The 138,956-nt window shown below is 32.1% G+C and overlaps 16 protein-coding genes and 3 non-coding genes across 41 annotated transcripts in view; 17 read left to right on the forward strand and 2 right to left on the reverse strand.

Annotated features, from left to right (window-relative positions):
- Positions 1 to 1,129: 1,129 nt before the first annotated feature.
- Positions 1,130 to 3,368, forward strand: LOC101253428 (stress-related protein). 2 transcript variants are annotated; one of them, XM_004230187.5, is made up of 3 exons: positions 1,130 to 1,431; positions 1,543 to 1,767; positions 2,666 to 3,368. In XM_004230187.5, the coding sequence occupies exons 1-3, from the start codon at positions 1,390 to 1,392 to the stop codon at positions 3,080 to 3,082; spliced, it is 684 nt and encodes a 227-aa protein (XP_004230235.1). In that variant the 5' UTR covers positions 1,130 to 1,389; the 3' UTR covers positions 3,083 to 3,368. The 2 variants fall into 2 exon arrangements, with proteins under 2 accessions (XP_004230235.1, XP_019067023.1); XM_019211478.3 differs by having other exon boundaries at positions 1,226 to 1,431; positions 1,549 to 1,767.
- A 4,486-nt stretch (positions 3,369 to 7,854) lies between these two features.
- Positions 7,855 to 16,374, forward strand: LOC101253726 (ATP-dependent Clp protease proteolytic subunit-related protein 3, chloroplastic). 3 transcript variants are annotated; one of them, XM_004230189.5, is made up of 10 exons: positions 7,855 to 8,222; positions 8,887 to 8,988; positions 9,983 to 10,105; positions 10,899 to 10,958; positions 11,378 to 11,474; positions 11,584 to 11,657; positions 14,068 to 14,121; positions 14,205 to 14,288; positions 14,408 to 14,533; positions 16,054 to 16,374. In XM_004230189.5, the coding sequence occupies exons 1-9, from the start codon at positions 7,938 to 7,940 to the stop codon at positions 14,507 to 14,509; spliced, it is 981 nt and encodes a 326-aa protein (XP_004230237.1). In that variant the 5' UTR covers positions 7,855 to 7,937; the 3' UTR covers positions 14,510 to 14,533; positions 16,054 to 16,374. The 3 variants fall into 3 exon arrangements, with proteins under 3 accessions (XP_004230237.1, XP_010313099.1, XP_025888525.1); XM_010314797.4 differs by having other exon boundaries at positions 7,856 to 8,222; positions 15,940 to 16,374; XM_026032740.2 differs by having other exon boundaries at positions 7,862 to 8,222; positions 16,039 to 16,374.
- Positions 16,375 to 17,809: 1,435 nt separating this feature from the next.
- Positions 17,810 to 24,205, forward strand: LOC101254241 (uncharacterized). 5 transcript variants are annotated; one of them, XR_002026384.3, is made up of 9 exons: positions 17,861 to 18,360; positions 19,457 to 19,534; positions 19,621 to 19,763; positions 21,513 to 21,583; positions 21,742 to 21,837; positions 22,085 to 22,253; positions 22,356 to 22,441; positions 23,495 to 23,587; positions 23,686 to 24,205. XR_002026384.3 is itself a non-coding variant. In XM_004230190.5 (7 exons), exons 1-7 carry the CDS (start codon positions 17,941 to 17,943, stop codon positions 23,766 to 23,768), a joined length of 984 nt encoding a protein of 327 aa, XP_004230238.1. In that variant the 5' UTR covers positions 17,810 to 17,940; the 3' UTR covers positions 23,769 to 24,205. The 5 variants fall into 5 exon arrangements, 1 of the variants encoding a protein (XP_004230238.1); XR_002026385.3 differs by having other exon boundaries at positions 22,378 to 22,441; XR_003248068.2 differs by lacking the exon at positions 22,356 to 22,441 and having other exon boundaries at positions 17,859 to 18,360.
- A 792-nt stretch (positions 24,206 to 24,997) lies between these two features.
- On the forward strand, positions 24,998 to 28,276 carry LOC101254534 (uncharacterized). Its single transcript, XM_004230191.5, has 7 exons — positions 24,998 to 25,333; positions 26,216 to 26,334; positions 26,408 to 26,473; positions 26,579 to 26,776; positions 26,913 to 27,031; positions 27,374 to 27,479; positions 27,623 to 28,276. The coding sequence occupies exons 1-7, from the start codon at positions 25,105 to 25,107 to the stop codon at positions 28,160 to 28,162; spliced, it is 1,377 nt and encodes a 458-aa protein (XP_004230239.1). The 5' UTR covers positions 24,998 to 25,104; the 3' UTR covers positions 28,163 to 28,276.
- Positions 28,277 to 29,061: 785 nt separating this feature from the next.
- Positions 29,062 to 37,967, forward strand: LOC101255140 (F-actin-capping protein subunit alpha). Its single transcript, XM_004230193.5, has 10 exons — positions 29,062 to 29,383; positions 29,540 to 29,655; positions 32,748 to 32,837; positions 34,102 to 34,166; positions 35,043 to 35,204; positions 35,499 to 35,577; positions 35,822 to 35,899; positions 36,943 to 37,017; positions 37,170 to 37,205; positions 37,382 to 37,967. The coding sequence occupies exons 1-10, from the start codon at positions 29,260 to 29,262 to the stop codon at positions 37,487 to 37,489; spliced, it is 933 nt and encodes a 310-aa protein (XP_004230241.1). The 5' UTR covers positions 29,062 to 29,259; the 3' UTR covers positions 37,490 to 37,967.
- Positions 37,968 to 38,278: 311 nt separating this feature from the next.
- On the reverse strand, positions 38,279 to 38,350 carry TRNAE-UUC (transfer RNA glutamic acid (anticodon UUC)). Its single transcript has one exon. It is a non-coding gene; the product is annotated as a tRNA-Glu (tRNA).
- Positions 38,351 to 39,091: 741 nt separating this feature from the next.
- LOC101256223 (uncharacterized) lies at positions 39,092 to 44,773 on the forward strand. Of its 5 annotated transcripts, none has more exons than XM_069292585.1 (9): positions 39,092 to 39,176; positions 39,281 to 39,307; positions 39,485 to 39,542; positions 39,774 to 39,903; positions 40,028 to 40,078; positions 41,239 to 41,290; positions 41,447 to 41,505; positions 41,670 to 41,715; positions 44,280 to 44,773. In XM_069292585.1, the coding sequence occupies exons 4-9, from the start codon at positions 39,778 to 39,780 to the stop codon at positions 44,420 to 44,422; spliced, it is 477 nt and encodes a 158-aa protein (XP_069148686.1). In that variant the 5' UTR covers positions 39,092 to 39,176; positions 39,281 to 39,307; positions 39,485 to 39,542; positions 39,774 to 39,777; the 3' UTR covers positions 44,423 to 44,773. The 5 variants fall into 5 exon arrangements, with proteins under 5 accessions (XP_069148686.1, XP_069148678.1, XP_004230245.1 ...); XM_069292577.1 differs by having other exon boundaries at positions 39,095 to 39,176; positions 39,485 to 39,544; positions 39,708 to 39,903; XM_004230197.5 differs by having other exon boundaries at positions 39,169 to 39,307; positions 39,485 to 39,544; positions 39,708 to 39,903.
- A 3,106-nt stretch (positions 44,774 to 47,879) lies between these two features.
- Positions 47,880 to 52,463, forward strand: LOC101255434 (probable U6 snRNA-associated Sm-like protein LSm4). The gene is made up of 8 exons (XM_004230194.5): positions 47,880 to 48,085; positions 48,322 to 48,358; positions 48,448 to 48,489; positions 48,982 to 49,080; positions 49,166 to 49,243; positions 51,498 to 51,537; positions 51,701 to 51,862; positions 52,171 to 52,463. The coding sequence occupies exons 2-8, from the start codon at positions 48,356 to 48,358 to the stop codon at positions 52,191 to 52,193; spliced, it is 447 nt and encodes a 148-aa protein (XP_004230242.1). The 5' UTR covers positions 47,880 to 48,085; positions 48,322 to 48,355; the 3' UTR covers positions 52,194 to 52,463.
- On the forward strand, positions 50,518 to 50,634 carry LOC112940811 (small nucleolar RNA snoR127). The gene has a single exon (XR_003245076.1). It is a non-coding gene; the product is annotated as a small nucleolar RNA snoR127 (small nucleolar RNA).
- A 219-nt stretch (positions 52,464 to 52,682) lies between the features above and the next one.
- LOC101254841 (uncharacterized) lies at positions 52,683 to 57,348 on the forward strand. Its single transcript, XM_004230192.5, has 13 exons — positions 52,683 to 53,175; positions 53,710 to 53,847; positions 53,943 to 54,024; positions 54,672 to 54,748; positions 54,839 to 54,954; positions 55,029 to 55,146; positions 55,228 to 55,344; positions 55,466 to 55,557; positions 55,761 to 55,827; positions 55,913 to 55,994; positions 56,084 to 56,175; positions 56,530 to 56,673; positions 56,995 to 57,348. The coding sequence occupies exons 1-13, from the start codon at positions 53,044 to 53,046 to the stop codon at positions 57,139 to 57,141; spliced, it is 1,404 nt and encodes a 467-aa protein (XP_004230240.1). The 5' UTR covers positions 52,683 to 53,043; the 3' UTR covers positions 57,142 to 57,348.
- A 2,342-nt stretch (positions 57,349 to 59,690) lies between these two features.
- Positions 59,691 to 64,700, forward strand: LeMA-1 (26S protease regulatory subunit 6A homolog). The gene is made up of 9 exons (NM_001247218.2): positions 59,691 to 59,910; positions 60,054 to 60,170; positions 61,758 to 61,865; positions 62,069 to 62,452; positions 63,045 to 63,163; positions 63,361 to 63,448; positions 63,656 to 63,775; positions 63,892 to 64,032; positions 64,316 to 64,700. The coding sequence occupies exons 1-9, from the start codon at positions 59,794 to 59,796 to the stop codon at positions 64,391 to 64,393; spliced, it is 1,272 nt and encodes a 423-aa protein (NP_001234147.2). The 5' UTR covers positions 59,691 to 59,793; the 3' UTR covers positions 64,394 to 64,700.
- A 2,239-nt stretch (positions 64,701 to 66,939) lies between these two features.
- On the forward strand, positions 66,940 to 68,937 carry TCTP (translationally controlled tumor protein-like protein). The gene is made up of 5 exons (NM_001247637.2): positions 66,940 to 67,062; positions 67,854 to 67,927; positions 68,043 to 68,171; positions 68,256 to 68,413; positions 68,548 to 68,937. The coding sequence occupies exons 1-5, from the start codon at positions 67,035 to 67,037 to the stop codon at positions 68,663 to 68,665; spliced, it is 507 nt and encodes a 168-aa protein (NP_001234566.2). The 5' UTR covers positions 66,940 to 67,034; the 3' UTR covers positions 68,666 to 68,937.
- A 3,574-nt stretch (positions 68,938 to 72,511) lies between these two features.
- LOC101255927 (translationally-controlled tumor protein homolog) lies at positions 72,512 to 75,318 on the forward strand. Its single transcript, XM_004230196.5, has 5 exons — positions 72,512 to 73,252; positions 74,284 to 74,357; positions 74,473 to 74,601; positions 74,686 to 74,843; positions 74,978 to 75,318. Exons 1-5 carry the CDS (start codon positions 73,225 to 73,227, stop codon positions 75,093 to 75,095), a joined length of 507 nt encoding a protein of 168 aa, XP_004230244.1. The 5' UTR covers positions 72,512 to 73,224; the 3' UTR covers positions 75,096 to 75,318.
- An 11,539-nt stretch (positions 75,319 to 86,857) lies between these two features.
- Positions 86,858 to 94,254, forward strand: ADBIL (E3 ubiquitin ligase AdBiL). 2 transcript variants are annotated; one of them, NM_001320413.1, is made up of 6 exons: positions 86,863 to 87,374; positions 88,524 to 88,693; positions 90,044 to 90,102; positions 92,366 to 92,391; positions 92,481 to 92,862; positions 93,315 to 94,254. In NM_001320413.1, the coding sequence occupies exons 1-6, from the start codon at positions 87,203 to 87,205 to the stop codon at positions 93,784 to 93,786; spliced, it is 1,281 nt and encodes a 426-aa protein (NP_001307342.1). In that variant the 5' UTR covers positions 86,863 to 87,202; the 3' UTR covers positions 93,787 to 94,254. The 2 variants fall into 2 exon arrangements, with proteins under 2 accessions (XP_069153225.1, NP_001307342.1); XM_069297124.1 differs by lacking the exons at positions 90,044 to 90,102; positions 92,366 to 92,391 and having other exon boundaries at positions 86,858 to 87,374; positions 88,524 to 88,725; positions 92,425 to 92,862; positions 93,315 to 94,046.
- Positions 94,255 to 101,090: 6,836 nt separating this feature from the next.
- LOC101257012 (serine/arginine-rich splicing factor SR30) lies at positions 101,091 to 108,866 on the reverse strand. 11 transcript variants are annotated; one of them, XR_003248078.2, is made up of 16 exons: positions 108,760 to 108,862; positions 107,806 to 107,852; positions 107,537 to 107,625; positions 106,837 to 106,902; positions 106,168 to 106,242; positions 105,968 to 106,070; positions 105,820 to 105,866; positions 105,664 to 105,721; positions 104,898 to 104,947; positions 104,698 to 104,754; positions 104,498 to 104,616; positions 104,343 to 104,426; positions 101,767 to 102,216; positions 101,658 to 101,691; positions 101,483 to 101,548; positions 101,091 to 101,392 (listed from the first exon to the last, which is right to left on the reverse strand). XR_003248078.2 is itself a non-coding variant. In XM_010314866.4 (15 exons), exons 3-15 carry the CDS (start codon positions 107,618 to 107,620, stop codon positions 101,378 to 101,380), a joined length of 846 nt encoding a protein of 281 aa, XP_010313168.1. In that variant the 5' UTR covers positions 107,621 to 107,625; positions 107,806 to 107,852; positions 108,760 to 108,865; the 3' UTR covers positions 101,091 to 101,377. The 11 variants fall into 11 exon arrangements, 4 of the variants coding, with proteins under 4 accessions (XP_010313168.1, XP_010313163.1, XP_069148695.1 ...); XR_003248079.2 differs by having other exon boundaries at positions 101,658 to 102,216; positions 104,343 to 104,414; positions 108,760 to 108,866; XR_003248077.2 differs by having other exon boundaries at positions 101,658 to 102,216.
- A 2,083-nt stretch (positions 108,867 to 110,949) lies between these two features.
- Positions 110,950 to 111,660, forward strand: LOC101257510 (uncharacterized). The gene is made up of 3 exons (XM_004230203.5): positions 110,950 to 111,110; positions 111,190 to 111,280; positions 111,386 to 111,660. The coding sequence occupies exons 1-3, from the start codon at positions 111,035 to 111,037 to the stop codon at positions 111,519 to 111,521; spliced, it is 303 nt and encodes a 100-aa protein (XP_004230251.1). The 5' UTR covers positions 110,950 to 111,034; the 3' UTR covers positions 111,522 to 111,660.
- Positions 111,661 to 113,375: 1,715 nt separating this feature from the next.
- Positions 113,376 to 115,147, forward strand: LOC101258008 (large ribosomal subunit protein eL22y). The gene is made up of 3 exons (XM_004230204.5): positions 113,376 to 113,424; positions 113,505 to 113,768; positions 114,775 to 115,147. Exons 2-3 carry the CDS (start codon positions 113,536 to 113,538, stop codon positions 114,917 to 114,919), a joined length of 378 nt encoding a protein of 125 aa, XP_004230252.1. The 5' UTR covers positions 113,376 to 113,424; positions 113,505 to 113,535; the 3' UTR covers positions 114,920 to 115,147.
- Positions 115,148 to 124,117: 8,970 nt separating this feature from the next.
- Positions 124,118 to 124,213, forward strand: MIR164b (microRNA MIR164b). The gene has a single exon (NR_130076.1). It is a non-coding gene; the product is annotated as a microRNA MIR164b (primary transcript).
- A 13,606-nt stretch (positions 124,214 to 137,819) lies between these two features.
- Positions 137,820 to 138,956, forward strand: part of LOC101259198 (dormancy-associated protein homolog 3) — a 2,110-nt gene continuing 973 nt past the window's right edge. The window contains exons 1-2 of the mRNA XM_004230208.5: positions 137,820 to 138,165; positions 138,589 to 138,750. Coding sequence (XP_004230256.1) covers positions 138,051 to 138,165; positions 138,589 to 138,750 — 277 coding nt within the window. The 5' untranslated portion in view covers positions 137,820 to 138,050. The remainder of the gene's footprint in view (positions 138,166 to 138,588; positions 138,751 to 138,956) is intronic.

A 138,956-nucleotide genomic window follows, 5' to 3' on the forward strand; every position in this document is an offset into this window, starting at 1 on the left:
ATTTTTTGAAATATATCATGTTTGTTTGGTAAAAAATTATCACATGTACTATAGGTGTATTAAAATGTGTGATAAATATATTATTCATCATTAAAATTTGTATTATATGTAAATAATAAATTATTTTTATAATATATATTAAACTTGTATTATAATTGAATTAAAACTAATCAAATAAAAAAAATATTATTACTATAAATAATAAACATTTTTTTATTATAGTATGTTTACGTAAGTTTCCCACCGTAAAATAACATAGAAAATCTGGCCAAAATTTCTGGCCTTTTTTTCCATATTAATTTAAGTGGAAGACAGAAATCTGTTCTGCATTTTTTTTTGAGAAATTCGAGATAGGCTTGGGGCATTCCTATTTGATTATTTAAGCAGATTACTATATGTTTTTGTTTTTAAATTTCATCTTCTATCTAATATTCATACGAAAGTTTAATTAAAATTAAATTTTTATAAAAAATATATTTAAATTAAAATGCTTTAATAAAAAATTATATTCAAATTAAAAAAAAAAAGTGTTTCTATAATGTAATAATTATCTTAAATTTTCTTTTCGTTGATGGTCAAAATTGATAATGTTAATGTTCTGCACCCTTCAAACTAATCATTACTATTAATCTTCTTTAATGAATTAGGATCACATGAATAACATTTCTACTAATGGAAAGGGTGAAATCGAAGTGCAAATCAAACTGCACAAATTAAATGTAAGCTAAAATCATTAATTTTCTTGTTAAAATTTAGTAAGAAATTAATTATAAAGACTATAATAATATATTTGATATAATTTTATAAGTATATATTTTTTTTAAATAATAGACAAACAATTTGAATTTTATTTTATGAGATATAAAACTTCTGCTTCAATATATTTTAAATTCAAGTAAAATATTATACTCAAATACTCAATAAATACCCTTTCGTACAGTGATGACTTCTTAAGTTGAATTTTAAATTTCACTCAACTACTCGCACTTTATATTTTTTCCCACATTTTATCATATCATGATTTCATATAAAGATACCAATTATTTTAATATTTAGCTCGATTTCCAGAAGATGATGAAAAGGGCAAATAATGAATTAAAATAAATACTACGTACTTCACAAATGACTTAGCCAACAAGTAGTCAGCAAAGTCAACAACCTTCACACAATAGAGCTAAAATAGCACAAAATTACGGAATAAAACAAAGTCGGTTTCTCATTGGCCACGCGGTTAAGTTACCTTGCCCGTCCACTCTCCTTGACCTGCGTGCCCCTGTACTATATAATCTCCTCCACTGAACGCTAACCAAACACAAAACCCCAAACGTCATAACTTTTATTCAATTTCCGATTCTTCGTTCATATCGAAATCTCTCTGATCTTTTGACCATGGCCGAAACAAACCCTAAGCCTCAACAACCCGCCGAGATGGTAATTAAATCTCCATTTCCCGATTGATTTTTTGTTTGTATTGATTTTTGATTTGATGAATCTTTTGCCTGATTTGCGTGTTTTTTTTTTTAATTTGATTTTGTGATGAAGGCTCAGATTGATGGAGAGAAATTGAAGTATTTGGAATTCTTGCAAGTGGCGATGATTCATGCGGCGCTATGTGTGGTGAAGGTGTATGGCTACGCTAAAGAGAATTCTGGTCCATTGAAGCCTGGTGTTCAGACTGTTGAAGGCACCGTTAAGACCGTGGTTGGCCCTGTTTATGATAAATATCATGATGTTCCCGTCGAAGTCCTCAAGTTTGTTGACCGCAAGGTATTGTTCTTTTTTTTCTTTTCCAAATGGGGGCTGGGAAGGGAAAATGGGGGATGGTATTGTAAGTTGGGGAATTGAATCATTTTGGTGAGTTTACCTTGAGCTACTAAGATCCCAAGGCATTATTCCTTATATAATTGACATGGAATTTTATTATTCTTTGTTTGAATTCTATTATTATTGATGACTGTTTTGAGATGGGAATTCTACATTTATTTTTATTATATTTCACAATTGGAACTTCACATTCCCTATATAGAGGTAGGTTATACATTGTGGACTTAATTTATTCATTTTATGGCATGTGACATGTAAGAACAGAATTAGCATAGATATAATTAGGATTGTATGCATCAACACGGCTGCACGGGTGTTTAGGTTGGTTGTGGTGCTGAGCTTCTGTTAGACACAGAGTTAGTTAAAATATGTGATATCTTGTTAATCAATTTCATACATAGTCCCATTATAGGATCTCATAATGTGAATGGCTCTTCGGTTTGGCGAGATGTTCTATAATCTGAGGAGGCTGTTGGGTTGCATATTGATTTTGTTTTTTTGGGCATTAAGGTGCTTGTGTATGTACCTGATGAATGGTCAGTTGATCTGATAGAAATCATTCTGATGTATAAAGTATGTTGCTGCCTTTTCTTTTATGAAAATAGGTTTAGGATTTGATTGAAACATGGAGATAACGACACTGTTATGATATTTCTTGTGGTTAAGTATCTTGGCGGTCTATCTTACAATTTGTTGAAATAAGTTTTTATTTCAAACAAAAAATTACGAGTCAAATTGTTGAACCTCTTTGATGATCGCTGAGTTTGCTTATCATTTTACTGGGTTATAGCTTTTAAGTTCTCACCATGTTAATGTAACATGAATTTGACCATTTTTGTAGGTTGATCAGTCTGTTCGTACGATTGAAACTCGTGTCCCCCCTATGGTCAAGCAAGCTCCTGCAGCTGCTCGCTCTGTTGCAGCTGATGTCAAAAGTGCTGGTGTGATGGGAGCTGCATCAGGACTTGCTAAAACAGTCTATGCCAAGTATGAGCCCACCGCTAAGGGACTTTACACCAAATACGAGCCAATGGCCGAGCAGTATGCTGCATCAGCTTGGCTCTCTCTCAACAAATTTCCCATTGTTCCTAAAGTTACTCAAGCGGTTGTTCCAACAGCTGCTTACTATTCCGAGAAATACAATGTGATGGTTCAGCAAACAGCAGAGAAGGGATACAAGGTTGCTTCATATCTTCCATTGGTACCTACAGAGAAGATTGCTAAGGTGTTCAGTACTCAGCCTGTGGCTTCCAGCTAAGAAGGACCTACTGGTTTACTTAATGATTCACAAGTAGCAGTTTAGTTCTATGTGAGGTTCTTTATATGATCTGGAGTGCTTTGAAAACAGTTTTTATTTGTTTACTGTATTGTGGATTGTGTACTGTGTGAAGTATATCATGTGTTTTGCCTATTCGGTTTTCATTGTTGTTTGGGTATATTCCTTTTTGCCCTTCGGGAGTCTCTGATCAACGTAAGCCAAAATTTTGTACGATTTCGGTTTCTATATTAAAAAATTAAAACAATTTATTCATTCAGACTACAAAGTGTGCCTTAACAATAGGAAACAACTTGTTACAAACTTGTAAATTTGGTAATTTTTCAGAACATGGAAGGAATGGGTTATTAACGGCGTTTTAAAATATGGGGCTGTGTGAGTCGGTGTTTTACTTGGACGTGGGGCGAGACTCTATGAATTTTTAGTGTTTTTTTTTTAATTTACAATATTGTATAAAAATATAAAATTATAAAAATATATTGAAGTTTGAAATAATTAAGTACATGTTTAACGTAACTCATAAAAAGTAAAACTTTTAATACGATTATACGTATAAATAATCTAATATCTTTAACTTTTAATAATAATAGAACGATTATTTCTAAAAATATATTTTTTTATTATACTATACAATTCACCTCTAGAAAAAAATAATCAATAAAACTTACTAATATTATTTAAAAAAATATCACTCCATTGTAAATAAAAATAAAATTACTTTCAAATAGTTAAATAAAATAAGGAAAATGTTCAAGTACCCTCTCAAATCTATGCTCGAAATTCCAGACACACTTATACTATAATAAGGTCCTGTTACCCCCTGGACTTATTTTATAAGTAATTTTTTATTCCTTTTCGGCTCACATGGCACTAACTTGACAAAAAATCAACTAGCGTTGGACCCACGAGATAGTGTCACGTAGACCAAAAAGGGGTAGAAAATTATTAATAAAATAAGTTCAGGGGTAATAGGACCTTAGTATAGTATAAATGTGTCTCTGAGATTTCGGGCATAGGTTGAAAGATTACTTGTGCATTACCCCAATAAAATATGATAACTTTGAGATTTATGACAAAATCATGAAGACCAATGATAAGTGAAAATAAAATTCCATTACATATTGTTAAAAGAAATGTTACACAATGTATAATCATCTTTTCAATGTTATCAAATTGTAAAGATATGATACTATAACTTGTTATTTGAGTTACTTTCAATTTTTTTATCTTTATAAATTAAAAAATTATAAAGTATCATTCGTTTATATAAGAATTGTGAAGATCAATAGTGTCAACTAAAGATTTTAACCCATAATTTGTCAAAAAATTGTTAGGCGAGCTTCGAATGTTAGGCGTTGGATGTGCTTAGGACTTAGCATCAAACGCTTAACGCGTTAGTTTTATAAAAATAAGCTCATACTTAGTCTTGGGGCGTTTCGCTAGAGTCCTGCCTTGGGACGAGTCCAACATAGTCTTTTAAAATAGTGGTTATTAATGTTGACAATTTCATGGTAAGCAAGATAATGTGCTAGTGTGATCCAATCTTTCACTTTTGCTCTCTTCGTCCCATTTTACATGCCAGTTTTTTACTTTGTACTTGCATTAAGAAATGGTGCAATTTTACACTTCTATCCTTATTTAATTTTTCTGAAATTTAAGTTTTCAATCAATTAATATGAATTAATTTATTTTGATCAATTATTAAACCATCTAAGTTGGCCAAATGTATATTTTCAAGGTTAATCACTCACAAAGATAAAAAAAGAATAATATGATAATTTATGCATTGGTTTTATGAAAGGGAGGAATGACATATAGGATGCATTTGGTACGAAGGAAAATATTTTTCAAATTTTCTTATGTTTGCTTAGATTAAATATTTTTCAAATTAACCAATTTTCCTCAAATTTAAAAGAAATAGCTTCCCTTCAAAATTCAAGGATAACATTTTCAAAACACTCTTTCAACATCAAATTACATTTTTTTAATTTAAAAAATCAATATATTTTCTCACCGCCCTCAACCCCCCCCCCTCCCAAACCACTACCCTTGCAAAAAATAAAAATTTGAAGCTTGTTTTTCAAAAATGCTTTTAACTTCAATTTTTTTATCCCACCCCCATCCCCCACAATAAATAAATAAATTAGAAGTTGTTAAAGTTACACCTTCAAAATTAGTGAAATATACAAAATGAACAAATAATAACTTCTTCAGTGTTGTAGCATCTTGATCAACGTTCAAATCGGAGATCCCATCTTATTCTCTTGTACAAAGTTGTGACATCTCACCAAATCGTCCATCATTATGACAAGTATAATGACAAACATCTGCTTGAGCCAACCCCATCCAAACTTCCATATAAATCTTGACAAAAAATAACTTTCAAATATTTTGAAATACCGATTTCAATTTTTTCATCGGTTAAAATTGCTCCTTTTAGATGTTTCTGTGACCTCATTGCCTTCAAAATTAATCACACATTTGTGCACTAAGATCATGTCTCCACAACGATCACATATGACAAATATTAAATACTAATTAGTAGCAATGAAGTTTAGACACAAACTTGTAATTTTTACAGACTGTAAACTGTAAAGGCCAAAATAGTAATTTTTCATGTATTACACTTTAGTATGTCATTTCCTATAACACTTATGTGATGCTACAAACTGTTCTATAAATATCATTGTTATCTTTATCTAAATAGGTATTTAATACGTTTGTGTTTAATTCCACACCCTTACATGCCCTTGGAATGAAAAATAGTACTTTTGATAAATTGTGTAGCATGACTCTTCCATTTATGCTTGTTTTTTTAATTAATTATTTATGTTAAAAGCTATTGTTATGTTAGGTGAAAAATAGGACTATTGTATATAGGTGTTATTTTGGTTCTTATCTAGTATACTAATGTTTTTGCTCATTGAAAAAATAAAAGTAGAAATTATAGACTTACATGGTAAAATATAAATTTAATTCTATTCGTACTAATTTTTTATTTTACAAAAATTCCTTAAAATTAAAAATATTCGAATGCATAAGTTGCATCCGGATATACTACGTTTGATCCATCGCAAAAGTTGGTTGTTGCGCTTGATAAGAAATGTATAAAAGAGAAAATGAGAGAGGTAGTGAGAAATTTGTATAAAAGAAGAAAATGATAATATACACTATATAATACAAAAGTGACGGGACCAATCTTAACCATTAACCTTTTTCTATAATTAATCAAAACTATATGTAATTAAGTAGTATAAGTTAGTATAGTTGCATAATTTTTCCTTTTTATAATAATAAAAAATTATTAGGATTGATATTTTTTGATAAATAATTATTAATTTTAGCGATATTTTTTATTTATTACCATCTATAATGACACTATGCTAAATCTACAATATGTATTAAAAGTGAATTATGTATGCAATAAAAATGTATTATAACTGTTTTTAAAAATATATTATGCTTGTTTTGTAAGAAATTGATACATTGTATTATAAGTGCATTAAGGTTACTATGGTTATTTGTGAAATTTTTGGCGTTAATTTTATATATTTTTTATATTCTTCCTATTCTTTTATTAATTAATTACTCATTTTTAAAATTTATCAGAAAAAATAAAAATTAAACAAAATTATTGAAAATCGATCGGATAATTTATTTAACAAGGGGTTGATTTATAGATTGAATTAGGTGTTTATGAGTTCGAATATCTTTCAATTTTCATATAAATGTCATGTGGTAAGATCAAAATGACATAACAAACTCATGTGACATGTAAAGAAATGAAAAATGAATAGAATATGTCTCACATGACAACCAATGCCCATAAAAACATATTTAGACCAAAAGTTGAATAACAAAAACATGAATGATCAAACTTTAAACGAAGATATATCTAAATATTTTCAATTAGTTTAAGGACATATTCACCCTTTACAGTTTTTGACAACTTCACATATAGCAAACAAAAAATTCATATTTGTATGTTATAGCAAACTTTGCATAACTGCGTTCCATAGCAAACATAAAACTGTATAATTTGCTATACATATACAATTGTATAATTTGTTGGCCTAAATTGTATAATTCGCTGGCCTATTTCGCTGCAATTGTATAACTTATTTTGCATACAGTTGAATCGAATTAAAATGTATGTATATTGCATAATTATAAGTGTATAGCAAGAAAATATATGCTTTTCTCACTTTATACAAAAACAGAAACACAATATATACACTTCTGTTGTATAAAGCTAGAGAAAATTATATTTCACTGCAATTGTATAATTCGCAATTGTATAATTCGTTGGCCTTTTCCTCTGCAATATTTGAAGTAAAATGTTTGTAAATTGTATAATTAAGTGTATAACACGAAAATATACATTTTTGCATGTGTATATACAATTTTCTCTCGCTTTATACAAAACAGAAACAAAATTATACACTTATGTGTATAAAGCGAGAGAGGCGAGCGAGAATGGAGAGCGAGATTTTTGGGAGAGAGACGCTGACAAATTTTAGCTAATGTTGCTATGGAGCACAATTAAATCAAACCCTAGCTATTCCATTTAATTTAGGTTATTAGTTTGCTATTTTATACAATTTTCCCCACAGTTTTCCTTATGATAATGGCAATTAAAGCCCATCAGAGTAAAATTCCACAGGCTTTAAGCCCATTCCGATACATGGACTGGTCGGATCTCCCATGACCCGACCCGTTTAAGTCACACTATCCAAATTCCACATCCTCATTGGTTATACTTCTAGACCTCAGTTTCTTCTTTTCAAGCTTCCGTTGAAAGAGACCAGAAGAATCGAAATTCATCCGTGGAGAAATCATGGCCACGTGCTTGCGGTTGCCCATGGCGTCCTCAATTCCATGTTCTTCATCTTCATCGATGACACTGAAACACCGTAGCTTCAATTTTCGGTGTGCAGCCTATAGCAATAGCAGTTCAAACATTCCGATGCCTCCTTTTAACCCTAAGGACCCATTTCTAAGTAAGCTTGCCTCTGTTGCTGCAAATAATCCAGATGCACTCTTCTCTCGGCCTCAAAATTCTGATATGCCGCCATTTTTGGACATTTACGACTCCCCTAAGCTCATGGCTACTCCTGCTCAGGTATGTAGTTGATTTTTCATTGGCTTAAATGATTAATAGTTATACCTCTGTACCAACTCCCAATTTGTTGGCAATATGGTAGAACGTTCTTCTTCGATTACATCTTTTTCAAATATTTTCTGAGTATTATTGTCAACTGAAAAAAATGTGTTGACGCAAGCCACTGTATCTTGCCTATTAGACGAGTGGACCGTTATCTATTGAGTATCCAACCATGGACCTTTTGGGGATTTCTCCGCCATCAGAAAAAAAGAAAGAAGAAAGGAGGCTGTCAATTAGAGTAGATATGTATTTTTTTTAGAGAATAAGAAATATATGTATAGATACAGACTATTGACCCTCACATTCTCTTCTTTTCGGACAGCGTTTTTTTTTTTTAAAATTTCTATCATTTTTTTTGTAGATTTTATTAGAGATTGTATAGGAAAGAAGCGGCTGCAATAGGATGCTTATGTTGTCAGGAGTCTGTTCTGAACTGAATTCTTTTGGTGTGATATGAATTCATTTCTATTTTAATTTTGGGATGATTTTGTTCTCCTCCCTTTTAATGTTACTGATTATATGTAAAGCAAATTAATAATGTATCGGAAGCTTTTTCGTTGTTATTGTTTTAATTATATTCTGATGGGTATTGTTTGGTCTGTGTTTTTGCTATTTGAATTAGGTGGAGAGATCAGTATCATACAATGAGCACAGAGCGAGTACACCTCCACCAGACTTGCCCTCTATGTTGCTCCATGGTAGAATAGTTTATATTGGCATGCCGGTATGTAATTCTTCATCATCTGATATTTTCTGTGTTACCCTTTGCTTATTAGTGACTTCTGCAATGTTTTGGCATAAGTTTGTGTTTGGAAATAAAGGCTAACATTCAACTTGTTCCTTCTACCATCTTATCCTAGTTCATTTTTGTTCTTTAATGCCTTGTTGTTCTTTCTCCGGTAGATTTGCTGCCCTTTCCAAGTTCCACTCTCTCCTCTTAAAAATCACGTTTTTACAAAAAATTATATAGCTAAAGTCCCTACATATACTTGATCTTTCTCCACGGTTTTTGCCTTTTACACCTTTGGATGCATATCTTTGTTCTGTTTGCTGGCAGTCTTCATAAAAAGCCAAATAAGAAATGTGTTGATGAGAAAGGGCACTTCTTGGTTGGTATCCTTGTATTGAATGGTGAATGTAATGTTGTTTTGTGTCGAGAAGATTCCTCAAGATCGATGGAAGGAGAGAATTGGCTGGTGCACACAATGTTGTTGAAGCTGGTAAAATCAGGATGATCTATGGTCTACGTACTGGGATATGAAATTGCGCATGAAATCTTCAATTTATTTGAAATGAAATTTATATATTTGTAAACTACGTAAAAAGTACTTATAAGTCATAATTGATAATTCCAAATGTTTAAAAGATCTATGAAAGATAGACTTGTTTGAATCTCAAAATTCGAAAAGTCCCATATAAGATGGGACGGAGGGAGTACCACGTTTGGTAGCTAGTTAAAGAGGTAGATTATTCATGAATAAAATTAATATTGTGTTTGATTTTGTTTTTAAAGCATGCATAACTAAAACATATATAAGTTATGTATTATTTTATGCATGATATAAGGTTTAATAACTAATACATGTATTACTAATACATAAATAACTAATATGTAGATTCCCTCACAACTGATCCCTACTTATATTTGCAGTTCAGTTAACTTCCCTTTACTCTTCATTTCTTCATTAGCACAAAATAATCACGATTTTTCTTTTCAGTTGGTGTCAGCAGTCACAGAGCTTGTGATTGCAGAGTTGATGTACCTACAATATATGGATCCTAAAGCGCCAATTTATCTATACATAAATTCTACTGGGACTACCCGTGATGATGGTGAAACGGTGAGTTTCATATAGGGGCATGCTAAGTGCCTCTCTCCTGTAGTCCTCATAGAGTATTACAGGAATCTCATTTTTTATGCTTACATGTGGTTGCTGAGCTACCTTTACCCTGCATTTTCTCATATTTTGCGCTCATTAATTACCTAAAACCACTCCCACTTGCCCATTCCTAAATGACGTGTACTGTGTAGTGTGACTTCTTGGACTTCATTAATGCTTTGTACGTTCTTCTTAAAAAAAAATATAGATACTTGAATTATTATTCATCACTCCCTCTATCCCATATTATTTTTCCACATTCTAAAAGTATTTGTTCCAAATTACTTGTCGATTATTAAAATCAAGATATAATTTATTTTTTTTCTCATTTTCCCCTTAAAATTGGTTCTTTTTGAAAGTAATAAGATTATAAAGTTCCTCCATTGTTAATCGATAAGGCACATAAATAAAATGTATTAATAAGAGTTAGTAAAAATACTTCTTTTATTTATGATTTCTTAGGAGGCCTGTAAAGAGAGAAGTGGACAAGTAACATGAGACAGGGGGAGTATTATTGGGTTAATTTGTTCAAGACTACAAAGTTTAAACTAAGACTATAATTTAATGTAAATTTGAAGTTATAGAAAAGCTTATTATGTTATTTAGATGGTTCTAGATGATGAAAATATGGGTCTTTATTGATACGTATGAACACAAAATTCATTATTAAATTTCAAATGAACTTATCGGGGTTTGGTGTTGGGGTCGATGTTATGCTCAAATTATCCAATCTTTGGATATTTTATCAATGTAGGTTGGTATGGAAGCAGAAGGTTTTGCAATTTATGATTCCATGATGCAACTTCAAAACGAGGTAAGCTCTCACCAACTAAAATAATTATTGCTAGAAAGTGTTCCATTTTAATATTTGCATGAGAATATAGGATTTTTCCTTATCTAGGTCTTCTTTTTCTTAGTCAAATTTACTGAATAAGAACAAGACAACATTGGACTTTTGACTTGTGATTTTTTTTAAAAGATAAGTTAGTTTTCTTTTCTTTCCCGTGTGATTGTATTGAATCTGCATAAGAGTTTTGGCTTCGTTCAAAGTCGGTTGCAGTCTTCATGTCAAACTTAATTGGGATAATCTGTAGTTAGTTGTTTTCCTTAATCTCTAGGCATTCAGAGCAAGTACAGTAGAATTTAAGCTTCATGTTTACCTCTGAAAGCATATATCAGACTGTTCCATTCATGATTTTGTTAGGATTCTCAGGTTGTTAATTACCCGTGCAGATACACACTGTAGCAGTTGGTGCTGCCATAGGTCAGGCATGTCTATTGCTTGCAGCTGGTACTAAGGGCAAAAGGTTTATGATGCCACATGCCAAAGGTGTGAAGTTTTCTCGTTCTTAGTTACAATTTTGACAGCATGAATTTTCTTTCATTTTCAATTTTTTCTTTTTGATGATTCATGTTGTCCGGGTGATGTTCTGTTTCAGCCATGATTCAACAGCCCCGTGCACCATCATCTGGATTAATGCAGGCCAGCGATGTTTATATCCGGGCAAAGGAGGTTAGTGTTCAGTTATCTGCCATTTAATCTACAAAACAGGTGTGTCTTCATGGTATTGACTAGTAGAGCTTTAGGGTATGATGGTTGATGAAATCTTTGATCAATGCTTTTGTTTTTACTTACTGTTTAGATTCTGATCGCCTTCTATTTAACGGAACTATGGAATCTTGTTTGTGGGATTTTTCGTTTTCATTCTGAAAAAAGGCATCATTGTTGGACAACTCCTTGCCATCACATTCTGTAAGGTTAAATGATTATGACGTATTAAAAAAAATGAAGATTTGTTGCCAGTTTCACCATCAGATAAACATTTTTGTTTACCTAAAAGATATTATGAAAAATATGAAGTTTTGTTTTTTTGACACTAGTAACATTTGTATTTCAGTCAGTACTTAGGTGGTCCTGAAAATCATATTTACAAAAAAGAAGAAAAGATTAAGTCTTTCCAATGCTAAACCAGGAACTAGATGGACCCTAAAACATCTATGATTGACTCAGTCTCATTGGAGTAGACATTTTTACACCAAAAACAGAACAACATAATACATTTAAGCTTGCCTTCCGCTGGTTGTTGTCCCTATTTTCAAAACACCTATCATTTCTCGCTCTCCATGTAGTCTGTTAAAGAATGATAAAAGTCCCACATCGGTGGTTAATGAGATGACCTTTCTTTGAGCTAGCTTTTGAGGTGTGAGTTAGGCATAAGACTTAATTTAACATGGTATCAGAGTAGGGCCTGTCTCACCTGATGTTGGGGCCCCCCAAAATCAAAATTGCCCACGCACCAGATGCTAAGAGTGGCGCGTGAGGTGGGGTGTTAAAAAATTGATAAAAGTCCCACATCGGTGGTTAATGCAATGGGTGAACTCCTTATAAGATATGAACAATCCTCCTCTCTTTGAGCTAGCTTTTGGGGCGTGAGTTTGGTCTAAGACCTAATTTATCTAGTCCACCATATACAAGCAGGGATCATCCTTTATCTTTCTCTGTTTGTAGCCTTAACTCCAGCCTCCTCCCAACTGAAAAGAGTCTCATCAATCTTACTAGTTATACTCCACGAAATGCCTCTGAGATTAAGGAAAATCTGCCACGGTCAGTAAAATTGCAGTGTAGAAAGAGGTGTTTTACTGTCTCTGTGTAGAGCATCTGTTGCATAGAGATATACCTCTCTTGGCCACATTGTCCAATGTCAGAACTGCTTCATTGGCTAGTCTTTTGTGGCACTTTGACTCTCCAGATTTGCTTCCAGGCCATTTGAGGTTTTGTTTGACTGGGTTAGCTCAATCCTTGACCGATTGGTCTACCTGCTGATTCCGTTGGATAAGGTTACCTTATGTTTAAAAAATTATTTCGGCTTTGTTTTTTTTTCTCAAGTTTTAATTAAAAATTCTCATCAAAACATAATAGAAATGAGGGTCTTTTAGTAAATATCTTAGTTGACACCTTTAAGTTTTGAGGAGGCGAGGTCTGTTTAGTTTCCTAGGCCAGATTGGAGGTGTGACTGCGAGTAGCTGTAACTGTGAGTAACTGGACCTAAGATTTAACGTCATTGTGCCAATTTAATTTTTTTCAAGTTGATAAAAGTTCTTACATCAAGAACTTCAAATTTCTCTGTGTTGATCAGTAGATATACATTTCTAGTCAATGGGTCCTGAAAGAGAGTTCATGATATCAATAGATGTTGAAACTTTCGTGGTCTTAACATGTTGCCCTATTGTTTGTTGAGTAAGGTTTTGACTGTTATAAAGTGTTCCGTTATCTTAGCAATTTACATATGGTGTTTTTTCTTGCATGCTGATTCTGAGTTAAAGGGAGGCAGGGGGGTTCAATTTAATCCCCTTCGCCGAAAAATTGTACCGCAAAACATAGGGCAGAAACAATTTTTTTTTGGTTATATATGAATTGTTGAGTCCCTTTTAATTAGAAGGGAAGGTTGAAATATAGTAGCAGAGAGAGTTGCTTTTAATCATCAGTCAAATCCTAAGTGTGGCACTCTAGTATTTTTCTAATTCCTTTAATGAATTTCTGGCTCCATCACTTCTTGCATGTGTATATCTTTTGTAGATGTGTGTGCACAAACACTTATGAATACATGCAAAGTTTGTGATTTGCGTGTTGTAAACATAAAGAACATACAATTGATTGTTAAGTGTGTGACCTTAAAACTGTTACAAAGTAAATTACATGCTAGTTAGTTAAGGGTATTTTAGTCAGTTATGGCTTATTCAGAACTCCATATCATGTTCAGTGTACCCAAAGGATGGCGAGTACTTTCTCAAAATAAATCCATCTAAAACGGAACTACCTCTGGATGAGCTAATTGCAAGCTGTCTTACTTAGCATCAGCTCTTCCTTTGTGAACCTGAATATATTCTATGGGGATGGATCAGCTGATTATTCTCTTTTGCAGGTACTCGTTAACAGAGACAACCTTGTCAAGCTTTTGGCTAAACATACTGAAAATGTAAGTAGTGAACATTTCTTGCGTGTTGTCCATTTGTAAATCAAACAGAAGGTATAATGACATTTGCTGTCGTATCTTACCAGTCGGAAGAGACTGTTTCCAATGTTATGAGAAGACCATATTACATGGATTCTATCAAAGCTAGAGAATTTGGCGTTATTGATAAGGTAAACAACTTTCATTATTATGCCAACTGTGTCATGTCTTAAATGTCTTCTGAAGTTGCTGGAGGTGCTAAAGATTTATCAGGTGGCTTTTCTGACTAACACCAGTTGTTGGGTTTCAGATTCTTTGGCGTGGCCAGGAGCAGGAGCAGATTATTGCAAGTGTTGATGCACCAGAGGTGTGGGACAATAGGGCAGGCATCAAAGTTGCTGATGCTTTTTAGGTCCTTTCAATATATAATCCGATGGTATTCTCTTCTTCTCATATTTGTCTTTTCAGTAGGTATGGGTTAGTATAGCACACAAAACAAAAACTAAAATTAGGTTTATATATAAACTAAGATCTGCGAATAGTGCTTTCTCACGATGTTTGGGCCCTTATGTTTTTGCTATCCACAATCAAATGTCCAGTCTTGGGACAAAAACTATAGTCTCTTTGTGGTTTTAGGCAATTTTCACCTCTTGATAGATTTTGGATTGAGTTAATCCATGATTGATTTTGCTTCATGTAGCATCAGAGGCTGTATGATCTCAGTAAAAACTTAAGCAATTTGGTGAGCAGGTGCCTGGCCGTAATTTCGTCTTCTCTTTCTTCTTTTCAACTTTTCAGAATTTAGCACTGCCTCTTTTTGGCAGTGGACCTTACTCTCTTAGCTACTGGCACCGTTTATCTCTTCAATGGATGTTTTACTAATCTTTTCTCATATGGTATAAGAGCCTCTACGACCTAAGTAGACTCTTATTCAGCATACCAGGCTTTGATTTTCTTTTCTTTTCTTCTTTTTGGTGTTCGGCACTGTTTCTTCTTGGCTGCCTTCCTCCTCTGCTATTTAGTATTAGCACCTGCTCATCTTTCCAACGACTGTATAGCCCTCCTCTTGACTTTGTATTTTCTTGTCACTGTTTCACCTATTCAAATTATGTTAGCGTAGAAATTTCGCAAACCATACCTCTTTCTAGTGACTGATTTCTTTTTTGATTTCCATGTTATTACAAGAATCACTTCCTATTTGTGCAAATTGTAAATGACTGAAGACTCCATTAGAAGAAGAATTCTATCTTGTCTTTCCCTTTTGATGATTCTGCATTATCCTGATGAATTTTGGTGGCAATCTGTTAGGTTTTCAAACAAGCAAACTCAAGTTGTTTTCTCTACTTTGAGTTTGAAAGTGTTCTGAATTTCATGACAAAAATTATGTACCTTCAGATATATTGAATTTAAATAAACATATGATAAATGTTCTATGTTTAAGTATCAAATAATTACATGCCATATTAGAGAAATAAAGATTGTGACATTCTATGTTGTTCGTTACCCCAAATTCCTATAAATGGAGCTTCACTTGCACATTGTTAATAGACCAATTCAAATATACATTTTTTTTTCTGTTGCTTTCTTTACAATTCGACATTGACACTCATAAAGGTGATTTGTTTCCTTCTGCCTAAGCCTTGTTGAGTAAAGTCACCGGTGCCTGTGCTTGTCGAATATTCGAGGTGTGCACAACTAGACACCACACCATTTAAAAATGGTTAACGAGAATGTTATTTTTCCATCCCGTTTTACTTTTTCATGAGGGTTTATTGAATCCTTTAGTTTTTTGCATTTCTAGTGTTAACTAAGTCATGTTTATACGGTTTCTTGGTTTGTTAGGTATCATACAACGCTGTGTTCAGTAGTGAATATATTTTGGAGAAGCAGCTATGTTGTCAAGTTGTTTTAGACTTCATGATCTATGCTAAGATCTTTTAGCTATTCTGTGGACAGGGAATATTGACGGAAGCATTTCAACTATCAAGGGGACTGAAACTCTTTCATTTCACTAGTAAAGAGTGTTACCAAATGAGAGAAAATTCTGGTTTGTGCAAGTCTTGAAATGTACGCACTCGCTGTAGCTCTCCAAGATTATACAAGTATCATGATGAGATACTTACTACATAGTAACCAAGAATAGGATTTTCGCTTTGTATTAAAAGCATTGTACACAAATTGTTGTTGGTTTCTGAATTTGTGAGTGAGTCGAACAATTATCAGCTCATGGGCAAATTTTTTCTCTCTCTAGATTATGAATTTACCCACGTTTCTATATCCTATTTTTCCTTGAATAATTGGAAAAGGTCATCTCGTGAGAAATTCGTGGCGATAACTTGAGTCATCAAACCAGTCACGATATGCCCTAAATTATAGAGAACTATACTTTGTTCAGACGGTTGTTAGGTATTGTTTTATGATGTATTGTATGTTATTGTATTTCTACAAGTAAAGTAGGATATGAAGTAGAGCTACGGTGAAAAAGATGGATGAAAGACAACAAAAATATTTGATAATGATGAAGACAAAAGTAGAAGAAAATATTAAGGTACTGTATATATACTAAATTTAAATACAAGTAAAATGAACACTATATTCAAGATAATAATATATTTTAATCAGTTAAAACCATCCAAACAAGGTGTTAAATACAAGTCAACAAATAAATCAACACTGCTCGTTAATTAGATAGTTTCTTATTTAAGTCTTGATTATTATAATTTTAATTGATATTTGTTGCGAGTATTTTTTTAAAAAACCAATAAATATGCGTTAGAAGTTTTAATCAAGTCTTCAGTATTATCAGTAGTACCTTGGTGAAAAGATAAAGTAAAAAATGAATTTAATTTCTGTTTGATTAAGTAACACTGACCCTTCAAGTCCTAGAGCTTCATCAGTTAACAAGGGTAATTTGGGTAAATCTGCGTAGAAAAGGGAAATTGGAATATTAGGATGTCATACTTTTGGGCATACTTTGATAATAGTTATTATCTTAAAATCCTCCTAACACGTTCTGTAAGTTAAATTCTTAAATTCTGAAGTATTATTGTTTTTCTTAAATTTTTTCAAACCCAGGAAAACGTTTTTGTTTATAAGGAGTTTTTGAGGTTTACTTGAGGATAGTAAGTGATATCAATTCGTTGTAGGAGTATGAAATTCTTAATAAAAAAGCGAGAATAGTGTTGAAAACACCTTTAGTTTAGTGAGAATTTAGCAGTATATTTTAATTTATGTTGCAAGATCACGGTGTGTTTAACTTTAGTTAATCAAGTAAAAAAGTTTTTTTTAAAGTGATCAATAATTAAAAAATTAAACTGATAATTTGCAATGAATTTTGCAGTGTTCTGTCCTCTTTTATTTTAATTCAGTGCTCATTTTAACTTGTCACTTTTTGAAAATCAAGAAAAAACATTTTTTATCCTCATGTTTAAATATTTATTCTCCAAATATTTTTTAAGATCTAACACTCCCTTTTGTGCCTATTTATTTTTCCTTTTTTGAATTGATACACCTATTAAAAAAATAGTAACTGAAATAATATATTTATTATTTTATTTCTATTAATTGATATAATTTCAAATTCTAACTTTTTTAAAAATATTAATTTTTTAAATAAATTAGAAATGATAGATTAAAGAAATTTGATTAGTGAAAAATGATGAGTAAAAAGGAGGAATAAAGGGATAATTTAGTAAAATAATGAAGTTAAACAATGACAAAATAAAAATAAATGGGGGAGCAATCATCAAAATCTCTATATATTTGAGTAGTCAACACATTTGGTTACAGGAGGTCGCATATGGAATTTAGTAAGATGACCCAAATTTTCAGAAGGGAGAAAAGATGAGCCGGCCATTCTTCTCTTTCAAATTCGCCTTCTTCTTCTCCCTTTCTCTTGCCGCTTCCTACACTGTCACTTCAACCCCAACATTCTACTCCTTCCGTAAGATCAAACTACGTGCCTCACCGTCCGTACCCAAGGCCTCAGTCGCCGATTTGCTCGCTCTGTTGGGCCCACCTCAACAAGCCTTAGCTGTTAACTCTCAAGAGGCGCGTCAGCTACGTTCTTGCTTCAAATTCCTAGTTCCTTTTTCTCCCACTCCGAATAGACGCTCGTTGAGTGATCATCGAAGGAGTATAAACCAACAGAATGAGCTTATTTGGTGGCCGCCGGCGCCGGTAATGGAGCTTGCTCGGATCGCTGTTGATTCTGGTGGTGATACTGCGTCTGTTCAAAGGACTCTTGATCCAACAGTCATCCCTGTGAGTTTTCATATCTATCTGTTTCAACAGTATTTTCTGTACGAATTGGCTTGCTATAAACACAGGGAGGAGATAAGTTTTTGCCTTGTAATTATATATAAATCAGATAAGACATTTGTTCATACATATCATTGCAAAAGCAAAGCCAATTATTTTGTGATCAAAATTTCCTTGAGGATAATCTATTATTGGCATCTGATCTGATGAAGATATTGGGGAACCTGTAAAATTGCTCTTTGAAGCTAATAGTTCAATTTTTTTTTCAATAGTAGTAACAACATAAAAATAGAACAAGGAAAAGTAATCTGATATATTAAACTAAGCACGTGGTCATCTCGTTCTTGTTTCAAATTGATTGTAACCAATGTGTAAAATTTCATTTCACAAAGCTGAACTGTCTTGAAAAGTGTTGGTATAGTAAATAAACAGGTTGTAAAAGTGCCAAGTGTTATGGCAAAACTTAATAAATACTAAACAGATAACTGAGAAGTGAGACTTCTTGAAAATTTGATTCAGAGGAAGACAATGGATAACTGCAAAAATTCAAAAAGTGGATATAGGGATGGCAATTCGGCAGGGTAAGGAATTAAAATTTAGCAGGGCAGGGGTGGCATTATTTGCCTCTGGCAACACTAATTGAGGGCTACATACCTGTTATAATTCTATTAAGAATTAACAACAAATAGTTCTTGTTTTTATCCTCTTTGTCGTGAAAGCATTTGTGTCAAAGTATCTATACAGATAAATGATAAATGCACAAAGATATGTACATTTTTGCCTTTTTGTAATGCCTCGGGTGGCTGCACGAAAAATAGTGCTGATCATTAATCACATACTAACATGGCTGGAAATTTTATTGGCACACCCTTTGTACAATATTGTTAAATGCTATATCGAAGTACCTTACCTATAACTTGTGTAAAGGAACTAATTTCAGCGGGAAAAAAAGAGATAGTTTTAGCGCCATCTAAAAACTTTATTGATGGCCCTTACTAATAGGGTCTCTTAAGTCACTAGCAATTTATTGAAATGCTTCCTCTTTCAATTGTCTTTCTCAGAGATTTTTTACAGTAAGTGCATCCTCTTCAATGTGCAGGTTCCTGACATTGAAGGATCAAAGGAAGACCGATGTGAACTTACCAGAACTCCTTATGGAAGACTGTTTATTAATGAGGTCAGCATTAAAATGGAACTTCTAATTCCTCTTGAAATAAGAATTTCTGTTGCCGGTTAATGTTGAGTTCAAATGTTGTTTTGTAGGAGATAAATTCATACCTCGAATCTTTGTTTGAAATGATTGTTGCTCGGGGACCCAGTGTTGGGCTGAATGTATCATTGTCGCGCTTTGATTTCTTTCATGGTCATGTCTTTCTTACCAGAGACTCTGGAAGACTTGGGATCTTGTAAGTTAACATGAACCCTTCACCGTATTGAGCACACATGACAAAAATGGTGCTTCTGTTGCCCGAGTGTTCACATAAAGTCGTGCTCTAAGAACTCTTCGTTGTAAATGACCGTGCAAATACAATCAGATTTGCGTCTAATTACTTGGCTAATCGGATATTTTTTCTTTCAAGTGTTTCTTTTACTTTGGCTAATAATAAAGTGAACTAGGATAAGAGAAAACTAGAGAAGAAAACCGTTCACCTATTGGAAGAATGTGATGGATGCTCATGTAAGTGATTCAGTTACATTTCTATTGCCTTAACTCAAGCCATCTAAGTAGCAGCAGGAAGATGGTAAAACACAGATCTAGTTGAATTGTAACATTTCTGCAACAAGCAAAGATAAAAGGCAATCTGATCGGGTTTCTGTGATTTTTGTCTGTTATTGTAAACTCAACCATAGTTGTTGTGTTTTCTTGAATATCTTTATCTTGTGTTATATATCACATTCCGTTGTTGGGAACCTTAAGGACAAAAAGCATGCAGCGTCTAATTCAACTTGAATTGTCTACTTGTTCAAGACTTGAAGCTGTAGTATGCTTATTCTGCTATGCACAATAGTTCAACGACAAATCTTCAATTTCTTTTGCTTAAGGAGTTAGACTTAGTAATTTTTGGGATTGAGGGACTTCACTTATTTTCAGCAGCCCAGTTTTGCTCAATCGGAAGTCCATATACACTAGATTATGTCATTGAGGAAGGTTAACATCCACTGTGTTTTGACATTTTTTAGTCTATACTGAAAATCCAAAAAAGAGATACAACCATGATTCAGAGTATGAGTGTTTTCACGTATGCTCTAAAGAACATCTTTGGTTTCTTTTCTTCCACATCTCTCACCAAATGCAGGCAAGGATCGTATTCTAGATTCTTCTAATCCTGTAATCCAAATTCCGAAATACAGACCTCTTGTTTGTTAGCTGCTCAGAGGCAGCTCTTAAAAGATACTCTGTATTTGATTACATATGATAAGGAGATCCTCTTGTTTATTAGCCTGTTAAGATGTAGAGAAGGTAAGAAATTCCATTTATCCTGTAATCCAAAATACAATATTACCCATTGTCCCATTTTAATTTGAACTTGCCTCCAACCAGTCATACCCTTTCTACTCTGTCGACCGTAAGATGGATGTGGATGTTTCTTCAATTTTGTTTTGTCCTCACAAACTATTTTTTTTCTTTTCTATATTTATTTCTGTTTCTGCTAATATTTTTCGTTTTCTTTTTGTGTGGTGGTTCATCATAAATTGATTAGTTTTGCACTGGTTGTGAGCCTGCTGCAACCCAACTTCTTTATCCTAGAAGGGGATGGTAATAGAAGGAACTTGTCTTGAAAGACCTACAATCTCTTAGAATCCATGTAGACATAGCAAAATAGAAGGCCACAATAAAGTAAAAAAATCTATATAGGCGATACCAATTAGTTAAGAATATGTTTAGCCATGTTAATACATTTACTTTAGGTTTTACTAGGAATCTGTTGATCTTATCAGAGATTTGTATATCAGTAGGAAATATAGGAACTTGTGCTTTCAATTTTTATATTGTATTTTATTGGTTCAAGATAAGCTTAAATGGGTGATATAATCAATGAGGATCCATATAGTGATCCCAACTTGCTTATGATTTAGATGCAAGTTGTTTGTTGTCGTCTTGTGTGTGTGTGTGGGGGATGCTCGTGAGGTTAAAAGGTGCAAACACTTTTCAGGTTCCATGCTAAGGAGTATCCAGCATATGATAAGGAAGTTTTTCCTTGCAACATGGGCTACTGCCAAATAGGTAGGTCTATCTGCACCTTAACCACTTCCTGTGAGATCTACTGAATTCAGAATTGGATTTTCTCAAACTTTATTTACCATCAGCAGTCTTCAATCCATCAGCGCATTAGAAGGACAATAGTGATGTTCTTTATACTCATGTTAGGTTTTATTGTTCAGGAACTAATGTTTCTTATGACGATTCAATGAATTTGCGTAACATATTGTGGCTAGCTCCATTAGCTAGCAACTCCTCAAATGAATGGTTAGCACCAGGTATGTGTCTTCGAGGTTCTCAAATTACACTTAAGTGACATGTTTCCCAGTGCAGTATACTTTACTGCATGGACCATATCAAAGATGCGGAAGCATCTCTACGACTTGCATTTTCTTATTTCTTTTTGTCTTTTTTTTCTTTGGGTGGGTGGGGATAAAGAGGACATTGTGTTTGTAGAATCTAATGGAGTTCATCAACTATGCCTCAATCCCAAGCTAATTTGATCCGCTTACTTACAAATTACAGTTAATAGCTGCAGAAATGCAACTATAGTTTGGAGTTCAATTACCAAGATTCTTGAGAAATTTATGGGGCTGTTAGTGAACATTGTTCTGGCATGTATCACTGGGATGAGAGCTTTCTCACATCAACTCAGATTTCCTCTTGATATTCCCCTTTGAGAAACAAACTCACAGTGAGGAACTTCCTTTGGCTTTATTTTTTAATAGTAATACCTTCGAGTTGTCTTTGGATAAAGTATTGTAAATTGTGACATGATGCTGTTGAATTTCTAAAGAAAGGTGATCTTGTTGCTACAGCTAAGGTAGGGGTAAGGTCTGCGTACATCCCACCTCCCCAGACCCCACTTGTAGGATTACACTGGTAAGTTGTTATCTTTATTAGTTGAGTTCCACCGTCCACGTCTCTTTTTAGCTTTCCCTTATGTTTGTCCATGTTTCTCAAGTATCATTTCGCAGTATATTGACAATATTCTCCAACTCTGAAGCCACATAGAGCAGAGGAACAAGTTGGCTGTTAAATACTTGTCTTCGTAAATAATTATAAACTGAACATGGTTTGTCTTCAAGAAAATAGAGTCACTTTATTAATACAGTAAGGTGCTAGATTGCTAAAAGTTGTGAGAGATATTATGGAACACAAAAATAAGTTGTCATGAATATGTTATTGTCATCGGTTTCTTAAAGAAATATGTATCCTTGAGTTTAGCTCCTAAACTAACTTTTTTCTGTGGATCCCTTCCACAAATTCACGTTATTAATTTCCTGTTGTTTTGATGACATGTTGGTAGAAGTTCTTTCCAACTCTCTGGACCAGCAGTGAAGTGTCTTCCTGTTTAAAGACATGGTTGACACTTCATTCAATTAGTCTTCTAATGTTAGTAAAAGTTTAGTCGTACTTGTTGATTTGTGGACAATCAATGAGATCTTCAATGACTTAGATAAAAGCCCCTGCCTATTGGGCTGTATGACAATCACCTTTTTTTCTGGTGAGTGACAGTTTAGTACTCTTGAGGGGAGGGGCTAGGGAGATTGATGAGGTCGGCAGAGACAAATTTTTGGTTCAGTTAAAATGATGGGAAATGAGTATCATTTTGAAAAAGGTTTTCATTTTTTTGGGCTTCAAATAAAACACTGCTCAATTGACTTAAAAGTACCTAGTACAAGCTACAAAATGACAAATCCAATCTATTAGGATAAACTGTGAACATCTTGATGATCTGTAGGAATGAATTAATTGGGAAGAGATAGAGAGAGGAACCAGTTATCACTCGCAGATAAAAAAGGTTACATTAAAGAATGTATCTTTCTTTTTTATTAGTTTTTAAATATAACTTCCATGTTACATGTTTATAAATAACTTTGGATTTCAAAAATAAAAGCTAGGGTTTGGCAACTAATCACTGCAACTGGACAGGAGTCTTAGTTGTCCTGGATGCACGTCCAACTGGAGTCATATACAAGGACCTCATACCCGAGTATGTTCAAATTGCCAGGACCCTGTATGAAGGTTTGAATTTTATTTAAATTTGAAACAACAATTCAAAGTTAACCTTATCATGAAAACTTTGGAAACGTTTTCTGATACAATCATTTACTGTTCGCCAGATGATTTTGGGGACGTTGCTTTTGATGTTAACTACCTAAACACAGGAGGTGAACCTCCTAAGTTTCAAATTTTCATTTGCTGACTTCTTTGGAAAGGTTTGACTGTCAATTTGCAGTTTCACGAAGTGAGTATCCATATACTCTATAAATATTGCTTTGTCATTGTCATGTAATTTCTCTGGCCGAATCGAAATAAATCTTTGAATCTAGCGCATTCAAGTGGATGGTTGTTTAGTAAAGGATTTGTTTTACGGAGATATTACTATTGGAATCGCGAGCCTTTAGTCATTTAGTTTGTGAGGGGAAATCCTTATGACAAATATCCTCTCTGGATTATACTGTGAAGCTTGGACAATGAAACAATGACTGAACTGTGGGATTGCAGTGTAGGATTTGTGGGTTCATAGAAACCCAATAGCTTTTGTTTATTCCACGTTTATATGATAAGAAATCCATTAAACATTTAAATTTTATTGTAAACTCAGTTATTAATTTGAGGTTGCTTATGAACTTCTATGTATCTGCTTTTGTGATCGTATTTTGTATCTCAAAGACGTCATTACTCGAAAGGGTTCATAATTCTATAGTCTATACGTTGTCTCTTAGCTATTGTGAACTAATTTAGGCCTTACGGTACTGTAAGTAAAGGAAGAAGAAGACTTCTTAAATTTTAAGCAAATGAGATCGTTAACTTAAACCCAAGAACTCTTGAAGATTTTAAAAACTGGTACTTGGACATTTTTTACGACCAAAGAAAAGGAGTGATTCATAGGTTTTTTTTGGGCTGGTGCCGATATGAGTTTTCTCTGATTCAATTTTTTTATAAATCCTGAAAGTGAAAAGTATACTAAAATTTAATTGAAATATATAAGTGAAAAATTAAAAAACTTATTAAATTAAATAGTTTTTAATGTCTAGAATGTCGAATGAATGAATTAATTTTTTTTTCTTTATCAAGTAAACTAATTGTCATTCAATAACAATAAGTAAATAAATTTAAACGATTATTCTAGAATGAAATTTTGTTAGTGCTTGACTGAACATCGAAACAATTTTTTTCTTATTTCAGGTTCACGATGTCATACAATCGATGCAGTTGTATGAGACATCTTTCTTTATTTCACATGTTAGTAAATTTAAAAACATTTTTTTCCATAGATATCTCTTTCTAATAAAAAGTAGGCCGAAAAAAATAAATAAAGCAGTGCATCTCCACGTAGATATCGGGGCCCACAAAAAATATTTAAGAAACTCATAACTTTATCTATTTAGGACACGACTTGCCCACTATAATAAGTCATATAGGAAAAAAAAAAAAATCGAAACCCTTGAGCTTTTTTTCTCCTCTCACTATTCTCGCGCTTCGCTTACGATAATCTTCACCACAATATGTATAACCATTGCAAGAATTAATTGAGAATGGTTTCAGGGAGGTGGATAGAAACTGGAGCGGATCTATGGAAAGATAGGGCACGATCGCTGCAGCTTCGTCTTAGAGACCGTCTTAGAGTCGCCGTCGATCATCATCGTCGCCGTCCGAAGATCTATGATGGTTACTTATCATCTACCGTCGAACGCTGGATCCAACGGTTCAGCGATTTCCGTAGAGATACGCTGCCTTCTTCTTCCACTTTCTACCGTAAGAAAGGTCAGTTTCCTTTTCCTCGCTGTTGCAATATTGCATCTAGTTTGGTACATCGAAAATCTAAACGCAGGAAACGCTAGGTAGAGTTTGCAACATGGTTAGACTAAGAATTCAAGAAAGTGAGAGGTTGTTAGTTTATTCAATAATGTTTTCTTCAACAAACTATTCAAGAAAGTGACTGTAGTTAGTTTATTCAATAATGTTTTCTTCAAGAAAGAAAGTCACTGTAGTTAGTTTATTCGAGAATTCAAGAAGGTTTTCTTCACAAATTGTATGTGATTTCATGATGAAAATTACTGAAATTAGCTGCTAAAATTACTCCTATTACCTACATTTGTCTGCCTAGGGAATTCTTGATATGTTAAATCCCGCGTTTCAATTTCCATTGCTCCCTTCATGACTTGGAAGGTTATTTCCAGCAAACTATTACTCACTTGTATTTGCTAACTTTTAGATATTCAAAAACACAAAAAGAAAAAAAGTAACTTCGGTTAAGAGTATGAAGTGATCGCATTGATGAAGTTTCTTTGGTATGACATCTGGGCTTGGCCATGTAATACTATTTCAGTAGTTTTTAACACTAAGCTTCATTTTTTGAACTTCAAGTGAAATATTGAAATATTGGTTGAAGGTGTATTTGTGAAATGGACTTTTATTTCAAGTGAAGTCATACCCGAACATAATTTCAACTTCAATTCAAATACTGCCCAAATGCCTGCTTAAAGTGCACCATCATTGTGTTGCCTCCCCTCACTTTAAGCAATTAAGGAATTGTGTCTAATAACATTGCTTATAACTGTAAATTGTGCAGTAAAAGCTATATGAGGATTCTTCAAGATGCTTTTCATGGTTGATACTTATAAATCTGTATGCCTATGACTGCAGTTAGCAAGGATATTGATCCAGAAGCAGATTCAGTCCTGACTCGCATGCTGCAGGCTGTGGCTGTTCCTGTGCTTGGAAATGTTTGTCATGTGTTTATGCATGGCCTCAATCGTGTTCAGGTAAGCTAAATCTGGGTGAGTTACTATTTCAGCTGTTCCCTAGTTGAGAATAATAACTCGACAACTTTTGCAGATATATGGTGCAGAAAAATTACATCAGGTGCTGGAAAATCGAATGGAGAATAAACCACTTATTACAGTAAGCCATGTTCCTCAGTTATCTCCAGTTCCTTCTTTTAGGCCTCACCTTAGACCCCTGGAGTTCATCTTTTGATATCTGGTTCTGTTTTGTAAATCAACTCAGGTGAGCAATCATGTTGCTGCTATGGATGACCCACTAGTTATTGCTGCATTACTTCCTCCCAGTGTTATTTTGGATGCACAAAATTTGAGATGGACACTTTGTGCAACTGATCGATGTTTCCGCAATCCTGTCACATCTGCCTTCTTCAAACATGTCAAAGTTCTTCCTGTGTCCCGTGGGGACGGTATTTATCAGAAGGTATTTTCTTTCTGAGGTGCTGGTGAGATTAAGTTATTGATATTCTGATTGTTTCTACATCACTGTGATGGATGATGTTGAAAGAGACTGATATAGTTTATAGCTAATTCTCAGTCTATTTCTGCATGTTCTGCAGGGGATGGACATGGCTATTTCAAAATTGAACCGTGGTGGATGGGTGCACATATTTCCAGAAGGTAGTCGCTCTCGAGATGGTGGCAAAACAATGGGTTCTATTAAAAGAGGCATCGGAAGGTACTCATTCTTTCTAAGTAATAAATTGTGAATTGTCTGATTATCCTTGAGTAGGTAACTTGTGAATTCCATGATTGTCAAAAAGGACACCAGTTTGTTGGATTTGTAATTTCATGTTATTTGGAAAGAACAAGAACCAGAGACAAGGTATTGTTGGAGTTCTGTAGATATCATGGGCAGATTGATTCAGTCGTATTTCTGTTGGGTACCTGTTCGTTTTTTACTCTGCTATAAAATAAAAAGGATCCCCTCCTCTCCGTCCTTCCCTCCTTTTATTTAATTAGATTCTGTTGTCTTTACAAGGGTTGGTGTTATGTCTGAGACTTTTGGTTGTCTTAATAGATTGATCCTGGATGCCGACAATTTGCCAATAGTCATCCCTTTTGTGCATACTGGAATGCAATACATCATGCCTGTAGGAGCCAAGCTTCCCAGGATTGGAAAGACGGTATGTAATTCTCATTTTGAGGATGGTGAATAATGCAGCGGCATGTATCATGCACCAATATTATTAGGTATAGAGAAAGGGAATTAAAGAGAATCAATTGTGATTGCTCTTGGTATACTCTTAATGAGCTGTAAAAACTGCAGGTGACTGTTCTTGTTGGTGATCCCATCAAGTTTGATGACTTGCTTGCTGCTGGCGAAAAGGATAACATTCCAAGAGGAAAATTATATGATGCTGTTTCAACAAGAATTGGTGATCGATTACATATGCTCAAGGCCCAGGTGGAGAGACTAGCTGTCCAGGAAGCACTAAAATTTCAACACTGCCATGATTATGTTGCTGAACAAGCTGCTGGGATTGTGCAGCATGTTGACTGGGAAGCTCTAGGCATGGACAATTACATGAGCTTTGGGGAGGATCATGCCTCTCCTCCAAGTCAAGAACCTAGTACTGAACAGCCATTAGTTGAGAAGCAGATGGAAGAAAATAGTCAGGATAGATACTTCCGGTTGGGCTTTTCCAGGGATAGTGGAATTGTATCGAGGATCAGAGATTACATGGGTTCAACTGAATTGATGCTATTCTCTGCTAGATGTTTAGTTGCTAATAGTAGGGTAAAAGAAAATTTTGAGAATGATAGCTCCATTGGAGGCTTGGAACAACTGTTGGATGCCCTTGTATGAGAGTCAGATTTTTACTTCAATTGTAGAGTTTTACTGGTTTATATTTAATGCCACTATAACTCGTTAAAACATACTAGAAGAATAAATTTAATACTAGTGTATCAAGTTATGCTATGGTTTATGGTCCCTTGGCTAGCCCATCCCATTTCCAAGAAGGTTTTGCATATTTTGTTCTGTCATGTTGGCCCTTGATTTTTCTCTTCATTTGGTCCTTTTGCTTAAGTTTGTGAGTTTCTACCCACTTTGGGGTCCTATGGGGTCAGGTCACCCATCACCACAGAAGGTACAATAATGATTCTTGTCTTGATTAGGATAGTTGTTATTCGGTATGAAGTGTTGTTTTGATTCTAGAGGGGTTTACTTGTATTCTTATAATGTAACCTTTTGATTTCATCATTACTTGTTGTTGGTCATGTCTATGTCTAGGTTATCACATTATTTTATGGTTGCAATTGATTACTTACCCGTTGCTTTATTTTCTCACCGTTGTTTTTTCATTTTTCATACTTATTTTGGTATATTGTACTTGAGCTGAAGGTCCTCCTCGTAGAGGTGACCCATGTAGGATCCAGGAATTCTCGCGCACACGCGCGCATACATATATATTGTGCACGCGCATACATATATATATTGCTAATGACAAGTCCTTTTAAAATTAAACTTTATGTCATTAGAGACATAATCTGTGTACATTTTACTTTTTCCAAATCTCATTTTGTGTAATTACAAATCAAAATATAATTTATACTCGATTATCAAATCTTAACAATATATTAGAATAGATTACAATGTATCAGAAAAAAGTTTAATCAATCAATGAGGGATCGAGTTGCAAGAGAACATATTTGGGAAGGGAAAAAAAAAGACTTAATCGAACGGTTAAGCTTACCTGAAAGAACAACATAACGTGCATCTGACGGTTCAATCAAACTCAAGTAAGACCCGCAGCAGGGACAGAAGTGGAAAATTAAAAAACTGGAAACTCGACTGATTTAACAAAAGAGAGGGGAAAGCGACTCTGGTGGGGTTATGGTATCTTCTTCGAATTTGAATTGAATTGAATTCAATGGAGAAGAATATCTGTTAATAAGATAAAAATGTTAGAAGAAGACGAAGATTTTCTGGAATCAGAAACTCAACTTACCGATGACCAGAAAATTGAGATTGCCAAATGGTTCCTTCTTAATGCCCCCGCCGGCGAAATTCAGTACGTCGCCAAAGGTCTTCTTCTTCTCTTTCGTTTCTTTTCTGCGTTATTTTTTTTGTAATTTGAAGGTTTTTTCGTGCTTGAAATTGTGACCGCATTGGTGTTCGTTTGCGATCGGCTTTTTATTGTTTCCATTTTTGGTTATGAGCGTCATTCGGATTGATTTGCAGATGTTAGAGCCATTTTAAAGGACGAAAATATATATAAGAAAGCGGCCGAGGAGTCATTTCCTTCGTACAACAAATCTCACTTGATTTGTCTCGAATTCCCAAACAGAAGTGGCGATGTAAGTCTCACTCTTGTTTTCTTTTTTCATTAGGTAACTTAGATCTTTGAAAATGTAATTTAGACTAATCGTGTCTGGAACAATCTTCAACCCAAATAACGAAACAGTGGCAACACTTAAATTGATTACTCAAAAAGAACAATTACAGTAGTGAAATTTGGTAGTTCAGCTCTCAAAGAGCAGAAATTGCAGTATAAAAAATACTAAACAATAAGATGGAAAGAGGTGAGAGAACTTAGAAGAAATAAGATGAGAATTAAGAGAATGTTGCTATCATTCTTTGTTTCCCACTACTCTGCCATCCTCCTGCATAGAACAACTTTTATCACGTGCTTGTCCTGATCTTGGATTGAGATGGATAGCATGATCTAGCTCGCGTGCTGGAGGTAAACCTTGTGGTTTGCAAAACACATCTTCATATGAAGCCAAAAGGAGTCCATATCAGGAGGATAAGGAGGCGGACCAGGACTCTCACGCGTAACTAGCCGGAGGCAAAAGTAAGAAGACAACACCTCAGTTTCAGTTTGTCATTCTAACGTGTGTAATTGCACAGGTTCAGCCTTACCAGAAGGCCCTCCAATCCAGCTGTACTTTTGTCCCTTAAGGGAGCACTCAAAGAGACGTCGAGAGTAATCTTGTAGAATTGACCCCAACGAACTCAACCAAGATACCCCAAAACGATATCTGCCCCATGTAGCGAAAGAACATATAAGTCTAGCACAAGATCACACCCCTGGATCTACAAAGGGACTTGTCGTACCACCCCATCACAGCGAAGACGCTGACCACTGCCAACCACTATCTAAAAGGAGGTGCAGGCTCAACAGACATATTCAGAAATTCGGTAACTCGTGCTTGCTCAAAGTTATAAGTGCTTCCCCCATCAACCAATACTTGCACCAGGGAACTCCGGACATGGCCATTAAAGCGAGGGGTAGCATGAGAAGTACCCCCTGACAAGGCATGATATGAAATAGTAGAATGAGCTTGAACCTCTAAACATTGAAATTCTTCAGCTAGGATATCCTAACAAAAGGAGTCCGGCAACTCGATTGAAGATTCAGAAGACTCCTCCAAAAGAAGGAATTGAGGAAGTGCCTTGCACTTGTGGCGAATAATGTATTTCTCGTCACAATTGTAGCAGAGCCCTTTGTCTCGTCTAGCCTGGATCTTGGTGGCCGTCAGGTGCTTGAAGGGAATTTTGGGAAAGGCAGATGATGGAGCAGTTGGTTTAGATTGATCTAAAGGAGATGGCGTTGTAGGGTTAGGCAAAAGGGTTTGAGTTCTGGGAAAAGCAGGACAAACTGGACTTTTAGCGTAATTCAACTACTGCTCATACATATTAGCCAAACGTATGGCCTCTTCCAGAGATGTGGGCTCTTTTATAGAAACTGCATCTTGAATATCTGACTGAAGACCCGAAATAGAACACCTAACCAAAAACTCATCCGGCAAGTGAATGTTTCATAGATATAGCCTCGAACGGAGCACAAAACTCCGCCACTGTGGACGTTTGTAGAAGCTTCAAAAGTCTGCTCTCCGGAGAGCGCAATGATGTATCCCGAAATCGGAGACGGAGCTTCTCAGCAAAATGTTGCCAATCAAAGAGTTGCTTGTTGCAAAACATCCAGCGATACCAATCGAGAGCCTCACCATCCAAATAGAACGATGCCAATGAAAGTTGATGAATCGGTAGGATGGAATAAAACTCAAAATAACGCTCAGCTTGAAACAACCACGCCTCGGCGTGTTGACCATTAAAATGACTAAGTGCCACCGCCGCTGGTTTGTGTAGGATTGTGAGCGGACCAGAAGAGTTAGATCCACGAGATAAACACACAGCCGCCTGCCTTGGATGAACAGGATCAACAACAGCTGACTGAACAGCCACAGTGGAGGTAAAATCCTGCACTGAGTCAAGTTGTCCACACGAGTTGATAAAAGAGAAACTTCCGTGGAAGAGTCCGACAATACAGCACCATCCGATTTCTTAGAAGTATCCATGGAGTCCAAAGCATTGAAAGCACCAATTGGAACAATCTTCAACCCAAATAACGAAACAGTGGCAACACTTTAATTGATTACTCAAAAAGAACAACTACAGTAGTTAAATTTGGTAGTTCAGCTCTCAAGAGCAGCAATTGCAGTATGAAAAATACTACACAATAAGATAGAAAGAGGTGAGAGAACTTAGAAAAAATAAGATGAGAATTAAGAGAATGTTGCTATCACTCTTTGTTGCCCACTACTCTGCCATCCTCCTGCGTATAACAACTTTTCTCACGTGCTTGTCCTTGCCTTAGACTAGGATATAGTCTTGTAGCTTTTTGTTGGGATAATTAATTCGTTGGCTTTTCCTAATTGTCTCAGGCCCATTCTCAATTTCCCTACTGACTTGGGCTGGCTGATCCATAACAGTGTCATTGAAATTGATAATTTCAGATTTGATAGTTTTCCGTAGTTGAAGAATAAAATATTAAGTGAACTGTAAGCAATGCTATTGTACTGATGGGGTAATTTTCCTTCGTTGATAATTTCAGATTTGATAGTTTTCGGTAGTTGAAGATTAAAAAATGAAGTAAATTGGAAGCAATATGATGTTGCAATTTTCCTTAATTGAAGGTTCATGACCTCTCTATGCATCCTCTAGAGCTCAAAGACCGAAAGAAAACAAAGGATAAAAGTTATGCTTGAGAAACTTTTTTAAAAGAAGTTGCATGAAAAATATGTAAGATTAATCTAATAAGTCTCCAAATAAGGCTTTTAGGATGGAGATATACTTCATGGTACTTGGATGCTGGCGCTACTATATATGAAAGAGTTGGGTTTTGTTTGTTGAGCACCATGTTTATGGACAAGTTTCTCTACATCTGTTTAAAGCTTGTGTATAGGGAATTTCCACCGCTTCAATAAATGATTACTTCATCAATATAGAAATGAAAACTTTCCAGAGAACTGTTCTTTATGAAGTCTAAGATTTTGATCCCCTCTTCTAAAAAGAAAGTATAATGCTTTTCATTTACGTAGTAATGGTCACTTGGAAGCTATTTTCATGATCTAGCTATGTAAAGTTGCTGCTCACTAATTTGTAGGTACTGATTACATCCTTCAGTGAGGTTGATAAGGATGAGTATCTTGATCCCCGAACTGCCCAGGTTGCCAGAGTTGACCATGTCAAGCAAGTACGTTGTTCAGTTAGTATACAATGCTAAATGCTATTTTTGGATTTTTTACAGGTTGGTGTTTTGACTGTCTTCTTGTTGATAAGATTAATAATTTCATTGGATGAGGCACCTCCTTCCATGTGCCAATAAAAAACTACCTTGCAAAAACACAAAAGCACCAAAAATGGTGCTGGAATTTATCATTAAATCCCCAGTCTTAATTTCCCCAATAGTTGCATGATATGTAAGTTAAAAAGCTCATAATCTTGAAGGGAATCATTTAATAACTTCTATTATCTTTTTTTATAATTGAAAAAGTCCATTTCACTTTTCCTATCAGTTGAGCCGACAGAACTTAATAAACGATAATCTAAAGTGACGATGAAAAACTTATCTTTTTCCTGCTGGGATCCATAGAAGCGGAAGCAGGTTTGTAAGGATGAGTATTTTGTTTCGAAGGTAATTCAAAAAAGCAATAATATGGACAGACATAAACTACCTGGTAGAGATGGTGGGACTATATCCAAGAATGTGCTTATTCTGAAAGAAAGGAAAAGAAAAGTAAAAAGATCAGGACGAAGTAAGAAAAGAAGAAAGAGAAGCATACATATAGTGCTGGGTTTACTCCTTTTTATGCTGTGCAATTAAAAATCTCGACATAAACTGGTTTTATGTTCATGTTGTTTATCCTTAGTTTAGTATGTTTAGACATCTTCTGGCTGATTGGAACTTGATTTGTTAAACACATTCAGGCATTAGGGATAAAGAACAAAACACCAGGGTGAATTGTGTTAACTGTTAGGTTGGTTTTCATGATAGAAATGGATATCAAGAATGAAGATATTGTAAACCTGAAAAATGAGCTTTGATATAGCAAGCACTTGATTATCGTCATTATTCAATAGTTATGAACTTCACATAAGATGCATTTTCTGTTCTTGTTAATGGTGATGGAGTGAATACCAATTTTGGAAAAGTAAAATAAGTCTCTTCTACCATAGCTGGTCCATGGTTTTAAATTAATCCTCATTAGTCTATTATGCTGAATGTCACATAATATGCATTTCTTTTCTATTCTTGTTAAATGTTAATGTGATGAAGTAGATGTAAATAGATTGAAAAAGTGAAATAAGTCTCTGCTTAATATAATAAGTGCATGGGTTTATTCATAATTCAAGGGCTGTGAAATTAAATGTATTTCCCTTCTCTCTCTTTTTTTCCAAGTTATTGTTGCCGTGTAAATGCTCCCTTCTTGTAAGCTCATGGTATGTCTGCATTCTAGGTTTGTAAAGATGTTAGGCCAGCAAGAGATGAAGAACTTCCATCTGCTTTCGTGGAAGAATATAGGTAAGCATCTGTAGGGTATGAGATATATTTCTCAGTTTAATATCTTTGGTAGTGATTCCCTTTTTAGTTACTCATATTCTTTTTTTTCCATTGAGATGTTGAAGTTTTTCTATATTATGACATTTTCAATTATTTTGCCTAATTGGGCTTATTTTTTAACCATGCTCAACAAGACTTGCAAATTCAACCTCAGTTCTCAGACGGCACTCAGATTATAGTTTAAAATATGCTAGAACAGTTGCATTTCTTGTGGAAATTTTCTTTCCGGCTTAATTGAAAGAAAAAAAAAACTGCATGTTTTGGTCTGCGCTTACCGAAATCAGTCTGAAAATAAATAGTTTAGGCTAATCTCTCATCTATAGATGCTCTTCTTCTTAATCAGTATCATTTCTTCTCTGTCCTTCTATATTACATTCTATGCCTTATCTTTGGAGATACTCTTAGTAATCTTCACCTTAGTCCTCAGGTGTTATCCTACATCATGATTCATGTGTGTGTTTATTCCATCAAGAAATCTGATTCATAATACACTGGTTTACCTTTTTGTTCATCTTTATTGGTGAGGAACAGGTGTCTCCAAATTAATGGGTAACGACATGAATGTCAAACACTAAAATGGTAGTAAGACACCTAAATTTGGTATTATTGGGAGGCATTAAGAGTATTAAAGGATTATATTCTGAGAGTGAAGTGAATTATTCAATAGTTCCTAATGCTTGACATGCAGATTATAAAAATCATGTTTTTGTTTTATGTGAGTAGTTCCCTTCTTAACTTGGTTATTAATTCTTCTCATTAGAGGCTTTGTTTATGAGTACTGACTTTGTGATTACCACTACTTGCCAAATTCTCCTAATCATGGTAATTCTTGTGTAGGTCTGCCATGGATGCTGAAATTATGAAGTATGTGAGTGAAACATATCCAAAAGGCATCAGTTCAGTTTACTGTACGAAGGGAAAGGATGTGGAAGAGCCAGGATTCGACTTTGAACTTGTTGTGGTGATTTCAGCTGCTAGGCATAGTCCTCAGAATTTCTGGTGTGTTAGATTATTAAAATTCTAACTCTGACTAATTTGTGCAACACTCCCCTCATAATTCCTAAATAGTTATACTTATCGTGGTGCAGAACTTGTAAACAGATACTGAGGTAATAGGTTGCTATATATAAACAAAGAATGAGGGATTCTATTGCCTATTTTTCCTATTGGCTTCACACTTGTCACTTGCTTCAAGTGATATCTTGTTATAGCACGTCTGACTCGTCAATTGGGTCAACTGATACTTCTTATAGCTTTATCTAAAGAACCTGATACTATATGCATCATCTGTAGCAATGGAAGCTGGCGATCAATATGGAATATTGAATTTAAGGATGAAATTCAATCTGTAGAAGTGAGAGGCGAGATGCAGGTATGCTTTCATCAACAGTATGAGCATATAGTGTTTGCCTTTTGGTTTCCTGATCTTTATTTTAACCCTTTCACAGTTTTCTGGTTTCTTCACTGACTTAAGTCATGAATGTAGACTCTACTGAATTATTCTTTTTGGATTGAGCCGACCTTCTAGTTTAGGGGTGAGGGTAGTTGTCGCTTTGTTGTTGTATCAAAAGCTTAATTATTCAAACTTGTATATGCTTTACCTGCTCTGTATTCAGGTTGGCGCACATTACTTTGAAGAGGGAAATGTACAGCTAGATGCAAAACACGAATGTAAGGATACAACGCTAATTCAGGTAAGTGACTATAGTTCTGTTCATAAACTTCTTTTGCTTTGTTGCCGTGTCTCCTGGTCTTAACTCATAAGAGTATAGCAGCTGTTCTCTGCTATAGATTGTGCTGTTTCTTAACCAGTGCTTAGTGTTAACGCTTCAAAACAGCACATAGTAGATTGATGCCTTGTGAAGGTACTCGGAGAAAGCAATAAGTGTTTAAACTCTTTTGGCGATAAATCATGATAAATTTTCTCAAAAGAAATTTAAGGGCGCTCTTAAGTTTAGCTATTTTTCACCTCCCCTTTGCAGTGTGAGACTGGTTGTTGGTACTTGTTTTCAATAAGAAGTCTGTTAGTTCTCAACTTCATGGTATGTATTGTTTTCAGATTACGATGCCTGGAGCAAAATTATAAGCATTACTATCCAACTCTAGCAGTAGAACAGACTTCCGTCTATGATAGCTTTTTCATAATTTTCTTTCATTTAACACGATTTGTCCGTAATTTATACTTTCAGTGAGAGTAAAAGGGCACTAAGGTGGTTAAACAACCAAGACAATGAAAAATGATATAGCTGCTTCTGCACATCCTACTTTGTGTATCTGTGTAGAGACTGAAGGTCATATTAATATTAACACTCTGTATCTTAAGCAATCTGATTGGAAATTATATTGTAGAAGAAATAGAAGTAGCATGTTAAGAAAATAAGTGGTGAGATACAACAGTTTCTGGATATCCTATATTTTGCTGGTCTATTGTTGGAAAAGGTTAAAGCTAAACAAAATTTAAAAAATAATCTTGAGTGATCTAATTAGTAATCGAATAGAAGAAAAGAAGTAGTATGGTAAGACAGCCAGAAAGAATAAAAAGTGAGACAACTGTTTCTGGAAATCCTATTTGCTTAACTAGTGTAAAATTTGAAGGTCAAGCTAAAGGAGAAGTTTTTTCTTGAACAATCTTATTAACTCGATGAAATAATAGTTTGATCAAGCCTATCTTGTGATTTTGTTTATACTTTCAATGGTTCAAGTTTGAATTTATCTGATTTTGTGGTGTCTTTCTTAGTCCCCAGATGATTCTGCATTTTCCCTGGTCAACATTATTCGCCACCATGAGACTGAGTATCTGGCTTCTCTTCAGGTTTTTACGTTGTTCCTGCATCACATTCAATCCCTCTTTCTATCATGTCACCTAACACTTCCCCCTTCCCTGCCCCTCTCTTCCACCACTTCTCTATCAAGTCTATTGCCGGTATTTTTGTTCCAAGTTACTGATCGAGTTTTTACTGGCAGACATCTTACTTGAAATTGCCTGATACCACTTTCAAGGTACTCCTTCAACTTCAAAGCCTTCAAATCAAAATATTTTAAATGAAAGACGCATGAGTGCTTGTCATTACTCATTACAATCGCACAGCAGTCATGTTTTCTCACTATGTCTAAGCTGGGAGAAACACCTTGCACCATGAAAAGGATACAAATAAATAAATTCTCATCTTTTGCAGGACTTGCGGAGGAAGCTTCCCGTTACTCGTACATTGTTCCCATGGCACAACACTGCACAATTTAGCCTTACAAGAGACATTGAAAAAGAACTTGGAATTGGAAAATAGAAACATTGCACGTCTTTTGTACAAGTTGAACATGTATACACCATTCCTGATATGACAAGCGGGTTTACTTGAGATTGCCGTCTCCAGCTATTTGTTGTCTTCTCCCTTTTGTGTTCCTTTGAGGGAGGGATTTTCACTTTCAGTTATTTTACCATGTTTGCTAATGTGTGAACTTCCCCTTAAGTTGTTAATTTGGCAGTTGGCCTGAGGGAGTTGTGAAGAGTTGTCAAGTACTGAATGGGAAGTCTTTCTTCATGGTTTTTAACCTTGGAATGACTGAACAATGCTGGTAAAGAATGATAATTTTTAGTTATTATAGTGTACTTACTTTTTTCAAAGGTCGAGGCGAATATAACCATCAAAATGTTCAAACTTTGTTGTAATTTCATATAATTTGTCTCTTTTAAGATTTTGTTGGATCATTACATCTGTGAACCTTTGTTTGGATGGTTGTTATATCATTTAATAATTTATCCTATTGTATTGTCATCAGGGTTGGATAGATTGTATCACTTTGTCTGTCATGTATGACCAATTTGAAGGACAATTGTGGTGTATTGAGTTGTATTCTCATCAAGTTTGTATAGATTTGTATCATTTTATGTGTCACATATGACCAATTTGAAGGGCAAACCTTTAAGAAAGGTAGGGGAAAATGAATAACTAAAAATGTATTATGAATGACAAAGTATGATAAAAATAGATAATAAACAACGGTAAAATAAGAAAAATAAATAAGCTACGATGAAATATGACTAATAATTAATAAACAAAGAAAATACAAAAAGATTCCGTTACCGGGAATCGAACCCGGGTCTCCTGGGTGAAAGCCAGATATCCTAACCGCTGGACGATAACGGATGTTGTGTACATTTTCCTATTTAAAATTACAAGTAAAAACTATCGTTTAATTTTGTTTTTCCCATACTGTCCTTATGCAACGATCTCCACACCTACATTTTACTACTCATTCTTAATATGTAAAGAGTAAAAATAGAGAATGGGCATTATAATCCGTTTTTATTTTAGTCTTTTATTCTTTATTTTTAGAAAGGTGAATAGTAATTTTATTATTTTAATATTATTTCTATTAGTTTGTGATTAATATTATTTACGTATAATATCATTACTTAAATATCTTATATTTGATTTTTTTTAAATGTAAAAAATTAAGAATAAAAATGTTAATTTTAAAGTCGGTAATGCATTATCAGAGGATTTTTGGGAGTAACATAAATCTTGAAATGTACAGTTTAAGTAATTGTATTTCACTTTTATTTAAATTATGCAGTAATTTGTATATTATAGAATATTTGATTGCAATTTATATTATTTAGAAATTTAGAATAAAGTATAATTTTATCTTAAAAATAAATTTGAAAAAATAAAATATTATACCACATGAAAATTATATAAAATGATTATTTGGGAAAAATAAAGAACGATAATTTTTGTTATGATAAAAATAATAATATAATATTAAAAAAAGAATAAAATAAAAATTAAATTAAAGTTGATTTTCATAAAAGAAAAAAAATTATAAATTTGAAAAGTAAAACAGAAAATGGTTTAGAGTCTTGGAGATGTATAAAATACGTTGAAAGTGAAAGTAAAAATAACAGGCGATTCAATTTACAGCCCATGAAACGTTGAGCCACCCAATTCATAATTGATAGCCCTAACGACGGTATAACAGAAAATTTTCAATTTACAATAAAGTTGGACTTCACTTGCTACAGTTCAAGCTTAATCTACTAACCTTTTGTGTGTTTTTTTCTTTTTTCAACAAAGGGAGGAGAAAGACGAAGATCAAGCTAGGTAAGGCTTTGAATATCTTATATGTATTAGCAAAGATTATTGCGAATAAACTCATGCGGTGTCTAAATTTGAATGTGAAAAAGAGAGAATTTACAGATTTAAGTTTTCTTTTTTTGTGCGTTACTCGGGGATCAGTTTTTTGTTTTATTGGTAATTCCTGTGTTTTGACTTTTGCAGGCAATCTTGAATGTAAAAAGATATGGAATCTCTTGATTTTGCCTTTGCTCATTCATTGTGGTGAATATTTGATCTAACGGATTAGTTTCTTAAGATTATAATCTCTATAATTTAGAAAAATAATGTAACTAGGTCTATGAGGTTTATGTAAATAGTACTTTTTTTTTATTTTCCAACTTTTAGGCCATAATGCTCAAAAACTCAAGTCTAACATCCATTACAGGGCCAATCTCAAATCATCTTATATTGTAGTTCTACACACGAGCTGAAAGGTTCTCTTTTTTTCAATTGACATGGGAACGCGAGAGGTATACGAAGAAAAATTGAAGAGAGGGAATCTCTATCATGATCCTACAATCAAACCTGGCCTCGGTTCTGCTAGATGTCCTCGTTGTCTTTCTCTCTTGAACTCCAATTCAGTATGTATCATATTCTACTAGTTTTTTGTGTGTTTTTTTGTAATTGTCTATATCTTGCCTAGTACATGCTTAATGAAATGCCTAGCTAGTAATTTGAGCTATTTTTGTTGGATTTCGGTTGCAGAAAAGTGGAGAATGGGTGATTACTCCTGTTCTACATGATTTCACGGCTGTGGTTAGTATGCTATATTACCTATTTCGAATTGTATTTGAACTGCTAGATCCAAACTAGCCAAAATTGTCGTTATGATTAAAATTTACCTAAGTAGTCACAAATATTAAGATTGAATGGTGTTGGTATTTGTGATCAAAGTCCCACTTTAGTAATTGAAAATAAACAGTAAGCTACTAATGATAAGTGTTGGTTATCTTAGGAGTCGTTTAGTATGAGAGATAAGGTATAATAACCTTAGGGATAAAACGCAGGATTATTTTATCATGTGTTTGGTTAGAGGTATTAGGCAGTCTTCGGATTATTTATTCGACCATTTAGACCTTAGTGATGGGATAAGTTATCTCATATACTCACGATGATTAATTCCGGTATAACTTGTTCTCGACCAAGCGACCCCTTAATAGTATGAGGCTCTTTGGGGAGACTATGCATGCTTGTCCTAAAGCGGACAATATCACACATGTTAAGTGTATCTTTCAGCTGTTTAACCAAATGACTGCAAGTTGAGTAGGGAGATGACGTAGTGATGGTGTAGGGACCAGCTCCGAATTAGCCCATGAATGGTAATGGATCATTTGGAACTTAGTTAATGAGGGAAATTGTTGTATGTGCGTAAACAAAGTCCATACTGATAACTAAAAAGAAACGTAAGCTACTTATATGTTGTTGAATCCGCCTCTTGAGATTGGTAATCTAGCCCAAAACCATGGTCATGAAAAAAAGTATGGGATAGTCTTAATGTCGTGAGGCCTTTTCGGAAATCGTGCAGGCTTGGGCCACAACATAATATCACACCATGTTGATGCTGACAGTGGTTGATGCCTAAGAGCTCTTAATATTATATGAATGTTTTGTATATGTCCAAAACTTCAAAGATTTTGTTTCATAGTGAATTGGAATTGAGCTTAGTTGAGTTCAATGCAGAGGAAAGTTTCTATTGTAACCCCTGAAAGAGTTCCATTTTTGAATGTCTTCCACCTGAAAATCTGAAAGACTATCTTTTACCTGAAGCCGAATATTTTACCCTTGTCTTACTAATCATAATTTTTATAATCGGTTGGACAAGGCTAATAAACCCACAGTGAACAGAGTTATAGCGCAATCATAATAAGAATAGCTTTTACCAACTAGTTAAAGTAATATTCTTTACCTTTGTGTAGGCTGGCTCTGGAATTGGTGGACTGCTCAGTGCAATTCATGGTTTCAATACAGGCATGATTAATTAATCATCTCTTCTGTGCTTATCTTTGTTATCTTTATTTTATTATTCTCCTTATAGTAAATCGTGGTTGAAATCTTAAAATAAATACTTCCCTCTCTTTTATCTAATGAATTCAGAGTTGAAGTCTTAATGCTAGTACTTTTCAGGAATTCCTTTTGTCCAGAGACACGTGAAGGGTCCAAAGTGGCTTCCATTTGTTATAGGGGTAGGCACTTAATCCACTTTTCTGATCTTGAACTCTTTTCTTTCGGTCTTCCTCCTATTCATTGTATTCTTGATTTTTGTATTGTACTCAAATCTATGTACAGTTGAGTATACAATTGATGTGTTATCTAAAGCTTCACCTTTCCCCTTGTTTTGTTCTTGCAGCTTCCTCCACTACTCATGTTCTCTGCAGCTAGCGCGACATTTGGAGGTAATTCTATGAAGTTATAATTTCATTCTTTTAATTTAGCATGTGTCATGTTATGAAATGATGATAAAGTTGTCATGACACTCATCATATTAACTTTTTTTTTTTGATAAGTAACCCTCAGCAACAATACTTCCCTATGCACCAATACTTAGAAGTTGGTAATTTGAAGGTTACTGCAATAATTACTTGCTAGGATATCTATTGGGTATCTTTGCTTTATATTCCATCAGTATTTTGAGTATGAAGTAAACTTAAATGTATAATCTTCCGTTTTACGCAAGTATATAATTGTTAGTACTATTTTCAGTCCCTGCTTATCTACTTCTAATGAACATAGGTTTCAACTATATTCTGTAAGGAATCACAATTTATAATGGATGTGAAGAGAATGTTGTAATCAAGAAGAAATACCTTGTTCTGTTTCTTGCTGTACGTAGAGTAGAATCACTTTGATTCTTTAAACTTGACGAAAAACTGCTTTCGCTCCTGTTCAGCCTTACTCCGGTTACTTTTTTTTTATGGAATAACATATTTATGGTGAGAGATATCACCAGTTACCGAAAGGTCTTGTATTTTCATGTTCCATCAAGTGAGAAGTTAACAATCACACATATCAGAAATAACCCCTCTAGTGTTGATCTGTTGTATTTTAAAGGTGTACCTTAATCGACCAAATAAGGTAATTGTGGTAATAATATAATGTTGGCTCAGGAGGGTGTATTTTATTTTATTTTTGAATGACTGACGTCTAAACCCCACTTTGTAGTAGAGGTAAGGTCTATCGAAAACAGTCTCTCTACCTCTACCTTGAGATAGAGGTAAGATTTGCATACACTCTATCTTCCCTAGACCCAACTTTGTGGGATTACACTTGGAATGTTGTTGTGATGAGTATGATTGATGTCTAAACCAACACTAAGGAAGTGCTATGACACTTGATGGAAAAGTAGACGAGCCTCACCTGGAAATAATTCTCGGAGAGAAGAAATGGTTACATTACACCTGTAGCTTCCGTGCCATGTGGTTGACAAGTTCATCCATAAATCATGTGAACTAAGTAGCCACAAAAACTGCAATTTATGCACATAATAAATTTAAGCACCTTTTCCTTCCTTACAGCTCAATATTAAAAGTGGAGTAGAGTAGTCCACAAATTTTGTGTCTTCTACAGGTTAGGTGCGCGTTTTTTTTCTTATAAGAAATTTGCACGTGTTCTGATATTCGTATTTTGTTGAATGTATGCGATATATTCGGACTTGTTACTTTCAGATCATTGTTGAGCAAGCTTTCTGTTATGCCAAGGTTAATTGTCTTCTTTAAGATATGAACATCTTCTTGTCACTATAAGAAATGCTGAGCACTTGAATAAGAGGTGTGGTCGGTGAAATAGTGTCAGGCCAGGCACAATCAAGGATCCAAAGATTCAAATACTTCTAAATTTGGAGATTTGTGGATATAGAACTTTATTAGACTTAGTTTTTTTAGTTATTGCTTTGTCGTACTTTCTAAACAATAACAGAGAAGGTCCGAATATATACCCTTATACATGCAAAATTGAGCAGATTTGCCCTATATTAGTACTTAAGTTCACTTATGCCCTTACCGTCAAATACTTGGTCCAAATACTATGCGCAATTGAGCAGAATAAGGGTGTATGTGGGCCAAGTATTTGATGCTAAGGGCTTAAGTACATTGAAGTATAAACGGAGGAAAAATACGCTCAATTTCACATAGTATGAGGGTATATTTGGACCTTTCCAGAACAATAGATTGTATCCAGGGAACAAGTTAGCTCATAGGGAATTGGCCTGCTGAACTGATCTTGCTTAGGGGTGGGTGAAGAAGGGTATCCAATTGAAATCCATGAACTTCTTTTTCTATTTTTCTCTTAGATGTGCTCGTCACCGAGCGCCCGGAGATTGATTGAAAAAGCAGGCCCAGCCGACTCTCTCCCCCTACTTGTCCCAAAGAAGTATTTCTTCACTTTATTTTTCAAAACTAGAATTTCGTATATCAATGAATTAGGCTCTTTCTGGAATTTGTTCCTTAGCATCTCAAATCTGAATTGGACAATGCCAGAACGTACATCAAACATGTTAAAGAGCTGGGTAAGGAGAGCAGGTACCAAAAGCCAGAAGAGATGGTGGAGGTCATGTATATGGGGGTCAGTTTGGAAGGAAAGGCACAATAGATGTTTCGACAATAGATCCAATTCCATACACAAGGTTAAATGGAATCGTATAGTATCTCTACTTTTTTAGTGTAAACAATTGTGTATAGTAGGTACAGATCAGATTGTAGATTTGATAGGAAGTTTGTAATTGACACTTTTTGGTGGTGTCCAGCATGCTCTTAATGCTGAAGAATAAAACATTACCAGTTTCAAAAAAAAAAATTAAATTTGAAGGAATAATTCAGAAGAAAGTGCCATTTAAAGGAAAATAAAGTAGTCACTCATTTTTACATTCACTAAAAAGTATTTTAATGACAATAATCTAAAGATCTTTTCTCATGCTTTATTGAATTAACTTTCGATGTGTAAATGACCAGTTTTTGCATTACAGGATATGCACTTCCAAGATTTACTCAACTTACGATGACTTCGTATTACACTGCTTCAAGTGCCTCACATTACGGAATATCATTGCTTACCAGACGTATTGAGGAGGCACATACTTCTGGTGTTCAACCTAAAAGACTCAGCTGATTGACTTGAGGTGCACAAAATCAGAGCCAAACTTTACTTCAAATTTTGCAACGAATCGTATATAGTTGGAGCAATTGTCAATTCAAAAAAGCCATGTTCATTGCTTTGGTGACTTCTCTTTTGATAAAATATATAGTTTTTACTTTGTAATTAGAGGAATGTTTGAACTTGGAAGAAAATATGCTTAATTTCTCATAGTATGAGGGTATATTTGGACCTTTTCCGAACAATATATTGTATTCCAGGGATAAGTTTGTGTTAGTACTACGCAGAAGATGCGTGAACTAATCTTGCTTAGGGTGGGTGAAGAAAGGTATCCAATTGAAATTGTTGCTCTTTTTTTTCTTTCTATTATTTTTCGCTTAGATGTGTCTGACATACTTGCATCTTATTTGTCAAAGTAATTTTTAATGGGTGAATGACCATATTCTTGGGTAATTTTGCACATGCACTTCCCAGGTTTGCTCAACTTACAATGACTTCATATTATAATGTTTCAAGTGCATCACATTTAGAGGCGTATTCACAATTTTATAAGGATGGATATATTATTATGAATAGATGCATATAAATTTGTCCATTTTGATCAAGTTCTTAACATTGAAACGTTCAATTTTAAAAATATAGGTTGAAAACATATAATGCTACTAGTTTTAAATTTGAGATAAAGAATCAAAAACACATCTAAATTGTTTGATTTATTGCCCAACTCTTTTTTGGCAGTTAGTTCTTGGTGGGATTTTTGAAATTTTTGCCTTCCCTTTCAATTTCGAATTTTCGTTAAATTACTAGTTTACCCTCAATTGATTGAGCCACCTTAACCTGACAAATGATTAGTAAACCTATGGCCCAAATCCAACCATGTACATGTCATTTTCTTTAAATAACTTTCATTTCGAAATCGTTTTTTATTTTTTAAAAACTTATGCAAATGAAAACTCGAGATAAATTATACTTTTGAATTAGTTTACATTTTGGTCTAATGATTGTTTTGCTCGTGCTGTTTTCAATCTTAATACTCTATTTGATTGTAAGTAACGCTCGTCATAATTTATATTATAAGAATGTAATATAATATTTTCTTATTAGATTTTTTGTTTGTTTTGAAGAAAGATTATGATTTAAAGTGTCCTTAAATTATAGTAATAAGAAAGAACATATTTATTAAACAGATATATCCTAAAATGGGATATTGGACGACAACCAAACAGACAAAGTAGAAACTATTGTCCAATTTTTATTTTTTCCAGTATCGTTCAATACTGTTTTCCTTTGGAACGTTTCAATGCTTAGATCATTTCCAATTCACTTTTATTTTAGTCTTTATTTTTATATTTGGAGAGTAAAAATAGAGAAAAGACACTCCGGCTCCTCTTTATTTTAATCTATATTCTTTATTTTCAGAGAGGTGAATATTAGTTTTACAAATTTGAATAACCACTTTATTGTTATTTTTATTATTATATAATTAACATATTATTTTACATATAATGTTATCACTTAAATATCTAATATTCGTAATTTTTAAAAATGTAATATGATACGTTTAAAAATATATTATTTTAATATATACTATATTCATTTCGAATTGATAATGTTTCAAATTTAAAAAAATCGTCACTAATATAATTTAATTTCATTATTAATTTTCACTATAAAGAAAGTACCATTAAAATGATGAGATGAAAATTCTAATTTAAAAAATACAATGCATACACAATAATTTAAATATAAGATAATAGTCTAATACATAAGATAATCATTTAATTACTACGTAAAAGTACAATACATAAGATAATAGTTTAAATACAAAAATAACAATATCATAAATAACATAATAACTTATTTATCATAACGATAATTTAGTAATTCAATAGGTCATTTTTAGATTTAGCTATATTCTGGGAAAAACAATGTATGGGCCAAAAATTTGTTATTACTGCGATTGTGCATATCGAGTTCTTTTTTCAATTATTTATAGTTGTTCTTTTTGCACGTAATTACGAACATTTATATCACTAATAACTTCTAAAATTATATTAAAATTTTATTTTCTTATATAACTTCCTTGAGTTTGACATATCTATTTAGCCTTACGTCGTCTTGTTGTTCGGATATAGCTACTCTAATTGTACAATAGTTTGTGGTAGATGAAAATTTCTAATTTGAACTATTTTTAGTTACGTAAAAATTAAGGATAAAAATATTAATTTTGAACTCCATAGTGCATTGTTACAAGGAAAAATTGTATATATTGGTAAACTAATAAATCAAATTAAATGCTATAACTATACTTTAATTTAATTGTACCCTGTAGCAAACTGTTTGTTAGTCATCTCTTTCCTCAAATTCTTGCTCGCCACTTTTCCTCTCTCGACTTGCTCCCTCTCACTTTTATACAAACACAAGTTTATAAGATGCAATTCTGTTTTTATAAAGTAAAAAAAAATTGTATATATACATACATTTTCTTTCCCCGCTCTCCGTTCTCGCTCGCTACTCTCCCATATCTCGCTCGCTACCTTCGCTTATACAAACATAAATGAAATGTGTAAATTGTGTTTCTGTTTGTATAAAGTGAGAGAAAATTGTATATAAACTTGCAAATACATATATCTTCATGCTATACACTTATAATTATACAATACAAATATTCCTCTGCCCAAATTTCCTTTGTCTTTCTCTATTTCTCGTTTTATACATACACAAATTATACAATTGATTTGTATACAACTGCTTTCTTTTGTATATGTATAGTGAATTATACAATTGGTTTCTTTGTACATGTTTAGAAATTATACATATTTATGTTTGCTATAGAGTGCAATTATGCAAACTTTGCTATAGCATACAAATTTGAATTTTGTATTACGATATGTGAAAGTTGCTCTTATTAGAGCAATTTGGGGAGTAACATAATAATCTTGAAAGTTGAATATTTATGTAATGTTTATGTAATTGTATTTCATTAATGATTTCACTTTTATTCGAATTGTGCTTTAATTTTTATATTATATAATACTTTATTGTAATTTATGTTATTTAAAAATTTAGAATAAAATATAATTTTACATTAAAAATTATTTTAAAAAATAAAAAATTATATCACATAAAAATTACCCCATAAAGTGATTATTTTAAGAACAAAAAAAGAAGCAATAATTTCTCTTATGAAAATAAGAATAAAATAGAAATAAAAATATAATATTGAAAAGAAATAAATAAATCCTATTTAGAATATATAAAAAAAAGAATTGAGTTGAGTTGATTTTCTAAAAAAACAAATTAAATTGAAGTTGATTTTAAGAATAAAGAAATCTATATTCGTAAATTAATAAAGAATATGATATTTATATTTATTTAATATATGCATGTCATCTATTTAATTTTATAATTTATTTTACTAAACTTATCCTGTTAAATATTAGTTTAAAAAAAAGGTGAAAATGAAAGTAGTAGACAATTCAATTTACAGCCCATGAAACGTGGAGCCCACCCAATTCATACTTGATAGCCCTAACGGCGGTACAACAGAAAATTTTCAATTTACAATAAAGCTGGACTCCACTTGCTACAGTTCAAGTTTAATCTACGAACCTTAACGCTTTCGTTTTTCTTTTTCTTTTTCAACAAAAGGGAGGAAAAAGACGAAGATCAAGCTAGGTAAGGCTTTGAATATCTTATATGTATTAGCAAAGATTATGCGTATAAACTATGCACTATCTAGGTTTTGATTGTAAAGAAGAGAGAATTTATAGATTTAAGTGTGCCTAGGTTTTGAATGTAAAGAAAGAGAGAATTTACAGATTTAAGTGTTTTTTTTTTTTGTGTGTGTGTGCGCAGTTCTTCGGGATCAGTTTTTTGTTGTATTGGTAATCCGTGTGTTTTGACTTTTGCAGGCAATCTTGAATTCGGAACTTCCCCCATCTAAAGATGGTAGGTTTAGCGACAATCGCTTTCTGAGCTGTAGGTTTAGGGTTTTGAGTTCTTATGAAGCTCTAATTTTATTTTTTCTTCTGTCTCAGCTTCCCCTCTCTTTGCTCAAGACTGCACAGGGGCATCCCATGGTAAGCTTTTGAATTCATGTGGAAGAGGGGTAGTGTCTCCTTATTTTGTTTCTCTCTTTCTTGTTTATTGTTTAGTCTGATCTTAATTCTTTTCGGTGTGGTAATGCAGTTAGCTCAATTAGGTTTTTCAAGTGCTGCATGTTTCGAATGAACCTGAACTTATGAATAACATACAAAAACAACAAACCCGGTGAATAAAGTAGTTATAGGTATACAGGAGTGTAATTCTCCTGGAGAATAACAATAATGATTTCATGTTTTGTCCAGTTGTTAGTTGAGGCTTTTGGCTAACATTCTTAAAGGCAACAGATTTTTTGTTGGTATAGTTTATCAAGTTTCTGCTTATTTATATAGTATCTCCAAAATATGCCACAAGTTTCTGGAATCCACGAGATTCCAGGGATTTTGAGATTTTGTATGGGATTATCGTTGTTTAAGTTGATTGTATTTGTTCAATTATCTTAATCTGGAAACTTTTGTTTTCTAATACAGCTGGTGGAACTAAAAAATGGAGAGACTTATAATGGTCATTTGGTGAATTGTGATACTTGGATGAATATCCATCTTCGTGAAGTTATCTGTACGTCAAAGGTAATTCATTGTTTATTAAATATGTTATTGCTAGGTTTTCAAATGTATTGGTGCAAGACCACATGATTTTGAAAAATCAATGCAGGATGGAGATAGATTTTGGAGAATGCCTGAATGTTATATTCGTGGCAATACCATAAAGTATCTTAGAGTTCCTGACGAGGTTAGTTCGTTTTCTTAATTGCTATGATTAATAATGCTTTTGTGTAGTATTATTCGCTTTTTCACTTGCAACATAGTGTGTATGGAACGTTTGGACCTTGTACTAAGGGAACAGAAGATGGGTGCCTATTTTGCAGTAGTTATTTGTGTTATTAAATGGTCGCTTGGCAGGGGTGACTGTAAAATTTGTATACTAGTTGTGGAATGGCAGTTTCTACTTAATTAACTGGGACTTAAATACTTGCTTTAGTGCTATCACCCAACATGACAATGAGTTTGAACAATCTTTAGTTGTCATAGCGATTACACGTTAATATACACAATAAATATTTTTTTACACGCCTCCTAACATGCAGGCCTGAATTTTTTTTCCTGTGCCAAGCTCACAACTTATTTGCTGATAATGGGGTGGTTGAGAATTGCACTATGTTGAGATGTGAAATGTGTGATAATCTGATGTAAAAGCTTAAGTTGTTAGGGAGAACACATTTTAGTTTACTTAATAACATCTTGTACGTAACACGGAGGACGGTCCATTAACACCTTTATCGTGGTGCATTTAGGGGCTTGGTTTGATGTAGGTAGGTGGACTCAAGATACTAGCTAATCTTGGTGTGATCAGACTCATGGATATACTTCTCTGGTTACTTTACTCAATGGGGCTTTTAGGGGTGGGTTTCAGTAGTGTTGTTGTAGGCTGAAGTTATGTTACTAGCTAATCTGTGGTGTCTGGGCCTATGGGGCTAAACTTAACTATGGCATACTTGGAATCAGAGCTGGAAAGCATAGAGAACCGGGTAGAAAGTTAAAAGAGGTATCAGCAGTAACACATGTCTAAGGAAAAATGGAGGAAACTGAAGGTTGAACTTACAACACAACTCTGATGTTCCTATAGGGTTAATATAAATGCATCCAATATTCTTGTTGCCTCTTTTCGACCGATAAAATAGGTTTCTTGAAGTGAAATCATTGCTGTGGTTGGACCATTAGTGTTTTAGACTTTGAACATAGTGTTCTTCTCAAATAAGATGTGTAGCCAAGTGGTTTTCATTTAAGATTCGGAAGTTGGATAATTCTTAGTTCTAAGTAATTATTTTCCAATATTAATGGCTTATTTTATATCAGATATCCTATACAAATTTTTTTTATAAAATGTTAGATATCATTAGGTTGAACCACTATTGATGTTGTTCTTTCTTGCATGCCTGTAGTCCACTGTGTTTATTTCCCCGTGACTGTGAGTAGCACATTCTTGTAAGAGGAGAATTGATTACGCTGATGTGATGCAATTTAGCCAAATCAGACATTGTTGTGCTCCCTATGGACCGTTGAATCTGACACCTTAGGTAGGAGTGTGACTCTATGAAGATGGCAATGAGAGATTGCTTTAGCGATGACGAGCTTCCATGTGAAATATAACATTTGCACTTTTGACTAAATAAAGTGGCGGCCCCTGCTTTCTGCTTCTAATTTCTTCCTAGAGATTCACTCTTCTGCCCTGTTTTTTATAGTTCATGACAGGCACATATGGGAAGTTATCCTAGCTTCTCTCGTCCATTCACCTTCCACACATTCATAGTTGATTCAGGAATGACCTTTGAGTTTTGGAAGTTATCCTTTTGTTGATCTTCTAGGAGTGCCAAGAACCATCTTTTCCCAGTGTTTAATTCCTTAGATGCTTTTCTTTTTGTTTGTGTGGGCTTTCAGTACTATCTAGGAAGGGAGATGATGTTTGAATACAGCTGTTATCCTAATCTTCTGTACTTCTCCTTTGTTTGGACACATGGGGGGGGGGGGGGGGAGTTTGTAAAGGAGATGTAGGTGAGAAGAGTTTTCATGGGCAGCTCACATTTTCTTTTAGAAGGTCATAATGTTAACAGATAGAAGTAACCTGTAAAATGAAAATTCTCTATATCCTTTCAGATGTAAATGGCAGATTTACACTTTCACTTCTACGAAAATGGAAAAGAATGCAGATTGCCTTTTCTTTTATACATAGAATAACTTTAGTATTGCAACATTATTTACTGAGAGGTTAAGCTTTGTAGATATTCTTGATTATATATATTTTAATGGACATGCCTACTTGTGTTGACTTGTTTAAATAGTTCATTTTTATCACTGGGGTTGGAGACTGAGTTTGCAGTAGTTCATTAATTCTGGAAGCTTAGTCTGCCCTTGGCTCTTCATTTGACCAAGTTAATAATCCCTCCTAGTGCTGTTTGGTTAACTATGCTATTTGTGTTCTTTTCCAGGTTATTGATAAAGTTCAAGAAGAAACAAAAAGCCGTGGAGGTACTTGCTTTGGACTATTAATTATAAGGAATTGTTATAACCACTTCTATTTTAGCTATTGGATCAGTGCGGAGTTTGTTGATTTTACAGATACTTCCCTACTACCCTAGAATCAGTGTCTGAACATTTAACTTAATTAGTATATTTTTAAATCCTTTTGCAGATAGAAAACCACCTGGTGTAGGTGGACGAGGAAGGGGAAGAGGAGGTAGGGATGAAGGTGGTGCTGCTGGAAGACAGGGGAAAGGCATTGGGCGTGGAATGGAAGATGCGGGCGCCAAAGGCCGAGGCAAAGGAGGACCTGGTGCCAAGTCTGGTGGAAAAGGTATGAAGTGTTCAATATGCAAAGTTAATATGTAATTTTATCCTCATTTTGCTAAATTTTCATGTCATCTCCGAGTCTCAATCCGTGGCAATGCATTTCCATGTGAGATACCTTATTCATGCATATATCTATCTAGCAATACATTCTAAGTAGATAGATTGAGGAGACTGACTATCATGTTCAATGCTTGAAATTAGTCTCCATACAGCAAGTCTCTTAGTTGTAACAGCCCTCAAGTATATTTGTGAACGCATTATTTATATAGCCATTTGCTAATCAGATGATTCTGGATGGTGTTTATTGTACAGGTGGTGGCCGTGGACGTGGCTGATCACCGTCATTTAGAGAAAAAGAAGCCAGACGACAAGCTAGATATATTGTATCTAATTTTGTTTGTACTTTCAAATTATAAAGCAACTTACCGGAGAAAAGGCCTGCTGCTTCCAGTTATTATTAATTTAAGATGGAATGTATGTAGGCTTGAAAAGCTCACTCTCTTTCCTTTACGAAGACATATGCAAGAGTTGGTGTCTTGAAAATATTTGACCCTCAGTATGTGTGTTAATTTTAAATGAAAACTGAGCTAGCTTTCTTTTCCCAATCCGAGAAGCTGAGGTTCTTGTCAAATATTTCTGTACTTGAGATGAGAGAGGCAAACATTTGGTATTTACAATTATTTTCCAAAAGTTGTGATTATTGCTTCTTTACTTTTAGGTTTCAAGTACATGCCAAATTTGGATGAGTTCTCATTGATAATATGATACTTTTTTTGGAAAAATTATGTAATTAGATATACTTTCATGTCTTACCACTAATTAAGAGTTATCTAGATATCTTATCCTTAGAAACGTGCGAACTTACAAAAAAAAAAAAATAGGGATAGAGGCAACCTAAATTGATATTTGTTATGTATTCGGTTTGCTATGTATTCTGCGAATTCAGTTTATAATTCCTGTTTGTTTGAGGTTTTACGAAAGAAAACTTATCCAATAATTGAAGCCACTTCAAGGCAGTGACGGAATCTTTAGTATAAAGACAAACTGATTATGGGATGCAGACAAAATGTTGCTATATAAAATTTAAATATTATTTTATGTAGACAAAATGTTGCTATATAAAAAATAAAATATCATTTTGTGTTGGACATATTTCTCTCCTCATCATCAGCGTTAGTGTAGTTGATGGCTGGCATCAACGTAGATATGGAGCATGTGATAGTTGATTCTCAAGAAATGGAGAAAGAAGAAGAAGTAAAGCCTCAAAAGACGAAGCGAGTTGCTTCCCTTGATATTTTCAGAGGCCTCACTGTTGCAGTAAGTTTGACTCATCTTTCTCTTCTTAAGACCCTTTCCTTCTCCTACTTGGCGAAGATTGGAACTATGGGATTATAATTCTACTTGGACAATGATTACATCTCATAGATTCACGAGAGGTAATGGCCCGGATTCTTTAAACAGAAGATGACTTACTAAAATTTAGAAACTAGTTCAAATGGTCTGTCAGAGAAAAACATAAATGGAGAAACTTGTTTGTTTAATCCCTTTTAGTGAAAGGGGAATATGAATGTTATTTGGTATTTGATTGTTAGAAAATGACTTGCTTATTTTCTGGAAAATGTTTTTCCTCTGTACCCTTGGTAGTTACCTTGCTGTGGAACGTTGGAAGGTGTCTTAATATCTCAACTAAACTTGAGATCTGGAGAAAAGAAAATAGTTGACACAGAGAATTGTTCAGGGACAAATTTAGAATGTTGTTTTCTTTTTCTGAATACTTGTAGTGTTAGTCAGACGCCATCATTTGCTTGCCTTTAAAACTTCCTGACAAAAAAAGGTTTGTCGAATATGTAGCTGATGGTCTTGGTTGATGATGCGGGAGGAGAATGGCCTATGATCGGGCATGCACCATGGAATGGTTGCAATCTTGCAGATTTTGTGATGCCATTCTTTCTGTTTATTGTGGGAATGGCCATAGCACTTGCTCTGAAGGTTATCTTTGCATTCTTTTTTCTTCTTCCCATTCTTAAGAAGATAAAGTAAGGTAACTGGTCCTACTCATTGGTGCTAAACTACTTATTGTGTAGAGAATACCAGAAAAGCTAGCGGCCATCAGAAAGGTGATTCTAAGGACACTCAAACTTCTATTTTGGGGCCTCCTTTTACAAGGTCAATTATCTTTCTTTCCTCCCTTTTATTTTATTCTTTCCTTCAAGTTCCCATAATTCATGCAAAATGCATTTTCTATTCCTATCCAATATATCTTAGAAAATCTAGGCGAAGTGTTGGACTTACAGTGTTTACAAGCTTCTGAAATAAAGAAGTAACCTTTTCTCCCTTTCTCTGGTGAGGTTTCACAGTTGTAAACCTGAAAAAGTAATTTAGGTTGTCTTCAGTGTAGAACATCCATAGTAATTAGTAATGCTATGATTTAGAAGTTGATGAATAGCTTTATGGGACTTAAACATATATTGGATCTCCTAAAGTAGTCACACGTACTCACCTTAGGGGGTTATTGCTTTATTAGCCCTCTCTCTGTGATTCTACCAACCTTTGCGATTGAAATTAGTTGTAACTACTTTTTAGCTCTGATGAATCTACAGATCCTTTCTCCTTTCTAATGGACACCTATCCCAGAATGAATGATCAGTAATGACATCTACTGATTAGCTTTCGTTTAGGAAAGAGAATTATGTTTGGCTTCAGATAGAAACTTTCAACCAAGTGGGAATCCATTTCTTAAAACTGGTCTTGCATCTCATCTTTCCTCTTCCCAAAGTCATTAGAAGCCTAACCTCATCCTTTGACTTGTGAAGGGGGTTATTTCCATGATCTTGACAAGCTAAAATATGGTGTTGACATGAATAGGATAAGGTTGTGTGGCATCCTCCAGGTAACAGTTTCTGATCCCACCCCCTTTTCTGTCTCTCTTTTGAATGCTAATATCTTGTGTTGATAATTTTTCTGCTTCTTATCTTTGTAGAGAATTGCTATCGCTTACTTGGTAGTGGCAGTAATAGAAATAACAACAAGACAAGCCCAATCCAAAGAACTACCAACGGGATGGTTCTCCATTTTTAAGTTATACAGCTGGCAATGGTGAGTATTATTCCAAAGTGGTGATAGTGTCAAGCATCTCCAAGTTAGTACTGAACATTTCTTCATGATTTCAGGGTTATTGGAGCATGTGTTTTAGTAGTTTACTTGGCCACATTATATGGAACATATGTTCCTGACTGGAATTTTGTTGTCCAGAACCCGGACAGTGTTCATTTTGGGAAGACTTTAGCCGTGAGTTTCACTTGTCCATGTTCCAAATTTACCTTTAATATTTCTATATTTAATGTCAAAAGACTTTGCTTTTGGTATTAGGTAACTTGCAATGTGAGAGGAAATCTTGATCCTCCTTGCAATGCAGTGGGTTATATTGATAGATGGATACTTGGAATCAATCACATGTATCCACGTCCGGCTTGGAAGAGATCCAAGGTGATTGGTTCTTCACAAAAATTTATCTTCCCTCCAATGTAGTTCTTTTTGTGATTATCCATCTCCATTATCACCGGATTAAGTTCATCCATAACACATTTGATGGATCTTTGTTCTGCAGGCATGCACTAAAAATTCTCCATATGAGGGACCTTTCAAGGATGATGCTCCATCATGGTGTTGGGCTCCTTTTGAACCTGAAGGAATTCTGAGGTAGGATTCATATCATCAATTCTCTCTTTTCCTTCAACTCTTGTGTGCTCGAGTGGCATTAAAAGGTTCTCCTATTTGGACTAAATACAATCTTTATCTCCGTATTTGTAGTTGCAAAAAGCTTTTAAAGTCTAGTACCTTTTATGCTACATACTAATGTTCAAGTTTTCCTGTCTGGTAAATTCTTCTACTTATGACTACAGCTCAATTTCTGCTATTCTCTCTACGGTCCTTGGAGTTCATTTTGGACATGTCCTTATTCATATGAAGGTTAAGTCAAAATCTTCTAGACTTGACCGTCGTTTCAACAAATCAAAGCAAAGTTACTGATATATTCCAATTTTTGTAACTCCAGGATCACTCGTCCAGACTTTTGCATTGGATTTGCATGGGCATAGCTCTTTTAGTTTTAGGAATTATTCTCCACTTCACAGATGGTAAAATTCGCAGTGTATGAAATGCACTCGAAAGCTGGATATATCTTCTTTTTTCTTCCTCATTTTTCCTTTGATGGTGCTGAATGCAGCTATTCCTTTAAATAAGCAATTATACACCTTCAGCTATGTCTGTGTAACCTCAGGAGCAGCCGCGTTAGTGTTCTCTGGTTTCTACATTCTGGTACAGTAGTCTTGTCAAAAAATCTGCTCACTTCTACTATTTATTCCTTGCTACAAATTAAACTGATCAATTTGCTACATTAGATTTGGAAGTTCTAGAAATGTTCGATTAAATTACACTTCCCTCTGAAATGCAAAACATTCATTAGAAACAAAAAACTCGAGGTTCAAGTTGATGGAAAATGTTCCAAGTTTTATGCTTTTGATCAATCAGTACTGGAGAATGAGAATTTAGCAGGAATTTTGAAGAATAAGTGCTTTTAACTAGAAAAGCTTTGAATGACAACAGTCTGATGCATGATGCATAATCACCGTTGCACGATTCACAAATTTCTAATCCCAATCCTGAATGCAGGTTGACATTTTGAACTTGAAGTACCTATTTCTACCACTTGAATGGATTGGTATGAATGCCATGCTTGTTTATGTAATGGCTGCCTCAGGAATATTTGCAGGTTTTATCAACGGCTGGTATTATGAGGACCCTCATAACACACTGGTATTTCTTTCATCTCTTTCATTACTCTCATCACTTAGTATACAAGCGGATTCAGGATCTGAATATTATGAGTACCAAGTTTTGAAATTCTATCACAACATATAGGTTACTGGTTTTGAAATTTGTGCTTATATGGTGAATCTCTTTAACACATGAAGAAAGCTGACACCAAAGTTACTTCGGGTGCAGCTAGTTGGTCAGAACTTAACTACAAGTGTTGCTTGTGGCTTGATAACGAACTTTTACAGATGGAACGAAGTCTGTCGAATGTGAGTTCATAGTTGTTATAGTAAACTGATTGAACTTACTCAACATTTGCAGATATATTGGATAAAGAAGCACATTTTCATTGGATTGTGGCATTCAACAAGAGTGGGAACTCTCCTTTATGTCATCTTTGCTGAGATATTGTTTTGGGCTATTGTTGCTGGCCTACTTCATCGATTAGGCATATATTGGAAGCTTTAGTTGTGACGAAATTTGCATCTTTTGTTTGCTTATTACTATACACTGTACTTGAAACTAGAAAGAGCTTCATCTAGTCATGGACCAAATGAACAATACCGATATCATTGGTTTTTCTTGCTTGTAGTTGTAAGAAAGTTATTTTCTTCATAGTGGAATCATCATATCATATATTATTATAAGCATAAAGCTCTCAACTTAAAAGTTGAATTACTATTTTGTCCTTATTTTATCTCTAAACTAAATAAATATTAATATATAATTAATTTAATATTAGGTAATATTTTTTTATTTAAATTCATGCCTCTAGACACAATGGTTCAAATTCTTTTGGAAAATAGTTACAAGAAGAGGAAAGACCAAAAGTTGTATTTTTCTTAATAAATGTGTATATCAAGTCTTCTTTATCAAAATCAATTTAATTTTAGTTCGGGACTATGTCAGTGATTATTTCTTTATCACCTTTTGTTGTTAATAGAGAAAAGATATACAAGAAGTAGTATAGACACTAAAGGTAATTTCATTCATATTAAATCTTTATGTTTTTTCTTTTTTATTATTTTATTTATTTAATCTTGATTTTGTTTATTGTATTTTAATATGTTTTCTTTAAGTTTTTGATCTTGTTTTCATCAATTTGTGCTAAGAATATGTAGTACAATTTGTTAATTTTGTGTGATCTTTTTAGTGTTATTTGCTTTTGATTCTTCTTTCTTAATATTAGATTTTGATGTATTCTTTGAATATCAACTTTTTTATTGGTTTTATGGTATTTGATATGCTTAACCTCATTATGGTTTCAATCTAGACTAGAAGAGGTTTACACAGTTATTATTTTATTTTTGTGTGGTCTTGTTCATATGTTGTATCATTGAATGTTTCTTTATATTTATTTTTTTGACTATTTTTAGTAATTTTGAAATGTATTCTCGAGGTATTGCTCAATTTTATACGTTATGTGATAGTTTTCTATTTTTTATCTTGGAATTTCAATTTTTGTTGGTTCTTTGACGAACTTTTTCATTCTTTAAGAAATGTAGTTATTTCTGTCAACACATAGCATAGGATCATAGAGACATTAACTTTCAAAAAGTCACCGTAGTAATGCCACTTTTATGGTAACAATTAAAATAATATGGTTGAACCTCACTTTTATGGTACCAATTAAATTGAAAAGTCATGCATATATATAATACAAGTGTATGTAATACAAATGACCAGTGAATAAATATATGGTTTTCATATCTATATTTGATAATAAGGTAATATTACTTGACGTTTCAATTAATTCACAAAATTTGGAGTATACATGTCACCCTTCATTGTTTCAAATTTATGATTATTTTTCTAAAAAATCTACTTTATGCCTCATTTATATATTTTATACTTGTGTCATTTAAAAAAAATGAAATATTAATTAATAGGGTACACGTGCGTTGCACGTGAGCAAAGACTAGTCATATTAAATCTTCAATTTTATTTGGACCAATGTTTTCAAAAGGTGAATTTTATGACCATAGTTCTATACTCTTGAACTCATTTGTTTTTGTAATTTTATATACCTTTTTATGCTGAAGTAGCACTTTCGATCACTTAAGTTGATTGTGTTTATCCACGTGTGTATATATTATCTTTTTATTTTTTAAAAAAAAATTTGTTTTTTTTTCTTGTATTTAAATTAAGTTAACACACATCTTTTATCTTATATCAAAACTTCTTTAAAAAACAAAAATCTTTTCTTAAAAAAAATCTTATTTTCTTTGTCTTGTATTTAAATTAAGTTACTATACATTCTTTTGCCTTCTATGAAAACTTTTCTTTTCCTTTTATCCTTCATTCATTGTTTTTTCTCTTCTTTTTTTTTTCTATTGATTTCATTTACTCCTTTTATTATCTTTGTCTTTCGTTCTGATTTGATTTCAAGTTAAATTTCAAATACCTTGTATTTAAAATAATTTAATTTCAAACAAATATCAAGATAAGTAAAGAAAATCAAATAAAACTTTAAAATTAGAAAATACTTTTTTTTTTTAAAAAAAATACACATAATTTTTAAAAAATATTTAAAAGTGAAAAGATCATAAATTATTTTTTTAAAAAAAATAAAAAGTGAAAAAGAAATTAAAATAAATATTTTACAAGAAAGAAATTACAATAATTAACTATATATCAATAAACATGTATGTTAACTAATTATAAAGTTATCAATTAAAAATTGAATTTGTGCACGTATCACTTCAAGAGAGTGTGCACATTTTCTATGTTCATATCATTTATAATGTATTTATTTCATTTTAAATTTAAATTAGTTAAGAGGTAATAGAACCCTGGTCACGTTTAAATGTTTCTATGCAAATATTATTATACTCTAGGGTTACTTGTACCTTATTCTGCGATTTGATACTCTACGGATAGTTATGTTTTATCCCTTACGTAATGGCTTTTTGGCGGGCCGAAAAAGGATATTGGGCCAATAATGGGCCAGTACCAACAGCATTGAGACGGCCCATGTAACATATTTTTCTTGGAGAAGAAGACTGCAAATATTGGCATCGAAAAAGAAGAGAATATAAAGCTTTCCGACTATACAAGGTTACACAGATCGACTCCACTCCAATTTCATTTCGGAATCCCATACAAACAATCTTGTCGACGATGGCAACGCCGATGGCTGAGGATAGCAACTTCGAAGATGACCAGCTCCATGCTATGTCCACTGAAGATATTATTAGGGCTTCTCGCCTTCTTGACAATGAAATTCGAATCATAAAGGTTCCGATCTCTCTTAGCTTGATCTTTTATTGCAGTTATCATGAGTTATTTTGTGTTTGATGAATGTTTAGTTTTGTCTATTTGTGTCGATTTTGGGGTTTTACCTAGGAGATTGACTAATTGACTTGAATGGTGAATTATAGGAAGAGCTGCAGAGGACGAATCTAGAGTTGGATTCATTCAAGGAGAAGATAAAGGAGAACCAAGAAAAAATTAAGCTCAATAAGCAACTTCCTTACTTGGTCGGCAACATTGTTGAGGTGAGTAATTAGGTTTTCCTCAAATGAGCATCTCTCTTGCTTTGACGTCTATCTTTTAGCGAGTGATATTTACACTAAAGGAAAAAAGAATTTTATTTTTAGAAAATAAAGCTCAATAAGCAACTTCGTTATCCAGTTACTTGATCGGCAACAAGTTGAGATGAGTAATTAGGTTTTCATAGATGAGTATCTCTCTTGTTTTGACGCCTATTCTTAGCAAGAGCGTAGTGCAGAGAGGGCTTAGGACGTCTTTGAATATGGGGATTGACTACATTGAACCTGAAGCCTGCTGTGCTGCAAGTTTATCTATCACATCACTCTTTTTATAAGAGTAACCTTGTTGTAGGCAGAAGCTTTAGATTATGGGATAGTGACAAGTACCAATAGTGCTATTACAGAAGAAGTGCAGGTCTTTGGCTGAACAAAAGAAGGACGAGGAACTTGGGTAATTCATCAGCAATTGTTTCATCGAGGAGTACCGTAACATGCTAAATTTTGAATGCCAGAAGCTAGATGTTAAGAAATTACAAAAGGATAAAAAAGGAGGTTTCTGAGGGACTCAAAGGAGCAGCTCCTTTGTGATGATATCTCAAGTCTCAAGTATAAAAGAATTGTTAGATCGGTTCTTGCTCCTAGTCACTTTACATCTCTTAGTCATTTTACATCTCTTGTGCTACACGACAAAGGAATTTAGTGGTTTGCAACTTTTAGGATTTGTTTTGGTACCTGACTTGATATATATATATACACACACACATATACATGTAGTATATTTGTACTTATGTATCTTTTGCTTGGAATAATATAATGTCACGAAATAATTTCACGTACTATCGAAAAACTAACATTCTAAAGATGCATATATTGTTGTTGATTTTGTTTGTAGCATTTTCCTGTTCAATTAGTTGAAGGAGTTCACGGAAAAATTAATTGAAGTGTCAAATATATATATATATATATATACACACACACACACACATATATATACATATATATATTTGAAGTGTCAAATATATATATACACACACACACACATATACATATAGTATATTTGTACTTATGTATCTTTTGCTTGGAATTATATAATGTCACGAAATAATTTCACGTACTATCGACAAACTAACATTCTAAAGATGCATATATTGGTGTTGATTTTGTTTGTAGCATTTTCTTGTTCAATTAGTTGAAGAGTTCACGGAAAAATTAATTGAAGTGTCAATATAAGTATAAAAACTGCATTTTTTGGAGGGGATAGATGGGAACATATGTATCACTAGTCCATCCTCCTATTTCTGTTTCTTTTTCTTTTCTTTTCTTTTTTGTGAAGAAAGAAAATAGGACGATGATCAAGAGAAACATAAATTGGGCAGGACAGAAGCAAATGACCATTATGCTTCCTTTTCTTCAGTGCTTGAGTCTGTTTTTCAGTAGATCGAGCCATTGAGGTGTTATATTTTTTTACACATTGAACTGTGAGGATGCAAATTTTGAGTTTCTTTGTGTTTTTATTTTGGGGTACTAGGTTCATTGAAGTAGTAGTGGGGAAGTCTAGCTTTGAGGAACTCATTTATTTTCGGTCTTTTTCAGATTTTGGAAATGAATCCTGAAGAAGAAGCTGAGGAGGATGGTGCAAATATTGATCTCGACTCACAAAGGAAGGGCAAGTGTGTTGTACTGAAAACATCCACACGCCAGGTAAGGTGTCAAATTATTGGATTACATCATTTGCTTCTAGGTGTTTATTGTCGGTATTACTATCCAAAATTCCCTTCATCTATTTCTCTTGAATGGAATTGGTGATCTTGTGCTTTATCCTTCTACCACAGTTTTTTTGGGTTATACTCTGTTTAGATGCTAAAGTTCTTTCACTAAATGAATCCTTTCATTTCTATTTGTAGACAATTTTCTTGCCTGTTGTTGGTCTTGTTGATCCTGACAACTTAAAACCTGGTGATCTGGTTGGAGTAAATAAAGACAGTTATTTGATATTGGACACCTTGCCATCTGAATATGATTCTCGGGTAAAGGCAATGGAAGTTGATGAAAAGCCAACTGAAGACTACAATGATATTGGAGGCTTGGAGAAACAGATTCAAGAACTTGTCGAGGCAATTGTGCTGCCTATGACACACCAAGAACGGTTCCAGAAATTAGGTGTTCGTCCTCCAAAGGGAGTCCTTTTGTATGGGCCTCCTGGGACTGGGAAAACCCTGATGGCCAGAGCCTGTGCTGCACAAACAAATGCTACTTTTCTCAAGTTAGCGGGACCTCAGCTTGTGCAGGTAGATCATCTTCGACGTTTCATCTTATTGTGTTTAATTGCTCTAGATTTGTACGAAATTGAACTCTCTTTTGCTCTATGGTGGGAACCTAGTTTCCCTCTTTTCATTGTTCCTGGCAATTCTAACTAAGAGCTGCTGCAAAGTACACTCGTCTTTTTTAAGTAGATATATTAAAATTTTAATATGTAAGATGGGTCTCTACTTGAATTTGTATCAAACCAGAGGATTAATCTACAAAAAATGAAAAAAATGGTCCTTCATATCTGGGGGCAGGTCTAAAATCATCCGTCTTGTTTACCTCTGGACATGTTTAGTCCTTTAACTTTACCAAAAGGGAGCGTTGGTGGTCTCTGTTTAGTTTTAAGTATACAGCTCTAGCAGACCCTGTGTTAATCATCTTCGAAAGCGAAATTTTCGTTCTTGTTTTTAACTTATGATTGTGTGAGCAAGCATGTAATTGTTTATGATATTATTGTTTGGCTTTCTAAAGTTAGCAACCAACTACTGCATGGGAACTTTTACAATTTTGTTAAGTTGCAATCAAAGTAATTGACTCAAATATGCTGCTGATCAATGCCTGTTCTAACTTTAGATGTTCATTGGAGATGGAGCAAAACTTGTTCGTGATGCTTTCCAGCTGGCAAAAGAGAAATCACCTTGCATAATTTTCATTGATGAAATTGATGCTATAGGCACAAAGCGTTTTGATAGGTACTATTTCTTTGTTTTCCATTGCTTATATATGTGCTTAACCTTGCATGCTCATAATATGCTTATATATGTGCTTACAAGTCTTGGTGCATACTGGTCAAGGAGTAGCTTCTGCTTGCAAAAAAGAAACTAAGCACTATTACCTTCCTCATAAATGTGCATGCTAATTCTTCGTTACTGCATATGTTCTCTTGCAGCGAAGTTAGTGGGGATCGAGAGGTCCAACGAACTATGTTGGAGTTACTTAACCAGCTCGATGGTTTTAGCAGCGATGATCGGATTAAGGTTCTTTTCTACTTAAACCCATTATATATACATTTTTTTCTTACTTCGTGGTTTGGGTATTAATCACAATATTCCTTTCCAAAAATTTTACCTTGTTGGTATCTTGATTTTAGCTAACACACAACTGCAAAACCTAAAATCAAGTGATCTTTGGTTTCTGTTTTTTACATTTTCATGAATTGATTTGGTTTCTTTCCTTCACTTCAGGTGATAGCAGCAACAAACAGAGCTGATATTTTGGATCCTGCTTTGATGCGATCTGGTCGTTTGGATCGTAAAATCGAATTCCCCCACCCCACAGAGGAAGCCAGGGCTCGGATCCTGCAGGTGAGTATTCTGCCAAAACAATCATTTCATTGTCTTGCCTTGCCTTGTTAGCCAACACGAAATGAGTTCTTGAGAATTTCGCTTTAACTGAGGATTCTTTGCTGGAACTACTGCAGATCCATTCCAGAAAGATGAATGTCAACCCAGATGTTAACTTTGAAGAATTGGCTCGGTCGACAGATGATTTTAATGGGGCACAGTTGAAAGCTGTATGTGTTGAGGCAGGCATGCTAGCACTCCGTCGCGATGCCACTGAGGTCTCTATTCTTTATTCTGCTTCCTGACGGTTACATAATTTTTGAACTTATGAGTTGCAATGGGATTTAGACTTTTATTTTGGTTAATCAATAATCTGGATTATATATATATAAACCTAATTAAATTGAACTGGCCTGTTTAAGTCTGCGATGATCTCTAGTACCCATATGAATATGATTAAGTTTATCCTGTGAGAGCTAATCAACCGTGCCAATATAAAACCCCATCCTTTTTATGGTTGACAAGCTGGATAGCACTAATTTGGTCTCCAAACTCTTGCAGGTAACTCATGAAGACTTCAATGAAGGTATCATTCAAGTTCAAGCCAAGAAGAAAGCCAGCTTAAACTACTATGCCTAAACTTTCTGCAGGCCCCATGGCAAGCAGCTTTTAGCTTTTCGAAGTTGAAGATGGCTACTGCCTGCCACACCCCCGAACTCCTTTTAGTATCCCTCTTCTTTCTTTCTGTGCGGGTAGGGGGTGGGGATAGAAGCTTTGCACATTAGCGTCTGTTCTGTGGATTACTGATATCAAAGGAGGTGTCTGGTAGTATGTGGATCTCTTCTTGAATTTGTTCAGCTGTATACTTTCCTGCTGTATGACTTAATGACCTAGAATAGCCTTGTGCTATATTGGCAATCGAAACTTTATCGTTAATTTTGGACAATAGCTACCCAAAATAAGATCCGGTCGTATATGTACTTGTGACTGGGAATTACTTAATTTAGCTGCACCTCCTACCTTGTAGAGTAGCAGTCTTAGAGGTTTATTGTGTTGTGGCACAGCCGAACCTGACACCAAATTGGTTCAGTGATAGCAGCGGTCTTCGAAGAGGCTGGTTCCCATACCCCTTTTTATCAAGAGGAACTCGGACCGGTGTATTGACCACCTAACCTCTATAGGATACTCTGATCCCGGAGTGCGACTAGGCTTGATTCTTTGGATTTTCTTAATTTAAAAAAAATGCAATGTTACCAATATATTAATGTATTGACAATATGGCTAAAATATTGTGAAGTCGGGAATTTCAGAAAGAAAGAGAACCTCAAATGTTATTTCATTTCAAATTATTAAAACATCAAATCTTATTTCATTTCAAATAATTTCAGCGTAGAGCTATTTCAATAAGATCTTAGAAAGTGAAAAAATCAGTTAAACACCCAGCTATTACTAATATATCTTAAACTGTAGTATATTGTTGTCGGAGTTATGCATGTACATTAAAAGAAGAAACTAGTCCTATTGTAATGGACAACTTTCACCAAACAAAAAAATCATATTTGTATGTTATAGCAAAATTTGCATAATTGCGCTCCATAGCAAATATAAAACTATAAAATTTACAATTGTATAATTCGCTGGCCTAAATTGTATAATTCGCTGACCTAAATTGTATAATTCGCTGCCCTGTAATTGTATAATGCACAATTGTATAATTCGTTGCCTATTTCGCTACAATATTTGTATAAAATTTGTTTTGCATACAATTGAATCGAAGTAAAATGTATGTATATTGCATAATTATAAGTGTATAGGAAGAAGATATATGTTTTTCTCTCGCTTTATACAAAAACAAAAACACAATATATACACTTCTGTTGTATAAAGCGAGAGAAAATTGTATTTCACTGCAATTGTATAATTCGTTGACCTTTCTCGCTGCAATATTTGTATAAAATTTGAATTTGTTTACAATTTAAATGAAGTAAAATGTTTGTAAATTGTATAATTAAGTATATAGCACAAAGATATATGTTTTTGCATGTGTATATACAATTTTCTCTCGACAAAACAAAAACACAATTTATACACTTCTGTATATAAAGCGAGAGAGACGAGCAATGGGAAAGTGGCGAGCGAGAATGGGAGAGTGGCGAGAGATTTTTGGGAGAGAGGCGACTGACAAACTTTGGCTAATGTTTGTTATGAAGTACAATTAAATCAAACCGTAGCTATTTCATTTATTTTATGTTATTAATTTGCTATTATATACGATTATCAATATCATAATAACTAGCTTTAAGTAAGATGAACTTAATATTTGATGGTGAATTAATAATTAGAGTTAGTAGCAAATTTTGGATAGGCGATCCTCTTAAAAGAACAAAAATAAATAACAAAAGAGGAAATATGTTTTGATGAAGGAATCAAATTGTCCATTTAAAACTATTCTTAAACGTAAAAAAAAATAAAAAAATGAATAAATATGGTTTTCAAGAGTTATAGATTTTTCCAACATTGCCAAAATTTGATTATATACTAGCATCAAAGATTTAACAAGTGGGTCAATATTTATCTTTTGACAACGTTTTCCTATTCTTTTCTCAGACTATGTTCAGCACTTGAATTGAAATTCGATTAATTTAAATTTACATCGTGTAAGATTCATTCAGAAAAATAATTTCCTAGATAAGAATTTTTGAGTTCATCACGTGTAAAATTCAATTTGGCAGATATATTCTTTTTATTTTTTTCATATTTAAAATTTAAAATAACTTCTTATAAAACTATATAAATTTATTGATTATTACTCGCTTCATTCTAATTCACGTGACTCGCTTTTAACTTTAATCTTCTCAAACAAATGTCACTTCTATGCTATTAGAGATATAATTTTTTTTTTTAAAAAAATATATTTTATTTTCTTATTTAATAATTTATAATTACACAACATTTAAAATTTATTTTTTACCCTAGCGTGGACGAGGATATTTTGATTCTATTAGGATTAGTAAAGTAAGTAATATGGCCTTTGCACTAGTTGAGACATGGGGCAGAGTGCGGCGGCATTCAGAACCCTACTCAAATTGGGGTAGGCAAATACGTAATTCTGGATTCAAGGCAGGTTATTTTGGTAATTTACAAGTGCTCAGTGCTATAAAGACACCGTACTCCAGCCAAAACCCTTCTTCTCGAGCCTTCACTGGTGCGTCGTTTTCTTCCTCTCTCTTCCAATCAACCCTAACTTTAGAGAGAGAAAGAAAAAGGCTACTCTTCCACCATGTTGGTTTATCAGGATCTCCTCACCGGTAATCTCTTTTATCCTTCTGCGGTTTTCTATTTTTTTCTGTTAAGTTTTGTTTTTTTTCTATTTTTTCTAATATTTTGTATTAAATTTTTTGGTAGAAAGTTGTAATATTGAAGTTAGAGTAGTTTTGCTGTAGCAATCTGTGTAGTGAATCTTGTTTGGATGATTGGCGGTTGTTGATGAGTCTCCTTGTGTTTTACGACAACGGGAATTTTGCACAGATTGTTGTTTATTTGATGCTTGATCTGAATCTGTCAATAAGATCTGCTTGATTTGCGACTGATTTTACTGTGTAAAGGCAGTACTGCCTCTTTTTTCTTTTTTGTTGTGATTAAGGAACTAGATCTACTAATCTGGATCTTATAGATGTGATTCCTATGTTCTTTCCCTTGATTTATAGATCTAATGCTGTGTATATAAGATACTGTAGGTAAGAGCCATATATGAGTAATTTGGATCCGTAAACTCGTGATATTTGTTGCTTCTAGTTCATCTAGACTTGTGCTTCATGTTACACAGGAAATCCTAGTTCTATGTATCCCTATAGTTCTGGTTCAATTAAACATCTTGAAGTCTATAGCTCATTATTTAAACTGGTTGGCAATCCATTCAAGTATGTATTGTTATGTGCTCCTTCGAGTTGCTGTAGCTGCTTGATCTGTCAAAATTCACTGTTTATAGTTTGTTTGTAGCAGTAGCTTTGTGCATACCAGCTTTAAATTTTTTTTTAAAGTCCCATTCTTGGTATGGTGCTGTTCTTTAAACCTACAACTCTTCAAAAAATTATTGCAGGTGATGAGCTTCTCTCTGACTCATTTCCCTACAAAGAAGTCGAGAATGGCGTGCTTTGGGAAGTTCAAGGGAAGGTAGGTCTCCATTTAATTATTGCTAGCAAAATTTCCATATATTAGCAATCAAATTCTTCTGGACTATCTAGTCTAATTTAAAAAGAGATAATGTAATGTGTTGGTTACCTTACAGTGGGTTGTTCAAGGTGCCGTCGATGTAAACATTGGGGCAAATCCTTCTGCTGAGGGTGGATGTGAAGATGAAGGTGTGGATGACCAAGCTGTCAGGGTTGTCGATATTGTTGACACTTTTAGACTTCAGGTTTGTATACATAGTTAATGACGTTTCAGTGCATTTTAATGTACTTCGAATTATATGTGAATAAATAGTGGTTTGCTATTGCAGGAGCAACCTGCTTTTGACAAGAAACAATTTGTTACCTTCATGAAGAGATACATCAAGAACCTGACACCCAAGCTAGAAGGAGAAACACAAGAAGCATTTAAAAAGAACATTGAAGCAGCAACTAAGTTTCTTTTGCAAAAGATCAAGGACTTGCAATTGTATGTCCATTTTAAATTGTTTTATGACATTGTCTAAGCTATTTCTTACTGAAGTTGAATGTGTTTTGTTTTCCTTCTACTTCATACCTGGCACCTTTAATAGAAACTGATACTATTTGTGTGTGTGCTGGCAGCTTTGTTGGTGAGAGCATGCATGATGATGGCGCCCTGGTGTTTGCGTACTACAAGGAGGGTTCAGCTGATCCTACCTTTTTGTACATTGCACCTGGTTTGAAGGAGATCAAGTGCTAGATGTCTGGTGGAGTGCTTCTGCTAGAAGTTTTGCATTCGAGATTATGTTTCATGTAGTTTTTAATATTTGGTCTTTTTTGCTTATTTATGTCTGGTGTTTCTTCTAAACCTTGGGTACTTGCTGTAACCAGTACGGCAGTACCTGCAGTTTTTCTTTATCATATGATCTTATTATGTGGGACAGCAAATGGTTAGCTGATTGAATTGGAAGTGTTCTGATTAACAATTTTGCCTATTTGATCTTTTAAAACAAATTTGATATGTTGCCTGAACTTGCTGTTTAGTACTTAATTTAACTTCTTTACTTTCCATTTCATTTGTTGTTTGCCCATACCTAAAATGAAGGTCGATGCTTCGTAATTGTATGAATTGAGGATCAAGGTATTTAAGATTAAAATTTATTTTGCTGCTAGGCCAAACATTCCTGAGAGCCTCACTTTTTAACTGTCACGTGTCCACTTATCATTTGATTCATGTGTAGTATGAGCAAATTTTAGGTATAACAAAGATTCACATCATATAAATATGATATAGCTATAGTTTGTAAATTTTGTGTTTGCTACAAAATTGTTAATCTCTATATTTTGGGACTCCTTCCCTTTTATATGTAATCTGATTTTTTAAAAAATAAAAAGAAAGTAATTTCTTCTTTTCTAAGATAAAAAGAAGAAATTCGTTAAACTGTGCACATAATAGGATTCTTTTCCTTCTATGTCTTCTTCATTAGTAATATATAAGTATTTTTCTTTTATACAACAAAAAAAAAGAATATATACTTAAACCAATTTTTATACCATGTATGTGTTCTTTGTTGCTTGTCAATTTTTTTAAATGCTTTGGCCCCAATCGATTAAGAAAAACTGGTTTGGGGAGATTTTAGGGGAATCGAAAGAAAATGGGAGAGAAAAAGATGGGGAATAGATTTGTAAAAGAATATTTCATCTTCTATAAAAATGGGTGGGTTCCAACTAAATGACAAAAATTGTGTTACATATGCTACTTGATTTATATATTTGCTATTATGTATAATATTTCTCAATAATCTATCATGTGCCTACTTGTTATGAACAATCTTAAGACATGTATAACGAGCAAAGAACGATAAAGACGAGTTGTGGTGAACTTTTGAGGAAATCAGTTGGTCACTTAATTATTAACTCTTTTTTTTTTGAGAAAGTCTTTAATTTTGATTTTTAATTTGAAAGTCGTTTGACTATACTTTTTTCTCTCAAAAAGTCACTTAACTTGAACTCAAAATCTGCTCAAAAATGTTTTATATACAAAGTCACTTAATCTATTTACTTGATTTTTTCATTAAATTTGTTAATATGAATTTTTAGTTAGAATCAAAAATTTAAAAACATAAAAAGACTTTTAGATTTATGGGTTTTTGTCTAGTCTATCTGAAGATTGATTTTGATTTATGGTTTACGTTACTTTTAATGTTCTAACCATTAACATATGTATAAACATAATTCTCATTTTAAGATTTGTGATAGATTCTTAGAAATAGATATCTTTTTACTTCTTAAATTTTGATTTTAAATAAAAAGTTTGTATTAACAAATATTAACTGAAAAAGAATCAATGAAATATTTATAAGTAAAACTTTTCCCATTAAATGATGTAGGGCTTAATATCAAAATTAAATGACATTTTAAAAGATAAATTCATAGTTATAATCATATGCGATATTACGCAAACTCAGTTAATTTCTCTACTAACAAAACATATCACATACGGAAAACAAATACCTCAGACCATCTCCAATTCAACACAAATTTTATATCAAATTTTATATTTAGCGTAAAAATTGGTATTTTGAGCTCCAATTCATATCAATTTTTACATCAACTTTAGTCTGTGAATAGTGTCACATCATCGCACCAATTCACTTTTTGAATATTATAATATTATTTTATCATACAAATTATTAATTAAATATTATATAAATTGTATATCTTAATTAAATCTCTTGTATATTTAATTATTTTTATGTAATAATTTTATAATATTAACTTTAGATATAAAATTTAGCTTTTTTATAAATTATTTTTTCTATATATGACTTAAAAAAATATTATGTTAATTTTACTAGAAATTATAATTGAATATAAACTAGAATTAATCTTCACGAAAATTAAAAATGCAAATGTATAAATTTGTAAAGAAATAATACAATGTACTTAAAAATAACCAAAATAATAAACATTCAACAAAGTAGTAATTGACATACATTGGAATTGAAATATAAAATACATATTAATTTTAAAAAGTACAACAAAACATAATGATTTTTGTATTAAACGATTATTAAAAAAAATATGAATTATATAAAACGAATGTTTTAGAAAGAATTTGTTTTATGACATAAGAAAATATAAATGAAATTAGAAATAATAATATAATAATGGGAAAAAAAACCCAGTTTTGATGCAAAATTTGGTGTAGTGGGTTGAAATTGATTACACCAAAAATAATGCTGACACCAAAGTTGATGTAAAATTTGGTGTTTGGGTTAAGACGCTCTTATAAAGTAAAACAAAAACTACAAACAAATGTACTAATAGTATCATTGACTAATAAGTGATTTTTGGACAAGAAATTCCAATGATACCACAATAATAGACATATATTCTAATAGTATAATTGACTAATGACTAATTTCTGAATAATAAACCTTAATGATACCACAATAATATAATTATACTCTTATATCATTGACTAATGAGTAAATTCTGAACAAGAAGTTTTAATGATATAAATACAATATATATAAGATTTCATATCAGTTAAGCGAATATTATCAGCCTTAATGAATAGAGAATATGGAATGTAATTTTTTTTTAAAGAGAGAATAGACACTTTGAATTATTTTAGATTGGGATATCAACATATAATTATTTTAAATTTTATAATGGAGAATATGGACTATAACTTTTTTTTTTTTTGAGAAAATAGGTATTTTTTGAATTATTTTAAATTAGGATGTGAACATTAATTATTTTGAATTCTATGATGTATTTATATAGTTTTTCCTACCGAAAAAGGCAAATTGTTCTTCACATTATATATATATATATATATATATATATATATATATATATATATATATATATATATATATATGTTAGTGAAATTTGAAATATGTGAATGTTTGTCATTTTTAGGTAAGGGTGTTTACAGTTTTAATGAATGTCAATCTAAATTGAAAAATTAAATTAAAATTGATTAAATTAATTGATTTTATTTGAATTTAAATTTTTTAAAAAATGATATTATTTTATTTGATTATAAAAATTGAAGAATTAATCAAATCGAATTGATAAATTATGTACATATTTTATTGTTATACATGCATAATATTTATTTTTCGAACAAGTTAAATATCTTATATATAAATATTCATAAAAAGATTTTTAGAATTTATTTATGTAAAACAAAAACTGCATAAGATGAAAACATTTATCATATTTTTTTGGTGGTACTAAGAATGTCATTATTCTTCCTTCTAAATTCTATTCGTAGTAAATTCAGTAATGGAAAGTTTTATAATATTAGTCGTTAAGGGTGTTTACAGTTTCAGCGAATATCAATCTAAATTGAAAAAACAAATTAAAATCGATGAAATTAATTGATTTTATTTGATTTAATTTTTTAAAAAATTAATACTATTTTATTTTGATTAAAAAAATTAAAGAATTAATCAAATCGGATTAATAAATTATGTACATATTTTATTGTTATACATGCATAATATTTAGTTTTTGATAAATACCTTATATATAAATATTCATAAAAAAATATTTAGAATTTATTTATGTAAACAAAAAACGCATATGATGAGAACATTTATCATATCTTTTTGGTGGTTACTGTCATTGTTCTTCCTTCTAAACTCTATATGCATAGTAAAATTCAGTGATTCAAAGTTTTATAATATTAGTTATTTAATTTTTTTTCGTTTTGAATAAATTGTTATTATCTTTTTTCTCTTTTTGTTAATTTTTTTGTGTATAATTAATAATTGGACCGATAAATATATATTATATTTATTTTTGTTTGATTTTGATAATCTAAAAATCATTCAAATTGATTTATTTTTATTTCTTCCAATAACTGAGTGAAACTGACTCGTGAACACTCCATTTTTTCACGACCTCAATTACTCCCCTTTGTTCCTAACCACTTATTCATTTTTTAATTGACAGTGAATTTACTGTTCTATATATATTAACAATGGAATAGATAAATCAAAAATTAAAAAAGCTATACCTTTTTTAAAATTAATTAATTGAGAATATAATAAATTTAATTTAATTATATTTTAATTTGTTGAAATAAGAAAAAAAATAAAAAAAAATAAGTAATTAGAGACAGAACAGTAGTCAAACACAAAAATATCGTATAAAAATTGGGTTATTTAGATTAATTTCCAAGTCCCAGTCGGTTATAGCAAACCCGAATTCTCAGGTTATAAATACCCGTTCACGCTCTCTACGTTTTTTTTCTTGTTATCGTCCTCCTCTTCTTCGAAAGCAAAAGTTTAATCTGCCATCATGTTGGTTTATCAAGATCTCCTCACTGGTAATTTTTCTTGTTTCCATCCTAATTTTTTTTTTATATTTTATCCTTTGTAGTTTTTTTTCATTCATAGAATGCCCGGTTCCGTTTTGTGCTCTGTTTTTACGTATATTTTTCTGGTTATCGTTTTCGGCCATTCTCTTGGTCATGTTTTGTGTTAATCTTTTGATAGGAATTTTGTAATCTTGAGTTTTGGATTGTATTGTTTTATTGGCTTGTAACTGTTATTGATTAAATAATAATGAAATTTTGTATGAATTTCTGTTCTTTGATGCTTGATAAGATCTGGTTGATTTGGCTGGTGTTACTGAATGTTTTCCCAAGGTGCTATGCTATTAACACTTCCTCTTTTCTTTATTTTTTATTGATTATTGGGGGGGGAATTAAGGAACTGGATCAGCTCTGGTGTTTTACGTGTCGATCCCATCTTAAACGGTTTTTAAAGCCCCAAATTGTTTTAACTGTGATCCTGAATATTGTGTATGAGTGTTTTGGATCCATGAGATTATTGTGTGAGCAACACTTAATTTATTATGGTGCAAATTTTGTCAATTTTATATGACAAACATAAAAAGATGTGTTCTTGCGCAAGCCCCATAAATCTGCAAAAAACTTTTGTCAAGTCAGTGGTTTCTAGTAATTTCATTATCAATTTGAACATCTTATAGTTTATCTGGCTATGGTAGTCATAAAGAAAATTAGAGATTGCAGGCTTTTTTCTGTATGATATTTGATTCTTCTATTGGTTAGCTACATTATTCGTTGTTTGGTGCACCTCCGTGTTTCTTTATATGCACAAGTTCCTTAATTTTTGGGTAGCTGTTACTGTGGTCTTAGACAAGACTTGCTTTCTGCACTCAATCACAATGGTTTCCCGAACATCTCTGTGATTTGGATTCTCAGAGCATGTAGGTTGTTTCTGTTAATATAGACTTTAAAAGAGGACATTCAGCTTGTAGGAATATTTGGTTTTCATATATTCTTCATGATGGGTTGCTATTTTGAAACTTAAAATACTGGAAAACAAATTGCAGGTGATGAGCTTCTCTCAGACTCATTTCCCTACAAAGAACTCGAGAATGGAATGCTTTGGGAAGTTCAAGGGAAGGTAGGGTCTCCAGTTAATTATTGCTTCCAAACTTTCATATATTAGCAAACCAAATTTTGGTGGACTATCTAGTCTATGTAAAAAGAAATAATGTGGTGCATTGTTTACATTACAGTGGGTTGTTCAAGGTGCCGTTGATGTAAACATTGGGGCAAATCCTTCTGCTGAGGGTGGAGGTGAAGATGAAGGTGTGGATGACCAAGCTGTCAAGGTTGTCGATATTGTTGACACTTTTAGACTTCAGGTTTGTATACATAGTTATGGAGGTTTCAGTCAGATTTTTATATACCTTTGAATTATGTGAATAATTGGTGGTTTGTTATTGCAGGAACAACCTGCTTTTGACAAGAAACAATTTGTTACCTACATGAAGAGATACATCAAGAACCTGACACCCAAGCTAGAAGGAGAAACACAAGAAGCATTTAAAAAGAACATTGAATCAGCAACTAAGTTTCTTTTGCAAAAGATCAAGGACTTGCAATTGTATGTCCATTTTAAATTGTTTTATGACATCGTCTAAGCTATTTCTTACTGAAGTTGAATGTGTTCTGTTTTCCTTCTACTACATACTTGGCACCTTTAATAGAAACTGATACTATGTGTGTTTGTGTTGGCAGCTTTGTTGGTGAGAGCATGCATGACGACAGTGCCCTGGTGTTTGCGTACTACAAGGATGGTTCAGCTGATCCTACCTTTTTGTACCTTGCACCTGGCTTGAAGGAGATCAAGTGCTAGATGTCTGGTGGAGTGCTTCTGCTACAAGTTTTGCATTCGAGATTATGTTTCATGTAGTTTTAATATTTGTTCCTTTTTGCTTGTTTATGTCTATGTTTCTTCTAAACCGTGGGTACTTGTTGTAACTAGTGCCTGCAATTTTTCTTCATTATATAGTTTTATTGTTGTGTGCACATGAAATGATCCTTTATTAAATTTGAAGTTCTATTCTCAGTTTTGCCTATTTGATCTTTATCAATATGTTGGGAGATAAGTATTTTTAGATCAGCTATTCCTACTTTATTGAACGAAAAGGGAAACAATATTCTCTTTGATTAGTGGTAGTGGAATGCGAATATAGGAATCAAATTGTGTGACGGAGAGGATTTTGCGTGGGTGGTGGAATTATCTTTTTGTGATATTTACCTTATTTGTTACTTTAGCTATACATCTATAATTATTCATCGAATATGCTGTCTCGGTCCCTTTTTTGTGTTTATTGGACGGATGCAAGTTTGCATACAACGGTAAGTGGTGAGGAAAAAAATCATGGCATGGTTTTCAACACAGATTGGAAGATTTCAAATATTAAAATATCAGTACAAGTTTCCAACACAAAGTCCTGTTTTGAAGATAATAAGAGCCCCACTTCCACTTTGTTTGTGTTTAGTATATAACTATTTTTCATAAAGAAGTCATTTTCAGGTAGTCTATTTTTTAATATCTTTTAGGTTATTAATCTCACTTCTACTCTCTTTTTTCAAACTTATGCACTATTATGGGGCCTCCTAATGCACAAACATATTTCTTTTTCTTGAAAAAGAGCAATCCACAACCTCTACCCATTGGGTTATAATGACATTTTGTTAAGGGATCATAATCACTAGAAAGTCACCTCATTTGCAAAAATGTTTTAGGCTTGGGCTGAGTAATAGAATCATAAATATTTAACTGGGCTTTTAAGTTCAACGATATGGTAAACATAAGCAATTCAAGGCATGTTTGGTTAGAGGAGACTGAATTTCAAATTCATAGCAATAGGTTTATATGCTTCATACATATTTGGCTCACCGTGCAAGATAACATTTGGATTTGAAATATCAACTCCATTAATAATTCATTGCAACTCTTAATTTAGATTCAATTTATTTTTGTCACCAATACAATTCTTAATTTTATAAATGAATTTGAATTAATTAAAGCATTCGTAATAAGAATAAAATAGATATAAAATAATAATTATCTTTTGATTTTTAAAAATAGACCAATAAAATAGATACTTGTATTTTAGTATACTTGACAAGTATTCTAAAACGCAACGGACTTATGAACAAAGAGATACTTCTTTTCTTGTTAATACTCTGCGTTTGTCAAAAAAATAAGTATTATTTTGCTCATCTCAAGTTCATTATGAAAAATAATAAATATAAAGTATTATAGTTTATTATTATGAAAAATATAAAGTATAGTTTATTATGTATCTCTATTTTTTAGATGTTTCATGAGAACTGAGCAAAAACAATAGTTCTTTAATATGGAGATATAATTGAAAACACTTGATAATTCTATTATTTTTATCTTAAATTTGTAGAACGAACTCTTATTTTGGGATTTGTTTATTTATTTATTTTGCTAAGCAGTATTTATTTTTTAAAACGGATGCATGTACATAAAGTAGCAAAAGGGTGGTGGGGAGTTGCACCGTAATAATTGTCAACAAAATTTTTAAAAAATGGGCACCCCATTAGCACGAAAGGAATAAGAATATTTGTTGGATAGCAAACTTGCTCTTTGTCTATGTATATAGTGCTTCGTGTTTTTCTATTAAATTCGATATTCGCATTAAAATTTAAATTATGATTATAAAAATTTATCAAAGAGCAATCTTTCGATCAAGAATCTTTCGCTGTTGATCTAATCCAATAAGTTTGATTAATAAAAAAGCAGTTTTATTTATTGAAAAATAAAATAAAAATAATTTGGAAACTTTTCGTAACGAAAATGCGGCAAATAATTACTCATACTTGACAAAGAAATTTAGGAATCTACAATGCTTGGGGTAGAGTAATCCATTTTTTTATTTATTCTTTTGTTGTAATTCAGAATTGTCAGTCTGTTTTGCATTATGGTCCATCCAGAGATAGATATCTGACCAACAATTAATAAATCCTTGTGTTAAATAGGTCAGAACTAATGATTTTTTTTGGCTAAAAATTCATTAAATTCTTATCTTTTCTTGTTAACTACGCCCTTCAAATCTAAATAGGTGTACGTTTGGCCATTGATTTCAAACAAATTTTAACTTATTTGAAATTAATAAAGTTGGAGTTGGAGTTAAAAATGATACTGTCATTGATTATACTTCTTTAAAATTATATTAGAAAAAATATTCATGATAAAATAAAGTATTTTAATATAAGTGAAATGAAAAACAGGTTTTGATTTACAAATTTAAAAGACAATTATCAAATTAAATTTAAATTTTTCATGATCAAACTCTAACATTATAAAGAAAGTAAAAAATTATTTAATATCATAAAATGTTTTCATTAAATTAAAATCAAATAAATAAATTAAAACAATTTTTTTTTTCACTTACCTGCCTCTCATCAAAATGATGACTAGTTCTGACCAAAGTGCAAAGGACCACACAAGTTCCCATTCATAGAAGCCATTAAAGGTGCACTAGTCTTCATTAAGATGGCCAAAAAGTACAAGTATATGACCAAACTAATTGGACTTATCAACCGGATTATAATAGAATGATAACTACTCATTTTTTTAATCATATGTATCCGCGTGAGAAAAAGAAGAAAAAAAAACTAATTGGACATGCCCATGTTAAAAGATGATGTGGGATTGACCAAATTGAATGGACTTTGAAGTTGGCCTGTTTTGGTTTTCCTATAAGCAATCTAATTCTTTCCCAAGTTTGCAAATTGCATTGCCTCTTTTTCCCCCTTTCTTTATCTCTACTTCTTTTGTTTAACCCAACTTAAAAGTTTTCTTGAAATGCTCCAACAAACTAGTAAAAATGTTGTCAGTATCAACTATTGCAACCTAAATTTTTTGGGTGGATACTAATTATGATAAATAATTCAGAGTTACTAATAACTTATCTTTTGCTATTTTTTATATTTTAATATTTCAGTTTAAATCTTACCTATGTTAGGTGAAAGTTTGAATCAATAAAAATTTATGTACTTTTAATTGAATTAGCGTTGAGGTAATTGTTATTGAGTCCACAAGGCAGTGAAGAACAAGGATCGAAATGATCATTAGAGGAATTGATTATTGTTAAGTGATTAGTTAAAGATAGTTAGGAAAATATTTATATTGATTAGCCTTGTATATAGGTATTTAGACATTTTTTTCTTTATAATTCAATTGCATAAATTCATTTTGACTCGTTCACTATTTACAAAACAAATTTATGCCTTTTGTTAATACCTCCTTTAATAGAGTCTCTTACATGTAAATGATCTTTTATCACATAATTCTCTCTTTTTTCATTAACTTTACCCAAAATCATTCACTTATGCACGATTAAAATTTTCGAATATCAATATTGTTAAACGTATTTTAGGTGAACCAACCTAGCTAAACTTGAGATATTAACCAAATAGAAGAGAAACATTATTTGGGCAGCAAACTCAATGATAAATAATTGTTCAAATATATAAGTTCTATAAATGTATTGTAGGATTAGTTGGTGATGGGTTGGAATGAAATAATGTTTACTTTGAATTATCATAATATTAGGAACATTAGTCCCACAAATCACAAGAAACCAAACATTATCTTGTTCCATTTTTATTTGGACTCTTTGAAACCACCTCATTTTGTCTCTCTAGTTGATTATTAAAATGCCCAAAATGATCTTAGTTTGACCATTTCTAGTCGACATTATTTTAATTTTTATTTTTTTTTACAGTTGGTTTACTACATTATGGTCAAATAGGTACTTTTTTATTATTTATACACCAGTTTACTTTTCTTATTCATTAAAAAAATCTATTCTAGTATATAAAATAGAAAGAATACATCTAGTAAATAGCATTAAAATATGTAAAAAAAAAATATTTATTTTCACAAATAAAAAAATAGATATGTCAGATAAATTATCGGACTAGAATGAGATATTTAATGTTAAGTTTATAAGTATAGATTCGAGCCCTTGATATAAAAATATCTTTAATAAAAAGCGTTTTCCTCTGAATAGTAAAACTCTAAATTTTTATTTTTTTTTAAAAAAGTTGCAAGTATTGTACCATATAAATAATTTAGAAGTTGCAAAGTATAATTCTTTTCAGTTTAATATACTTTTAAGTACTTAAAAAATCTTATAAATTCTTTCCCTTTATTCTTTTCTTCCAACTTCTCCTTGCCCCACATGGTATGGGTCAAAATTACCTTTTCTCTTCTATTTATTTATATTTTTACTCACCAAATTACTTTTTCCCTTTTACATCTACTTAACGTATCATTCACGTCCAAATCTCTTGTCCATTTATTGTTTTTTTAATAGTTGAAGTAACAATAAATATTTATTACCTTTTACATTTTCAAAATAATTAAATTGTTCAAAGTTGAAAATAAATATTTAAATTTTTATATATTTTTAGAAAAAATCTTTTGGCCAGAATTTTGCTATAATGGTATTTAAGCTATATTATTTTTCCTTTTTGAACATTTTTACCCTTTTAATTTTAATACAATTTAACTAAAAAATGAAAAAAAATATCAGTTTATTTTAAAATAAATAAAAATTATAGTTTTTTAAAAAATTGGTCAAGTTTTGATCAAATTTTCTGGTCATTTAGCATTTACCTTTTAATTTATATAATTTATAGCGTGAAAGAAGAAAAGAGTAGAAATAATACATGAATTAAACACCACAATGACAGAACTTGCCTTTGTAATAAACTAAAAATAAAAGCAAACTCTTTTATTTTGCTTAATATGTAAACATATGTTTTATATCATATATATATTATATATGAACTGTACTAGTTATTGCAGTATATATCCATATTAATCACCTAAAATAAAATAATTTCAATATTATAATCATGGATTGCGTACTAATTTGTGCATCATTAGTTATAATTTTTCTATAAACCCAGCAACCCCTAACTGCTCTCAATAATAATTGCTAACAGAAAACTATAATTGCATGTTGACCATATTGTACGTATTTCTTAGCGTATTTTATGAAATTTGCTAGTTTGGTTAAACAAAAGAAGAAAGAGACAAAGAAAATATTTTTTTAAAAAAAAATCAATTTACAGGCTGGAAAGAAATGGAGCAAAGAAATATTAATATTTTTAAAAAATTTATATACCCTGAATTTAAAGTCTATTTAATTTTTTTAAATTTTTTTATCGAAGTTAGTCGTCATTTCCTAGAGAAAAATCAATAACGTAAATGGGATTTTAAAATCATCAATCTTTGAATTATTTGCATAATGCTAGTGATTTTTTAATTATTGATTCATATTCTGTCTTTATAATCCGTGTGTACTTTTCTTAGTCAAAACTTTACTTGAAAAATATTTGTCCAAATAAATAGATTTATTAACTGTTTGCAAACAAATTTAATTTATAAAATTGAATAGTATTTATAATTATAAGGGAATATTTAACACGAAAAGATTAAACATTAATGCTTTTTTATCGAAAAGATCGAACTTTAAAGTGTTATTAATTTCGTGGTCACAAATTTATTTTTGCCTGCAGAAAATACATTTAGTTGGTAAGAATTTTATCTTTTTAGATGAGGTAATTAAAGAAAAACTCAAAAAAGGCCGAACAAAATGAAAAAAAAAAAGATTTAAAGCAGCTATTTTTTATTGTAGAAGTAAAACATTTATTAAATGGAATTAAAAGTTCCACAAAACATTTAATAAGTGTAACACAAATAGTTTCAGTAGTGTGGAATCATTAATAACCTTTACTCTTCCAGAAATAAAACACTTGTTGTAAGTAATGATACATACAATTACTCTCTCTATGCTATATTAACTAAGTAAAATTGTGAGACAATACATCCATATTTAGATAAAAAATTAAGAAAATAATTTAAATGATAATTTTTATTATTATTATTTATAAAATCATAAATATAACTTTATAAATAGTTTAATTTATCTTCCAGAAATGCTATAAAACTTCGATAAATGAAAGGGAAAAAATAATTTTGTGAAGACAAATAAAAAGATAAAAATATTTAAAAAATAAATTAAATAGCTAAAATACAATTTTGGTCAAAGTTTCTATCCAAAAAGATTTTTCTTAAATTAAATAATCATATGCACCCAAACGCATTCATGTGTTATTAATAATTGAGTAATTTCGCTAGATAGTTATTCATGTTTGAAAAATTATCTAGTACTATCATTTATGTTTGTTTTAGGACTACAATATCATTTAACTTTGTCTATTTTCCTCAAAATATACTTGACACAAAAAAATAAATTATTTCTCTCCTACTAGGGTGTCATGTCACATTTTTAAATTATTATTAATATTTTTCTAATTCTTTTAAAGAATCGGAGGAACCCACATATTTTTTTAAAGAATCGGAGTAGCTCATATTACAGTTCTTAGTGTAATTTTTTACTGGATATAATATGTAGATTTGTCTATCTTTTTTTAAAAAAAAATGTATCTATATATAATAGGAGAAGTAAAAGTGTCCGTACCACAAACATTCAAGAATTTTAATTTTTCAATACAAAAACAATAATGGCTATTACATGATAAAAAATGAAAGATATTTAAATGCTTCAAATTTCAATTTTTAAGGTTAAAAAATGAAAACTGAAAATTGAATTATTTTATAAAAAAAAACATAATGTCTATTTATATTTATCACACTTTAAATTTTTTAGGGAGTGAATGTAGATATCTATCTAAATAGGAGAAGAAAAAGTGCACCATAAAAAAATTATAATTATTATTTAAAAAATTAATTCAAAAACTTATATTAAAAAATAATAATTATCATTAAAAAATTAATGAAGAATAGTTTTTGAATCAAGTATAGTTTGAAGAAAATACGTAAAGTTATAATTATAAAAATACAAATCTTTCCTTGTTCAGACTTCTTTTCTTTCTCCATTTCCTTTATATAACACAAATTATAGAAACACAATATTTTGTATAATTTTGTTTGTATAAAACGATAGATAAATAGATTTAATATACAAATACAAATATTTAATTCGATTCAATTGTATACGAATTTAAATTGTATGCAAATATACAAATATAACATTGATACATATACATATTAGCTACATTCCATATATACAATTATCTAATCGAAATACACATGTAATTTACTCTCTCCACTTTATGCCCTATGTTGTTCGTCTCTCTCCTTTCTCTCCCAATTACGAATCATAATTAGTAAATTATGGTTATGACTTATGTAACATAATTAAGCTATTTTTGAGTCACTATATGCGAAAATTCATCGATTATAACTGCCTAGAAAGGAAATATTTAATTTTAAATTTGTACCATACAATATATTTTAGCATAATTATTTGTTTAATAATCACAAACAAAGTTCCTTGATATTTACGTAGTTAAAGGATGTCAAATACAACATAAAAACAATGAAAATGTGCGACGGATGCCAAATATACTGCATTAATAGTAAAAGGAAATATCCTCTATTAGAGTTCGAATATGTAAATTTATCTATGGACAGAATTTAATAAATACGTGAATCAATAAAGTAATATCTCATATTTAACCAAAAACCCAAATATGTCCTTATAAATTTTTTAAAAATAAGTATTTTCACCAAAAAACAATATTGACAATAAATATGCAATAAATACAAATAAAATAAATTTAAATTTAGTTTCAATATAGACTTCAATTGTGATCCTTTTTGGTACAATAGTAAATAACAGGAAATGAAAAATAAAAATGACGAGAAAGAATAACAAAAAGATAAAATGTGCTCTGTAAAAAAAAAAGGGAGATAGAGAGATACGATGTATTAGGAAAATAGAAAAAATACGTGTTTTATGATTTATCTTTAAAATGACGATTAACTTTGATTAAAATTTTACAAATTAGATATGATAAAATAGACTTTAAAGTCACGATATTTAGATTTTGTCAAAAACATTGACTTGTTTCATTCATTTATAACTGTAAATTGGAATTTTTTATTTTTCCTTTTCTCTCCGTCCTTTTATTTTAATTAATCTTTCAATTTTCATAAATTATGCTAAGAAATATTATAATATGTACAGTATCCAATGATAAAAAGATTTCTTCATATGTCTATCCTCCTAAAATTTGAAAATACATGATAGTCGATTGTAATTTGATAATATATTTTAATTATAAAATTTTGTAAGATACAAATAGACATATATAAATTATTATAGATTACGTAATAATACAAATATTTAAATCTTAAGTAGGTTCTTAGTGATCATAGTTTTATAAAACTTTTCAATTAAATCGATTGTTACAAAAATTATCAAAATTATTTTATAAGTTTTTAAAAATAAAATTAAGACTTCACTTTATTGAATATGATAGCTAGAATTTCTATTTTTCCTTTTAAATTGTATAAATATTTCATATTACTTTTAGTTACAAATTTAGATCTAAATCATCAACTTTGTAGTTAGTGTTACTTTTATAAGACATTTAAAGTTAAATATAATCTTTTGAATTTTTTTTATAATCTAATTAGTTTAAACTTGCAATGTCTAAGAAGATATTTTTTTAAAAATTGAAGATAATCTTACAAAGACAATATTTAAATATGATTGATTCAAATTAAAGTGAATTAAGATAAGAGAAAATTGTGAATTTAATCACACAAGACATCTGATTATAATTGCATTGATTTTATATTTTTAGAAAATAATAATTTTTATAAATATGTACATAATGTTTAACAAAGTATTGCTAATTAATCATTAAGGATATTTCAATAAATACACAAGTAAATATATTTTTATATATAACATTGAAAAAAATTGGAACTCTTATTTATTTATTTTTTAGACTAAATCCACTTTAGATTTAGAGACGAAGTAGTGATGATTACGGAGTTAATTTAAATTTTTTCGACGGAAAATTATACTATTTATATGTAATTAATATAATATTTAATGTATATATAGCAAATATGAGCTTCCTTTGATAACTTTCATGTCTACTTTTTAAAATTTTGAATCGCTTAATAAAAATTTAACTCCAGATGAGTAATATAGAAAATATAATACAAAAATTAATAATGTCTGATTATAATGTCGAGACAAACTAGTGCATGATATATGGTTTAAATCATATGTTCATAACTGAGCAAAATGAAAGTATATGTTTTTATTATTATGAAGGTTAATTTGTTCTTTGGATGTTTAACTTAATTATATATATTTAATACTCTATATTCTTCTTCACACTATAACTTATATAAATTAATATATAAATTAACTCTAAGTTGCACATGTATTATAAATTGTGAGAAAAAAAAAGTATGAAGTAGATATTACTTATAATGATAAAACAAAAAATGGAATGAAACACAGAAGATTACGGTAATCAAACAAGAGTTTGGTTGGAAAAAATAGCAAAGTTGAAATTCCACATAAATTTGAACATTAATTTCGTATAAATTTTAGCTTCATTATTCACTCTCCACAAAACCTTCTTTACAATGTTTGATATTTTTCTTCTTTTGTATAATTAATTTCAGCATAAATTACATGTGATTAGAATGTAAAGATTTACGTAATCGTATAATTATTGAAATTATTAAATAGCAAAAGTAGCCCTTCATGATATCGATATTATTTAGCTAGCAAATAAATTTTTTAAACTACACAATAATATTTTTTTAGTACAACATACCCAAAAATATAATAATTGCATTATGATCCCTACTATAATTTCGATATTAATAATTATTGCACAATTAATTAATAGATTAAATTGTTTCACATTTGATGAACATATTTAAATTTCAGAAGAGTAAGAAAAATGCAGGCAGTTCTTTTATTTATTTAATTATAACAAACAAAGTTAATTAATATTTATGTTGTTATGATATATCAAATACTAAAAATGGAGAGAATTGTGTGCAAATATGTTTAAATACTATAATTATAAAAAAAGTAATTGAAAAAAAAAAGAGTTCTAAAATGTCATAGTATAGTGGAGTGACTTAAATTTGTATATTTCAGATTATGCAACACAGATTTACTAGCCCTTAATTAATGCAATATTGACTTGCTAGTCCATGTAGGCCTTTTTACAAGTAACACGGTCCATTAAAGTTTAATAAAAAATAAACTTGAAAAATTGTGTGAATGTCACTAGTAAATTTAGTTTAATTAGATTCGAAACTATTCAGTTCGACAATTAACATACTTTAAATAAAAAATAAAAGAATTATTGTTATAAAAATATAGAATAAGAAGAAGAAACTAAAATCTAAAAAGGATTCTACATAATAGACATTCACTATAATTCAAATACTTTATAACAATTATAACTAATTCATGTATTAACTCAAGAATTCAAGAAAACTTTATGACTATAATTCAAGTTTTTGATGGGGTCCTTGTAAAATAATGTTTTGAATCCAAAATTATGTCAAAATTCCATAATCAAAAATACAAATTAGACTCGTGTTAAATTTTTGGGACAAACTATCAACTCGTCTGATAATTACTTGATAATGACCGTCCATAGTTTTTCATAAAAAATAAGTTAAAAGAAATAAATTTTAGAATTAATTGATTTAATAAACTTTTCAATCTTAAAAAACGATCTAAATCAAATAAATCATAAAATTCAAATTTATTCATAACCTATTTCCTGATGTTCCACTTTTTATAATTATAAGAATTTAATAGACAATAACGTCTTCATCCATTCAAATTGCAATTTTAGTTCAAAATTATTGTTACTTCAATTAGTTTTAGATCTAGGTTCAACTCAACATGTTTATCCTTCAATGCAATATTACTGGATTCTTAAAAGTTCAGTTCAAATAATTATCAAACAAATACATTCGATAAAGTCAAATTAATTATAAGTTGAATTCAACATTCACATGAATGAATAAATTAACACCACATGTTTAATAAAGTCTATTTCAAAATAAAATACAAATATCTCTCAAATTGTAAGCAAAATTTCAGTTAGCATATTAATTTAAATGAGTTCTTATAATCTAAAATAGAATAAACACAGCTCAAACATCAATACGACAGAAGTATCATCCACACTCTCTTGAAGGCAACTGAAGATTGATAAAATAAATAAATATTATTTTTTTAATTGATCTATTTACTATTAGTTAGTAAACATAGTTATCAACATTAATACTTGTATATTTTAAGTTAAAATATCTATCTTAATTTCTGTCTCTTTCACTAGTTTCTTATCCATCACTTCATTACGAGTATTTTTAATATAAATAAATAAATTAAGATGTATCCTTTAATTATTTTAGATTTGTTTCACTTCTTTTAATATTCATACGAGAATAATTTATTTTTAAATACACGAAATTTTTTAAAATCAAATAAAATAAAAAGACAAAGAACATAAGAAAAAGAAAATGAAAGAACAAAAGGTTAAAAAAGCATTAATTTTTTTTTTCAAAAATATTATTTTGGTATTTAGATAGAAGAAAATACTAAAATAAATTAAAATTTGACCAAAATATAGAGTTGAAAGCGGTGAAATATGAATTTTTGGTAGTATTAGAAGTAAAGAGAGAGGGGAAATAAAAAAGAAAAAGAATATAGTTCCGTAAAACAGGCGGTGAGGAGAGAGAATATGTTTTTAGGAAAATAGAAAGAAAAAGAGGTTCACAGTTTTTGTACAGCCTCATCCATCTTCTCGTCTCTTCTCTTCTCTTCTCACCTATCACCAAATCGCTTCCTCAATATTCCGAGACCCTTTTGCTTAGCCTTCTTAATCGGATTCTCCTCATCTTTTTTTTTCTTACATACCCCCCCTTTTCTTTTTTCATCAACAAAGATCAACGCAAGATTACCGTTTTTCTTTTTTCTTCTTTTCTTCTTTTTGCTAGGAGTAAACCAAGTTGTTGTAGCTTGTGTTTGACAGTAAATTATGGGATTGAATGGTGTGGATCTTACGGATGACGGCGACGGAGGAGGAGGAGATGTTGGTGGAGGAGAAGATAAGGCATCGGTGGTTTCGTGTTCGATTTGTCTTGAAGCTGTAACCGACAATGGGGATAGATCCTGGTCGAAGCTTCAATGTGGACATCAATTTCATCTTGGTTAGTTTGTCTACCAAAATATTTTTTTTTCGATTAACTAAACGTAATTGACACTTCTTTGTTTCATAAGCAAGCAAAAAACTTGTTACTAGTTAAATTCCTCTATGGATTGTCTGAGATCTGATTATCCCTAAAGTTGTGGACTTCTCTACTTCTATTCTTTAAAGAATGGTTGGTAAATTTTATGCAATCTCTTAACTTAAACAAGGGGGTCGAGCAGGTTTTGGTCTAATTTAGACCACAATTGCCTAGTAGACACTCATCCTCGTGTATTTGCCAAAATTGCGACAGCTGGGTGATAGAATTGAATGGACTTCATTAGACGATGATGATTATTCCCTTCACTAATCACTTAGGTTAGCAGTTCCAAAACATGGCATTGCATGCGTTAGTTGCCTGGGTGACTTGGGTGTGTTTTAAAGCAGCTCAGCGGTTGAAGTTGAAGGTACTGGGTTTCAGCTTAGCTAAATTGAAGAAATACCAAGAATGTCTAGACAGTCTAAGCAATTGTCAAACTTGTTCTTTGTCCAATAGAACTCTGTTAAAAAAATTACAGTTTCAAGGATTTAGCAGAATTCTGTTAGTAAAATTAAAAATTCAAGTATGTTATAGGAGATTGAGTACTTAATAACTTTGTAAGGAACAAGGAGCAAGAAAAGAGGTGGTCAATCCATAAAGAAAGAAAAAAGAAGTTGATTAATCAAAGGTTAAACTGATTATTATGCCTGTGTCATAAAGATGCAGTCTTTAGGCATTACGATGCTAAATAAAAGAACCTTCAATCATACTTCTCTGTTTGGGATTGCTCCTGTCCAGTTTTGAGTCTTAAATCTGGGGTTAAGTAGCTGTAACAATGATATTATTGCATGAGAATGTAGCCAGTTCTGTGATTTTTGGATACGAAGAAGGTTTCAGATGAAAACCAGAAAAACTAACGCATCAACTATGAAAATCATGGGATAAAAGGTCTTAGTAATCTCTCCTTTTGATATCAACAATTATTGTTGTTGAATGTATTAGGGCGAAGAAGCAGGGGACTATGGAGTGTTGTAACGTATGCCTATGGCGTTCTTTAATAATTTTTTAATGAGAAGAAAATGTGTGTATTTCATCTTGTTGACAACTCGCATTCTGGCAATTGGTTTGCAGATTGCATTGGTTCTGCCTTTAACATCAAGGGGCAAATGCAGTGTCCCAACTGTCGGAAAATTGAGAAGGGTCAATGGCTATATGCAAGTGGTTGCCGTCCCCTACCAGATTTCAACATGGAAGATTGGGCCCATGATGAAGACCTATATGATCTGAGCTACACTGAAATGGTAAATATGAGTCATCTCTTACCTACTGTTCAGTAACTTAGACAATCTAACTCATAAAAATATATTAAGAGTTCTGATCTATCTGGTTTTTATGCGGGATTCACTGGATGTTCGTGTTCCTTTTTCTTTTCCCTGATAAGGAACATTAGGGACATTCCTTTATCCGGACATCATAAGTTTCTTGTGGATTTTGAATGACGTGGTTCTCCTACTGGGAACTGATTGAAGATTATTATTGAAGAAGTAGATAGACATGCCTCATCTGACCCATAATTGCCTTTTCTTATGTTCTTGTGCATATACTTTGTCTGTTTTGGATTGCATAACTGCTTCAGTCATGGTAGCTGTATCCAGTCACCCAAACCCGTACTGTTGGTTCATTATTTTCTTGTTAACAATAAATGAAGTTCTTTGAGCGTAGAACTGTTGATTTGGTATTGCAAGAAATCTAAACAATCCAAGAAAAATATTTTTGATATATGAGTTTGCATTCGCTGACTTTGACAATTTAGGCTTATATAAACATTATTATTAATACAAATGGCCTGTTAAAGTGTTCTCATGGGGTCCTTTTTTAAGATGTCCTGTCTGAAGTATTTGTTTGTGTTAATTTTTTGAGATTTGTGTCTTAGATATGTGATTTGCCTGCACATCTTGTCGGCCTGGGTTTGTCTTCACAATTTCCATGAAGCAATTAGGATAAATCCATAGCACGGGATATTCTGATCTTTCACATTTTTAAGAAAGTCATCTACAACAACTTATTGAAAGTCCAAATGTACACTGCATTTCTGAATAATTTGCCTAAAGAATTGCATCAGGTTACGAGGTTTGTTAGACCACATAAGTTTTAGGATTTGTCGACAAAGGGGCTCCATATTTTTGTCCATCATAATTGCTGATTCTATCTTATCATGAACATCCACTTGAGAACACATTGCCTGTTAGTGTGGTAACTGTGTTAAATGCATAGCAACTGCGACATATGCACTGGCTGCTAGAAAGTTGGATGTGGGGACTTCCCGTTTTTGAATGTAGTTGTCAATTATTTTTAGGAGCAAGAAACTACTGCAAATGGCGTGTGTGAAGTTCCATTTCTCCTGTGCTTCTACAAAAAAAGAATCTCAATTTCTCCCAGGTCCTGTCAATTGCAATAGAGAACATTAAAAAGAAAATTCCTGTTCGGCTCATGAACATTTGTTATTGCATTAATATTGCCTAAATGTAGCTTTCGCTTTTCTGTTGGCGTCCTTTTCTTTTGTGATCTGCTGATTGTTGATTGCATTTGTTTTCAAGCCAAATATAAATTTTACTTACTGAATACTTTATTTCCTGTGCGTGGTTTTGCAGTCATTTGGAGTTCACTGGTGTCCGTTTAGTGGATTGACTCGACTACCAGCATCTTTTGAGTAAGAACGATATACTCTGAATTTTTCTTTTTTACTTTGCCTTCTTTGGGCCGAGCATATCAGTTTTACTTTTTGGGTTGAGATTGATAGTCTTTTTAACCCTCTTGTGGTTTTGTTACTGATAAGGCTGCCTCATTAGGGGAGCTTGTAATCTTGAACTGTCCCTACAACAACATACCCAATGTGTTCCCACAAGTGGGGCAATTTTGAAATGTCACTGTTCTGCTTATATAGTCTTTGAAAGAGAATACTGATATCCTTTATGTGATTTGTTTGGATTTCTGTTAGACTTGTTAATGGAGAAGGTCAATTACCCTTGTCATAAAATATTGAGGTAGATTTGGCCATTTGGTGGAAAAAGATATACTTGGAAGAAATGCGTTGGTGTGTGTGTATACAGATGAGATACTGGCGATATCATGAAATAGTTCATCAGTTCCCCTTACATAGTTGAAGGGAAAATACATTTGCTTTCTTGCTTCTGTACATAAGCACTATGCAAGTGCTGTCTTATTTACCTTGTGAAGAGAGATAAAGAGAGAGGATACTGTTTTCATATACATATATATAACGACATGTCAATGAAATTTGCTTCTCCAAAAAAAAGGTATAAAAACAAAGTTGCTTCTCCCCATCTTGCTAAATATATTACCAGCAGAAGGATAGCAGGTCTGGTAGTGTCCTCTGGGGTTGGGGGTAAGACCAGGATGATTTTTTACCTAATAAGAACTGAGAGCCACATATTTTCTTTACCTTTTGAATTTTGAGTTGAGTTTGAATTCATCTCTTTCTATGCTATATTGAGGCTGAGTTTTGAGTTAAGTTTGACTACATTGTGTGAGGTGGAAGTAGTTCATTCATAGAGCATTTTACATCTTCCTAGATCTGAACACAGGCCTATTTAGCTAGTTTGAGTTCAGGATGTTGATGGGTTTGCTGTTGGACTAATTGCCTCAAGCATCCAAGTCGCTCACTGTTTGCAGAGGCCTTGAAGTATGATATGCCTTTAGGTTGTTGCTTTCTTTTTTGATGAGCAAAGAGTTGAGATTATCATTTCTTTTTTTGCCTCATGTGATTCTAGCAAATTTTACGTGAGTCAGGATAAGGAATATAAGTTATTAGATTTCAGCATCAATTCAAGTGGATCAAGCTTCTACGCTGACCATTCAAAAGGCCTATATACAACATACCCAGTGTAATCCTACAAATGGGGTCTGATGTTAGTGCATGATTTAAGAGAAAAAGAAGATTGAAGTCTTTTAATTTTCTCAATAAAATAAGTAAAAAATTCTCAAAAAAAGATTGAAGTCTCTTAACTATTAGTTAGCATATCAGAGTGAACAAAGTAGGCACTGATGATGTTCTGCTCTTTCACTGAGTTGTTCCCATAACTCTGCAGTTGGCACATTTCTATAGATTGTTGTCCCTAGAATTGGCTGCAATCTGTCTCTAGACTGAAGCTTGGAATTGTACCTCCATAATATTCCCTTAAAGGAGGATTCACCTTGGACCTTTGAGGCTTATATACCACTGCTACAAGCTCCTTGGCCAATGTGTTTTGTACTTCCACTATTAGAACTGTTTCATTTGGACAATTACTGTTATTAGGGTTTGCAATTGGTTGATCGACATGCATTGAAGCTTTTCTTAGATGGGCTTGTGTAACATTCCCCTCGGTTTTGATGATGTTTTCGACACCATTGTACTTGTAATATTATTTTATACAACTGCTTGCGGATTCCAAATTGAATTGATTTAGTAATCAAATTTGAACTTTGATGTGATGATTACTCTTATCAAGCTACTTGTGTTAATTTAATTTCTTCATTAATGTTCTTTCGGCTACCACTTGTACTTACATCATGAACATGTGAAATCAACATTTTTAAGTCTTTCTGCCGTATCACATGGGTTGGAGAGTATACATAGGATAATATTCCATGTGACATTAGAGTTCAACTGCGGATGCTTATACTTCCTGTTCTATGCCTGCTTGCCAATCGGTGAGCAAACTTTATGTGCCTGCCCTTGAGTTCCCTTTTATTTACACAGAAGAAAATAAAGGGTAGCTATGAGCTAATGATGAGAATAATTCCTCAACTTTCTTGCTGTTGATGGAGTAAGGTTTTTCTCCCCTCTTTTCTTGCTTTCACTGTGCTGTAGATTTTGCTTGTTGTGTCATGCCTAGGCCCCCTTTGCTTCTCTTCATTTATTTTCTAGTAATATATAATTCATCTGACCACTGCATTTCACTTGCCTACAGCGAAGGGGAGCTTTCATCTAGTGCATGTAAGATTTCTGACTCTCTGTCTTGCTGTGTAGTACCTCTTTTTTGTCAAGCTTCAATAATGAGAGAGTTTCTGTTACTTCTTCTGTAGATCATGATCTTCTTGGTCAGCATGCTATATTTGCTGATCACACAGCTGTATCATCTGCTGCTCATCCATGCCCGTATATTGCCTATGTTGGAATTCACCCATCATCCTCAAATTCGAGTGGAAGTATCAATGATGGTCCTAATTTCAACAATCACTGGACTAGTCCATCTGTTCCCAACGAGATACCTGCTTCTTATGCTTTCCCAGGAATGGATGTGCATTATCATAGTTGGGATCATCATTCTTCTTTCCCTATGGCAAGCAGTCGTGTTGGTACTGCTGATCAGTCCTCGGTTCCCTCTGTTACTCAGAGAGTTGCCAGGACCAATGCTGATATCCCAAGACCAGGATCTTTTGTCCCTCCATTCCTTGTTGGTCACGGGTATGATATGTGTAATCGAAGGCAAAAAATTTGTTTCTGATTAAATAATTATCAAATTCTGATAAATATGGGTTCTAGTTTGTACCTCACAAAAAAAAAGTTCCTCCTACATTCCTTTACCTTTTTATTCTGTTTGGATGAGAGGATACGTGAAGGAATGAGGGCTTTAAAGTACAGGGCCTAAAATGTAAGAAGAAGACTGGGTATATAGAGTTTGAAGGAAATATTGAAAAAAAACTTCGAGTTTTTTTTTAGAATTTAATTTACTCCTGCTTTAAGATAACTTGAATCAAGTCATTATGTGGTGCTACTTTTGGAAAATCCAAAGCGATCAAAGTTTGTTTGTTAACTGTTGTTTTTGCCTTCTATATGTTTTCCTCAACTACTTGGGAGTGGGGAGGCATGTTGTTTTTGTACTGATATTCAGATTGTGATGTTCATTGCTTTTGCAGTTCTGCTGCCAGAGCTGGAAGTTCAGTTGCTTCACCAATGATACCTCCTTATCCTGGAAGTGTAGCTCGGGCTCGTGACCGTGTTCAAGCTCTTCAAGCCTATTTTCAGCAACCAAGTAATTCACCAGCTGTACGCACTCCTGTTATGTCTGCTACTCGACGATCCAACAATCACAGAGGGTTGGCTCAAGTGGGGCCGGCTGCCTCATCATCTGATCAGGCTGGTGGCTTCTACTTCTATCCTTCAAGTTCTTCAGGAAGAAATTTCCAAGAAGCAGAAAATCCAGTATCAAACAGATATCACGCTTGGGAACGAGAACACTTGCCCGCCTTCCCCTTGAGTCAGGTTGACAGAGATCCTATTTGGGGGCCATTTCATCACACAGGTGTTGGATCTGATAGTGGTAGCCGAGCTGGCAGCTTCCGACCGAGACATGGGTCTGAGAGGATGCCGTCCCAGAACCGGTCATGAACTTCTGTGCTGTTTTGATGAGAACTGTGATTACTTTGAATGAACCCAATTTATGTATGTTTTGAGAAAACGATCTAAAATGGTTGGAGTCTTGTCAATTTGGCAGGTTCAAAACTGTTTCGTGGCCATGAAAAGTGATCCCTTTCTGATGGCCATGAGTTGTGTGATGGGACCGTGGCGCTCTCTTGTTTCTGTGCTGTGGGGTATAAATAACATCACAATGTTAATGGCAAAGTTCAAGCTAGTGATTTGCCTCTTTATCTGCAGTGCTTGGTTACCCATATTTCTGTCATATTAGTAAATGGTTTGAACATTGATGAACCTGTTGAATGTAGTTTTGGTCAACAGAACCTGTTGTTCAGATTGGTTCTACGGTTGAAGCAACCACTGCATCCTTTATGGGTGACAAAGAATTAAAGCTATTAGACTGTTTTAAGTATCTAATATTTAGTGATAATGGATCTGTGGTGCATATAGAATGAAATAATGCTTATTTATCACAAGTCTTTTCTGGGAAGAGCCAAACATAAGAAAAATAATAATGTTCAATTATGTCTAGGCTTATGCTGTGATGATTTTCCACGAACACTGTTTCAACCTTGTGGCATTGCAAATCTTATTGCTCCTAACTACATTTGGTACATGAAAACATAGACCTCAGAAATTGATAATTTCATGAGCATCAGCGTACTTTTGTTAAGTAATTTTATCTTGTTAATTTTTTACTACTGGCATTTTGTTTAAAACTAAAAATTCTTAGTTGAAAGATTTGACATGATCCAAAATAAGAAAAGAGATATTAATTGAAGACATGCATTAGTCTCCCAGTTTACTGTGAAATATCGTTGCACAATATGAGTGAACTCGTATGTTAAAAAGTCTGAAGGAAATCGTAATTTTGCTTAGGCTACATTGGAAACTTCACCAGATGATGAACTTGTAAAATTTGAATAAAAAGATAATAGTGATCCGTTAATCCATAAGATGTGAAGAGAATGAAGCTACATAGAATAATGGAGAACAACGCTATATATTCAGTGAGCCACAAAGAAAAAATCTGAGTCTCATATGCCCAGGCACATCCAAATCTGAATCTAAAGAAATATTGTGGAATCCCAAAACATTCAAATTGGGTAAATCTAAGTATAGAGGGTCTTGTTCCAATGTGAAAAAAATCTTTTTAAAAGGCATGGCAAAAGAGGACCGAGAATCATAAGGCGAATGCCAAAAGTCCCCCACAGACACACATGATAAAGGGGTTTTACCCTAACACAGACATAATGTCACGACCCAAATTCGGGCCGCGACTGGCACCCACACTTACCCTCCTATGTGAGCGAACCAACCAATCTAAACCTTAACATTTCAATATAATATCAACAGAAAGTAATGCGGAGACTTAAACTCATTAATAAAATCAATAACTATTATTATCCCCAAAATCTGGAAGTCATCACCACAAGAACATCTATGATCAAATTACTAAACTAAGAGTATTCTAAGAAGTTAAAACAAATAAAAGCTAGTCCATGTCGGAACTTCAAGGCATCAAGACATGAGGAAGAAGATCCAGTCCAAGCTAGAAGCGTTAGCTCACCCTGAAGATCCGGTGTGACGAAAACTGGCTAGAATTACTGTTGAGTTGAAGTCAACTCGGGGTACACACCTTCCTCATCGATTGTTGCTTCCTTAGCCTCTCCTCGCAACACCTTATCTTGGATTCTGCTTAGTTTCTCATCATCAAACTGTTTTCCCTTAATCTTGTCAAGAAAAGAAGATCTTGCCTCCACACAAGCCAACAATCCTCCCTTCTCATTTACTTCTAACCTCATCAAGTCGTTAGCCAGAGTCTGAACCTCTCTAGCCAATGGACGTCTAGAGGCTTGCAAGTGAGCTAGACTTTCCATGCTTCCCGCCTTTCTACTTAAAGCATCCGCTATAACATTCGCCTTCCTCGGATGATACAAAATAGTGATGTCGTAGTCCTTCAGTAGTTCCATCCATCTCCTCTGTCTCAAGTTCAAATCTTTCTGAGTAAAGACATACTGTAGGCTACGATGATCCGTATAGACCTCACACTTAACCCCATATAAATAGTGTCTCCATTGCTTTAATGCAAACACTACCGCGGCCAATTCCAAATCATGAGTTGGATAGTTACGTTCATGCACTTTTAATTGTCTTGAAGCATAAGCAATCACATTCTTCTCTTGCATTAGCACTGCACCCAAACCCGAATAAGATGCATCACAATAGACAATGAAATTCTTACCTTCCACTGGCAAGGTGAGAACGGGTGCGGTAGTCAACAAAGTATTGAGCTTCTGAAAGCTTTCCTCACACTCATCCGACCATACAAATGGAACATTTTGCTTAGTCAAGTTCGTCAGTTGGGAAGCAATAGAAGAGAATCCCTTGACAAATCGGCGGTAGTAGCTAGCTAACCCAACAAAGCTCCTTATTTCTGACACATTAGTAGGTCTTACCCAATTCTTCACTAACTCAATCTTAGAAGGATCCACCATCACTCCATCCTTAGAAACCACGTGCCCCAAAAAGGACACTGCATCTAGCCAAAACTCACACTTAGAGAACTTGGCATAAAGCTTTTTCTCCCTCAACATTTCCAATACCATCCTCAAATGCTCCTCATGTTCCTCCTTACTTTTAGAGTATATCAGTATGTCATCAATAAATACGATCACAAAGAGATCTAAATATGGCTTAAAATTCCCGTTCATCAAGCTCATGAATGCAGCAGGGGCATTCGTAAGACCAAAAGACATTACTACAAATTCGTAATGCCCATACCTCGTTCGAAAAACAGTCTTTGGCACATCCGTTGCCCGTATTTTCAATTGATGATAACCGGATCTCAAGTCAATCTTAGAGAAGACACAAGCACCTTGTAACTGATCGAACAAGTCATCAATGCGAGGAAGAGGATACTTGTTCTTTATGGTTACCTTGTTCAACTGCCGGTAGTCTATGCACATCCGAAAACTCCCATCCTTCTTCTTTACAAACAAAACTGGAGCACCCCAAGGAGATGCACTTGGTCTAATGAAGCATTTCCTCAACAACTCTTGAAGTTGTGCTTTTAACTCTCTTAACTCCGCGGGAGCCATTCTATAAGGGGGTATAGAAATGGGGCGAGTACCCGGTTCAAGATCAATGCAGAAGTCAATATCTCTATCCGGTGGCATGCCAGGAAGGTCTGCATGAAACACATCTAGAAACTCACGGACCACCGAAACCGACTCAATCGAGGGTACTTGGGTAGTGTCATCCTTGAGATGTGCCAAGAAAGCTAAACACCCTTTACTAACCATTTTCTTAGCACGAAGAAAGGAGATGATACGCACCGGATTGGAAGTGTAGTCACCCTCCCACACTAACAGATCTGTCCCAGGCTTGGCTAACGTCACGGTTTTAGCATTACAATCCAAGATTGCAAAATTTGGAGAAAGTCAAGTCATACCCAGAATTACATCGAAGTCAACCATTTCTTGAAAGGATTTTGCCGTAGCCGCTACCTGTAAGGCTGAAATCCGCAACTCTGACCTCAACCCTTTCACAAAACGACGAATCCGCTCTTGTGGACTGAAACAAAGTTGAGTGGCATATCTGGATAGTGCACGAAACTTAGCCTCATATGCATTGACCGACATCCTACCTTGCTCTAGGCTCAAGAACTCATCCCTTTTCCTATCCCTCAAAGTCCGGGGGATATACTTCTCCATAAACAAGCTAGAGAATGAGGCCCAAGTCATAGGTGGTGCCTCCGTTGGTTGACACTCAACATGTGACCGCCACCACATTTTGGCATTCCCTTGAAACTGATAACTCACGAACTCAACACCAAACCGTTCTACTATACCCATCTTGTGTAGTAGCTCATGACAGTCAACCAGAAAATCGTAAGCATCCTCAGATTCAGCACCCTTGAAGACTGGAGGTTTCAATTTCAAGAACTTACTGAAAAGTTCATGCTGATCACTTGTCATTATGGGCCCAGTAGTCAGACGTGGAAACGTGCCTATGTCCAATGAGACATCCATACGAGGAGCCATAGTGGCTGCATATTGTACCTCTGAAACCGGAGGTGTTGGTACAGAAAACACTGGAGGGGCCTGACCCTGATCAGACAACCCACTAAGATAAGTGAGAACCTGATTGATCATCTCTGGGGTAGGTTGGGGTGGAAATTCCTCATTTTGCACTTGTTCATTCTCCCCTTCCTCACCCTCTCTTACCACTTCCTCAGTCGGTGGAGGAGTCACCGCCCTAGTATCAGCGGGCTAGGTGCTCGTCCTCTTCCTCTAGAGGACGTCCTCCCACGACCTCTACCACGGCCTCTTGCTGGTACTCTTCCTCGAGCTACAGCCCCAGTGGCTGGCTCAGACGCTTCTTGTCTTGCCGATGTTGGTGTTGGCGCAGTCGTTGCTCTAGTTCTAACCATCCGCGAAATAGAGTGAAGATGGTCAGATACCAATTTGTATCACCTAGATATCAATTGGATCCAAGTAATAGCACGAAAGAAAGAAAGAATGGAATTTTCCTAAAGTCTTGTAGCCTCTCAAAGAAAAGTAAAGGCGTCCCCCTACCGTTCCTTAAGACTCTACTAGACTCGTTCTTGTGTGATGAGACCAACGAACCTAATGCTCTGATACCAAGTTTGTCAAGACCCAAATCCGGACCGCGACTGGCACCCACACTTACCCTCCTATGTGAGCGAACCAACCAATCTAAACCTTAACATTTCAATATAATATCAACAGAAGTAATGCGGAAGACTTAAACTCATTAATAAAATCAATAACTATTATTATCCCCAAAATCTGGAAGTCATCACCACAAGAACATCTATGATCAAATTACTAAACTAAGAGTATTCTAAGAAGCTAAAACAAATAAAAGCTAGTCCATGCCGGAACTTCAAGGTATCAAGACATGAGGAAGAAGATCCAGTCCAAGCTAGAAGCTTTAGCTCACCCTGAAGATCCGGTGTGACGAAGACTGGCTAGAATTACTGTTGAGTTGAAGACGACGGCACGTTTGCTGCACTCCACAAATAACAAGAAGAAAACATAAAAGTAGAGGGTCAGTACAAACACGGGTACTGAGTAGGTATCATCGGCCAACTCAAAATAGAAAACAATATATATTAAGCAATATCATAAAATCAACTAATATCCTTAGCATACAGCATTTACAGTTACCATAACCCTTGGTTACAACACCGAGCACATCAATGAGGACTCACGCCTCCTCATCATACTCATTTGGGAATTCGGTTCATTAAATTGAATATATTAACATCTTTCAAGATTCCTTATCTTTATTCCCCTCGTGTCGGTACGTGACACTCCGCTCCTCAATATACTATCCTGGTGTCGGAACGTGACACCCGATCCCCTAATCTCACTACTTTCATTCATCAAGCCTTCTTTTATACCAAGGCATCATCATTAACAAAGTAGATTAGAGTTTCTTTTCAAGATTTGGGATTCAATAGCTTCATCATGCTTATTTATTCATAATTACATAATCACATCATTCATGCAAGCATACAATTAAGCATATAGAAGGTTCACAATACTACTAACACATATCATTCGCTATTAAGAGTTTACTACGAATAGCATGAAAATCATAACCTACCTCCACCGAAGATTCGTGATCAAGCAAGTGATTTCCCAAGCTTTGTGTTTTTTCCTCTCGTTCGATCCTCTTTCTCGTTCGACTTTCTCTCTCTTTCTCTTGTTCTTTCTGTTTTCTTTATTCAAACCCTCTTTCTTTTACCCTAATTAGTATATAATTAAGAATAAAAGATGACAATAATAACCCACTAATTAACTTAAGGTTACCTCTTTTAACCCCCAAGTAATTAGACTTATTAACATTAACCCTCTAACTTTATAATTAAAGTAGGAATAGTCCAAAACGTCCCTTAAAACGTGTAAAGAAATTCGACCCAGACTGGGATTTCGCAGTCTGTGACGGTCCGTCGCGCCTGCGACGGTCCGTCCTGCTGCCCGTCACAGAGTTCAGAGACTCAATTTCTCTGAAGAGTCTGTGACGGTCCGTCCTGCCATTCCGTCACAAAGTTCAGAGAGTCGATTTCAGTATCCAATTTCAGATTTTCTAAGTGTTTTGAAACGAGACCCTGCGACGGTCTGTCGTGCCCATGACGGTCCGTCGTGGGGTCCGTCGCCTCAGCCTGTTTTTCCAGAAATAAAATCTTCTGCTCAAAACGACTAAATAGGTCGTTACACATAATAAAAGGGTGTGAAGATAACCAGGCCACCACTTTTACCAGATATGGTTCCTGACGATCCAAGAGGAACCCAACCAAACTATATTTTAATCCCAGTGCCCCAACTACTGCTACAAGTGTTGAAAGAAACAACATGATTATTAACAAGTCGTCTTCGTTCATCGAGGTCGACGAATAAAAGCTACGAAGATTGTGATTTTGATTGACAAGTCGTTTGTTTGGAATAGCTGGGTTCAAGAGGGTTTATTTAAAAAATTGTGAATCAAACATGTTTTAATATTATATAGACAGATATCTAGGTGTCGATTGGTCCAACTACTTTTTTTTTAATTTCAAATAATACAATTCAAGAAACAATATATACTAATAAAGTTGTTTTTGGGTCTTTCGATCTTTTACTTGGTTGCTACTAATTTTTGTGGGGGTGGAGTGCCAAGCGATGTTCCTTTTTGTGGGATCCTCTATTTTTCTTCATCTTTTTGGTATATATATTTTGTGTTGTGGAAAGCTCTCTACGGTCCCACGTCGAGAAAAAACAACATTGGTGTAAACTAACTCCCCTACTATCGGTAGATAATCCGAAATGAGCTGGTGAATCTCGACGTTGTTGGGAACTAACAAGTGGTGCCAGGGATCTTCCTTCGACTTTGATTCATATACAATCAAATGTTTTTTTAAATTATAAACCTAATCAAATGTTTTTGAAAATTATAAACCTAATCAAATGTTTTATGACATATTCGGAGAAGCATGCTTATTATATATAAGGTGTTTGATGGAGCCCGATAGACACTCCTATTATAAGGTGGAAAATGATCCTTTGTATTGGCATGTACAATAACTTTTTTTGAAAATATAAACGTAACCCAATATTTTTATGAGATATCATTTTAATGTGGAAGATACTATTTTCTGACTCCATATTCTCAAAAGCAGTCTTCACAGCAACACCAACGTTACCTCAAGTCTTCCTCCACGAATCTCATAGCTTAAAGGAAAAACATTTGATAATAGGTGGACACACTTGTAGCAGTCAACAAGTGACAATCACTGGTCATATGTAACAGATATACATCCTCAAGTTTTACTTAAAACAGTTCAAGAAGCAAGCATGGCGATTAAACTAGAACAAGTTTCTAAAACGGGCAGCTAGCTAGCTAGTATCCAAAGCTCCATCCTTAAATGTTACAACAACTCAAAAGATAAACTATAGTAAACACTGCGCTAAAAGCCAGTTCCTTCACATCCAGCAAGTCTGCATACATAATGCTTTATTTTGGCTACAATCTCCCCTTTGTTTCTGTAGAAGTCTCATTCCGATAGCCCCTGGCATATAAAATCCTCAAATGATGAACATGGAGATAGGTCTAATGATGACATGAACGCTACAACCACACAATGACTATTCAATCATACCGAAGAGCGAGAATACGACTGACTCCTGCTCCTGCTCGGGCTCCTCCTATGCCTCCAACGAGGCGGCTACAAGGCAGCAAAGATTATGAAAGCATAACTCATATACATGACTTAATATTAGCACAGTTGAACTTAAATATCCATAAAGAGGAATTACAAAGCTAGTGCGACTTACAGGTGAAAGTGGAGATCTGGATCTTGATAGAGATCTGCAAAAAACCCCAGAAACAATTATAGTTAGTTAATATCAATAGAATTCTGTGGCCAAAAGGTTCCAGAATGACCTTTCCCGGACAAAGTCCATGCTACTTCCACGTCCATAATCATAGTATTTATCAAACAGCTGCCGCAATCTCTAAATACCAATCACCCGACGAGGTCACATTGAAACATTAAACCATTTGCAACACACTTCCTAGAGGATAGATGTCCAATTTATGGGAGCCATAACAATACAAATGCCTGCTCCAGCCCCACGCTCTAAAAACAAATAATTTTTATGTGTCTATCGGAATGCGTTCCACGGAAGGATTAGCCCCAAAACAACTTGATATATTGTTGTGAGGTAGATCCACCTAAATAACATTAAAATGCAATTTACCATCCAGAGTTTGTCGGACATGCTCATCCACTAAATCAGGTTAAAGCCACAACCAAACGAGTTGTCTGAATTTGAGCACCATTAACCATCACCTGTCTATATAGCAATTCCCAGATCGCCGCGGAAGCCAGATCTAGAAAACAAAAAAGGCAATCTTCATAATCATCTTACTAAACAAAAAAGCTGGTCCGCTCTGAAGAAAATCCCCATTGAAAGAATAGATAGAGGAAGAAGAGAACAATAGGAGAAGGAAACTGCATCTATTCTCCGTGGAATCTTAGAAAACTAGACAAGAAAGTTTAAGATTCATCCACCGATATTATTGCTTCAGAGTTCTTTCACGATGTCATTCTCAAGTGGTTCTGTAAATCAACTTTTAAGTTGGAAATTCAAATTAAACAAGTCTATCCAATCGTTCAACTAGAAAGGCCCCAACTAACTAAATCCTTTCTCATAACTCAATTGACAACCAGAAAATATTCAATGAGAAACTACAAGAGTCGTGATGGTTACGCCCTGAACTCAATCTCCCCAAGCCCCCCACCCGCCAAAAAAACCCATTGTCTCCTGATGTTCTCTTCTTAACCATTCCTCCCCTACACCCAAAACAAGAGGAATTGTGGCGAGAACAGTGTGTTGTTTTGCGGAAAACGTAAAACGATGGCAATCGTTCCTTAACAAAAAGAAGTTGGTATGCGAAGCACAATAAAATTGCTATACAAAAACATCAAAACACATGGGTCCTGGATACATATAATGCAACGGCGGCAACAACATACCCAGTATAATCCCCCCAAGTGGGGTTTGACGAGGGTAGGATGTATGTAAACCTTAACCAACTTTTGGCCACATACAATGCACGACATAATAATAACAAAACACAAACAACTATATAGATGAAAATTAATATATAGCAATTAATTTAAATAATACAACTTAAAGTAAAACCACATAATCAAGTTCAAAACCCCTTCCTTGAAAAAAACTATTTAGATGCAAAATATGCAATTATAGACATCTAGCTCAGCTTGAGTGACTAGCTTCCTACACGAAGTTTGTCATTTCCTATTCCTAGTCGATTTCAAACTCTTTCATGACGCTTCTTTAATATCACTTTACAGGCTATATACCAAAGCATTTAATTAGCAGGTTTTGGTTAAGACTTGAGACACAGAATCTAGCAACATACACCATCTGCATTGAACCTTACTTCAAACCTCAAGTGCCTCTAACAACATCGAGGAAAGAATAAAAAGTATGACGAGTCTGCAAAAGATATTTAAATCCGTAAGACGTACTAGGCAACAGTAAAACTACTCAGATTTCAGATTCTTCTAGATAAATAGAAGTTGAGGCATAGAACTACAGAAAATGGACGGTACAAATCCATCAAACTCAAGCAAAAAACGAGAGGTAGATCATCTTGTAGTCTCATTCTTAAAGAGGGACAGCTCCTTGTATAAGTTCTCATCCAGTAAGGACTCGGGTTGACTCTGATAACTTGGTGCCAGTAAAACTTCCCACATAACAGACCAGTCTATAAAATATAAGGTTCTCTCATTCGTCATTCTAATAGCACCAAATTTCCAATTCCTCATCTATCAACCGCACGATAAGTGTCGAATTCATATCCCTCTCCAAGTATATATAATTATTTGGTCATTGCTATTCCTACAAACTTCCAGAAATTATGATATCATTCTATAGCTCACAAAAGATAAAGAGAGACACTAGATGTACTTCTCCACACATACTTGTGATACTACCACGAGTCTCTCGACTCTGCATATCACTGAAAATGAAACATCAAAAAAGGAGTGATTGATCAGCTAACCATACATCATCACAGGAAATGTAGAAAACAAGCCACTGTGTAGAAAACTGTGAGTAGTCCTTTCTCCAAAGGAGGTGTCAATTCTTTAACGAGTCAAAACCACGAAGATAAGATGCAAACGATAGATTTTCCCAGTCAACCTGTGCTAGTAGTCCTCATGCAAAATTTCTATTAAGCAAGCATAAAAACACCACCAAGGAGGGGATAATTCTCGATTGAAGGGAAACAAGGATCCTAAGAAGAACACTAGCAACCAGACTGCATCTGGCAGACTTTCAGAAAGAATTCAAATTGGGCATACCCATATGCAATCAAAACACGAAATAGGAATGTTTAAAAACCCATCTTCAAAACATAAATGAGTACATGATAATTTCGGAAGCATAAAAAATAAATAAAAACCTTGATGTGAAACGAAAAAGTACCTTGAAAGAGAGAGCGCAGGGGAAAAAGCCCTTGAGGGTGAGATAGACACAGAGCGACGAGAGTATTTACCCCTAGGAGATACACTGTCAACTGACTGTTAGAAAATACTAAATATTCTGGAGGTGCAAAGATGAAAAGAAGTCTGGAACCAAACCTTCCGCTCTGGCTGCTGTAGCTTCGTCGAGGACTCCTACTTCTTGAGTAACTTCTGCTTCTAGAATTGTATGGACTTGGACTCCTGGAATAGCTATGCCTCTTATCATACTTGTCCACCTAAATAGTAGGTAACTGAGTTAAATTGATGCATGAACACAGCATAGGACCCAGTATTTCTACTAACAACAGAGAACAGACCCTAATATATGCTCGAGAGAATTGATTGCGAAACAGAGAGTCATCAAGTTTCTTTATCTGCAAAAGCAAGAAGAGGATACATGAGACTGACAGAGTATAGAACTTCTTAAACCACAAATTCATTATTATTACAGAGCAGAAAAAACCAGTGATGATGTTAAAGATCAAATAAGCAAAACTAATGCCTTTATATAGCCTACCGCGTATCTCATATCATCATAGTTGGTATAGTCCACAATCCCTCTCATACCTGCAAAAATAGCAGCAGTTAACATCAACTGCTTCCAGTACAATGTTTACACATCCTTACAATTTTGTGCTTTAACTTATACAATGGAAGACAAATGGAAGACAAAAAGAGTGGACATTTTCCTTAAATTGTCAAAAGCCTTGGCATGAAAGCAGTGTACAGAGATCTCGTGCATTACACTGTCTGTATAACTATATTTCCTGAAGAACTGGCCCTATCCCAAGTAAAACTTCTAAGAGCCATGCTTCTCTAGTCTTTCTAAGATAGAAGCAACAGATGATCAAGAAGTAACCTGATTGTCTCAGGTGTCAATTTGTTATGTTCGCCACTCCTTCAGCAAAAATGTCTAAAATACTATGCTCCAATTTTTTTTGTCTTACTTCCTATTTTAGTATATTTTCAAAAAGAACACCATTTACTATATTTAATATTACTCTTAACATCCATCATCCTAGATGACATGTTCAGGACCACAACATTCAAAGAGCATTTTAGTAAATTATGCACATCTTTGGTTTAAGATCACAAAATTTAGAAGTCATATATTTTTTTATATTCCGTGCCAAGTCAAACTAATACAAACAAATTGAAATGGAGAGAGTATAACTTTAAAACAAATGTACATTTCCATCCTTGCGAACATATATGGATGAATCAAACACATCAAGAATTGACGAAATGCCACCACAGAAACTCCTACAGTAAACCTAACTCACCGTCACGATCTCGGAAAACTTGAGAGAAGCAGACATCTCCAGCTCGTCGCATATGATCCTAGCAAAATCAAGTAAGAGAAACCACATTGATCCAAAGCTCTAGCAAGTTCCCAATTTTTTACTGATCATAACATGACAACTGTTATAAATTCTAACCTTCAAGTCTTGCCATGAGGCAGAAGACGGTAGTCCAGAGACCAGTACTGAAAATATTTACATTTTAGCAAGCAAGTGAAACCATATGAAATAAGTTAACTTTCAAGGAGGCGAAAAATCATGAGAACACTATCCAAATCAGGCTAACCGCGATAGTCAGAGCGCCTAGAAAGTCCACTGCGACTCGCACTACTGTAACTACTGTGGCGATCATATGATGATGATCCTCGCCCACCATGTGCAAGTTCAACCTACAAAGATAATTATAAACAACAATATGGTAAAACGATCCGACTTCCCACATCACCACATCACCAAGAGAGGAGGGGAGGGTGTGAGACAACTAACTCGCAAGCGATGCCCGTCAAAGTCATAGCCATCACGCCCACGAATGGCATCATCAGCATCACGAGGATCTTCAAACTGGAAAATACAAAAGGAATGACACCAATTAGATCTATCGGAAATTCTGTAGCATAAAGAAACGCATGCAGAAAATTGAGCTATCTCCCAATACAATAAGGGATTGTTTGGTTTAGAGGCCACTTACGCCAGGATTAGTAATGTAAAGATTAAGAATACAAGGATTGCATAACGCAGATTATTTCTTGTTGGTATTTAGTTTGATCAGGTTACATATTAATAGTATATGTGTATAATTTTAAAACATATGTTTGCTTTTAAAAAAAAAGAACTATTATGAATGATATTCTTGCCATTTTTAAATCCATGTATTACATTACAGATACACATATTTTTATTTCTCATTCTATCCCACATAAAATGATTCCTGCATAACTCATGCATGTATTATTATAACGAAAACAAAAGGGAACAACTAGACAGTGTATTAAGTAATTCTTGCTTTTCTGTGGAGACTAAGATCAAACTCCAATCAAATATTGTGTAAACTAAAGTTGATTTTTATGTGGGGATATATCTCCAAAACCCCTAATAGAATGATTCCCAAGGATAAAACTAACATCTTAGTGATTCAACTCTTAGAAAAGAACTCACCTCTACGAACGCATAACCAGGTGGTCTAGGTGGAACTTTCAAATCAATTTCCACAATGGGACCATACTGCAGAAAATCACCGAGAAAATTCAGAAGGTAAGTGAATACACATCAAAAAAATCCATAACTTATAATATATCTCAAGGAAACCTACCTAGGAATCAACCAAAAGCAATTACATTACTTAACATAATGACAGAAAGACTTGAGCAATAAACTTAAAACATGTCTAATTTATATTGCATTGCGAAGTTGTGTGGCTTCTCTATTAGGAAAAGAACACCAAAAGTACCAAATTAGATGGCTTTCAGGAGCTACTTCGAAAACTGAAAGGCCGAATGAGTACTGTGACAATAATGGAAGCTCACTGAATAGGTCCGAACCATTGAAGAGATTAAACTTAAATGAGGAAAAAACAAGTATTCTCACACTCTAAAAAAGCAAAAGAAGATGATTACGCTTTCATTAGAACGTGATTTGGATAAAAGGAGCAACTTATTTCCCTCTGTGTTAATCAAATTCGTTCATCCTCCGATCCATCCAAAAATACAACTTCTCATGAAACCTATTGTAGCTTTTTTAGGTGGCATGAACACAAAAGGAGCAACAAATTGAAGGTAAATGTATAGATTAGTGATAGCGAGCACATGAAATTGGATACAATGTATTTTTCCAGCAACTAGTAATTTATCTAACTAACCTTGTAAAACAAATCTTCTACTTCTCTCTCCCGAATATCACCAGGAAGATTTCCAACGTAGATAGTCCGACTTAGACGACCCATATTGCCTGAAATCATTACCCAAAAAAATAAGCAGCTTGTTCAAACATTGGAAGTGGTAATGTGGACAATTCTTTTTAATTTATCTAGTAAAGTAAGATTTAAGTGGTAATGTAGACAGTCAAGAATGCAAATAAGAGAAGTTTATTTCCTTTTTCTTTTTTGGTTTGGAGGGAGGAGAGGCTTACCAAAGTTGACTGTAACTCATCCGTGAAAGACTTAAGGAATGGCCAAACTAAGGAAGGATAAAACAAAGAAGAAAAGTAAAGTAACATCGCAACAAAATACAAGAAGATAATCTTAAAACTATAACAGTTCTTGATTTGTAAAAGAAAAGCTTCTAAATAAAGAATAATGTTACAAACACCAAAATCAAAATGAAGTTTTATAGAATATAAGAATCCAAGTAGCAAAAACCATAAATTTATCAATCTAAATCATTTTTCTACATAAAGAATAAGTTACGAACACCAAAATCAAAATAGAATCCGAGTAGCAAAAACCATAAACTTATCAATCTAAATCAATTCTTAAAGATTATGCTCGTCAGCAATAGTAGTCACATCTAACATCAGATATACAAAGAAATAACTTCCGAAGATATTTTCCAACAGGTTCCATCAAAAGGGAGAAATAACTTCCGATCATTTATGACTCAACTCTCAAGTCATTTTTCTTGCACTTACTATCAACATTTATACCTAAAAGTTTCATCAGAACAATACCAAAATTTTTAATATTATGGATAGTTAATATCTAATACTAACTTTTAGGGAAAATAGTCATCACACCAACACATACGTTAGAAAATTATTTTCCATTAAAAAAAAAACGTGCCAAACACTCAAATAACCGCCGATTAATAGTACGGGGAGACGGAAATCAAGAAATTCAACGAAATTCTTTACTGATAGGTAATCCTTTATATATTTAAACTGTTCTTATTATAAGCTCTTGATTATGATCGCATAAAAAACAATAGAAAAACCCTAAAGATTCTTCAAGAACTAGGAAATCAAAAATTATGTGTGACATAGAAAACAGAATTTTGCATAGACAAAACAGAGAAGCAATGAAAAATAATAGCATGTTATTTTGACCTAATAAATTGTATTAGGAGAAGAAAAGGAGAAGCAGCTAACCTAGAAGATATACAACGACGACAGGTTGCGTAGAAAGCAAAAAATGGAAGAAGATTAGAGTTGATAAAATAAATAGAAATAGTTTTATATATAGGAGAAAAAAAGTCGCTATCGAACGTTACGTCTAGAAACTTTCCTAAATCTAAACACGTCGATACATGACATCTGTCCTAGGACACTTTTGAATATTTTAATGATAAAGTAACTCATAAGGAATAAGATAAGTGGGAAATAAAATATACTTTTCCAATGGTGGTTATTTTTTCAAAAACAAAATCCACTGCATATGAGAAATCAAATATGCAAAATACGTGTTTTAGGATTAGATTATAATTATTCTTCTCTCACCTATCTTTCGATTTTATAATAAATATAGGAGAGTAAATTTTTTTTTTCTGAATTAATAGTGTTCAATAATTTGTCAAGAATAGCATAGTAAATTTTCTTGTTGTTTTCAACTATTTGATAATTGATCCTTCTTCATGTGTCTTATCATTGTTATCTTAAGCAAGTCCTTAGAATTAAAGGTTAATATTTAATTAATATAATAGATATCATTAATCTACAAATATAAAATTAATTATTATTTAATGCCATAAGCAAACACCAGCATAGAAATTCTTAGAACCAGAGGCATATTTAGGAGGGGTTAGTGGGTTCACGTGAATTCATGTTCTTTATTCTTAAATCAAATATAGTAGTGTTATATTAGTTAAAAAGTACTTAATTATAGATGTGTAAATCTATATTTGAAACGTCATATAGTGTCGTGTGATGATTAGATGCACGTGAATTTAGAAATTTGAACCTTTTATTTATCTTGTTTTGTTTTTCTTTTTAAAAATTAGGTAAAGTCTCTTATCTAAGTGATTTGGATAGATAAAAAATAATTTTATATTTATATTTTTAAAACTTTAATAATTTTTTAATACTTAAAACATAAATACCAAACTAATCGAACTTTTTATTTTAGATTCACATTTTCTTAATAATACATTCATAATCTAGCTTAGAATATACGCATAATGATTGGTTAAGGGAGAGGATGGTGAACTCTTATAAAAGGATAAAAATATAGCATAAGCAAGTAATGAGAGCACAATATGATCAAACAACTCAATTCAAATGGTTACAAATAGTTTGAATAAAAACTAATAAATCTGACCATACAAGTCATTCATATCAATTTCTCCAATTGCCGCCCACTAATAAGAAACGGTTAGAACAAATGAACAAGAATAATAAAATTACAAGGAATACAAAATAATTTTTGCTTGGTTTAGAGACACGTTAATACGTTTCTTGAAGATAGTTAGAGTCTTTCCCATGAGCAATCGGAATAATAAATAACAACTCTATCTTTGGGATTCAACTAAGCCACAAAACAAGTAGCATTCGAAAATGTTGCTCGTCTACTCTTGAATTGGTGATTTCACCTTTTGATCAATGTCTTACCAGTATTTTCAAAGGAAAGTACTTTTGTTTGAATGCTTATTTTTTTCAACCAAAAGAAACTCAATTTATAGGATAAAGAGTTTTGCAAGAAAAAAAATTTTAATTAATAGAATTCATTAGGTTCATGAATTGGAAACAAAAAATTTATCTTTCAAAAACCCATAATGTAGAATTAAAAAAAACTTGTTGCAAATGTTTATAACAAAGAATTAAATAAATGAATGTTATAACTCACATTCATGTATTTGTTATTTCAAAATGGATGAATTTGTTTCAAAATTAATTAAAACACTAACTCTTACAGAAACCACCAAATAAATTCTTTTTGATAACTTAATTAAAGCATTTACGAAATGTTCTAAGATCGATCAAAAAATTAAAGTTTTTCTAGTCTTCAATATTTTCAGAAAAATGACCGAAATAGGATAAAGATAAATTGGCAAAGTTAAAAACACGTGTGAAATTGTCAGCTACACTACTTTATTTTCAAGCACAAAAAAATTATTATTTATTAAAAAATTAATAAAAATTGTTATTATTGGTTATATTATTATTATTAAATCAAAAACAAGAGGACAAGTGTTTTGTCAAGTCTTTTGGTGGCATATTGAAAAAAGAAAAAAAACTACTACCTTTTTCACATGCTAAAAAGATGCGGATCCCGTTGCTTCTCGTGTTGCAAATTTCACTAATCTTTCTCCTTCCATTTCTCTAACCGCAAAATGCAAATATAAAAAGCAGGATGGCAAAACAATTTCATTATTTCTCTTACAAAAATAAAAAATAAAATTAGATTCTCCATCTTTGTTGTGTTCTAAAGATGGATGCATCTAATCAAAAAACCAGCTTTGAATCTGCTAGGGAATGGATTTCTGACCACAAGCTTCGCACCGTCGGTAATTTTTCATTTCATTTTTTCAGATCTATTTGCTGTTAATTTGAAATTCATATTGATTTGGATGAATTTTCCCCAAGGATCTCTGTGGCTAAGTGGAATAGTGGGATCGGTGGCTTACAATTGGTCAAAACCCAGCATGAAAACCAGTGTCAGGCTCATCCACGCTAGGTACCAATTTCTCATATATTAATTCTCCATTTTCTTATAATTAGATTTATTATTAGGTGTCATGTTTGTTGCCAACTTTAATATTTTTTGTTGATGTGAAATAAGATTGCACGCACAAGCACTTACACTCGCCGCGTTAGCCGGTGCTGCAGCAGTTGAGTATTATGATCACAAAACCAACGACAATGCCCAACGATATCCCAGCTTTGTCAACATGAATTCATTTGCACAGAAGAAATGAAGCAACGAATTTTGTAAATTTTTATGTCAAAATTATTTGTGGTAACACCAGCCAGCCCTATGCTAGGTTCCTGACATGTTTTTTGTAATCGATGTTTTGAATAACAAAATACGAAAACATAGAGAATTTTTCCTATCAACTAGTAGTTTTTGTTTAATTTTCATTTATCTTTCTGATTCATTGAATGAATGGACAGGATTATTGCTGGTTGAAATAGAAAATTTTAAGGTCCTACAAAATTGTATAGTCATACTTTCCTTTTGATTCAATTCTAATTTGGCTGGTAAAAGAAAGTTAGAAAACACTTGACAAAAGTTTAGGAAAGCAAAAGAGCAATATGAGGAACCTTGAGTTTGATCGACTATATGCACTTCCACTTTACTAACGATTTGATTTCTCATATTCGTAATCCTCTTATTTTTTTTAAAAAAGAGTATATGCATTAGTAAGTGTGAGTTTACTGTAATAACAATATATCTAGAATAAAACTAATACAATTATGTGAGTGTTGGAGTCAAAAGAGCAAATAAAATTATCAAAAAATTCAAAAGGACACATCAAAGTCAAAATCGCTCCTGATGAAGCAATTTTTCTCTGACACAAAATTGACATTGTTACTCCATTTAAAAAAAGTTACTGTCAAGATAGCGATTTTGTTCATTTAACTAAAATCGTTGGCGCAACAACAATTATTTAAGTTCAATTTTTTTTCTCCAACTAAAATCGCTACTTTAGCCATCTTTTTTTAAATCGCTGTCTTGGCTGTCCTTTTGAAATTTTTATAAATCTTTTTACCTTTTTGACTTCAAACTTCAATTTATGTTTGTACGGTACAATTGTCGATTAATAACAATTTTAGCAAAAAATAAACCCTTCAATATTATTAAAAATAGATATATATGTATATGAAACATAAATTGATTTATAATAAAATAATTTCCCAGAAATGAAATTACTCTTATAGTATATTATATGGAATTGTAATTAAATTTTGTCGATCCTTTAGTTATACATTTGGGAAGAAAATCAATAAAGAAAACATTGAAGCGTAAAATGACTTTCGTCTAGTTGAAAACAACAACAATGATAACCTATACCTATTTGATTGGTGAAGTTCATTAATAACAAATTAAGTCCTTGATTGTTACATATAATTATTGGGAAAGACTCTATATATCTATAATACATAATAATAAAACGAAGGGGTCGAATTTATTTATTTTATATAAAAAATTAAAGTTCTTTTCAGTGTATTGTGATGTAGAAGGACCTGTATTAATTTGTAATATGATTGCTCCAATCTCACAACTTGTGTATGACCTATTAGTGAAATTCATGATAAGCAACAATGTTTCAAGGGTATAGTGTAACAGTTATGATACTTAAGCAACAAGATTTTTTTGGTTAATATAGATTGAAAATCTCTAATTATTTTACAAGAATTTTAAAATAATGATAAAGTTATTTTTATATGATCTATATGTCATGAATTTGAGTTGTGAATACAGTGACATTGTTTAGAGTAAATTGTCTATATTTACACCCTTAAGGATCCGAATTGCGATTCTTTTTCAAACTCCGCTATCTCCATGTGTTCTACGCACGAGACTTCTCCTTTATATTTGAATATGTTTATTAGTTTAATATATAAAATAATTATAAAATGACCAATTTATTCTTTCTATATCACTCTTCTGTTATCCCCAATTTACCCTTCTAGATTCTTACTAATAATAATGGGCCTAGGTGAGTGGACTCACAACATTAGCCCAAAATGCTGATGGACCGCAACGACGATCCACAATAGAAACATAAATCACACCCAGTAATATATAAACCCCACGCTCAGAAACCCTAACCATTTCTCTTCTCATTGTTCTTCCCAATCGCCGCAGCTTTTCAGGTAAGTTATCTGATCCCCTCTTCGTTCCACAATTTGATTTTTTGATGTGTGATAGTTATATGTTTTTCGTGGAAATGCAGGTAGGGTTTTTCCTGTCAATCGTCGGAGAAGATGAGTAAAGGAAGCAGCGGAGCCACCAAGGGTGGGAAGAAGAAGGGAGCCACCTTCGTGATCGATTGCGCAAAGCCTGTTGAGGACAACATCATGGAAATCGCCTCTTTGGAGAAGTTTCTTCAGGAGCGCATCAAGGTTGGAGGAAAGGCTGGAGCTCTTGGTGACTCCGTGACTGTAACACGTGACAAAACCAAAATCACCGTCACCTCCGATAGCACCTTCTCCAAGAGGTAAGGCTTCACCTTTGTTGTTGACCCATGCTTCTATCCTTTATATGTTTATGGAGATACCCAACTGTTACTTTTTTTGAATGCTGTGGCGAGTACAAGTTCTAAATTATTATAAGTTGGTCATGCTTTTTGATTATTTATTAAGATTTATGGATAGTCTCAATGTACTAATTTGAATGTCCAATCCATTGTTAATTCTCTATATATGGTATGCCCGATGAAGAACTAATAATGTTTTGATGATAATTAGTCTTTAGATGTATATTTCTATCCATATATTTGGAGTTGTAGACATATGGAAAATGTGAATAGAAATTATGTGGAGTTCGTAGAAAGAAAAATTTAATATATAAAACAATAAATTCGCCCGCTGAGGACGGTTAAATTACCTGTCTTGGATAATTGTATGTATTACCCAAAACAGAATAAAGTTGGATAAATGAACTTCAAAGGGTGACTGGTTGATGAATTTAATATATAAAACAATAAATTCGCCCGCGGAGAACGGTTAAATTACCTGTCTTGGATAATTGTATGTATTACCCAAATCAGAGTAAAGTTGGATAAATGAACTTCAAAGGGTGACTGGTGGATGATGTAGTATTGTATCAAATCCATTGGATAACATAGTGTTCGTTGGCATAATGGTGAGTTGATGCTGAAGTTTGAAGCTGATCTTGTGCCTGGGTTCTGTAACTTCCATATGCAGCGGCAGATAACAATTTATTGTGTAGTGCAGTTTAGAATAATTCAACAAAAGTTTATTTTTCATTTGAGTGGGATCATGTTCTGTGGTCTCCTTATTTATTTGTCTTTAACAAAAAACAAAGTTGGAGGTGATGTTATTTTGGCAACAGTAAGGTCCAGAGCAACATCTTTGTTGGATTCATTTGTCAAAAGCTTGCTTGGCAATTCAATTTATGGTCCTATTATACTGTAGCTTAATCTTATAAAATGTTTTTTCATCCATTGTGTTCTATTTGGTAATGTTTGCTTTTTTGACCAGGTATTTGAAATACTTGACTAAGAAGTATTTAAAGAAGAACAGTGTCCGTGATTGGCTCCGAGTAATTTCCTCAAACAAGGACCGTAATGTTTATGAGTTGAGGTACTTCAACATTGCTGACAATGAGGCTGAGGAGGAAGACTGAGAAGCTTGAATTGGTCAGCTTGATAGAAAGTGTCCTTTGTTGAACTTTAGTTTTGTAGCTCTTCATTATCTGGATTTTTTTTGCCTTGTGAGACAGTATTTACAATTTTGTCAACGAAGTTATAACTATGCTCTTTGCCTCAATATGGAGAATGTGATTAGCTAGCTATCTTGTAGTTGGTTTATTTCTCCTGCAATGCAATCAATCTTCTTAGATTTGTTTTCTAAACGTTTGCTATTTAGAGGTTGCTTCTGATCAAGTATACTTGCTGGTTTCTTTTGCGCTGCATTTGCGAGAATATGATTTACATCATCACTACTTGGCTTTTGTTGGTGGAAAAAGTTGCTAAGTTGCTGTTTGACGTTCCCAAATTGTTGTTGGTGAGGTACTCATTATGATGCTTAAGTAACTTAGTTGTCTGCGGTGTTGTGATTTCTTGTTTGTTTACATACGAAGATGAATTCATTATTGTATTAATTGAAGTAGAACAAAAGCTTTGGAAGCTAGGAATTCAAGTATTATTGGTTAAAACTGAAACAAAACTAGAATAATATCAGGAAGTGTTGATATCTTGCGATATCTTTTATTGCTACTTTTCCTCGAAAACAAGTTCATTCCCTGTGGATGCACTTGTTATTATTTTTATCTGTTTTTAGAACTTGTAACAGATCGTGCCAAAACCACATGCATACAGTGGAGACTCCATAATTTGTAGCGTTGGCAATTACCGTAGATTGTCTTGTCGCTTGTTGTAATTTAGGATTCTTGCAATTGCAAGAGAGCACCCTGATAGTTCTCCACTTGTCCTTTTAGAAGAGTATTTTAGACATTTTCAATTTCGATGTGAATTATTAGTTTCATTCTTGAGTTGTTAATATCTTTAAAAATATTCCTTTACTAGACTATCTGAATTTAAAAACACTTCCGATCTTGTAACACGAGTTAAATATACTTTTGAACCATGTCAATACTTTTTTTTGACAATTTATTAAAAACTTTATGCTCCTACGTAAGTTTGATATCAGTTGTAATGTCTTGTGGCAAGACGAACAAGCCAAGAAACACGTGCTTTTGTATATGAAAGGATTAGCTGATGCCTGATATGTTCATAAAAACCCGATCTTAGAAGCAAAAACAATAGTAACACGCTTCAATCTATGACATGGATTGAAGACTCGAAGGTATCAAATGAGTGGGTTGGTTGGGTTGGGTTGATGTATGAGTTATTTAAAGGAAAAATTATTTGGTTAATTAAATTTTTACAATATACATTATTATGTGCGTTGACTTTAAGTTTGTATATTTAGGCCTTATTTGTTGCACTTTATAAAAGTTTGAATCTGAATCGTTCAGATTTAGTCCATTAAGTACGTTTGGTTTTAGGGCTGAATCTGAATCATTCAGATTCAGCCAATTAAGTTTATTTGTTTTATTTTTTAAAAAGTCTCTTAATAGGTCTGAATGAATAAGATATGTAGGAGACTATGAACAACATTCAGACTCATTTAATAAGTTATCAAATAATAAATTATCGCTTCGCTGCTTTAAGCGTGCTCTTTTATCTCATAACTAAAAACTCTCTTTCTCCTCAATCACACACCATTTTTTTCCTCTTGAACTGGTAAGTTTTCATAAATCATTTCAAGTTTTTATTTTTATTAATAATTTTCTTGTATTGACTGTGTTAATAACACTGTTGGTGTATTTTCGTTTATCAAGGTTTTTGAATGAAAAAAATTGTACTTCCAAATCATGATTATTAAAACTTTTAAAACCTTTTTTTTTTTAAATCAAAAACGGTATATTTTATTGAAATGAAATTGTATTGCTATTTCATTAATTTAATGTTAATTTCACTGCACATTCTAATATTGAAACAAACAGTGTTAATTATTTAGTCTTCATATTTAGAGACCACATCTTAATATTCAGATGTGTATTCAAGATTAGAACACCTGAATCTTAATGCGAATCTTAATATTCAGATGTGTATTCAGATTCAAACTGTTACTCTTAATGTAAACAAATGAGGTCTTAGTCACATTTGTAATTGTATAATTTGTCACATTTTATAATTCGCAGCTTAATAATTCTCTGTTTGATTTGTATTTGTATATGATTGTTTGACGATGATTTTATTTGGTTTTTCAGAGTTGTCATTATAAACATCAATCTTTTTCAGTTTTTGAATTTGTTTAATATAATATATAATGGTATTCGTATTATATATTTCGTATAATTGTTTAAACTTCATTTGTTTATATTTGTATCAATCCATTATTTCGAATTTTATTATATTTGTATAACTTCAGACTTTATTTCATCCAATTATACAAAAACACATGAATTATACAAATGTACTTGCAAATTATACAAACGATACACGGATTATACAAATTATTGTCCTCTCTCGCTCGCCTCTCTCCTCCCTTTCTCAATCTCTCGCCAGAAAAATACATATGTATAATATACAATAAACCAATATACATATATAATTCAGCTCTCTCCCACTCTCTGTCATCTCTTGCTCGCCTCTCTCCTCCTTCTCCCAGTCTCGCTCGCTATCCTCCTTTCTGACAACACGTAGCTTTTCAAATTGTAATTAGCAAACTATAATTATGTAGTGTAATTAGGCTATTTTTGAGTAGCTATATGCGAAAATTCCTCTTATTAGAATAGATCGAAATAGAAATCAGGCCGAGTTAGTACCTGTTCAAATTTATTTCGACTAAAAATTAAGTTGGGTCATGAACTTTTTTGACCAGCTTAATCTCAATAATTTTAACATATTTGAAATTTTCTTTTTTAACAAAAAATTGAATTTAAACTCAAGAAAATAATAAACAAAAAAAGTTACAAATGAATTGAATCCTAGAAAATATATGATACATATTAATTGAACATTCTATATGAAACACACATTATATCAATGCAAATAGAAAGTATTAAAACGGGTTAAGTTGGTGATTAAATTTTGCTCAATTGAAAAGTTATTTTAAAATGTTGAAGGTTGAAATTGACTGGATTCGAAATATTTTGAAAGCTGAAACCATAAAATTCTAGACTGACTGGTATGATTACTTATATTTGGGCTCATCTCGACACCCCAAATTGCAAAGTGCTAGTAATGTTTCAATTAGCTGGCTGAGCAGAGTTGGTAAAGATTCCTTCATCAGTTTCTATTGCTTTGAATGTGAGAAGTAGGAGTTTCACTATCAAACAGAAGTGCAACTACCATATATACATTTTATGATGTCGTCTGCGCGTAATATGTAATAAATAAAAATTTAATGTAGGTAAAACTTATCTACTTACATTTGTAGGTTTTCATCACAGCTACAACAAGTAAACTAATTTACCATCAAAAGAAACAATTTTTCAATTTTAATGTCATTCTCAGCTCTATCGGTGATTTGAGTTTTTGATTTCAGGCCCTTTTATCACTTTATGATTAGAGCGTCAATTTACCACTAAAATTTTAAATATGTTCAATTATACGAATGTATTAAAAAAAATTGTTTTTGGCATGACAAGGCAGTTTAAATTCCAAATTGCTCAGAGAGTAATATAAGTAAGTAAATTTGGATATAGGATTAAAATTTTGAGGTGAATCAGTAAAAAGAGTAAAAGCGCCTTAAGTGAAGTCAAGACAATAAAAGGAAGAAACAGAAGCATTGCTGGTTTCGTCTGCTCTGCTGTACTATTTAATCTAATGTAAGCAAACATTTAAGTGTTTGCTTGCTTTTTATATATACATGTTGTCATTGACTTGCTAACTTGGTTATTCCGTGCTCTTTATCTCACTCACAACCGGGATCTAGGCTGATGCTCGGTTTAACTGAGCACGTTTCTTTTAGATCAATTTATGTATATATATACGTAAGAATTTAAAAAATGTAGTTATCTTTACATATAATAAGATCAAACTCATTACGAATATGTTCGACGTAGAACTCAAATTCACCTGTCTCATATTGCTATTTTCTTAGATATGCAATTGGGTCAACAATTTTGACGTCTAGCTCTAATCGTAAGTAGTAAGCATTTTTCTTAATTATATGTAACCTCACTCCTCCCTTATGAAAAATGAAATGATTAAATAATGGTAAATTTTTCTAAAGATCTACGAGACGAAATGTATGTATCTATCATCTCAAATTTATATTGAGTTAAATAAAACCAGATAGAAGAATTTGAGCAGTAGTGCGGAGTTAAAAGGTACAAAAATTCTAAAAGGGTATATCAATTTTTTTTAAAGTTAAAATGGTAAAATCGCTCATGATGTAACGACTTTGGCCGTCTGAAAAAATAAAATCACTGCAATAACAGCGATATCTTAAATTTGTTTTTTTAAAAAAAAATAAAATAAAAATTAAACAAATCGCTCCACACGGAACGATTTTCAAAATTTAAAAAAAATAATGTTTTTTATAGGCCGCTGCTACTGCAGCGACTTCCATTAAACTTTTTAATTTTTAATTTTAATTTTTGCTTTATTTAAAAAAAATTGATTCAATTTCTTTTTTAAAATCATTGGCAGCGATTTTTAATTAATTTTTTTAAAAAAAATCAAATCGCTGTAAAGGCAGCGATTTACACTTAATTTATATCTTTTTTTTTGAAAATTTAATTAAATCGCTGCAAAAAAATTTAGCCGATTAAATTAAGTTTCAAGAAAAAATTTAAACAAGTCGCTCCAAGTGGAGCGATTTTCAAAATTAAAAAAGATTTGATTTTTAAAAAAAATAAATTAAAAATCGCTGCCAATGATTTTCTTAAGATTTCGCTACTATTGCAGCGATTTTGCTTTTTCAGAAAGCCAAAGTCGCTACATCGTAAGCGATTTTACCGTTTTATTTTTTAAAAAAAATTGATATAACTTTTTGAAATTTTTGATAATTTTTTTTACCCTTTTAACTCCGCACTCGAATTTTAGGTCTTAGAATAGTGATATTAATATTAGTAAATTGGTTCTGAATTCAATTTATAAACATTTGATGATTTTTTCTATGCAAAAATAAAATTTGAATTAAAATTATTATGTTCGATTAACTTTATATCTTTATCCAATTAAAAAAGAACAAATACTTTGAGCTATCAATATAATCCTCATCGTTGAGATGTTCAAACAAACGTTAATGATGAAATAAGACATCATCAATATGGAGAAGAAAATAAAATCGTTCAATACAAAAGTTTCTTATCTTATATTATATTAGAAATATTTAATTTAATAATCAACTACTCAATGGTAGAGTGACAAATGAGTAATTTGAATTGTTTTGGCTCGTACTAAAACAGGCTAAATGAATAAATGATTCATTATCCAACCTTAATGTCCAAAAATTAATTAGATGGGGTCGGTCCCAAAAAAAAATCATCAGAACAATTCTTATAAAATTTTTAGGGAAAATTACTCGTATTATCAAACATTTATTAGTTAATTAGTTAATATAGTTATAGTTTATCTTAAATACAATTTATGATTTACTTTTAGTTATAATTATGCAGCTTAATTTTTTAATTTTGTATAATTGTACATTTATATAATTCAGAATTTATATAAAACAATTTATATAATATGTGTATAATTCGAAATTTGTATAATATAATTTGTATAACTTTTGTGTAATTCAAAATTTGTATAATATAATTTATATTAGTGTTTACACTTCTGATGTTTTTTATTGTATAAGTTCGTTATTTTGAATTCATACAAAAATAACTGAATTATACAAATGAACTCGCGAATTATACAATCTACAAATTATACAAACGAGACAACATAAACTATTGCTACAATCTGTAAATATGCAAACTATAGCTATGAAGCACAATTAAAAGTATTATAATGTCTATTTGCGAAAGCTTTCTAAAATTTTATTTATTTTCTTATAATTTTGTTAAATTATCAGATAAAATTAATTTGGAATCATCAAAATGTGCTAACTAGTACTTATATCCATCGAGATTTGTCCAAAATCAAAAGCATTGCGCTTCACAAATTTTGAATATATACTTGTTAGTGACCTATATTACGTGAACCTTTTTTTTAGTTCTTTCAAAAAATATATGTTTTAAGATACTTATATTATCTTTAATTAGATAATTATAAACACTCAAAAATCCTTAAATTTATTTTAGATTTTAAGTTTTATTATTATTTTTAAAAAAAGATTTATGTCCGATTAAAATATATCGAAAGAGTACTATTTTATTTAACGTGAGAGAGAAGTATATAGTATGATTGATGAGAAATAAAATTTTTAAGTGGAGAAGAGAAAAGACATAAATTACCCCTCAGAATTCATGGGGGAAAATTGGTACGAGTTAGAGGTGGTATACTGGAAGAAGCAAAACCTTTCCTTTGCTAAACTTAGAGAATCATATCTATCTTGGGACTCCCCCTGCCTTCCTAAAAAACATACTCATAAATTATGAACTATGCCAAAACAAAAAAATAAAATAAAATTGAGATCTAATTTTTATATATAGCAAATATAAAAATTATATTTATGCATTATAGTTATAGTTTATAAAATTATGCTTCCTAGTAAATTTTAAGTCTGCTATTAAATTTTTGATTTACATAATTCGTTAGGTGTATCTAATTTTATACAAGTTTTTCAATTTTGTATAAATTCATTTATACATTGTAATTTATATAATTAGATTTATATTTGTATATACACTTTTCTCTCGCTTTATACAAACACATTTTATATATTTGTATATCGAAAATGGTCAATTATATATCGAACCAGATGACAAAAAAAAATATTGCTGCAAATTGCAAATAAAATAAACTATGGCTATATTATTTTATTTAAATTAATAGTTTTCTGTTTCATACTTTTTTTCTAAAATTATATTACAGTTTGCACTATTTAAAAACATGTTTTTTACTTATCTATTGAAATATTATAAAATAAAATAAAAACATTTTCATTTGTTCTTAGAAACTATATATGAAAAGACAATTTGTAATATACTCATCCATTTTAATTATTCTTAATTTTAACTTTTTACATAGAGTATGTAAGACATTAAAGATTGATAATCATTTTACCTATTTTTTAATTTAAAATTATATAATAACTTTTTTTATTTTATGAAATTTTGTATCAAATTAAAATAAAACGGTGAAATTAAAATGGCGGAAGTAATTAATAGTGAGGTGAATAACTCGCGCAGAACACGCAACCCCTCTACGTGCATTTTCTTACCTTGCTCAGGTAAGACTTGTATTCCTGCTACTCAAATCCCTTTTTCTCTTTCTTGCAAAAATCAACCAAGTCTTTTACTTTTTCTAACCATCTAAATCTTGTCAATCAAATTGTACACTTATTTTGTGAAAATATGATTTGTTTAAGTTTAAATTATGAAATTCATTTAATAGTGAAAGAATTAAGGGTTTGTTGAAAATAATTTTCTATTTTCATGAAGATAGAGATAAGGTTGTCTGCGTCAAGTTTTCTATAATCACAAAATGAGTATAGATTATAATTTTATTTATCAAGATTGTGAATATAAATTTGTGTATGCTTTTGATTATTCTTTTTCATTTATTTTTTTGTGATTTGAGTAGTGATAATAGCGTAATTATCGAATTAAGTTTTGAAACACATAGGGCATAAGTTATGATTTATCGTTGAGTATCATATAAGATCCTTAATTTAAATGAATTCATCTGGTAGAGTGCAAGATTTTTATATCTATAAAAAAAAACTTACATATATCTTACCTTAGCTCATATTGTAGCCATACAAAATATGTTGTTATTGTTACTGTTGCTAACTTGCTATATAGTCTAATTTTACTTAGATTTGTTATAAAAAGAATTTTATATATTAATTTAATCGGTTTAATTTCAATTCAATTGGCTCATATAACCCACCTAATCTTCTGGTGTAGGTTGATTGGTGGAGTGGTGTGTGGCGTCATCATTCATCACTTACTTTCCCAATTGGTCAACATTAATAATAATTAAAAGTCATAAATAATTGTTGGACGACACGGGTGTAGTTCTGAATATGGTCAGTCATGGCAATAAAATATTTATTATAGTTTGGTAGAGTGCAGGCTTAGCTGCAGCAGGAACATTCAGTATTCCTCTAGCCTTCAATATCCCTTTGCTTATGCATATTATTTCCTTCTTTTCTAAATCTTCCTTTCCCTTTGCTATTTTTAGTACCATTTGGATCAATCCTACACTGAAATCAATTAAACCCTGTATACATAATTATGAAAGAAAGACTTTACGATCTAAAACAAGTCACAAATATTTACGTGGATGAGCGTTCTTTCATTAGGCGTAGAATGAGAAAAGTGGGAGACAATTGTTATAATCAAATTTCAAATGTCAATTGAATAAGAAGGAAACTAAAAAAGAAGTTCACTAGGGTTGAATTGAGGGTAAAATGGAGGTGTCAAGTAAGAGGTCAAATCTAATAATATTTCGTGCTTTGCTAGGTTTGAAATGCAAGCCATACACTTTGGACATGTAAACGTACGCAACACGTCCACACAAACAAGGCTGCAATCAAAAGAGATTGATGTTTGGGCATTTCATTGCAAAAAAAAAAAATAATAATCATCTATAGTACTTGTGAATTTTTTTTCCCTCTGTTTTCAAATCTCTTTTATCCCATCAATTCTTTTTTTTTTTGGGTCTAGTAAATTGTAGTAGAGTATATAGTATTGTGTGGTAAATGTTATAAAGAGTGGGGGGTGGGATGGGATGGGATGGGATGGTGTTTTTAATTTTTTGCAAAGTGATGGATAGACTTTTTACTCCACAGCATCAATTGGTATTGAAAAATCAAAATCAATGAGCCAAAAAGACAATTGTGATAGCCCCTTTTCACTTGTTTACTTGATTGCTTCACCTATGGGGTCTTTAAAGATTTGCCCACTCCAAGACTCCAAGCTTTAACTCTTCTTGTCCCTCTTTACTTTAATTCTATCCATCTTTTTATTTATTCACCACCCCCACCCCTACCCACATCCCCACCCCTACCACATCCTCACATCTTTTTCCAGCTATAAATACTTGAGCTACCCCAATCTTCTTATTTGTCACCTCAAGTTCAAAAATGAACAATTCACTCACACAATGCAAGAAAATACCTTTTTTCTTTTTTTAAAGTTGTAGTTAACTTTAATGGAAATGTTGGCAATAATGGGTGGGTAACTCATGTTGGAGAAGCAGGGCACGTGCAAATTCTTGTATTCGACAATATATGCATTACTAATGGTAATGCATGAATTTTGCACGTGTTCTCCTTCTCCAACCCGAATTTCCTACCTCCTCTCTTCTCAAGATTCTTCAAAATTCAAACCACTTTTGACCTAATGTGCCTTGAGACGTAATTGTTGTACATTACTTTTTTAAAGTATACGCTATAATACCAAGGAAACATTAACGACTAAACTAATGGCATGCATGACTATGCCCTTGACTAAAGAGTAGTGCAAATTATTTTCACTATATTATTTACAACTCTCTTTTTTGCAGGGTGTCTATAGAGAATTGACAGTTGAGTTTTCTATTTATATAACATAAATTTTAATGTTTTTGTCATGCTGTTGTTTTTAGGTGGCAATGAAGGGAGATGGACCAAACATGGAGCTAGTGGTCCAATGCTGTCTAGGCTATAGCTTACCTACCCACAGAGTTCTGCTTCAACTTAATATGGCATTTGACATCTTGTACTTAAATTGTGTAATAAAAAAAAATTACATCTTGTACTTATAGTATAAGAAAAAAAAAATTACTTTTACTCTCTAATCTAATTTTATATATATTTTTTCTTAGTTGGAATTTCGAACTTCAGCTCGTTAAAATATATTAGCCACTTCTTTAAACTTCAAGAAAGAAATGGAAAAAAATCAATTAAGGCCTATACTTCCCGATAAAGTTTGATCGTAAATTTTGAAAACGTACATTTATATGTTTGAAAAATAGCTTTTTTGAAACTTTTCACATATAAAAATTTAACTTTTTTCGACTTGAGATGCATGTCAAATTAATCGTCAAATATTTGAGTTCAAAATATTTGTAGCTAGGAAAAAACATTGAAGATAAAGATTGTGGGTGGTCCTAAAAGTATAGAGTATCTTTTGTTAGATTTTGTTAGAGAATTGATGTACGCTGCTTGTTACACTCAAAGGTGGTCCATGAAGATCTAAAGCAGCTTCGTACGTACCTTAGCCAACATAAAACAAAGTTTCCTGCTAACCTGACGTTCATATGCCAGTTTTTACCATATACTAACACATTTCGCAAATGTCATTAGGAACTACTCTATGTTTTTATAAAATATAAGAAAAAACAGCTCAATTTACTTTTGACACATGCAAGTTCTTTTTTTTTTTAAGTAAATTTTTTATAAAAAAAAATTAGATTGACTTCACTTATATTTAATAAATAATTTTATTTTATCTTTTATTCTATTTTTTCCCAATATGTCTCGATCACTATAACAAAAATAATTTTTAACAGCAATAAAAATTGACATGAATTCTTTGAGTGTCATTAGAAATAATATCACTAGACTTTAGGAATATATATAAAAAGTATTAATTGTCGCTAAAAGTATATATTCAATTGTAATTAAAAATTAATTACCATTAATAATAATTTATTATATCAAATTCTCAATATTATTTATTCAAAACTTTATATTCACAATATCTCAATATTTTTTAACTATAAGTATTAGTTGTACCGTGACAGCTAACACGCTAACAATTCTATAGAATTGAAACTGATCAGATGTAATTTAATAAATTAAAATTATTCAATCAATTGTATGAAACTTTTAACGAATCTTCCTTTTTCGACTGGTAAGTTTTAAAACCACTTCATATAAATCATACATACATTATATTTATTAAATAATTAGAAATATTCAACAAAAAGAATATTACTTTTAAGTTTTTATCTGATAAGTTACTTTAAAAAAGTCAATTCAAACATCAGAAGACATCGTACTTGATGTATATGATAAATAGGTAACCTAATTAAGTTCGCAATTATATATTAATAGATATATATTTCTTACATGTACTTATAGTTTAAACTTTTATACATCAATTTTTTTCACCAAATTATGATTAGAGAATATATATATATTTACTAGGTACAGAGGAAATTCCCTCATTTCCATAAACCAATTTGAAGATTGCTAATATGGATTTTTAGCAAGTATGCAAAGTTGTTATTTATAGAGACCCAAGAGGTGTTACTAAAAAAGGAAAAAAAATCCAGGATCTTTATTGCATTGATAGGTTTGTTTTGGGGCAAATATGTTTTTTTTTTTTTTGGTGAGTTTGTGAAAGCCTTATAGAGTAATTTTTATGTTAGAAAATATAATTAATCGAAGTATATTTTCTAACAGAGCGGTATTGGCGATAGGTATTTTATGAGGGGCATAACATTAGCAGAACACGCGGTGGACGGTGAGTATGAATTGTCTATGAGCATAATATATATGATTTTATTTATACTATTTTTAATATTCTCTCCGATTCATATTAAGTGAATTGTTGAAGCATAACATATTTCTTAAATGGAAACATATTAAAGCCTCTTTTTTTTTTTTGAATATTTTGATTATTTCTAAATTAATTTTGTTGTAAAAGTGAAATAGGTGAAAACTTAATTAAATGGAAGGATAAATACAGGGAAAAGTTGAACTTTGAACGTACAATTTTTTTAAATTATGAATTATTAAAATTGTTTCAATAATTCACTTAATATGAATTAGAAAGAATATCATTATATGAGTCACTTTTATAACGAGCGAGTTATCAGCTCTAAATAATAAAATTGAAAGGTATATCAGACCCTTTTTCCTACTTTATATGATTATTCAATAATATACATTTATAACATATCAATAGATGTCAAGTAATATAAAACGATCTGAGTTCATATAATATATGTATACTTTCCTTGGGCTTGCGTAAGCACCTATAGATATAATCACATCACACCAGGAGTCAATAGTCATCATTTTATGAGTTGATTTGGCAGTCAAAATAAAAGTGGAGGGGTTATAATTTGCCTAAGAAAGTGGGGGATTTTCTTGTAGCAGTTGAGACTGGAGAAGGTTTCTTTGCTATAGGGCCATTACTTATTGGAAATTGAAATGAAGTTAATTTAAATAATTTTGCAGAAAGAGTTAAGAAGAGTAGAATTAATAAATAAAAAAGAAAATGGAAAGAAACAATAGCGTAAAAAAGTGAAACAACAGGGGACAAGTACTAAAGGAGTAGTTGCAGAAATGGGAATCAATGTAGTTACTACTCAATACTCGCTACTTCATGTTTGAACACGCAATGCACGCACCTCGAGGCCTTCACAATATATTTCTCCGTCTTATATTACTTGATTCTCCATAATCTCAATAAAAATCTCTTGATTAATTTGTTAAAATGAAACGGAGGGTGAATAACACACGAGTACTTTCTGTGTTCCATTTTAAATTGAAAGTTACGAACTTTTCACTATTACTTTTGTGATTATTCACAAAATATTTTCTTAGAACGTTAAAAATAGTTAAGATCTTTTTCATATATGAAACGGAAAAGAGTAAAAAAAAACTCTTAAACCATCTAAAATAGCTCATATATACCCTTAAACAATATTTAGGCTCAAAATTATTCTTCCCGTCAAACTATTGAATTAAAAAATGTCCTTCTAATTAACGAAAATTGTTAAATATCATGTGTATGCCACATGGCATCCCAATAAATTTCCACGGGATACATAGACTAAAAGGAAAAGGGTCAAAAGTACCCTTAAACTATCCGAAATAGCTCATATTTACCCTTAAACTATATTTCGGCTCAAAACTATCCTTTCCGTCAAACTATTGGGTCAAAAATGACCTTCTTATTAGCGAAAGTTGTTAAATTCCACATATGCCACATTGACTAAATCCCTAAATCTTAATTACTTATTTTTCCCACATTTCATTATTTTCCAGAAACGATTTCACTCCTTCTTCCTCATTTTGCAGCTAAGGTTTCATAGTTTTCTTCGTCGCTGGGTTTCAAAGTAGATATTCATGGTTATAGTAAACTTTTTTCTGATTTTATTATGTTAACAACCACGAAAATTCACTTTGAAACTCATCATCAAAGAAAGTTATGAAACCTTGGCCGCAAAATGACGTAAAAGTTGTGAAATTCTATCTACCATGCTTTGAAATCGTAACTGTAATACAATAAGAAAAAATATTTACTAACCTACAACCATGAATATCCACTTTGAAACTCAGCCTCGAAGAAAGCTACGAAGCCTTAGCTGCGAAATTAGGGGAACGTTGTGAAATCCTAACTATCATGCTTTAAAATCGTAAACATAATAAAATAAGAAAAACTATTTATTAACCTACAAGTATAATATCCACTTTGAAACTCAACTACGAAGAAAAGTATTAACCCTAGCCGCGAAATGATGGAGAACGAGTGAATATATCATTTCTGAAATAATGAAGTGAGGGGAGAAGTAATTACGATTTAGGGATTTAGTCTATGTGGCAATAGAACCTTATTGACATACAATGTGGCATCCACATGGCATTTAACAACTTCTGTTAATAAGAAGAGTACTTTTGATCCAATAATTTGACGGAAAGGTTAGTTTTGAGCCGAAATATAGTTTAAGAGTATATATAAGCTATTTTGGATAGTTTAAGGGTATTTTTGACCTTTTGTATTTAGTCTACGTGGCAGTGAAATCCTATTGGCATGCAATGTGGCATACATATGGTATCCATGTGACATTTAACAAATTCTGTTAATAAGAATGATATTTTTGACCCAATAGTATGACGGAAAGGTTAGTATTGAACCAAAATAAAGTTTAAAGATATAATAGAAGTATTTTTGAGCCTTTTCTGTAGGTGAAATCATACACCTATTTTAAACTATTAACTTTTTTTTTTTTTGAGAATTCTCTCTGTGAACCTAAGGGAGTAGCATTAGTTTTTTCCTAGGCTTTGTTCATGAATCATGATTATCAACAATTATAGTATAGCATGTGCATTCAACACACATACGTGCCTTTCCCTTTAATCATGTTCGTGCCAGTCTCATTAATTTCTCTTATGGAAAAAAAAAATGGAGTTCTGTTATTAAGTTGACTTAGTAAACAGAGACCGATTTTATAATATGATAATTGAGTTCATAATTATATATTTATGAATATATTAATAAATTTATAAGTAAGGTTTCTAACAAATATTATTGGGTTTCTGTAAATCTATGCAAACTTAATAAGCTAGCTCTGTTCCTTCTCGAATAATTTATTTTGCATCATCTTGAGTATAATAATAACGTTAATTTTCTGTATAATATTATTTTGTTATTATATGTAAGTTGCTATTTTATTATATTTTGATCAATAGTGCTTATTAAAAACTTAAATAAAAAGACGGTACAAAGAAAAGATCATTTTATGCAAGCATTTTGTTTTACTAGTCACTCTCGTTATTCGTTTACTAGTAGTCAATAAATAATTAGTTAAAATTATACTCGATGATTGAAAAATAAATATTTAAAATAATTTTGAAGATTGCTAGTTTTTAATATAATAACATATTTAGTGTAATTTAACAAGTGGATATATGACCATATAGAGAGGATACCCATGCTTGTATAGCCTTAAATATTTATTTCGATTCAAATAAACATATAAAAAATTAAATTAAATTATTATATTATTAACTGTTTCAAATTGTTATTTGAAGCATTATAAATGTAGACTGTAGTATCATTTCCTTCGTAAATATTTGTCAAATAAGAAGTTATCAACAATTGAATGACCAGAACCTTGATTGTGTAATTTGGTCCAGAGACGCCTTAAGGCCCCCCATAAAATTGTACTAGGGCCCTGCATCTGTCTTTTCTTCTTGTTAGAGTCGTCAACCTGAAATACAAAATTTGTATAATTCGATTGTTAATTCATACTATCCAGAAATTCATATATGCTTCTCTAGCTATTTGTATACGATTGGTCTCAAATTTTGTATAATTCGGTTATTGATTATACACATTCAAAAAATTGTATATGCTTACCTCAACTAATTGTATACGATTGATGAAAAATTCGCAATAAATTAGCATGTTTGTATATTGGCAAGCAAAATATATAACATAATTCTTGAAAATTCCTAAATGTATAAATACGAAATTGTATATATATATATATATATATATATATATATTTCCTATTTGTACATTCACAAGCGAAATATAGAAAAGAACATAAATACTCAAAGTACAACCTCGATAGCAAACAAAACTATAGAAATAAAGCGCAACAATCGAAATTATAGTTATTTCTATTATTATTTCTTTATAGATTTGGTCTGATAGCAAATTCTAATTAATCATACTCTGATGCGGGTTTTAAACACCATAAACTTCTTATATGTATAAATTACATTACAATTTTAGTCAAAAGGCTGAGAAAGATATTTGTCTAGGTAATATATATTTGGATTTTATATATATATATATATATATATATATATATATATATATATATTGCCAATGTATCAAGAAACTAGATTTTTTTGTACTTAGATGTGCAAAATCTTAATTTTTACAAATACATTTTAGGAAAAATTAGTAAACTAGTCAAAATAAATAACATATTTAGTAAAAATATCCATACTTTATAAATATTAGCAATAATGTCAAAAATGTCATTATTTTTAAAAATTTATGTGTCCTAATTTCCTTCCTATTTTATCTCTCTTTTTCAATTAATTCTATATATCCTTTTTTAAAAAAAAAAATTATTCTCTCTCATATTTATCTTTTCAAATTGTTAATTCTCTCTCCCATTTAATTTTTTTCTTTCTTATGGTTATCTTTTCTGATTTTCCTCCAACATTCAAGTTGCAAATATTTTTTTGCCATATATTTTGATTGTTTTTTTAATCCAAAATTGAATCAACAAGAATCCCTTTGATTAAGGTATCTCTAATCTTTATCCTATTTTCAGATTTCTTTTCTAATTTTATTTTTGTTTAAATCTTAAAAAAATGTTATTTGTATTTTTCAATTTCCGTTATGATTTACTCTCTAATGGCTGAATCCAAGAGGCTTACTAGAGGTATTCATCTTAATCAACCAATTTCTGGTTATTTTTCATCCTTTAATTTATTTATTACTTAACAAATAGTGTATAATTTATGATCTGCTGCTAAAATGAGGGAAGAAAGAGGGTAAGAACATTTACAAGACTCATTGGTGTGCAAAACATTCCTCAAATTCAGAACGCAAATGTAAAATCTTTGTCTACTCGTGAGGATCTTGAAAAAGACGACGAAGATCGCGAACAATTTTCTATTAGTTTGTTTTGTATTTATAGTTCTTTTTTAGAATTTGGTATGCTTTTGTATTCAAATCACTATGTATACTATCAATATTTGTATTTATTAAAAATTTCATGTTGTATGGTTTATGAATCTTGTATTTGTCCCTAATTTGTATTCATCCAAATGTATGTCAACTAGTTATGTATTTTATTTATAAGAAGAACAACTTTCTATTAGTTTATTTGTATTCGAATACAAATACAAATAATAGACATATTAGAATGAATACGACTTAGAAAAGGAAACAAGATTTTGAAAAGAAAAATAAATACACAGTGAAAAATATATACGAATGCAAATGTATTTCTTAAATAGCTACATTTTATTTGACATACATATTGGAATGAATACAAACTAATAAAGGTATGTCAATTGAATTTGATATTTTTTTCTAATTTATATTTATTCTAAATGTATTTCAACTAGTTATGTATTTTATTTAAGAACGAGTACACCAAATATTCAATTATTTCTTTTTTCAATTTTATATTTCATTCACTTTTTCATCATACTAATTTTTTGTATTTTATATATTATTATACAAAATTCTAAATAAAAACTAGAATAAATAGAAATACAAATAAAATACATATTGAAATGAATACATGTAGGATTTTTGAAGAAAAAAATAACTATATAGGAAAAAAATATATAAAAATACAAATATATTTCTTAAATGACTATATAGATAAATTCGGTATACCTATTGGAATGAATACAAACTAATAAAAAACTATAATAAATATAAGAATATATTGTGGAATGAATATAATTTTAAAAAGGTAAAAATTTTGGAGGAAAAAAAAACAAAATTTAAATTTTATTTGAAAATATAACTGATGAGAAAATTAAGGATGCTTGTCTTTTTTTGAAATATTTCCCCCTTAATTTTTTCGTTTTTGTTATTAAATAATTATATTCTTTAAATAAAAATAAATAATAAAAACATACCTAACAAACTAAAATGACATTTTTACTAAATATTAAAGTTATTGCTAATGAATCCTCTTAAATACTAAAATATTGACATTTTGAAAAATTTCTCAGATTTTATGATTGCCCATCGAGGGCTGGGCTAACATTTGTAACGGCCCGTCCTAGTAATGGTCCCAACCGGCCCTGCCAATCAATTTTCAAAGCCCACGTGAACGGTTAGATTGGGTTGACCCATCTTTATTGATAGCTCCACGTTACCGATGACTCAACCTTTTACAAAAAGGTCTTCACTACCAGACTGGCAAATTATCTTTTTTTCAGGATTAATATTTTAAAAGATAAAAAGAAAGAAAGAGAAAGAAGTTCATGAAATTTTAGTACTTAAATTGGGTGATTATTCGAATAATAAATTTTTGTGATTTATGAAATCTTAATAATTTAGTTAATTATAATTATTTGAATTTTTATTTTATTGATGAGGGCTCGATATTTAACTTTTTAATTCGTTTAAAGTAAACTCATTCATGGAACTACAAGTATTTTGCTATTACTGTATGGGTTATTTGTTTTTATTGGTGTATAGTGTGAAATTATTAGATAAAACAAAAAGGGTGGAGTGGGTGAGGGATGGGGAAGAATTGTCTCGTACAAGTAGCACTCAATATGATTAGACATAATAATGCTTTGTAGCATTAGTGTAACCTTAAAGATCTTATCCTAATTATCTCATCTTATCTGTCTTTGATCCAACATGTGCTTCTCTATTGGTGGGTTGTCAATTGTTAAAACCTGCTTGTAATGGAAAGACATTTTTCTTCCTACCTCACATCCCCTTCGAAATACAAACTATAAAAGCAAGGCTGCTGGCTGTTTCATGTTGACAAACTTTTTGAATAGCCAATGACGAAAACATTCTATATGATTTGTTTAAGCATAAATAAATTAGTGCTTCAGGAATGAATTTCAATATCTATAAATACTTCTTAACCCTAAGTTTCTGTTTCAAGTTAACTAATTGTTCAATTTTCAAGACTATTTTTAGAGTGTTCTTCCAATTTTATCCTTCAGTATTGGAATTAATGATTAATTAATACTCCCTCAATTCAGAAATATTGTCATGTTGCGCTTATCGAAAGTCAATTTGATTAATTTTCAAAGCTAAATTAGATCACATTAATTCGACATATTAAATAAAAAAATTAGATTTTCTAAAACTATATGAAAAGTACTATAAATTACAATTTTTTCATATTAATATGATGAAAAAATGCATCTTAAAATGTTAGTCAAAGTTTTTATAATTTGACTCTAAAAATAGAAACCATGACAAACAATACCGGACGGAGGGAGTAGTTAATTAGTTATTTTAAATCATAAATTTGACAATAATTAATTAAGATAAAAATGGAAAACTAAGTTCAATCTATGTCTTAATTTACTTTTCTCAAAGAGTGTGAAACACCTCAAAAATTCACTTAGTATGGAAGTGATGGAGTATAAACTTAGTAATTATTATAAACTTTGTTAGGGAGCGATTTATCCTCAGTGACTTTTCTGCACAAATTCGTATTAAGTTGAGCTCTAACATGAGTATCGACACTGGATAGAAAAAAAAGTTATTATTATAAACTAATTTGAAAATAATAAAAAAATATGTAAATATCACATTTTACATCCGCCTTTATTAAGTTGCAATGTCAATTATAAGCCAAAGATAAAAGGCGTCACTTTCGTTTAAAAAAGTGATTTATTTTGACTTGATCTGGACATAAAATTTAAGAAAGTAAAGAAGATTTTTTTTTCTTGTAATTCAAAATTAAGTTATGCCAAATATATCAAATTATCCTTTAATCTTATAACCTTGAACAATCCATATGAAAATTCAAAAATAAAGTGACACCAAAAAGGAAAAAGATCATTTTTACAAATAGACTAAAAAATTATAAATCATTATGTTTGAAATGGACAGAGCATTAGAATCCATAAGATATTGAGTTTTGTGGTGGTGGTAGTGTGGTGGGGGTACTGAGGATCTTTATGCACAAGCCTTGTAGTGGAATCTAAAGATCCATGAGCTTTACATAGGACCTAAATTGATAATGGCCATAACTTATACTGTTATATGAAGATGAATAACTTATCAATGCTCTTAAAAGTCAAGTCTTCACTATTAAGAGTTGTCAAAATCACAATTAGGTATGGTTGAGCAAACGGTGTTCACAAGATCCTTGTGGTTAAGGGGTCTTTTAAATGTCAAAGTAGTTGAGATATTATTGTTTTCATTTACTGTTGTATAAACTTTGTGGTTCATGATAAATGACCCTTAAACATGATGAAAAATCATTAACAAGTCGAACCAAACATTTGAATTTTATGCATTGAAGTACGTAAATAAGTGGACTTGAACGTTAGGCTATATGGGCAGACAATACAAGTAAAAGTGGAATCAATAAGGAGATTATATTAATCAAGTTCATAACAATATATAATCATGATAGAACTTTTTATAAAAAAAATAAAAAACAGAAGATTTCATTGCATCAAACACAATGATTCTTCCTCCTCGAATGATAAAGAAATGCGTTTAGGATTAATTTAAAATGTGAGTTCAGTAAAAGCATTTAAATATAAAAATATGTAAAATTTATAAATAAAAATATTAGCATTAAAATAATATTTATACATTAATATCAATTGAATTTATTTTAATTTTTGTAAGTGATTTAAAAAGACCTTGAAAAATCAATTTTAAAAATTTTTAAACTTAAAGTTTAAGATCTTAAATTTGAAAAAAATTTAATAATTAAATCAATAATATTGAATTTGAATAACGTAATAGAAGTGATGCTCAACAAGGTGCGGTGGAGGTCACATATCAGTGCCCCGCAAGGGCCCAATAAGATAAAATTTGAACCATAACTTGAAAGGTCGTTTGCTTTTAATTAAAGGTATATCACCACTTGCCTAATTATTAAAACGCATGTATCTTTATATAAAACAAAAGGTTATTACTGATTAGGTAAGGATTTATTATATTAAAATAAATGAGTGCATCTCTGACCTTTCTGAGCTATTGAAATGACTTGGTCCACTGTTGGAATCAATTTTTCTTGGCTTTTAAAAAAAAAATTAAAAGTGCTTGAAATATAAAAGGTAAATATAGAAAGAGGTAAAAAGGAGTTTTATTTCTACCGTAAATATGTAAAAAATAATTTTATTTGTGTACAAATGGTATACTTTTCTATCGAAGAACGTTTATTTAAACGTCTTGATTCTTTCTAATTCTTATCCTACTTGATTTTTGAATTTAATTTTTATTTGTAATAACTAATATAAAACACTTTATTCATCATATATTTTTTAATATAAACTTAAATTTAAGCTGAATTTCAATATAAATATCGTCAGTAACAAATTTTTTAAAAAAAGATTTGGCTCTCGAAAGGGACATGCACCTACTAAGTATGGCATGATTGACATTATTCATCAGAATTAATTTTTATAAATAAAGTAGGTATACTTATTACTTTGCTTAACATCAACAGACAGCTTATGGAAAAGACCGCATACATAATGCTGTTTCTTTTTCTTCTAAATAAATAAAATTATAACACAATGGTCATTTAATATGAAGGTACCAAATACAGTGCCAAAATTTTAATTTGCTTCTTGGGTTTGCCTAGATATTTTCTTTGGAAAAATTATTTAGATTAGTAAATATTTAAATCATATTAAATGTCATTACTACTGTTTTGGGAAAATTATTTAGATTAGTAAATATTTAAATCATATGTAAAAAAAAAATAGATATAAAATTTGTATATATCTAGCCAATTTATATATTCACAGGTAAAATACACAAACGACACAAATATATCTGCAATTTTCGTAGCAAACGAAATATATATATGAAATACAATTATAATAAATAAAGCTATAAAACTTTATTACGTCTATTATATTTGCTATTTATAAAATTTTCTCTATTTTCTTCGTTTCCCATGATAAATTCGTGGTTATGAATGACATTTCAAAGTAGGGATGGAACGGAATTTGAAAAGAATACGTTGAAGTACATGAAAGGGATGTCTATTTTATTTATTCTTTTTGGAGACAGTTATTTATTTTAGCATAAAATATACAGAGTTAGGTTTATACATAAAAATGTTATCATTATATTTATAGCATGGTTTAAATTAAAAATATAGATTAAGATTGATCTAAATATATAGTTTGCTTATTTTGTGAAGTGTTTGATTAGTACGAACAATATACCGAATATGAAATTAAATAAAAATAGTAAAGTAAATAATTAGAAGGAGCATGAGGTTTGAGGTTTAATGTTGATGGCTGATAGTTCCATCAAATGGACTTGGTCTTATTCGCTAGACAATTTAGTACAATAAATAATAGGACAAGAGATTAACCATATAAAATAATATCAATGTGTTGTATAATGAGTAGATGATAAATCGATGATCTAGACAGAGGAAAGACTATTTATAATTAAACCCTATCATGTAATTTACGTAAAAATAATTCAATAATTATTCTTATTTATTTATCTCTGTATTCATTGAATAATGATTGATGAGGATTTCATTTCTTTTGTGCAATAATTGAATTACAGATATGATCTTATAGTTTTGAAGTTATATAAATTTACATGTGATATATCGAATTTAACTATTTTGGATTTAAATCCTTCAGAAAAGTAATTAATGTTTTTTTAGGATAATTATTAAGACAATTTATATATCTGTAATGTTGAATCAGTCTTAATTTTATCCTTATCCTCTACGTGTTTTTTCTTAATTTACCCATGTATCTAAATTAAATTTTATCCAATATAATTTAATACTTATAACGTACTACATACGTCTTAACTTATTTATTTTAGATTGGTGAAGAATTATGAAGATCTAAGTAAAAGAAAAAATACATTCTTTTAAAATGTATACAAAATAATTTTCTTAATACACATTAAAAATATTAATTTATGTAATCATGTGAATTTTCTACGAGAATAATCAGTAAACATAAAAGTAAAATTCATTGACTAACTAAACAATTTTTAAATAAGATAAGGTTCCATCTTTTTTTCAAAGGAAAAAATTACGCCACTGAAAACAGTCCATTATTATTACTAATAAAAGAAAAGAAATAAAATAAATTATTTCTACAATAACAACAATAATGTATTTATGATCATCACACAAAAATAATATATACGCCTTTTTTTCTTATCACTTTAAAAAAATGATCGACTCGACTCAAAGTAAAAAGAGTCTATATATACAAGAGTAGTCGACGACAAAAATTAAAATTAACGACTTATCCAGAACATTTCCGGGTCAATCTCAATACCCAAAAACCAATTCACCATTTCATTATCTGAGATAAAATAAAGGACATATCTGACATTTCAAGCAGATAACGACCGATCACGTGACATTCTTGATCAGCTCAATGTTCATGAGCCACGTGGCTAAAAGCCAAAGGTAGAAAGACGCCGGCTTTGTCACGTCGATCTTATCTCCATATACGTGCTCTTAAATCCAACCGTCCATTTCATTTCAGATCTGAAAGATCAAAATCAACGGTCTATAACCGATCTTATCCCACAAACCTGCAAAAGCCTTTACGCTTCAGCCGTCAATAAATATCAGTCGCCATAACATTACTCACTCCTATGTAGAACACTACAAGCCGAGAAAGTTCTATCCTTGCAGGACGTATAATTTCCCTTTTCTCTTCTTCTCCCCTTAACGTGAGCCGATTCGCTAACCTGCACCATGAGCTTACTTGACAAGCTCTGGGACGACACCGTTGCCGGTCCCCGGCCAGATAGTGGCCTCGGGAAGCTCCGGAAGTATTCTACTTTTAGTCAGCGTTCAAATTCCGGCAAGGGTATGCTTTTGTTGCTATCTTTCGCCGGCGTTTTCTGAACTCTATTAACAAACAATAATCAGTACTATCTATTATGATTGGCTTATCAAATCTGTGTTAATCTGAATTATCACTTAACATAGTATATTTATCTGTGAACGTGCACAAATTAGTGCGATTTAAATAACGCTGTCTATTATTTTTTTTCAAGGAGATCTGATTAACTTGATCAGTATTTAAAGTTAACTGGCTAAAATATGTCGATTTCTGTCTCAATTTGATTGCTGATATTGCAAGTTACATTTTCCTAAATAAGGACTAGATGATAGCTTATCAAAAAGAGAAGGAAACGATTTTGATAAATAATTTAATCCTAGGATTCTGCAATTTTCGCTACCGAAAATATTCGGTTCTCATGAAGCATTTTTTTTCGTTTTGCTTCAGAATCAGAAGTTTCAACACCGAGATCCTTTACTGAGGAAGCAAGTGAGGACGCGGTGAAGGTGACGAGAAGTATCATGATCGTAAAGCCTTCCGGGAGTCAGAATAGAGATTCACCTCCCGTTTCTCCGGCCGGTACTACTCCTCCGGTATCTCCTTTTTCTGGTAAGCTGCCACTTTCTGTGATTAGTTTTCCGATCTAACTAGTTCCTACTTTCCCGTCGTCGCTTCGGCGCTGATTGTACCATTAGAATAATTTGTTCGATTATTAACCGAAAGTACCCTCCAAGAAAAGAGGAGAAAAAAAATCTAGAAGAATCTTGTAAGGTTATTATGGTAAATGTGTAATTTTCTATAATTGACGTAACTTA

Source organism: Solanum lycopersicum, chromosome 1 (genome assembly GCF_036512215.1).
Source record: "Solanum lycopersicum chromosome 1, SLM_r2.1".
In the NCBI taxonomy this organism is placed as follows: Eukaryota; Viridiplantae; Streptophyta; class Magnoliopsida; order Solanales; family Solanaceae; genus Solanum; species Solanum lycopersicum.

What these genes read in the sequence shown, in the direction of transcription:
- LOC101254534 (XM_004230191.5), top strand. Translation starts at nt 25,105, where the DNA reads ATGGTTTCAGGGAGGTGGATAGAAACTGGAGCGGATCTATGGAAAGAT. An exon ending in CACTTTCTACCGTAAGAAAG is followed by an intron (nt 25,334 to 26,215) that starts GTCAGTTTCCTT and finishes CTATGACTGCAG; the next exon opens with TTAGCAAGGATATTGATCCA. An exon ending in TTCCCAGGATTGGAAAGACG is followed by an intron (nt 27,480 to 27,622) that starts GTATGTAATTCT and finishes TAAAAACTGCAG; the next exon opens with GTGACTGTTCTTGTTGGTGA.
- LOC101257012 (XM_010314861.4), bottom strand. Translation starts at nt 107,620, where the DNA reads ATGGGTCGTCTAAGTCGGACTATCTACGTTGGAAATCTTCCTGGTGAT. An exon ending in TAGAAGATTTGTTTTACAAG is followed by an intron (nt 106,903 to 107,536) that starts GTTAGTTAGATA and finishes GATTTTCTGCAG; the next exon opens with TATGGTCCCATTGTGGAAAT. An exon ending in CCAGATCTCCACTTTCACCT is followed by an intron (nt 101,549 to 101,657) that starts GTAAGTCGCACT and finishes GCTGCCTTGTAG; the next exon opens with CCGCCTCGTTGGAGGCATAG.
- LOC101257510 (XM_004230203.5), top strand. Translation starts at nt 111,035, where the DNA reads ATGGATGCATCTAATCAAAAAACCAGCTTTGAATCTGCTAGGGAATGG. An exon ending in CCACAAGCTTCGCACCGTCG is followed by an intron (nt 111,111 to 111,189) that starts GTAATTTTTCAT and finishes ATTTTCCCCAAG; the next exon opens with GATCTCTGTGGCTAAGTGGA. An exon ending in GTCAGGCTCATCCACGCTAG is followed by an intron (nt 111,281 to 111,385) that starts GTACCAATTTCT and finishes ATGTGAAATAAG; the next exon opens with ATTGCACGCACAAGCACTTA.
- LOC101258008 (XM_004230204.5), top strand. Translation starts at nt 113,536, where the DNA reads ATGAGTAAAGGAAGCAGCGGAGCCACCAAGGGTGGGAAGAAGAAGGGA. An exon ending in GATAGCACCTTCTCCAAGAG is followed by an intron (nt 113,769 to 114,774) that starts GTAAGGCTTCAC and finishes TTTTTTGACCAG; the next exon opens with GTATTTGAAATACTTGACTA.
- LOC101253726 (XM_004230189.5), top strand. Translation starts at nt 7,938, where the DNA reads ATGGCCACGTGCTTGCGGTTGCCCATGGCGTCCTCAATTCCATGTTCT. An exon ending in TCATGGCTACTCCTGCTCAG is followed by an intron (nt 8,223 to 8,886) that starts GTATGTAGTTGA and finishes TATTTGAATTAG; the next exon opens with GTGGAGAGATCAGTATCATA. An exon ending in TATGATGCCACATGCCAAAG is followed by an intron (nt 11,475 to 11,583) that starts GTGTGAAGTTTT and finishes GTTCTGTTTCAG; the next exon opens with CCATGATTCAACAGCCCCGT.
- ADBIL (XM_069297124.1), top strand. Translation starts at nt 87,203, where the DNA reads ATGGGATTGAATGGTGTGGATCTTACGGATGACGGCGACGGAGGAGGA. An exon ending in TGGACATCAATTTCATCTTG is followed by an intron (nt 87,375 to 88,523) that starts GTTAGTTTGTCT and finishes ATTGGTTTGCAG; the next exon opens with ATTGCATTGGTTCTGCCTTT. An exon ending in CATCTCTTACCTACTGTTCA is followed by an intron (nt 88,726 to 92,424) that starts GTAACTTAGACA and finishes CTTGCTGTGTAG; the next exon opens with TACCTCTTTTTTGTCAAGCT.
- LOC101255434 (XM_004230194.5), top strand. An exon ending in CTGCACAGGGGCATCCCATG is followed by an intron (nt 48,490 to 48,981) that starts GTAAGCTTTTGA and finishes TTTCTAATACAG; the next exon opens with CTGGTGGAACTAAAAAATGG. An exon ending in AAGTTATCTGTACGTCAAAG is followed by an intron (nt 49,081 to 49,165) that starts GTAATTCATTGT and finishes AAATCAATGCAG; the next exon opens with GATGGAGATAGATTTTGGAG.
- LOC101254241 (XM_004230190.5), top strand. Translation starts at nt 17,941, where the DNA reads ATGAGCCGGCCATTCTTCTCTTTCAAATTCGCCTTCTTCTTCTCCCTT. An exon ending in GAAGACTGTTTATTAATGAG is followed by an intron (nt 19,535 to 19,620) that starts GTCAGCATTAAA and finishes GTTGTTTTGTAG; the next exon opens with GAGATAAATTCATACCTCGA. An exon ending in TCTGGAAGACTTGGGATCTT is followed by an intron (nt 19,764 to 21,512) that starts GTAAGTTAACAT and finishes AACACTTTTCAG; the next exon opens with GTTCCATGCTAAGGAGTATC.
- LOC101255140 (XM_004230193.5), top strand. Translation starts at nt 29,260, where the DNA reads ATGTTAGAAGAAGACGAAGATTTTCTGGAATCAGAAACTCAACTTACC. An exon ending in CATAGTCCTCAGAATTTCTG is followed by an intron (nt 35,205 to 35,498) that starts GTGTGTTAGATT and finishes CATCATCTGTAG; the next exon opens with CAATGGAAGCTGGCGATCAA. An exon ending in AGGATACAACGCTAATTCAG is followed by an intron (nt 35,900 to 36,942) that starts GTAAGTGACTAT and finishes TGTCTTTCTTAG; the next exon opens with TCCCCAGATGATTCTGCATT.
- LOC101256223 (XM_069292585.1), top strand. Translation starts at nt 39,778, where the DNA reads ATGGGAACGCGAGAGGTATACGAAGAAAAATTGAAGAGAGGGAATCTC. An exon ending in CTCTCTTGAACTCCAATTCA is followed by an intron (nt 39,904 to 40,027) that starts GTATGTATCATA and finishes TTTCGGTTGCAG; the next exon opens with AAAAGTGGAGAATGGGTGAT. An exon ending in AGCTAGCGCGACATTTGGAG is followed by an intron (nt 41,716 to 44,279) that starts GTAATTCTATGA and finishes TTTGCATTACAG; the next exon opens with GATATGCACTTCCAAGATTT.
- LOC101253428 (XM_004230187.5), top strand. Translation starts at nt 1,390, where the DNA reads ATGGCCGAAACAAACCCTAAGCCTCAACAACCCGCCGAGATG. An exon ending in CTCAACAACCCGCCGAGATG is followed by an intron (nt 1,432 to 1,542) that starts GTAATTAAATCT and finishes TTTGTGATGAAG; the next exon opens with GCTCAGATTGATGGAGAGAA. An exon ending in TCAAGTTTGTTGACCGCAAG is followed by an intron (nt 1,768 to 2,665) that starts GTATTGTTCTTT and finishes CCATTTTTGTAG; the next exon opens with GTTGATCAGTCTGTTCGTAC.
- LOC101255927 (XM_004230196.5), top strand. Translation starts at nt 73,225, where the DNA reads ATGTTGGTTTATCAAGATCTCCTCACTG. An exon ending in TTGACACTTTTAGACTTCAG is followed by an intron (nt 74,602 to 74,685) that starts GTTTGTATACAT and finishes TTGTTATTGCAG; the next exon opens with GAACAACCTGCTTTTGACAA. An exon ending in AAGATCAAGGACTTGCAATT is followed by an intron (nt 74,844 to 74,977) that starts GTATGTCCATTT and finishes TTGTGTTGGCAG; the next exon opens with CTTTGTTGGTGAGAGCATGC.
- LOC101254841 (XM_004230192.5), top strand. Translation starts at nt 53,044, where the DNA reads ATGGCTGGCATCAACGTAGATATGGAGCATGTGATAGTTGATTCTCAA. An exon ending in ATTTTGGGAAGACTTTAGCC is followed by an intron (nt 55,147 to 55,227) that starts GTGAGTTTCACT and finishes TTTTGGTATTAG; the next exon opens with GTAACTTGCAATGTGAGAGG. An exon ending in TCTCTGGTTTCTACATTCTG is followed by an intron (nt 56,176 to 56,529) that starts GTACAGTAGTCT and finishes TCCTGAATGCAG; the next exon opens with GTTGACATTTTGAACTTGAA.
- TCTP (NM_001247637.2), top strand. Translation starts at nt 67,035, where the DNA reads ATGTTGGTTTATCAGGATCTCCTCACCG. An exon ending in TTTGGGAAGTTCAAGGGAAG is followed by an intron (nt 67,928 to 68,042) that starts GTAGGTCTCCAT and finishes GTTACCTTACAG; the next exon opens with TGGGTTGTTCAAGGTGCCGT. An exon ending in AAGATCAAGGACTTGCAATT is followed by an intron (nt 68,414 to 68,547) that starts GTATGTCCATTT and finishes GTGTGCTGGCAG; the next exon opens with CTTTGTTGGTGAGAGCATGC.
- LeMA-1 (NM_001247218.2), top strand. Translation starts at nt 59,794, where the DNA reads ATGGCAACGCCGATGGCTGAGGATAGCAACTTCGAAGATGACCAGCTC. An exon ending in TGAAAACATCCACACGCCAG is followed by an intron (nt 61,866 to 62,068) that starts GTAAGGTGTCAA and finishes TTCTATTTGTAG; the next exon opens with ACAATTTTCTTGCCTGTTGT. An exon ending in CCAGGGCTCGGATCCTGCAG is followed by an intron (nt 63,776 to 63,891) that starts GTGAGTATTCTG and finishes GAACTACTGCAG; the next exon opens with ATCCATTCCAGAAAGATGAA.